Source organism: Dendrobates tinctorius, unplaced genomic scaffold, assembly GCF_039654945.1.
Source record: "Dendrobates tinctorius isolate UK_male_01 unplaced genomic scaffold, ASM3965494v1 ptg000157l, whole genome shotgun sequence".
Lineage (NCBI taxonomy): Eukaryota > Metazoa > Chordata > Amphibia > Anura > Dendrobatidae > Dendrobates > Dendrobates tinctorius.
Genome location: NW_027361824.1, coordinates 13,442,247 through 13,586,425, shown reverse-complemented (window position 1 = coordinate 13,586,425; position 144,179 = coordinate 13,442,247). Strand labels below are relative to the sequence as shown.

Here is a 144,179-nt window from a genome sequence, read left to right as displayed (position 1 = left end):
CAATTATTACCCGCGAACAATGATTTCCCAGTAAGTGCAGGTCAACCGCAGTTCCGGAATTAGGCCTAACCGTCATTCCTGAAAAAATGAAAAACTTACGTGTGCAAACCACAGGTGCTGTAGCTTGTTTAACACCTCGCCAGCCATTCTCACGCCCAGTATGGATTACACGTGATTGCACAAAGGTGAGAAAGGGTACCGTATCCCCAGATAACATGTATGGATAGCGTACACATTCAAAATATATGTCTATACATCAGGAGGCAGGCTCAGACGGTGTTAGGCCCAGTATGGATTGCACGTGATTGCACAAAGGTTAGAAAGGGTACCGTATCCCCAGATAACATGTATGGATAGCGTACACATTCAAAATATATGTCTATACATCAGGAGGCAGGAAGACGGTGTTAGGCCCAGTATGGATTGCACGTGATTGCACAAAGGTTAGAAAGGGTACCGTTTCCCCGGATAACATGTATGGATAGCGTACACATTCAAAATATATGTCTATACATCAGGAGGCAGGCTCAGACGGTGTTAGGCCCAGTATGGATTGCACGTGATTGCACAAAGGTTAGAAAGGGTACCGTATCCCAGATAACATGTATGGATAGCGTACACATTCAAAATATATGTCTATACATCAGGAGGCAGGCTCAGACGGTGTTAGGCCCAGTATGGATTGCACGTGATTGCACAAAGGTTAGAAAGGGTACCGTATCCCCAGATAACATGTATGGATAGCGTACACATTCAAAATATATGTCTATACATCAGGAGGCAGGCTCAGACGGTGTTAGGCCCAGTATGGATTGCACATGATTGCACAAAGGTTAGAAAGGGTACCGTATCCCCAGATAACATGTATGGATAGCGTACACATTCAAAATATATGTCTATACGTCAGGAGGCAGGCTCAGACGGTGTCAGGCACAGTAGGGATTTGACGGCCCAGACTACACAGCGGAGGAGCAGGGAGAGGTAAAGATTGCAAATGCTGGGGCCCTGCCCAAGCAAGGGGGGCCCACTCGTGGGCGTCGGTACTGGCACTGGGCCCCTCATAGTACGGCGGTGTGTCTGACGGCGGGTGTGCACCACCACCGTCAGAGACACTTGATTGCACTATGAAGGACCCTGTGCCAGTGCCCGCGCCCAAGAGTCGGCCTACCCACCTGTCCAGGGCAACGGCATTCGCACGGTGTCGTGCGCTAGGTGGTGACCACGGCCATGGGGGGGGGAGGCAGCACAGTTAGGGAGTTTTAGAAAGTGGCATATGTTGATGTTGGACATTCAGCTGATGCAAAAGGTGAAATAGGTCAAGTCCCAGGAAGAGGTGGACCAAAGCAAGCCATTTTTCTGTCACCCTATGTGTCATCAGGGGAAGGTGGGACAAAATCCTTGGAAACCCATGCGTGGTTCATTTTAATGAAGGTTAGATCATCCACATTTTGGGTTGACAGACGGGTCCTTTTTTCTGTCAGGATTGATCCAGCTGCACTGAAGACTCTTTCCGATTGCACACTTGCAGCTGGGCAAGCGAGCTCCTGTAAGGCATATTGGGCCAATTCAGGCCAGGTGTCCAGTTTAGCGGCCCAATAGTCAAAGGGGAATGACCTGTGTGGGAGAACATCGATATGGGAGGAAAAGTAGTTTGTAGCCATAGTTGACAACTGCTGTCTCCTGTCACTTTCCAGCGATGCAGTATTACCAGTTGTGTGAGCGGTACTTGAAAAATCAGTCCACAACATTGTCATGAAACCCCTGTCTCCAACGCCACTTCTGCTGTGTGCACCACGAACACCTCTGCCAAGCTGCCCCCGGCCCGTACGGCTCGTGTGAGAACCATCACCGCTGCTGTGTGCTGGGAATGCCTCAAGCAACCGATTTACCAGAGTTGCTTGTTTATTAGCCAATATTAGGTCAAGGTTCTCCTGTGGCATGATGTTTTGTAATTTGCCTTTATAGCGTGGATCCAGGATGCTGGCCAACCAGTAGTCGTCATCGTTCATCATTTTGGCAATGCGTGGGTCCCTTTTTAGGATCTGCAAGGCATAATCTGACATGTGGGCCAATGTTCCCGGTGTCAATGATGCACTGCGAGTGCTGGTTGGAGGAGCACTTTCTGGCAAATCCACATCCCTCCAGTCACGCACAAACCCTGTACCAGACCTTGCCACGCCAACATTTTCACTTGCCCCACGAGATGCATCCTCCTCCCCTAAGTAATCATCCCCATCATCCTCCTCCTCCTCCTCTTCTTCCTCCACCTCGTCCAGGAGAGGTCCCTGAGCAGACAATGGCTGAATGTCATCAAGGATTCCCTCCTCCTCTTCCTCCTCATCAACATTGGCTGCAGACGCCTGCTCCTTAAGGTGCGTCAAAGTTTGCATGAGCAGACGCATAAGTGGGATGCTCATGCTTAGGATGGCGTCGTCTGCGCTTACCAGCCGTGTGCATTCCTCAAAACACTGAAGGACTTTACAGAGGTCTTTCAGCTTCGACCACTGCACACCTGTCAACTCCATGTCTGCTCTCAAAGTGCCTGGCCGTGTATCCTCCCACAAATGCATTATGGCCTGCCTCTGCTCGCACAGCCGCTCCACCATGTGCAGGGTGGAGTTCCACCTTGTTGCAATGTCGATAATGAGGCGGTGGTTGGGAAGGTGGAGCAATCGCTGCAGCTTCTGCATACGAACGGAGTGTACAGGCGACCGGCGGATGTGCGCGCACAGTCTTCGCACCTTCTGGAGCAGGGCTGTTAACTCCGGATAAGTTTTGAGGAAGCACTGCACCACCAGGTTCAAGGTGTGAGCCAAGCAAGGTATATGGCTGAGTTTTGAAAGGGCTATGGCTGCCACAAAATTACGGCCGTTATCACTAACTACCTTGCCTGCCTCAAGATGTACACTGCCCAGCCATGACTCAGTTTGTCGCTTCAAGTACTCGGCCAGCACCTCAGCGGTGTGTCTGTTGCCCAAACACATCATCTGCAACACAGCCTGCTGACGCTTTCCACTAGCTGCTCGATAGGGGGACACATCGTGTGCAACAGTGGCAGCTGCAGATGGAGTGCTCGTACGACTGCGCTCTGTGGATGAGCTTTCGCTTCTGGAGGAGGAGGAGGGTCGAACGCCTACAGCCGTTTCCTATACCGTGGGCTAGGCAGCACTGTCCCACCACCGCTGTCCCCTGTGGACCCTGCATCCACCACATTAACCCAGTGCGCAGTGATGGACACGTAACGGCCCTGGCCATGCCGACTGGACCATGCATCAGTTGTGAGGTGCACCTTTCCGCTCACTGACTGCTTGAGTGCATGGACAATGCGGTCTTTCACATGATGGTGGAGGGCTGGGATGGCTTTGCGAGAGAAGAAGTGGCAACTGGGTAGGTCATAGCGTGGTACTGCATAGGCCATGAGTTCGCGGAAAGCTGTGCTTTCCACCAACCGAAAGGGCATCATCTCAAACGAGATTAGTTTGGCAATGTGGGCGTTCAAACCCAGTGTACGCGGATGAGAGACTGAGTACTTTCTTGACCTACTCATAGTGTCTGGGAGGGTGAGCTGGACTTGAGAGCTGCATATGGTGGAAGTAGCGGTGGACAGGGCGGACTGAGAGAGGGTTGATGATGGTGATGGAGTTGGTGTTCTTTCTGATGGCCTAGAATCAGTCTTTCGTTGATATAACAGTGGGATTCCCTGACTGCTGTGGCCTTGCAACGACACCTCAACATTTGCTGCTGTGCTAACCGGTGGGCTTACAGTGGGGGAAACAATGTAGCGTTGCCGACTACCTTCGTTGTGATCAGTTGCACATGTGGCACTTGAGGTTTGGTGTTGTGTCCACGCTTGCAAGTGCATGCTGGTTAAATGTCTAAGCATGCAACTGGTATTCAAATTTTTCAGATTTTTCCCTCGGCTAAAGGTCTTTGCGCACTTCTTACAGATAACCTTGGCCTGATCATGAGGATTTTGGTCAAAAAAGTGCCACACTGCACTCTTCCTACTTTGGCAGACATTTTGCGGCCTAGCACGCTGTGATCTTTTGACCCTCTGGACAAGCTGTCCAGCAACTCTTTTGATGTTTGGAACCTGTCTTTGGAGTGCTCCGGGCCTGCCAGATAACAGCTGTTGCGATGTCGATGTCTGCTGTGGATGCTCCTCATCTGAGCTATTGGAAGCAGCACCCTCTTCCCCCAATGGATGCCTATCTGGGTCAACAACTGGGTCATCCATCACCTCCTCTTCTATGTCATGTGCACCTTCCTCTGTGTCACCGTGTATGGTGGTATAGTGTGCGGGAAGGGGCACCTGAGTCTCATCAGGGTCAGAATCTGGCTCTGTACACTGCGAGGACAATGTAGTGCTCTGAGTGAATGTACCAGCAGAATCATCCATCAGCGGCTGTGCATCAGTGCACTCCATGTCAGATTCATCTTGGCCTGGGTAATTCACCATTTGACTTGATAATCCAGGCATGGTATGTGAAAACAGCTCCATGGAGTAATCAGTAGTATGGCCTGCGTCATCCTTCAATATTGGTTGGGGTTAAGGACACATGGAAAGGTGTGGTTCATGAACATGAGCCTCCAATGACGACTCAGTGCTTTTACTTTTTACAACTGAAGAAGAGGAGGCGATAGAGCTGGAGGCTGAGTCAGCAATGTAAGACAAAACTTTTTCCTGATGCTCTGGCTTTAAAAGCGGTTTGCCAACTCCTAGAAAACTAAGCGTTCGAGGCCTTATGTAGCCAGACGATGACGCAGGCTCAACACCTCCTGCATTCGGTCCTATTTTGCTCTTGCCACTACCATCAGATCCACCACCAACACCATCATTACCAGCTGCCAACCCCCACCCAATTCCACGGCCTCTTCCACCAGCCTTCCTCATTTTTGGTAGAAATGTAGACAAAATCCAACAAACTATATAGTAATGTAAAACAAGGTACAAGGTGTCTATAGGACAGGGGAGATTTTGAATTTCTGCAGACACTTGTGGACACGGGACACTTTTGGATTGTGTGAGGCCCACTGATATCTGAGCGCTATGTCACAGGCTCGATGGCACAGCTGTGACAAAAGTGACGAGAGGATAAGGGAGATTTTGAATTTCTGCAGACACTTGTGGACACTGGACACTTTTGGATTGTGTGAGGGCCACTGATATCTGAGCGCTATGTCACAGGCTCGATGGCACAGCTGTGACAAAAGTGACGAGAGGATAAGGGAGATTTTGAATTTCTGCAGACACTTGTGGACACTGGACACTTTTGGATTGTGTGAGGCCCACTGATATCTGAGCGCTATGTCACAGGCTCGATGGCACAGCTGTGACAAAAGTGACGAGAGGATAAGGGAGATTTTGAATTTCTGCAGACACTTGTGGACACTGGACACTTTTGGATTGTGTGAGGCCCACTGATATCTGAGCGCTATGTCACAGGCTCGATGGCACAGCTGTGACAAAAGTGACGAGAGGATAAGGGAGATTTTGAATTTCTGCACACACTTGTGGACACTGGACACTTTTGGATTGTGTGAGACCCAATGAATATCTGAGCGCTATGTGACAGGCTCGATGGCACAGCTGTGACCAAAGTGACTAGAGGATAAGGGAGATTTTGAATTTCTGCACACACTTGTGGACACTGGACACTTTTGGATTGTGTGAGGCCCAATGAATATCTGAGCGCTATGTGACAGGCTCGATGGCACAGCTGTGACCAAAGTGACTAGAGGATAAGGGAGATTTTGAATTTCTGCAGACACTTGTGGACACTGGACACTTTTGGATTGTGTGAGGCCCACTGATATCTGATCGCTATGTCACAGGCTCGATGGCACAGCTGTGACAAAAGTGACGAGAGGATAAGGGAGATTTTGAATTTCTGCACACACTTGTGGACACTGGACACTTTTGGATTGTGTGAGACCCAATGAATATCTGAGCGCTATGTGACAGGCTCGATGGCACAGCTGTGACCAAAGTGACTAGAGGATAAGGGAGATTTTGAATTTCTGCAGACACTTGTGGACACTGGACACTTTTGGATTGTGTGAGGGCCACTGATATCTGAGCGCTATGTCACAGGCTCGATGGCACAGCTGTGACAAAAGTGACGAGAGGATAAGGGAGATTTTGAATTTCTGCAGACACTTGTGGACACTGGACACTTTTGGATTGTGTGAGGCCCACTGATATCTGAGCGCTATGTCACAGGCTCGATGGCACAGCTGTGACAAAAGTGACTAGAGGATAAGGGAGATTGGATTGCTTTTAAAAAAGCAGTTTGCAGAGCAGTGGGTAAACAGCAATGCCAGCCTGTCAGGAAGCCTTAAAAGGCAGCCCAACAACCAACACCACTGATACACCACAATATAGCCTCCCCTTGCACTGCACACACAGTGACTGGTGTGTTGTGCAGGCCAAATCGCTAGCAGCAGAAGCAGTTTTTTTTTCTTCTCAGCAGGACAAAAGAAAAAAATTGGGATTGCTTTTAAAAAAGCAGTTTGCGGAGCAGTGGGTAAACAGCAATGCAGGAATGTCAGGAAGCCTTAGAAGGCAGCCCAACAACCAACACCACTGATACACCACTATATAGCCTCCCCTTGCACTGCACACACAGTGACTGGTGTGTTGTACAGGCCAAATCGCTAGCTGCAGAAGCAGTTTTTTTTTCTTCTCAGCAGGACAAAAAAAAAAAAATTGGGATTGCTTTTAAAAAAGCAGTTTGCGGAGCAGTGGGTAAACAGCAATGCAGGAATGTCAGGAAGCCTTAGAAGGCAGCCCAACAACCAACACCACTGATACACCACTATATAGCCTCCCCTTGCACTGCACACACAGTGACTGGTGTGTTGTGCAGGCCAAATCGCTAGCAGCAGAAGCAGTTTTTTTTTCTTCTCAGCAGGACAAAAAAAAAAATTGGGATTGCTTTTAAAAAAGCAGTTTTCGGAGCAGTGGGTAAACAGCAATGCAGGAATGTCAGGAAGCCTTAGAAGGCAGCCCAACAACCAACACCACTGATACACCACTATATAGCCTCCCCTTGCACTGCACACACAGTGACTGGTGTGTTGTGCAGGCCAAATCGCTAGCAGCAGAAGCAGTTTTTTTTTCTTCTCAGCAGGACAAAAAAAAAAAAATTGGGATTGCTTTTAAAAAAGCAGTTTGCGGAGCAGTGGGTAAACAGCAATGCAGGAATGTCAGGAAGCCTTAGAAGGCAGCCCAACAACCAACACCACTGATACACCACTATATAGCCTCCCCTTGCACGGCACACACAGTGACTGGTGTGTTGTGCAGGCCAAATCGCTAGCAGCAGAAGCAGTTTTTTTTTCTTCTCAGCAGGACAAAAAAAAAAAATTGGGATTGCTTTTAAAAAAGCAGTTTGCGGAGCAGTGGGTAAACAGCAATGCAGGAATGTCAGGAAGCCTTAGAAGGCAGCCCAACAACCAACACCACTGATACACCACTATATAGCCTCCCCTTGCACTGCACACACAGTGACTGGTGTGTTGTGCAGGCCAAATCGCTAGCAGCAGAAGCAGTTTTTTTGTCTTCTTCCCTGCCTAACGCTCTCCCTACAGAATCAGCAGCAACCTCTCCCTATACTGAGATCGGCAGAAGTAAGATGGCGGTCGGCGTGCACGCCCTTTTATACCCCCTGTGACGCCCACCAAAGCAAGCCAATCACTTGCATGCCCTTCTGAAAGATGGTGGTGACCCCTGCCTATGTCATCACGTTGCCCACAGTGTCCGTGGATCCTGATTGGCTGAAAAAGAGCGCAAAACAAACTTTTGAAACGCGACTTTGGCGCGTAAGTCGCCGACCTCGTGGCCGACCTCATCCTAGGGTCGGGTTTCGTTTCATGAAACCCGACTTTGCCAAAAGTCGGCGACTTTTGAAATTTTTCGACCCGTTTCGCTCAACTCTACAGATAAGTGTAAGGTTATGCACATGGGAAGGAGAAACAGATGCTACAATTACTTACTAAATGGGAAACTGCTGGGGAAATCAGACATGGAAAAAGACTTAGGCATCTTAGTCAATAAGAAGCTAAATTGGAGTGCCCAGTGTCAGGCAGCTGCCACCAAAGCAAATAGGGTCATGGGATACATTAGAAGAGGTCTGGGGACACGAGATGAAAACATAATTCTCCTCTGTACAAATTACTCATCAGACCACACTTGGAGTATCGTGTGCAATTTTGGACGCCGGTGCTCAAGAAAGATATTACTGAACTTGAAAGGGTTCAAAGGCGGGCTACTAAAATGATAAATGGAGTTGGTTCACTACAATACCCAGAAAGGTTATCAAAATTAGGTCTATTTACTCTAGAAAAGAGAAGACTTAGGGGAGACCTAATATATATGTACAAGTATATCAGAGGGCAATACAGAGATCTCTCCAATGAACTGTTTGTACCAAGGACTGTGACAAGAACAAGGGGGCATTCTCTTCGCTTGGAGGAAAGACAATTTCTGCACCAGCATAGAAGAGGGTTCTTCACGGTAAGAGCAGTGAGGCTCTGGAATTCTCTTCCTGAGGAAGTGGTGATGGCCAACTCACTGAATGAATGTAAGAAAGGAATGGAGGCTTTTCTTGTGAGTAACAGTATAGAAGGTTACGAATAACAGAATATTATAGGTAGATGGTTGACCCAGCTTAGGAGAAGGAATTTTTTCCCTATGGAGAAAATTGGCTTCTACTCAGTGGGTTTTTTGCCTTCCCCAGGATCAACAATGCAGAACAGCTGCACTAAAAATAGGCTGAACTAGATGGACATAAGGTCTTCCTTCAGCTTTCGTTACTATGTTACACACACAGATAACAGTGGAATGCATCGGGGAGTGGAGGATGGGGTTAATCCAAAGTAGGTAAAGAAAGGGAATTATCACACACACAAAACCTAGCAATAGAGATGGGCAAACCTGAACAGTTTTCTGCGTCTGCACCGAACACCTACTGTTCGGGCATGGACACCAAACACGGACTTCACTGTTTGGGTTCGGCCCCCAGAACACTGAGTCTTTATTGCGCTGTCATGTGTGGCAAACACTGCTTCAGATCAGCTGTAAAATCATCCCTGCCGATCAGACAGTTGTGATTCATATGCTGTCAAATGACAGCGTAAGCCCTCAGTTGTGATCGGAGGTATAAAGTTTACCTCCCGACACTGGTGTCGGCTGATGGCACTACTCCTCCCATCAGCTGACACCTGATGATGCTAATAACAGCGAAAGCAGGAGTGGCGGATGGGAAAATTCATCAGCCAGCGCTTGCGCTGTAATAAATAATAATTTAAAAAAAACGGCATAGGTTCCCCTGTTTATTTCATAACCAGCCAGGCAAAACACACAGCTGGGGCCTGCAACCTTCAGCTGTCAACTTCAGAAAGGCTGGTTATCAAGAGGGGTCCCCACTCTGAGCTTGATTAAATAATTTAAAAAATGGTGTGGGGTCCCCCCATTTTTGACAACTAGCCAAGCTAAGGCAGACAGCTGGGGGCTGGTATTCTCAGACTGGTAAGGGGTCATGGATATTGACCCCCCAGCCTAAAAACAGCAGTCCAAAGCTGCCCAGAAAAGGCACATATATTAGATTCCCCAATTCTTTGCCCAGCTCTTCCCACTTTCCCTGTAGCATTGGCAAGTGGGGTAATATTTGTGGGGTTGATGTCACCTTTGTATTGTCTGGTGACATCAAGCCCACTGATTACTAATGGAGAGATGTCTATAAGAAAGACACCTATCCATTACTAATCCTATAGTTATATGGTAAATAAAGACACAGTCAAATTAAAGTCCTTTATTAGAAATAAAACAAAACACAGTTTTACTTTTTTATTTAAAAATAATAAACACAGTTATACTCACCTAAAGCCTATTCCACTGAATCCCTTGTCTTCTGTAATAAAACAAAATAAAAGACAACGATATCCCTCACCTGTCCGTCGTTCTGTCCCACGCCGTAATCCATGTCTGGGGGATAAATAGGTTTCAACCTGGACGGTGCCAAGATGCTTTTCCTGATGAAGACATCTGTAGTACTTCGAAACGAGTAGACTAAATAAAGAGTGACCGCATGTACTTTCTGTCTGGATTTATTATATGGGGTACCAGCAGTGCAGATTATCCACAAACCCTCCTTACCTTTATATCCATGTTACATGAGACCGATGCCAATGATCAGGTCAGCTGTATGGCATCGTGGAAGGCATTTGAGACCATTTATTAACCACAAAGGTCCCTTTTAGCTTTTTGTTAGTATGACGGTAAACTTCTAAAGAGCCGTATTCTGTTGAATGTTCCCCTTCAATTAGGGACATTTCCCCTTTAAACAAAAGTGGCAGCACATCTTATATATGTGGGTAGCACATATTGTTATTCTTAAGTGATTTTTTTTTACTACATTTATATATTTTTTGTTCTTCTAGGATTCCAGAGAAACACAACAATGATCCAGATACGGCGCGACCAGCAGCAGAATAGGAGTGATCTTGCTGTCCGATGGGAGTCGATCTGCAATCAGGGACCACTGAATCGATGACTGTTTCTAGGGATATATGACCACTAATTGCAATATTTAATTCCTACTTCTGGCCAAAGAGCATGCAGCAATAAAAAGCAAGACATGTATGCAACCGTCAGCGAGTCTGTGTGATTATTAGGAGAATGTGTATGATAACACCACGTCAGATAGTGTACAGTAATAAGTTATAGAGTGACATCCATCCCCGACCCCGGGAGCTGACAATCTATTCTCACACACACCAGGGCCTTTTTATTAGTGACTGAATGATCAGTTTGTGACCAGAGGAGCAAGAAAAGAATATAGAAAAGTATTGATAAGTCGCCTCTGATTGGACTTGATCACAAGTGGCTTAGGGAGAAACTACCTTCATGAGATTCAAACTCCTTGTTATCATTAAAAAGTTAGGAGTAATAAGAAAAGGGGAAATGGTAAAAAGAAAAAGGGGAAATGTGAAAATAATAAATTGAAACAAGTGAAATAAACAGAAATCGCAAAAAAAGGAAGGGGGCATGAATGCAGAAAAAAAACAAAATGATGTACTAAAAAAAGAATTTTGATTCAAAAACAGAAGGTAAAGAATGAAAAGCGAAAAATGTAAAAGAAAGGGAAGAGAGATCAAGAGAGGAGGAAACAAAGACAAAAGAAAGAAGGGAAGAAAGAGAAAGAAAGAAGCAAAGAGAGAAAAGAAAAAAGAAAGAGAAAAATAAAACGAGAGAATGAGACAAGAAAAGAAAGAAGGAAAAGAGAAAAGAGTGAATGAGCGAAAAGAGAAAGAAATAGAGAGAATGAAGGAGAAGAGGAGACGAGAGCGAAAGGAGGGAAAGAAAGAGAGTGGAAAAATAAAGAAAAACAAGAAAAAAGGAAGGAAGGAAAGAAAGAAAGAAAAGAGTAAATAAGAGACAAAGAAATAAAAAAGAGAAAGAAAGAGAAATGAAAATAAAAAAGTAAAGAAGGAAAAAGTATTAGAGAGAGAAAGAAGGAAATAAAGAGTAAATGAGAGACTAAGAAAGAGAAAAACAGAAAGAAAAGGTAGGAAGGAAGGAAAGAAAGAAAGAAAGAAAGAAAGAAAGAAAGAAAGAAAGAAAAGGATAAAAGGAGGAGGAGAAAAGAAAGAAAGAAAGAAAGAAAGAAAGAAAGAAAGAAAGAAAGAAAGAAAGAAAGATGGAAGGAAGGATACTAGAAAAGAGCAAATGAGAGAAAAAGAAAGAAAGAAAAATCAAGAGAACGAAAGAGAAAAGGAAAAAAGGAATAGAGGCAAAAAAAATAGACAAGGAGAACGAAAGAGAGAACGAGACAAGGAAAGGAGAAAAGAATGAATGAGAGATAAAGAAAGAGAAAAAGAGAATATGAAAGAAGAAAGAAGAAAGGAAAATAGAAAAGGAAAGAAGAAAAAAGGAGTAGAGAGAGAAAGAATTAAGGAAGGAATGGAAAAATGAGTAAATGAGAGACAAAGAAAGCGAGAAAGAAAGAAAGGACAAGGAGAGAAAATCACAACGATATAAAATCACATCAAGAGATGAGGAAAAAGAACAGTAAGTATGAGGAATTACAGTGAAGGAAACTATAATGAATTTCTGTTTCCCTCTGTGAGGTGACTGCAGAGGTGTAGCTAGGGGCCAGCTCGGTGGGTGGGGGGGCGCAAAACTTCTGAGTGAGCCCCTAACCAGGTAACCTTGATCACAGCTATGGTGGCGCCCCCTAATAGTGGATGTAGGAGAACCTCAGCAGATGACCGCACTGTTACTAATAAAACTCTGTATATAAAGACCGACACTGATATTACCGCCATATGGTGACAGTGGTAGATACCCGTCCTGCAGAACATGTAAGAGATTATAGCACAGCTAGAGATGGTGACTTATAGCTGACGTTCTTTCTGGTGGAGTCATTCACTTTTTCCATCTTTTCCATTTGGCCCGGGCCGACATGACGACTTCTCCAGCCAGGACTCGGCTGCAGAGATTACAGCACAGACACATCTGACTTCTCACATTTCCTGAACCGTCTCCATCAATTCCCAACCTGCACAAACCCCTCATCCTGCTGATATCCTACTGAGTCGCTGCTGCCGTGTGTGTCCCTATCACTGCACCTGCTGTGTGGTACAATAACGGCTCCTCTTACTGCCCCCCATAATAATGCCCACCACTGTGCCCCTTACATAGTAAGATGCCACCCCTGTGACTTGGTAAAATTGCCCCCTAGATAATATAAATGCCCGGTGCAACTGCCCTAGAAAACAGTGCCCACATTTTGCCGTCGACCCCTCTCTCCTACCGATGCAGAACACAACCACATATATTTTTCTCTTTTTTGGTGTTTTGGTTGCGAGTTGTCTCATTACCACTTCCTGAATTTGCACCTTAACAAAACATGAAACAACAAGAGATGAAACCACAGGACGCGCCCTACGCAGATAGCATCAGTCAGGTCCTGGATTCACCCCCTTGAAGGGCTTCACCCCGAGTTATCAGCTTACAAACTCAGAAACGCAAAATTCTGCAGATTTTCCTGGAAACAACTAAAAAAAATGTTTAGGATGGCAGCAGAAAAGGGTGTTCATGTGTAGCTGACTGTACGACTGCCAACTATTTAATTAAAAATGTTGCATCATTTGGCTCTGATAGCCTCTGGGTTGCCCCTGCTATTGCTGGATTTAAAAAAAAAAAAAGGAGTTAACTGAGAATCAGTCAGTAATGCTATGATAGTCATTGACAGAAAGTTTGTAACTCCTTTATCTATCTTTTTCTAAGCTGACTTATGACCACATCAAAGTTTAAAGTGCAGGAAAACAAAGAGACTGTAAAAGCAAAACGGCTCAAACATTGCAAATGTATTAAGTAAAGTTGCAAAAAATTATTTCAGCCCCCAAATATATGCATTTAATAAAAAAAATATATATATATATATATATCTGCATAGATGGATAATCCCTTTAATATTCACAAGCAGCATTTTTTTTACTATTTAAAAAAAAAAATTGTTAAGTGTCAAAAATGTTTTTTTTTTCCTTTGCTACCCCCCCAAAATTTTGAAATCATGGAAAAAAAGGAAAAAAAAAAAAAAGTATACTTTGAAATGTTTCATAATATGGAACAATAAGGTAATGGATTATTTACAATTACAAGGTAATAGTTATAAATATAACATAAATATAACATTCGCTCCATTCATATTCATATTAGATGTGTCAATCCGGCGCCATTTCAAACATTTAACACCTTTTTTTTGTGGTTTCACAATCCGACCTGGTTTCATGTTTTTGATTCCTTTTTACTTAAATAATGAGTTATATGGCGCTGACATGAAAGGAACAGAACAATGTAGATTTTGATTTAAGTTTCCATAGTTGCCCAAACTCTATATCAGCAGATTTTAGACCAAAAGAACAAAGAAAAATAATTTAAAAATGGAAAAAAAAATAGACTTTAAATTAAAATGTATTTTATAAATATTTAGAATCCCGGCACGCTCTTTATTTTTTTCAGATCTCTTGTAGCTTACAATGTTGCGTCTCCATGTAACCTGTGCAGAACAATAGCATGCCACCTGTAGAAGTCAGTGGGGTCTTAGTGAATGAGGCCTAAGGAATTTCTTTATTGTGGATCAGATAAAAATATCATTTTATGCGGCTTTACATACAGTGTTTGGATGTAAGGAAACATGGCTTAAAGGGGAAAGAATCTCCATAAAATGGCTTCATACAGAGGAATAAAGTGAACCCCAATGTAAAATCTGTAAAAGGGCCCCACACCTATATAACACTGGTACCTGAGGATGCTGAGAAGCCTTTTCAAGGTCCCCAAGACAAACTGGAGGCAACTTCTACCCCTTACAGTTTCGCCCCTGTATGATGCCCCATTGTGAGGAACCATAGGTCTGCATGTTCCAGCAGAGGCTCTGTACACATATTAATTAGACAATCAGCAATTGGGCATACAATGCGGAAAAAATAATAATTAAAATGTATATATTAGTTAAAGAACAATATAGATAGAAAACAGAGATCTTTTATTATTATTATTTTATATCTATCCATACATACATATAAAGATAGATATAAAATAGTAATACAAAATATATACATACAGTGGGGAAAAAAAGTATTTAGTCAGTCAGCAATAGTGCAAGTTCCACCACTTAAAAAGATGAGAGGCGTCTGTAATTTACATCATAGGTAGACCTCAACTATGGGAGACAAACTGAGAAAAAAAAATCCAGAAAATCACATTCTGTTTTTTTTTTGGAACTTGCACTATTGCTGACTGACTAAATACTTTTTCCCCACTGTATATTGTGATGCAGTGACCCCTGTGACAGCTAGGGGGCACTGTATGGGCTGCCTGGGACATGCATGCAGGCATTCCCTTTTTGTTATGATGGGAAAATGGTGAGCGGCAGGGTTATAAATGGCCGATATGTATCACAGGGGTGAGTGCCCTGGGATGGAAGCTGGAATATGTGTTGATCAGCAGAGATATACTGCTGAGGATTTGTTGCTGTGTATCAGGGAAGCTTCCAAGTGACTTGGTGAGATGGGTGGGACCAGTCACCTACAAACCCACCCAGGGGCATGTGTTTGAACACCCAATGTAAAGCCTGTGTGTGTATGGATGGGTGTGTTGAAAGGACCTGCGATGAGGTCATGAGCCATGTGATCCATACCTCACCTGTGGGTGTGGCTACGGACCATATAATGTGCTTGAGGTATGGTCACATGGGGAGAGAGTGTGTACCTGAATGGTGCAGGGTGCAAGGTCCTGCAGGGTCAGTGTTGGGAGATTCTGGGAGAAGGATCGGCTCCCTGTAGCATGTGCTGCGACCTTGGACCTGGTGAGGCGTGAGTGTTGGACGGTCTCAGGAGGGGACGGACGTCCTGAATAGCACCCGCTGAGGCCCTGTACCAGGTAGCCAGTGTGTTGGGAGACCCTGGGAGGAGGGTCGAATCCCTGAATAGCACCCGGTGAGGCCTGTGTGTTGGACGGTTCCAAAGTGGGGACGGACGTCCTGAACACAGACAGGCCACGTGTGTTTGCAGAATCAGTGACTGCACTGCATTGGGGGACCTACTGTCAGTCTGCATCTGGACTGTCAGGTGGCCTGGTGAGCAAAGCGTTGTCGGGGACGGTGATCCCAGTTTGGCTGCTTTCCTGAGAGAGAGGACTACCAAAGAGTCGGCATCTGGAGCAGGAGCTCCTGCGAGGTAACCCCAGACTTGAGGATATAACTGTTGGTGCCCGTGATGTTCTATGGACACTAATGAACTGTTCGGTGTGTGGTCACCCACGGTAACTGGACAAAGAGGTCCAGCGGGTTAAACCCATGTACCAAGGATTGTAATGGACTATGTGTAAGCCTGTGACGTGTAACATGTTCCTCAGCGGTTTATGAAGGCATAATGAACTGCACAAGACTGGTTAAGTGGAAAGTGTGACTGTATGCATCAAAATCGCAGCCTAGTGAGTGTCCCCCAACACTAATAAGCGCTACCTTACAATATATATAGCTACGCCAAAGTTACTGGTGTGGAGAAAATGCTGCAAAGTACAAATGCTTGAAATCGGATAATTGTTGCATTCTGAATATCTGGATCTAGACATGTAAACTAAGTTGATACATTCAATAAATGATTCTCTGAAAAAAATCTTTAGCATTATATACAGTATATATAAATGTGTGTGTGGGCACCAACTCCAGGGCCCCACTTTTAAGTTTCATGCAAATGTGACATTATCCTAATTATCAATATGGACAAAACAGAATTCACCATCTTTCTCCCATCTCACTCGACCTCCCCTACGGATCTATCCATTAAAGTAAATGGCTGCTCACTGTCCCCAGTCCCACAAGCTCGCTGTCTCGGGGTTATCCTTGACACTGATCTCTCCTTCAAACCACATATCCAAGCCCTTTCCACTTCCTGCCGATTTCAACTCAAAATTATATCCCAGATCTGTACGTTCCTCAGCCAAGAATCTGCAAAAACCCTAGTCCATGCCCTCATCATCTCCCGCCTTGACTACTGCAACCTCCTGCTCTGTGGCCTCCCCTCAAACACTCTCGCACCCCTCCAATCTATTCTTAACTCTGCTGCCCGACTAATCCACCTGTCCCCTTGCTGTTTCTCCGCCTCTCCCCTCTGTCAATCCCTGCACTGGCTCCCCATTACCCAAAGACTCCAGTTCAAAACCCTAACCATGACATACAAAGCCATCCACAACCTGTGTCCTCCGTACATCTGTGACCTCGTCTCCCGGTACTTACCTGCACGAAACCTCCGATCCTCACAACATCTCCTTCTGTACTCCCCTCTTATCTCCTCTTCCCACAATCGCATACAAGATTTCTCCCGCGCATCCCTTCTACTCTGGAACTCTCTACCACAACATATCAGACTCTGGCCTACCATGGAAACCTTGAAAAAGAACCTGAATTAAGATGAATTAAAATGTGAAATTCTTTATTGTTATCATCTCTGATGTATGGGGGCGTTAATGCCTATGGCAGAGGCAGCGCGTACATGAGAGGCGCCATCAATGCTGAGCGTTATATAGACATGATAGAACAACATCTGCTCCATCCAGACAAGATCTACTTCAGGGAAGATTTTTTATATTTCAGCAGGACAATGGTAAACCCCATCCTGACTGCATCATAGCAGTACATGTCAGCAGGAGAAGTGTCCGGGATGAACTGGCCTCCTGCAGTCCAGACCTTCTACCAACAGAAAACATTTCTTGCATTATGTAACAAAAAATCCGGTAAAGACCTCGAACCTTGGAGCAACGAAAATCTGACATCTGCCAAGAATTGGCCAACCTTCTCCTCAAATGCCAGCAATTGTCTCCTTACTTCCCCAACATTTAGTAACTGTTGCAAGGAGAGGAGGAGATGCTGCACAATGGTGGACATGGCCCGGGCACAATGGTAGACACGGCCCGGGCACAATGGTGGACACGGCCCGGGCACAATAATGGACACGGCCCGGGCACAATACTGGACACGGCGCGGGCACAATACTGGACACGGCGCGGGCACAATAATGGACACGGCGCGGGCACAATGGTGGACACGGCCCGGGCACAATGGTGGACACGGCCCGGGCACAATGGTGGACACGGCCCGGGCACAACTGTTCTGAGAGTTGTTGCCATCAATTTCTAAATGAGTTACTTTTTTCAGATGAAATAGAAAAATGTCCAACCTACAACTTCTGATCTGTTCTATTTTCTGCTGTTACTAACTTATGGCGACTAGAGACTTCTACATCTCAGCATTCTTTTTTTTTTTACATTTTACACAACGTCACAACATTTTTGGAATTGAAGTTGAACATATAAAGTGTGACAGAGTCACTGGCTTTGCAGAGGAAGGGAGGTACGTGTCACTGCGCATGCAGAGGTCAGTGATGTGAAACCGGAGTGTTTTTGTGCTTCCAGCACACTATGTGCTGAGAGGCCGTGTACAGAGTTTAATGGGTCGGTTTCATGTGAGCACCGCAGTGTGGGAGGGAGGGTGCTCACCGGACCCTTTTCTCTGCAGGACCTGCAGTGATGTCATGATCACGTGACCAGAACATGTGATTATATACCTGGACCTGCGGTTCAGTCTGTGTCTGGTGCTGTGGGGAGAAGCTGTATTTCCCACAGAGGTGAGGACTGAGATTGGATTTCCCTGAAAGGGTGCAGGAGGACCCCGCACCAAGGAGGACTGAACTGTATGCTGTCATTTTTGTTTTGTTATTCTATCTTGCCCAGAAGGCTGTGTTTTGTTTTAAACACCATGGTTTATGCTGCATATAATAAACCCACTGGTGTTTTCAAGTGCATGTGCTCCTGAGTCTACCTGCAGGCTTCTACTGAGAGTGGCGACCCCTCACACACGATATAAATCTGAAACATAATAATTTATATCAGCGAAAACATTATTTTTACAAAATTGCAAGCAAAATCAATAATCATCTCTGAATTTCTTAGAAATTCCTGTATCAGTTATTGAATGTATCAGGTTAGTATAAACTGTATGTCCAGATCTAAATCTTGAAAATTTAACAAATATCAGATTTGTTTTGTTTTTTTTTCCTCGCAATATTCAAGAAAAGCCGTTACTATCGATGAAAAAGTTTCAGCCTTGTGGTCAGATCTGATTTTCTTTCTGATTATTGTGTAGGAGGAAAGAATGTTGCAAAGTCAAGGAAACTGTTATGTAATGTTGAGTGTGACTTTCTCTATTACTTCATAACTTTACCAAACTATTCCACTTTAATTATCATATAGAGTGGAAAAATGAGACTGAAATTGGGCAAAACTTAAAGAAATGAATATGAAATCCTAAAATAATCTCAATAAAGAAGACAAAACATATGTATGTATATACTGTATATACTAGATGGTGGCCCGATTCTAATGCATCGGGTATTCTAGAATATGTATGTAGTTTATTTAAAGGAAATCTGTCACCCCATTTTTACCCCATAAGCTGAGGCCGCCGCCATCAGGGACTCATCTACAGCATTCTGTAATGCACTCTGTAATGCTGTAGATAAGCCCCCGATGAAACCTGAAAGATAAGAAAAACAAGTTAGATTATACTCACCGGGGGGTGGGGACGATGGGTGTCGCTGTCCGGTCCGGCGCCTCCCATCTTCATACGATGTCGTCCTCCTCCTTGTTTCTCCCTCGGCTCCTGCGCAGGCGTACTTTATCGGCCCTGTTGAGGGCAGAGTAAAGTACTGCAGTGCGCAGGCGCCAGGAAAGGTCAGAGAGGTCCAGCCCCTGTGCACTGCAATACTCTGCTCTGCACTCAACAGGGCCGATAAAGTACGCCTGCGCAGGAGCCGAGGGAGAAGCAAGGAGGAGGACGTCATCGTATGAAGATGGGAGGTGCCGGACGGGACGGCGACACCCATCGGACCGGACCGAGCACCGGGGTGAGTATAATCTCTTTTTTCTTATCTTTCAGGTTGTTGTAGCGCCAATATCGCTGATTGCGGCAAATCCGTGCGGCAGGAGATGACCCGCGTCAACCGTCGGGAGATCAGCAGCTAGCGCCGCAGATCTCCCGAAGGTAGCGGTGGCGTGCGTCGTTCAAATTCCGTGCCAATTCGCGGCCGGACTGCGCCTGTCACTAATTGGTCACGGCCGGCCGGCCGTGACCAATCAGCGACGCAGGATTTCAATTACAAACAAACAGAATTAGACAATTATATAGTAGATACTGCTCAAAAAAAATAAAGGGAACACAAACAGCCTGTTGCAAATGGAATAGTGTTCCCTTTATTTTTTTGAGCAGTATATATAAAATAAAAAAGCAGAGGTAAAATATAGATATAAATAAATGGCCATCTATCTCATCCTTAACACCTTAAATAACAAGGGATGTTAGTTGGATGTATGGTAATTATGTAATTAAATATCCCCATCTTATCTGGCAAATGAAATCTACAAAAAATGTTCTATGTGGAGTGTATACTGTATATATATATATATATATATATATATATTATATGAACGTATCTCTCTCTTTCTATATATAATATGCTATATATATATATATACACACACACACACACACACATTTACTTCAACTTTGGTTGCATGGGGGTAGTTTCTAAAATCACTCATTTAAACTAATGGTCTGAAAATCTGATAACTGATAAATTATTATTATTATTGACCTAATTTTCGTTGTCACATTATATTTTGTTCCCATTATTTGTAATTTTTTTTTTACTCTAATAGTGTTACCTTTATTTGCATTATGATTATTTATTATTATTATATCAGAATAAGGGTGCAATATCATACTTTCAGGGAATGCAATAAATATGCCTCAGATAATAGACTTACCGACTTAACAAAAACTCTAGATATTTTATATATAAATAAATAATAATAATATATATTATTTACCTAATTTTACTATTGAGTCACAGCTGTATACAGTAAAATCTATTGCAGACTGTCTTGTTACAAACCGGTATAGAAATATATGTATATATACAGGAGAAGAAAAGACGATAGTGTGGCATTAATTGCTTTTGATTCATGCTTTTACGTTAACCATATGTTTCGCATATTATGTGTGCTGCAGCTTAAAAATGTTAATTATGGGCAAAATGGTTTCACAGACAGTATATAAATCAACTAATAGATAAAACTGTAAATTATAGTTTTATATTATAGTATTATAAACTGCAGTAATAATTCCCAAAGTAATATAAGAAAAGGAAAGTGATCATAATAATATCAGTAAAAATTCTCAAAATAATATAAAAAAAAAGCCTAAGAGATCATAAGATTATTTTATAACATATAACTAAATAATAATGCAATAATTCACAATTTTAATACGGTATTGAATAATCTAAATAATTATGTAGGTGAATAACGAGCGGTAAGACTTTAATTATTTCTTGTAATAGTGGTAATAACAATTAATAATTCAAATAAATAAAATAGAATTCAATTAATTAATAATCTAATTTTACTACGATATTTGAACATTGGATTATACTTAACATTACATTAATTAATATCTCAGGCTATAGAAATTTTATTAAGTTTATTAAAAAATAATAGAGATAATAATAGCAAAAAAAAAAGAAATAAAAAATGTTCCTCTCCCGCAGATGTTTTGGTTGGTTGTTAGGGATTGGTTATTTGCCTTGTGTGTACTGGGTGTGTAACTACAGGAAGGCACACATGTCGTACCCTTCAGATATAAAGCCCATTGCATCTCACTGGAGTTACGCCACATCTATGCACCACCACTGCCACCCACCTGCTGTTATGGCCAATGAGTCCTTGATGGGTGACTACCACTACCTTGACTATGATGACTATTATGACAACGAGACTGAATGCCAACTTCAGGAGTTGCCCCATGCCCGCTGGATCCTGCCCACTCTCTATTCCATCTTTTTCCTCGTTGGCTTCTTCGGCAATATTGTGGTGATCACAGTGGTCTCCAAGAGAAGCTCACGCAGGGCAGACACCTTTATCTTGAACCTTGCCGTTTCCGATCTCCTCTTTGTCTTGACCTTACCTCTATGGGCCTCTGCATTGGCACAAGGAGGACACTGGCCCTTTGGGGCATTTCTATGCCAGGCAAGCGGATTTGTCATAGCCGTCACCCGTTGTGCCAGCTCTTTGCTTATGGCGGTCATGAGCGTGGACCGATATTTTGCAGTGATAAAAGGAAAGAAAATGCACCCGCTACGCACACGGTCCTGCAGTATTGGGACTTGCTGTGGGATTTGGGGGACCTCCATTCTTGTTGGATGCCCAACGTTGGTGATTAGGCATCTTGACGCTGGCAATTCAGCCTGTGAGGACTCCGATGAGTCATTGTTCAGTCTAGGATTCAAGATGGTGGTCATCTTTATCACATTTGTCTTGCCATTTGCCATCGTCCTCTTCTGCTACTGCCGTATGGCCAAGTACCTGTGGAACTATTTTGGCAAGCAAGTGAGGGCAATGACGAGTACAGTGAAGTCCCGGCGTGGGCACAGCTGGCTCCGAATCGTCTCCTGTGTGGTTGGGGCTTTCTGCTTTTCTTGGCTTCCCTACAATACTCTCAATACTGTTGTGGTGATATCTCAACTGGGCATCAATATCTCCTGCACCACGAAGGTGACCATACACCAAGCCCTGAGTGCCACGGCTGCTCTTGCCTTTGCCAACAGCTGCTCCAACCCACTCATCTATGCCCTCCTGGATGGCGGATTTAGGCGTCGTGCCCACCTATCCATGCCGGGGCTCTTCTACAAGTGTCGTTCTATGGTGCCAATGCCAAGCTGGACTGTACCAACCACTAGTATGAGTATGGAAAGCACCAGCACCTACACTGGCAACTAATGTAGTGAACATACAAGTCTATCAAGACGAGACCATGAGTTCAAGAACTTTTCGGATGCAGTTAAGTATCTGCTCAATAATGCTCTCTAAACAATGATATGGAACATTATCTGGAATGCTGTAAAATATACTTGGAAGACCCCATACGTTATCAATGGACTCATAAGAGATCTAGCTGGAAGTAACAGGACGAAAAACCTAGATTTGGAGTCTGGTGCCTAATTTGGACACTGTGTTGCCCCCTGGTGGTGAGATTATGACTTCTGTATATAGAGATATTTACTAATGGGGTCGAATAATCCTAAACGTAAAATAGTAATATCAGACATCGTACTGCATTACAATGATCTTCCACCATATATTTGTGTGCATAAATGTAAAAAAATACTGATTTCTAGGCCGCTGAGATATGAGGTGTTGTTTAATGTTATCTCCTCCCTGTTGAGCTGCTTTAGCTTTCCCCTATGCTTGGTCTGATTTTTTTTGGGGGGGTTGCTTTGATCACCTACATTGAGGGACTGTTAAAATAAATTCATAGTGTGAACACCGTCTGCAACAAACAGCGTCTCATATCTCAGTTTCCTAGTGTTCGTGACACAGAGAAAATGATTTGTAGCCACTGTAATTTCCATGTTTTGTATGATATTATTCTATATAATCAAAGCCAATAGTCTACTCGATGTGAATTATAATATCAAGAACTAATTGATTGTAATAAACTAATTTTCATTGTAATAAACTAATTTTATTTTTAATTTTTGGAAAATGTGAGTAATTTGCCTTTAAAATATTTTTTTTTTTGAGAATTTTTTTCCTTTACTCAAGTGTAACCATCTGTAGTAGAAGTAAAGGACTCATGGTAGATCTGACCAAAGGAGAATACTATGGTGTTTGGAATGGTAAGGGTTAATACAAGTTAATAAGCACTTACCTTGGTTCTTCTGAAAAAATGTCCAAATCTACGGCCAAAAAGCTGGTCGTAATAAAGGCAGTGTGTCCATGGGAAGGGGGGTCCTGACCGGCGGAGTTCTCGCTGGTAGTGCTGGCTGTTGGAGTAGTGGTCGTAGCTGGTTTCTGGGTTAAATGGCAGAGACCGTCCTGACTGGTGATGTCTTGGCTGGTGGTCTTGGTGGAATTGTAACTGATGAAGTTCTTTCTGGTGCCCTTGCTGGTTGTCCTTACTAGTGGATTTTCAGTTGGATATATGGACTGGTAGACTTCTGGCTGTTGGAGTGGTGGTTGTAGCTAGTGTCCCATGTAGGTGGCAGAGATCAGACTTGAATAGTCCAGACAGATGGAGTTCTGACACGCTGTCCAAGGTGGATGACAGAATCTTGGATGGTGGTCCTGACTGATGATATCTTGGCTGGTAGTCTTGGTGGAAATGTAATTAGTGAAGTTCTTTCTGGTGGTCATGACTGGTTGAGCCCTTGCTGTTTGTCCTTACTAGTGGAATTTTGGTTGAAGGTATTGACTGGTAGACTTCTGGATGTTGGTCTTGACTAGTAGTTGTAGCTGATGTCCCAGGTAGGTGGCAAAGACCTGACTTACGTAGTTCAGACAGATAGAGTCCTGGCTGGTGGTCCAGGATGGATACACAGCATCATTGATGGTGGTCCGTGGTTCTGACATGAAAACTCTTGGTTGGGGTCCTGATTGGTGAATTCCTGGCTGGTCGTTCTTACTGCTGGAGTTATGACTGGTGGTGCTGACTAGTAAAGTTTCAAGTAGTGGTCCTGATGGATAAAATCCTGACTGGTGGAATTCCATCTGCTGACCCTCACTGGTGAAATCTTGAAGGGTAGTCAAGGCTAGTGGAGGTCTGTCTGCAAGACCAGATTGGTGGAGTCCTAAGTGGTGGTCCTGGCTGGTAAAAATATGTTATGTACAGTTCTGGATGGAGTTTCCTGCAGCTGGACCTGACTGCTATACTCCGCGCTGGTCTTGACTGGTAGAGTTCTGTCTGGTGGACCTGGCTATTGGTTTTCTAAGAGGTTGTCCTGTCGGTTAATTCTTACTAAGTCCAGATTGCTGGTCCTCGAGGAGTGGCAGAGTACTCATTGGTAGCTCTGGACGGTAGACCTGACTATTGGAGTCCTAAGTGGCAGTCCTGGCTGATGAAGTCCTGACCGCTGTTCTAGACTGGTGGACTTCTGTCTGGTGGATCTGACTACTGGAATTCTAAGTGGTGGTCCTGGCTGGTAGTTCTGGCTGGTGAAGTCCTGACTACTGGTTCTGGGGAAGTGGTAGAGACCTGGCTGACTGAATTTAGACACATTACTATGTTTCACGCCTCTTCTCAGGCTGGTGAGAACCCGACCTCTATGTCACCTTGAGTGACTCATCTGACGGTGGTGACTAGAAGCCACATATGTTCCTAGTTTTACTCAACTTCTGTCTCTGCCACCCGATGATGGGTAAAACTTCTTCATTCTCACACTGTGACTGACCTGGAACTGATACAAAGTAACTCAGAACAAAACCATTAAACTCCTCATGGTACTGAACAATACATTCTCACTGTGCCCACAGATGTCTACTGGTACCACTATGGAAAATACGCCTGAATGGTAACCAGGGCTTCATCTACTCTGCCTTGTGTCTGCCACTATCTGTTCTCATGAGGGTCTTTTTTAGAATGGCTTCATCCATGGTACCTTAGGCAGCGCTGAGATGTAAACTCGAATGTTATTAATACTTGGAAGCGACAACATGGCCATGACATTAATCATCAATAGTGATACATACAAAGGTGACAATGAGCACCATTATTAGATAAGAAGGTCTGGTCAAGAGTCTGCATTAATTAAGGCATTGGGCAGAGGCGGAGCTAGGGTTTTGGTTCGGGGGGGGGGGCGCAACTTCTGAGTGGGCCCCTAACCAGGTAACCTTGATTACAACTCAGTGACGCACCCTAATAGTGGAGGAGAACCTCAGCATATGACCGCGATGTTACTGAAAATAATCTCTATATAAAGACCAATATTGATATTACCGCCATATGGTCAGTGGTAAATAATACCAGTCCTACAGAACATATAAGAGATTACAGCAGAGTTACAGGTAATGACTTACAACTGACGTTCTTTCTGATGGAATCGTTAACTTTTCACGTCTTTTCCATCTGGCCCAGACCGACAATGACAACTCCTCCAGCCACGACTCGGCTGCAGAGATTACAAGAAAGACCCATTTCACTTCTCATATTCCAGCCCAATCACCATGTATCCTCAACCTGCACAAACCCCAATGCTGAGCCGCTGCTGCTGTATGTGTCCCTATTACTGCACCTGACACCCCAATGCTGAGCCGCTGCTGCCGTATGTGTCCCTATTACTGCCCCAGATACCCCAATGCTGAGCCGCTGCTGCCGTATGTGTCCCTATTACTGCACCTGATACCCCAATGCTGAGCCTCTGCTATCGTATGTGTCCCTATTACTGCACCTGATGCCCCATTACTGAGCAGCTGCTGCTGTATGTGTCCCTATTACTGCATCTGATACCCCAATGCTGAGCCACTGCTACCGTATGTGTCCCTATTACTGCACCTGATACCCCAATGCTGAGCCGCTGCTGCTGTATGAGTCCCTATTACTGCACCTGACACCCCAATGCTGAGCCGCTGCTGCCGTATGTGTCCCTATTACTGCACCTGATACCCCAATGCTGAGCCTCTGCTACCGTATGTGTCCCTATTACTGCACCTGATGCCCCATTACTGAGCAGCTGCTGCTGTATGTGTCCCTATTACTGCATCTGATACCCCAATGCTGAGCCACTGCTACCGTATGTGTCCCTATTACTGCACCTGATACCCCAATGCTGAGCCTCTGCTGCCGTATGTGTCCCTATTACTGCACCTGATACCCCAATACTGAGCCGCTGCTGCCGTATGTGTCCCTATTACTGCATCTGATACCCCAATGCTAAGCCGCTGCTCCCGTATGTGTCCCTATTACTGCACCTACAGTTAGGTCCATATATATTTGGACAGAGACAACATTTTTCTAATTTTGGTTCTAGGCGTTACCACAATGAATTTTAAACAAAACAATTCAGATGCAGTTGAAGTTCAGACTTTCAGCTTTCATTTGAGGGTATCCACATTAAAATTGAATGAAGGGTTTAGGAGTTTCAACTCCTTAATATGTGCCACCCTGTTTTTAAAGGGACCAAAAGTAATTGGACAATTGACTCCAAGGCTATTTCATGGACAGGTGTGGGCAATCCCTTCGTTATGTCATTCTCAATTAAGCAGATAAAAGGCCTGGAGTTGATTTGAGGTGTGGCGCTTGTATTTGGAAGGTTTTGCTGTGAAGGAAACATGTGGTCAAAGGAGCTCTCCATGCAGGTGAAACAAGCCATCCTTAAGCTGCAAAAACAGAAAAAACCATCCGAGAAATTGCTACAACATTAGGAGTGGCAAAATCTACAGTTTGGTACATCCTGAGAAAGAAAGAAAGCACTGGTGAACTCATCAATGCAAAAAGACCTGGGCGCCCACGGAAGACAACAGTGGTGGATGATCGCAGAATAATCTCCATGGTGAAGAGAAACCCCTTCACAACAGCCAACCAAGTGACCAACACTCTCCAGGAGGTAGGCATATCAGTATCCAAATCTACCATAAAGAGAAGACTGCATGAAAGTAAATACAGAGGGTTCACTGCACGGTGCAAGCCACTCATAAGCATCAAGAATAAAACGGCTAGACTGGCCTTTTCTAAAAAAAATCTAAAAAAGCCAGCACAGTTCTGGAAGAACATTCTTTGGACAGATGAAACCAAGATCAACCTCTACCAGAATTATAGAAAGAGAAAAGTAATTGAGCATGCATTTCACTTGTTAAAGACTAAACTTCAGACAGAAAGGCCCACAAACAAACAGCAACTGAAAACCACCGCAGTGAAGGCCTAGCAGAGCATCAAAAAGGAGGAAACACAGCGTCTGGTGATGTCCATGAGTTCAAGTCTTCAGGCAGTCATTGCCAACAAAGTGTTTTCAACCAAGTACTAGAAATGAATATTTTATTTACAATTATTTAATCTGTCCAATTACTTTTGGTCCCTTTAAAAACAGGGTGGCACATGTTAAGGAGCTGAAACTCCTAAACTCTTCATCCAATTTTAATGTGGATGCCCTCAAGTGAAAGCTGAAAGTCTGAACTTCAAATGCATCTGAATTGTTTTGTTTAAAATTCATTGTGGTAATGTCTAGAACCAAAATAAGAAAAATTTTGTCTTTGTCCAAATATATATGGACCTAACTGTATTTGTGTGGTTCTGTGTGCCCATTAAATTCTAAAGGAACCCTCTACAATATAGTGATGCTGGGTGCAAGTTCACTAGAAAACAGTGCCCACATTGCGCCCCCTAGAAAGTAGTAATGCCCTGTGTGTGCCCCTTTGACAGTCACAGTAACCTGAGTTCCCCTATAACAATAAGGGCCCACTTTACATTTAATAATAATAATTATTATTATTATTTATATAGCGCCATTAATTCCATGGTGCTGTACATGAGAAGGGGGGTTACATACAAAGTTATAGATATCGTTAACAGTAAACAAGTTTACAATGACGGACTGGTACAGACGGGAGAGGAGAGGGCCCTGTCCTTGTGGACTTACATTCTATGGGATAGTGGGGAAGAGACAGATGGTCGGGAGTGCCGCAGCTCTGGTGGTGATGAGGTGGCAGCTCGGGCGGTGGTGAGGCGGCAGAATGCTTATTGCAGGCTGTAAGCTTTCCTGAAGAGATGGGTTTTCAGGTTCCGTTTGAAGGATCTGAGGGTGGTGGATAATCGGACGTGTTGAGGCATGGAATTCCAGAGGATAGGGGATAGTCAGGAGAAATCTTGGAGGCAGTTGTGTGAGGAATGAATAAGTGTGGGGGAGAGTAGGAGGTCTTGGGAGGATCGAAGATTACGTGAGGGAAGATATTGGGAGATTAGTTCAGAGATATAGGGAGGGGAAAGGTTGTGGATGGCTTTGTAGGTCAGTGTTAGTGGTTTGAATGGATTCGTTGGTGAATTGGGAACCAGTGGAGGGATTTGCAGAGGGGAGAGACAGGGGAGTAGCGAGGAGAGAGGTGGATTAGTCGGGCAGCAGAGTTGAGAACAGACTGGAGTGGTGCAAGAGAGTTAGCAGGAAGGCCACAGAGGAGAGTGTTGCAGTAGTCAAGGCGGGAGATAATGAGGGCATGTACAAGAGTTTTAGTAGATTGAGGGCTGAGGAAGGGACGGATTCTGGAAATATTTTTGAGTTGGAGGCGACAGGAGGTATCAACAGTTTGGACATGTGGTTTGAAGGACAGGGCAGAGTCGAGAGTTACTCCGAGGCAGCAGATTTCAGGTGGGGGAGAGAGTGTGATGCCGTTTACCCAAATAGATCGGGTAGGTAAGATGGAGGAAAGACAATGAGTTCAGTTTTGTCTACATTACAGTTTTAGGAAGCGAGAGGTGAAAAAGGAGGATATGGCTGATAGACACTCCGGGATTCTGGACAGCAGAGAGGTGACATCTGGGCCAGAGAGGTAGATCTGAGTGTCGTCCACATACAGGTGGTACTGGAAGCCATGGGACTTTATGAGTTGTCCTAGGCCAAGAGTATAGATGGAAAAAAGTAGGGGCCCCAGGATAGAGCCTTGGGGACTCCAACAGAGAGAGGGCGGGATGAGGAGGTAGTGTGAGAGAGGGAAACACTGATTTTGCGGTCAGCAAGGTATGAGGCAATCCAGGACAGGGTAAGGTTTTTGATGCCAAGGGAAGAAAGAATCTGTAGCAGTAAGCAGTGGTCAACTGTGTCGAAGGCAGAGGACAGGTCGAGAAGGAGGAGGATGGAGTACTGTCAGTTAGCTTTGGCTGTGAGTAAGTCATTAGTGATTTTGGTCAGGGCAGTTTCAGTGGAGTGGTGGGGGCGGAAGCCAGATTGGAGGATGTCAAGGAGGGAGTTAGATGATAGGTGGGAGGAAATTTGAGCATGGACATGCTGTTCAAGGAGTTTGGAAGCAAACGGGAGCAGTGATATGGGGCGATAGCTGGGCATAGCAGTTGGGTCAAGGTTTGATTTTTTGAGGATAGGTGTTATGGTGGCATGTTTTAAGGCAGAAGGGAAGGTACCAGAAGATAGGGATAGGTTGAAGAGATGGGTTAGGGCTGGAATGATCATGTTAGTGAGGTTGGGGAGCAGGTGGGAATGGATGGGGTCAAGTGCACAGGTGGTGAGGTGTGATTTGGAAAGGAGATGAGTGAACTCTCCTTCAGTGATGTTGGAGAGGGAGGTTATAAGGCAAGGGTAGAGGTCTGGTATGTGGAGTGGTTGGGGTGGTGGAACAGTAAAGGTTTCCCTTGTTTGGTCGATCTTGTTTTTGAAGTAGGTGGCAAAGTCCTCAGCAGAGATGAGGGGAGTTGGAGGTGGCAGTGGTGGGCGGAGGAGAGAGTTAAATGTACTGAACAGTTGTTTTGGGTTATGGGATAATGAAGATACAAGGTTTGTGAAATAGGTCTGTTTAGCAGAGGTGAGCGCTGATTTGAAGGCAAGTGTAGCTTGTTTGAAAGCAGTGAAGTTGTCTGGCAGGCGTGTTTTCTTCCAACGCCACTCCGTGACCCTGAATATTTGTCGAAGTTTTTTGGTGAGGTTGTTGTGCCAGGGTTGCCTGTTGATTTGTTGCACTTTGCCATGCATGAGAGGGGCGACTGAGTCTATGGCTGATGTAAGGGTGGCGTTGTAGAAAGCGGTGGCACTGTGCGTTTTGTGGAGTGAAGATATGGAGGACAGAGGTAGAAGAGAGTCTGTGAATGTCTAGGTGTGCAAGGTTTCTTAGAATCATAGAATCGTAGAGTTGGAAGGGACCTCCTGAGCCATCTGGTCCAAACCCCTGCTCAAAGCAGGATTCGCTAAATCATCCCAGTCAGATGTCTGTCCAGCCTCTGTTTGAAGACTTCCATTGAAGAACTCACCACTTCCACTCATTGATCACTCTAACTGTCAAAAAGTTTTTTCTAATATCTAATCTGTGTCTCCTCCCATTCTGTTTCATCCCATTGCTTCTAGTCTTTCCTTCTGCGAGAATGTGCTTGTGGCTGGACATGGGGGGCAGGTGAGAAATACAATGATGAGAAGGTGAGTAGATGGTGGTCAGATAGCAGGAAGGGAGAGGTTGTGAGATTGGGTAGGAAACAGAGGCGGGTGAAGATGAGGTCTAATGTATGTCCATCTGTGTGGGTGGCTGTGGAGGACCACTGAGTAAGTCCAAAGGATGAGGTAAGTGACAAAAGTTTGGAGGCTGCTGGGTGTCAATGGGGATGTTGAAGTCCCCCATGATGATGGTAGGGATGTCAGCAGAGAGAAAGTGGAGGAGCCAGGTGGAGAATTCGTCGATGAAGGCAGTGGCTGAGCCTGGTGGTCAGTATATGACAGCCATTTGGAGATTAGAGGGAGAGTAGATACAGACAGAGTGAACCTCGAAAGAAGGGAGGATAAGGGAGGGTGGGGGGTGGATAGGGTTGAAGGAGCAGTTTTTAGAAAGGAGGAAACCCTCTCCTCCATGTCTGTTGCCAGGGCGAGGAGTGTGGGTAAAGTGGAGGCTGCCATAACTCAGTGCGGCCAGGGAGGCCGTGTCAGGGGGTGTCAGCCAGGTCTCAGTGAGGGCCAGGAAGGAAAGGTTGCGGGAGGTAAAAAGGTTGTGGATCACGTGGAGCTTGTTGCAGGCGGAGCGAACATTCCAAAGTGCTCCAGAGAAAGGGTGCGGGAGGGTGGGGGTCAGTGGCACAGGTTTTAAGTGTGAGGGATTGCGGTAGTTTCTCTTAGAGTGAGAAAGATAGGGGTGAGGATTAGTGGGAGGTATGAGGCAGGGGGGACATGTCACCAGCAGTGAGAAGAAGTAGAGAAAGGGAAAGCAGGTGGGTGAAGGAGAGTGATCGTCTTGTATTATATTTTAGTAGGAGAGGTCTGAGGCTAAGGAGTATGTCTGCAGATGAAGCGAGGTGGGGGGGTAAGAGAGAGGGGGAGATAGTTATTTGGTTCAAGGGTGCAGGAGTTTGGGGATAGCGAAGGAGAGAAGATTTGTGGAGCAAAAACGGTGATGGCAAATGTGAGCATGGTTAAAGAGCAGGGTAAAAAGAAAGGCAAGTAAAATTAGAAAGCAGTGGTTATTCTTACCTTCTGACCGATTTCTAGACTATTTCTGGTAGATTTCTGATGTAATACTTTAAAGATGTCACACTTCAAATGATGTTACATCTGACCAAGGTCATATCTGACCTGCTCTGTTCAACTAAAGCCCCCGTTACACACTGCGATATCGCTAGCGATATCACTGCATGTGATACTTACCTCCGACTGGCTCCCCCGCTGCTCATCGTTGGTCGCGCGAGAAGCTCCTGGATGATTTGTCGTCAGGCGCTTCCTGCTGTGACGACGAGTGACGCGTGGACGCGGGCGGGAGGACGCAGGATCGCCTCGTCTGACAGGTAAGTAGCGACCCCCCCGACCCCAGCGATGTCGCTGGTGAGATCTGCCTGTGTGGCAGCTCACTAGCGACCACTTAGCGATGCACCAGCGATCCATATCGTTGTCGGGATCGCTAGTGCATCGCTATGTGTAACTGTACCCTTATACCATTCAAATGTCCTTGAAATGAAGCCAGGTGAGGGAGAGAGGTAGGAGGAGAAGGGGCTGGAGGACGGATCACAGCAGGGAGCAATTAACAGATTGCAGTTAATAGGACATTTGACTAGCATCAAAGCTGGAGACAGAGGCAGAATAAGATGGAAGGATAATACTAGGTGTGAGGAGCATGGGCATATCAATATGCATACAGAAAGTTTGAAGTATGAGACATGGAATTAAAGTCAGGGGAAAAAACAGAGTACAGACGTACCAGTTAAAAAGCAGAGGGTGAGGAATGCATGGGGGTTCAGGGCTGCAGTGGGTATTCTGGATTAAGCAGGTTCAGACATACCTGTGGATGAAAGCAGATGGATCAGGACATGGCAGCATGAAGGAGAATATACCATGGTTTATCAATCTGGTATATTTCTGATGTAACACTTTAAAGATGTCACACTTCAAATGATGTTACATCTGACCAAGCAATAATGTCCAGAGTCCCCCACTGTACAGTTCCCCTATACACAGTGTGATGCTCTCTTATACATAGTATAATGCCCCCTCACTGTATATATACTGACCCCTTTATATCCCCAAAACTATTTGATGGCTCCAACACTGTATGATGGCCCCCTTACTGTAATCTCCACACTGCATGATGCCCCCTAGATAGCCTCAAATAGCATAATACACCAGATAGGCCTCAATATAGTATAACGCGCTCCCCATAGGCAGACTCTACAGTATAATGCAGTCCCCCACAAGCCGACTGTAATGTAAGGCAGTACCCACCCATAGGCAGACTGATAGGTAAGGCAGCACCCCCCATATAGGCAGACTGATAGTAAGGCAGCACCCCCCCATAGGCAGACTGATAGTAAGGCAGCACCCCCCCATAGGCAGACTTATAGGAAAGGTAGCACCCCCATAGGCAGACTGATAGTAAGGCAGCACCCCCCCATAGGCAGACTGATAGGTAAGGCAGCACCCCCCATAGGCAGACTGATAGTAAGGCAGCACCCCCCAGAGGCAGACTTATAGGAAAGGTAGCACCCCCATAGGCAGACTGATAGTAAGGCAGCACCCCCCCATAGGCAGACTGATAGTAAGGCAGCACCCCCCCATAGGCAGACTGATAGTAAGGCAGCACCCCCCATATAGGCAGACTGATAGTAAGGCAGCACCCCCCCATAGGCAGACTGATAGTAAGGCAGCACCCCCCCATAGGCAGACTTATAGGAAAGGTAGCACCCCCATAGGCAGACTGATAGTAAGGCAGCACCCCCCCATAGGCAGACTGATAGGTAAGGCAGCACCCCCCATAGGCAGACTGATAGTAAGGCAGCACCCCCCAGAGGCAGACTTATAGGAAAGGTAGCACCCCCATAGGCAGACTGATAGTAAGGCAGCACCCCCCCATAGGCAGACTGATAGTAAGGCAGCACCCCCCATAGGCCGACTGATAGTAAAGCAGCATCCCCCCCCCATAGGCAGACTGATAGTAAGGCAGCACCCCCCCATAGGTAGACTTATAGGTAAGGTAGCACCCCCCCTATAGGCAGACTGATAGTAAGGCAGCACACACACACCCCCCCATAGGCCGACTGATAGTAAGGCAGCATCCCCCCCATAGGCAGACTGATAGTAAGGCAGCACCCCCCATAGGTAGACTTATAGGTAAGGTAGCACCCCCCTATAGGCAGACTGATAGTAAGGCAGCACACACACACCCCCCCATAGGCAGACTGATAGTAAGGCAAACCCCCCCCCCATAGGCAGACTGTAAAATAATGCACTCCATAAAAAAAGTTAAATAAATACTCACCTCTCTTCCTCCCGACTCCTGCGCTGCTCCCTGCTCTCCCGCTCATCTCCTGACAGCGGGCGCCGGACAGTGACGTCAGCGGGCCCGCTGTCAGAAGCTGAGAGGGAGATGATGAGAGAAGGAGCGCTCGCTCATTCTCTCATCATTGCGGTCAGCTGTGCAGCTGACCCTGCGATGACAGGCGGGGGGGGGGGCCCGCTGCTGGCACATGGTCCCCCACCGCCTGCTCTGGGGCCCCGTAGCGGTCAGGCGGCAGAGCAGGGAGATCCATTCTCCCTGCTCTGCCGTAGAAGGTAACTGTATTGGCATGCTGTGCACGCCGATACAGTTACAGTAGCTTAGCTCCGGGTGGGCCCCCTCAGAGCGCGGGGCCCGGGCCACTGCCCCTGGGTCGCCCTCCCAGGGCTGGTGGGGTACTCGGATCTCCACGAGTGGGGTTGCTGTTGTCACGGCAGCTATGACCCGGCCCATGGCCCTGGGCGCCCATTGTAAATGGCGGAAATGTTCATTGAATGATTTGTGACGCCACCTGTGGTGTTCGGCAATAAAGATGTTAAGCCGACGCTGCAGACAGATCCTCTGGGACAGATGGTGTGGTGCAGCAATGATGTTGTGGCCCTCCACAGGTAGGGCAGTAGTCCCAGGGCAGTGTAGGTGAAGGGATAGGGGAGAGACGTAGATGCTGCAGTGTCAGACAGAGATGTAGCAGTGCTGAGGGTGTTGGCGCAGGAATAAGCGGAGGACACCAGGGCATGTAGTTCCAAAGCTTTACTCACAGTCAGTTGAGCATACAGGTGCCTGCATCTGTGCCGTGTCCTCCGGGTCAGGAGCTCAGCCAACTTCCAGGCAAGATGAAGTACTCCGTTCCAACACTCCGCCAACATATGTGCCTTTTCTGAACGTCTCCCTTTTGCACCTATAGTGAAGTACTCTCAGTACTGAGTTACACTGGAGTTCCTCCTGTCAGATGTTCCTATGAACTCTACTTGTACAGCAGACAGCTGTATCCTGCTTCGGGGACTCCTTGCTACCAAGTCCCGGCTCACTCACGTTGCTGTTGTGCCCCCAAGTCTTGTGTGGAAATAGAGTGGTGACAACTTCTATTCCTCCGGTGTCTGCTGCAGGACCATTAGTATCCATACAACCTCGGGGACCGGACCCCGGCCTTGCGCTGTGAACTTGGGAAGGGTTCTGCTCTAACCCTAATCCTCAGTCCTCCTCTTCTCCTTACGTTCCGTTCAAATCTATCTTTCTTATAAAGAGTCAGGCTTTCCATCAATGTTTCTTTCCTGTGCCAGCAGACCCAGGTCACTGAGGTCCGCTGCAGCACTTCCCTCATCCATTCCTCTCCGGGGATCTTCTCTCTCCTTCCGACCCCGTCAGCCTCACTGGCCGACTGCCTGAGTCAGACTCCCTAAATCCTAAACTCTTCCCAACCTTTTGGTGCAGACAAAGCTCCACCCACCTCCCAGCACTCTTCGTGTTCCAAGCAGGGAGCCACCAAAGGGTGCTTTGCTACACTACTATGTTGTGTGGGATGCAGGTGTTGAAGTGTGGTCAGGTGTCTCCACCTTACCTGGATGGTGGGGCACCACACCTCAGGAGGAGGTGCAGTACCTCTGTGGCGACTGAACCCTCAGGGGCGCCACACCTCCTCTACCCCCCGGTAGCTACGCTACTGCCTGCAGTCATCAGGAGAAGCCATCTCCAGATTCTGGGACAGATGGAGAAGAAAAGGAATGAGAATGTCTACAAGAAAATGTTGTCTGTGTCTCTCTTTATTTACATAGACTGATAAATAGATATTGGGGACCTATCTCAAAAACTGGAGATATATTGTAAGGACAGATGGATGGACAGATGGATGGATGGATGGATGAAGGGAGAGACAGATGGATGGATGGATGGAGGGACGGACAGATGGATGGATGAAGGGAGAGACAGATGGATGGATGAAGGGAGAGACAGATGGATGGATGAAGGGAGAGACAGATGGATGGATGAAGGGAGAGACAGATGGATGGATGAAGGGAGAGACAGATGGATGGATGAAGGGAGAGACAGATGGATGGATGAAGGGAGAGACAGATGGATGGATGAAGGGAGAGACAGATGGATGGATGAAGGGAGAGACAGATGGATGGATGAAGGGAGAGACAGATGGATGGATGAAGGGAGAGACAGATGGATGGATGAAGGGAGAGACAGATGGATGGATGAAGGGAGAGACAGATGGATGGATGAAGGGAGAGACAGATGGATGGATGAAGGGAGAGACAGATGGATGGATGAAGGGAGAGACAGATAGATGGATGGACAGATGGAGGGACAGATGGAGGGACAGATGGAGGGACAGATGGAGGGACAGATGGAGGGACAGATGGAGGGACAGATGGAGGGACAGATGGAGGGACAGATGGAGGGACAGATGGACGGATGGACAGATGGAGGGACAGATGGACGGATGGACAGATGGAGGGACAGATGGAGGGACAGATGGAGGGACAGATGGAGGGACAGATGGAGGGACAGATGGAGGGACAGATGGAGGGACAGATGGAGGGACAGATGGAGGGACAGATGGATGGAGGGACAGATGGATAGAGGGACAGATGGATAGAGGGACAGATGGATAGAGGGACAGATGGATAGAGGGACAGATGGATAGAGGGACAGATGGATAGAGGGACAGATGGATAGAGGGACAGATGGATGGAGGGACAGATGGATGGAGGGACAGATGGATGGAGGGACAGATGGATGGAGGGACAGATGGATGGAGGGACAGATGGATGGAGGGACAGATGGATGGAGGGACAGATGGATGGAGGGACAGATGGATGGAGGGACAGATGGATGGAGGGACAGATGGATGGAGGGACAGATGGATGGAGGGACAGATGGATGGACGGAGGGAGGGACAGATGGATGGACGGAGGGAGGGACAGATGGATGGACGGAGGGAGGGACAGATGGATGGACGGAGGGAGGGACAGATGGATGGACGGAGGGAGGGACAGATGGATGGACGGAGGGAGGGACAGATGGATGGACGGAGGGAGGGACAGATGGATGGACGGAGGGAGGGACAGATGGATGGACGGAGGGAGGGACAGATGGATGGATGGAGGGAGGGACAGATGGATGGACGGAGGGAGGGACAGATGGATGGATGGAGGGAGGGACAGATGGATGGATGGAGGGAGGGACAGATGGATGGGTGGATGGAGGGACAGATGGATGGGTGGATGGAGGGACAGATGGATGGGTGGATGGAGGGACAGATGGATGGGTGGATGGAGGGACAGATGGATGGGTGGAGGGAGGGACAGATGGATGGGTGGAGGGAGGGACAGATGGATGGGTGGATAGAGGGACAGATGGATGGGTGGATTTTTCACAGCATTAGCTGGTGGTGACCTCCTGACTGATTTTAGTTGAGAACATGAGACAGTCTGTCATAAATAACAAGTCACTTTACTTTCTGCCATTAATCTCAGACAGCACTAAAGTCAAAGAGTGAGTTGTACAGTTGTGGTTTTCGCCCAGACTGGCAGCAGTGACAGAACACACTCCCCCTCCATTACTGATAATTTTAAGGACATCTTAGTTCTGCATTTTATAAACTGACAGTCGAGGATGTGGCTCAGACAGAAACCTCAAGCGAAGACAGTGTAAGAGGGAAACAACAGAAGATACACACAGATAAAGAAGATGATCATCAAAGACAAGTCTGGGGGTTATACTGAGTCATGGGGGTGGCACGGTGCCCAGACAAATCATATATATATGGTTTACTAGTACAAGACTTGACTATGGGTACAAACAACAGAAAAACAATATTCAGCCAGAAATCTTACAGAAGATGCTACATTGTTACTTAGTCATTATGTCTGAAGCTCCAGGACAGGCAAATCATCAGCGTACAGCAAAAGGTAGGTGCACCTGCAGGAGTCCCACCCCGCAACCTCGACGTACGTTTCGCCCTAAACAGCTTCGTCAGGAGGCATGGCTAAATGTTAGATAGGGTACCTTATATAGCTAGTAAAAATTGGACGATAGAGAGCAGCTGAACAAAAAATCGCTCAATAGCTGACAACCACATGATGTAATCAAGGGCCGCATTTGGCATATGGTCAGCTGCATTAATATGTAATTAATTACCTTAAATCGGGAGCTTTCTATAGCATTCATGTGCTGGCTGCATCAATCGACGCGTGTAGTTGTGATGCCGCGCCCCCAGCGTCGACATAGGCTACCAGCACACCATGTGATCAGGAGGAGGATATGACATCATCCTCCGGATCACTGAGGACGCCAAGTCAACACCGCAGGCCGCGACAGCACACAAACATGACGTGTCTGGTTGGACACGCTGATAGCGAGCAGCACTTCCACTGGTGGGACAGAAACTCCATGGGTACAAGAACCATTAAAGTTGGACTTCAAAGAATCACAATATATCACCATAAAAGATTGCAACAGTAAATACTAGATGTTTTTCATAATTAGTACATGCAATCCATTATATCACAAAAAATATCAAAAAACCAACATGTTGTAAAAAAATTTTTTCACAATGATATCATTGCCCATCTTTTTAGCAATCCAGACATCAGTAGGCAGCTCACAAGCATGGCGTACCTAAATAGACACGTTGGCAGCGAGCTGCCCTTCCACCGATAGGAAGCAATATACACAGGTTCCAGAACCATTATCAGCTATAAAGGATTACAATATGTCTCTATCCGAGATCACAACAGAAATTATTAAATATCATTTATAATTGACACATGCAATCCAGACTATCACAATAATATATCAAAACACCGACACACTGTAGAGTTGATCAATGTAGTCCAATATTTCATGGATATTTCCAGTAGCGATATTTGTCTCGTAATGAAATTTCTCCCATCTCTTTTGGCAATCCAAACATGAATAGGCGGCATCATCACGTCCGTCTTATAGATCATAAAGGTTTACGTAGTATCATAGCAAAGACTGAAAAGACATATATCACAATCATCGTTAGTAAAAGACACACATGTAAAAACTAAACGGAACCCTAGAAATACTTAAAAAGCGCAAAATGTGACCGCATAATAATATGTCCCATAAGGCTGAGATACAAAAAAGACTTGAAGCTGACAGATTCATGGAGCCCATGTGGGCTAACAGTGTTCAATGGGACCATCCACTTTGTTTCCAACTGCAACCGTTTCCGCTTGAGATCTCCTCCTCTTATTCCCATGTAGACGTGGAAGCGAAGCGAGACAAAACGTGGGTTACACAACTCAGTTCTGTATTTGGTGAGAAATTGGTTCCAGATTCTGAGACTCATGACACAAAAGACTTGAAGCTAAAGATCAAAGAGCTCTGGAGCAAAAGAGCAAAGGTATGGTGGAACAAGGCCACACTAGGAAATTATTTGCAAAAGGAAATTATACCTAGGGACCTTAGCATTCAATTGTTCCCCACTACAGCTCTGGATGACTCTTCCTTTTCATCTAAATGGGAGGATACACTTACTATATTGCTTCCTATCGGTGGAAGGGCAGCTCGCTGCCAACGTGTCTATTTAGGTACGCCATGCTTGTGAGCTGCCTACTGATGTCTGGATTGCTAAAAAGATGGGCAATGATATCATTGTGAAAAATTTTTTTACAATGTGTTGGTTTTTTTATATAATGGATTGTATGTACTAATTATGAAAAACATCTAGTATTTATTGTTGCAATCTTTTATGGTGACATATTGTGATTCTTTGAAGTCCAACTTTAATGGTTCTTGAACCCAGGCATTGTGTGTCCCACCAGTGGAAGTGCTGCTCGCTATCAGCGTGTCCATCCAGACGCATCATGTTTGTGCGCTGTCGCGGCCTGTGGTGGGTGTCCTGGATGCCTCAGTGATCCGGGGTATGATGTCATATCCTCCTCCTGATCACGTGGTGTGCTGGTAGCCTATGTCAACGCTGGGGGCGCGGCATCACAACTACACACGCCGATTGATGCAGCCAGCACATGTATGCTATAGAAAGCTCCTGATTTAAGGTAATTAATTACATATTAATGCAGCTGCAGCTGACCATATGCCAAATGCGGCCCTTGATTACTCTATGTGGTTGTCAGATATTGAGTGATTTCTTGTTCAGCTGCTCTCTATCATCCCATTTTTGCTAGCTGTATAAGGTACCCTATCTAACATTCAGCCATTTCTCCTGACGAAGCTGTTTAGGGTGAAACGTACGTCGAGGTTGCGGGGTGGGACTCCTGCAGGGGCATCTACCTTTTGCTGTCGGCACCATGACTTCAGGTATAACACTTCACCCTCATTAGTGGGTATGCTTAGATAATTTATTTGGGCTGTTTGTTAGACATGGGTCTGGACTGATCATTAGCCATTCAGTGGTAGTGTTATTTATACTATTATTCTATTATTATTTTACAAGGACTATGCAGTCCAGACATGTGTACTTTTGACTAATACTGGTGCCTAAGGTTCTATGTAACTGGAATAGAGGTGGTATATTTAGACACTTATATTGTTAAAGCACCTTCTATAATATATAGTCAGTTGCTGATTTATTTGACCCTTCAGCCATTTCTAGGTGTTCATCGTTCAGTGAGTCCCTCATGGGTTCTGTGTTGAGCTTTCACGCTGTGTATCAATTCTCACAAAAAAAAATATTTTTCTGTTATGACTTGTTATCATAGACATTGTCAGTATTTTACTAAATAAATTTTGTATTGAATCAAAAAATCTTTTATGGTGATCTCATTTCTATATAGTTATATCTATTTAATAGAATATGTGCTCACATTTTGGTTGTATGTTATACACGATTCTGTTTATGAAGCTAAAGCTTCAATTTTAGAGGATTAGCTTGTTGGTGCAAAAAATCATCAGCGGAGCTTGCCCCAAGTTCAACCCAACATATTTATCCATTTATTAGCAATGTGTAAGGGTATGTGCACACTTTGCGGTTTCTGCTGCGTTTCCGCAGCGTTTTTGGCTCTGCAGAAACGCAGCAGATTCTGCTGCGTTGTACAGTACCTTTATTTCCTATGGAAATCAAAAAAAGCTGTGCACATGCTGCGTTTTTTTCCGCGCGGTTTTGCTGCGGTTTACAATCCGCAGCATGTCAATTGTTTGGTGCAGAAACGCTGCGGTTTTACACCTCATCCATTATGAGGTGTAAAACCGCAGGGCAAAACCGCAGAAAAAACGCAGATAATCCGCAGAAAAACCGCAGCACTTTGTCCTGCGGATTTCCTGCGGTTTTCTCTACAAAATCCGCAGAGACTAAAAACTACGTGTGCACATACCCTAAAGTACCCGATATTTCCAGTAAAACCACAGCAGATACACATCAGTAACTGGTACAAGAAAGTCGTCACACTTCTAACAAAGCGTCAGACAAAAAAGATGAAATTCTTGACAGTGGAAAAAAAATAGAAACTTATTTCTACCTAGTAGATTCATACAGAATGTCCCCAGATAGTGGCAGACCTCCAAAATGAGAGAGTTCTCTAAAAAGTCACCGATCTCCCATAATGACAGCCAGGATTCCCCCCTGTATAATAGTCATACACCTCCCATAATATCATCCTGGGTGTTCTCATAGACAGTGATAATCAGAGACCTATCCTAATAGCTAGAGTTCCTCCAAAAATAGTGACAGCCTGAGACCTTCACAGGTTTTCCTTATGAGTTGGCATATGAAGCAGGACTCACAGGCTTCTCTTTGAGTGGATGGAGGAAGCATGACTCACAAACTTATTCTATAAGTGGGTGGAGGAAGCATGACTCACAGGCTTTCTGTATAAGCGAGTGGGAAGCCTAGTAGAGAGCCTGTGAGTGGAGGAAGCAGAACTCACAGATTGTCTCTATAAGTGGGAGGAGGAAGCAGGACTCACAGGCTTTCTCTATAAGTGGGAGGAGGAAGCAGGAAGGACTCACAGGCTTTCTCTATATGTGGGTGGAGGAAGCAGGACTTGCAGGCTTTCTCTATAAGTGGGTGGAGGAAGCAGGACTCACAAGCTTTCTGTATAAGCGAGTGGGAAGTCTAGTAGAGAAAGCCTGTGAGTGGAGGAAGCAGAACTCACAGATTGTCTCTATAAGTGGGAGGAGGAAGCAGGACTCACAGGCTTTCTCTATAAGTGGGTGGAGGAAGCATGACTCACAGGCTTTCTGTATAAGCGAGTGGGAAGTCTAGTAGAGAAAGCCTGTGAGTGGAGGAAGCAGAACTCACAGATTGTCTCTATAAGTGGAAGGAGGAAGCAGGACTCACAGGCTATCTCTATAAGTGGGAGGAGGAAGCAGGAAGGACTCACAGGCTTTCTCTATATGTGGGTGGAGGAAGCAGGACTTGCAGGCTTTCTCTATAAGTGGGTGGAGGAAGCAGGATTCACAGACTTTCTCTATAAGTGGGTGGAGGAAGCGGGATTCACAGACTTTCTCTATAAGTGGGCGGAGGAAGCAGGACTCACAGGATTTCTCTATAAGTGGTCGAGGGAAGCAGGACTCACAGGCTTTGTCTATGACATCATGCAACAAGGAAATAACCTTTTGTTGAACATGAAGTAATTAGTTAAATATCAGAAACCCCTCCCCGAGCTTTGCCCGTCCACAGATATGTTAGTTGCCTACCTGAGGGCATTAGGGGTTATAAAAAGACACTTATGCACATTTTTCCTGACCCTCCCCAGTGTCATTGGCTTCCATATAATAACAGATGGCTCCGGCAGCTTCTCCGGTCACCCTGAGATTCATCTCATGACGGAATATTCCAAGCCAGCTCTGTAATTAGCACAAACCATCAGGATCAAACATTGCCCTCATTTCACATTGCAGCTTCTTATAGGTAATAGACAAAGCTCTGGCTTTGATTTTATTTTTCCTTTGCTATAACCCGATGAGGACTTGTTTTTCACTGGACGAATTGAATTACACCAATCACTTTACAATATAAATGTACTGAAAATCAGGAAAATAATTCTAATTGCGGTGAAATGATGAAAAATTGCAATTTCCTCATTTTCGGGGGGGGGGGGGGCTGTTTTTATTGCTTTAATTAATTCAGTAAAAGAAGCCTGCAGCCACGATTCTCGGGGTCTGTACGATTTCGGGGATAACAAACTTGTATCGTTTATTTTTATTTAAGTGGTGAAGAAAAAAAACAAAACATTTTCTCCATCGATGATCTATGTGATGTCTTGTGACAGGAGGAGATTTTTATTAATTATACTTTGGATTACACGGGATGTTTTGATCACTTTCTTTGGCATTATTGGGGGTAGATGTAGTAACTGAAAAGGGCAAATTGGTGCTTTAATTTTTTTTAGAACTTTTAAACCCTTTCTTAATTTTTATACCCATAAGGGGACTATTATGGGGGCACCATGTCTGCCTCTCCTATAAGAGCACTGTAGCTGGCACTATTATGGGGGCACCATGTCTGCCTCTCCTATGGGAGCACTGTAGCTGTCACTATTATGGGGGCACCATGTCTGCATCTCCTATAGAAGGAGTGTAGGTGGCACTATTATGGGGGCCTCTCCTATAGAAGGAGTGTAGGTGACACTATTATGGGGGGCACCATATCTGCCTCTCCTATAAGAGCACTGTAGTGCACTGTAGAGCACTATGGTGCACTATTATGGGGGCACCATGTCTGCCTCTCCTATAGGAGCACTGTAGCTGGCACTATTATGGGGGCACCATGTCTGCCTCTCCTATAGGAGCACTGTAGCTGTCACTATTATGGGGGCACCATGTCTGCCTCTCCTATAAGAGCACTGTAGCTGTCACTATTATGGGCGCACCATGTCTGCATCTCCTATAGAAGGAGTGTAGGTGGCACTATTATGGGGGCCTCTCCTATAGAAGGAGTATAGGTGGCACTATTATGGGGGCACTCTTTTGGGGGAAATATGGCGGTTGTTGAGGGGGGCTCGAGGTGCTAATTTTGCTAAACATGCCTTTATATCAGGGTTGTCTGTGACAACTACAATCCTTACATCCTCCGTCCCCCAAAATATCAGCTGCAGAAAATAGAAATGTCCTGCGCTCTACAGACTGCAGCAGCCATAGAACGGCATCTCATAGATATATGAAGAGTTGTTACATAAAGCTACTGATAACCACAAGGGAGATGTCCATCATCTGCTCCAAAGATGAACACACCGACGCCACATCTGCTCCATAAATATCTCTCTGGCCAATGATGGTGGAGGAACAAACATGACACCCCTCCATAGAGACAACACAGACATGAGAAGTGTCCACGGGGGCCAAAGAAAAGTAAAGTACTAGAAGAGAGAGGGATAGAGAAAGAGGGGAAAGATGGCGAAAGGAGAGAGGGAAAAAGAGATCAAAAACAAAGAGAAAAAAGTGGAAGACAGAGGACGGAGAGACAAAGGGAGATGAGAATGGAAAGAGAAAAGGCGGAGAGAGAAATATAGAAAGAGAGAGAGAGAGATGACGGCGAATAGAGACTGGAAGAGACAGAGAAAGACGGAGAGAGAAAGAGAGAAGGGAAAATAAGAGAGAAAAAGAAAAACAGGGTGAGAGAGAAGAATAATGAAAGAGAACGGGAGAGAAAAAGAAAAGGGAAAATAAAGAGGAGATGGTAGAGAAAGTGGGAGACGGAGGATGGAGAGACAAAGGGAGATGAGAATGGAAAGAGAAAAGAGGAGGAGAAAGAAATGTAAAAAAGAGGGCGAGATGAAGGAGAATAGAGACAGAGAGTGACAGGGAGAGACAGAAAGTGGGAGAGATAAAAAAAGAGAAGGTAAATTAAAGAGGAGATGGTAGAGAAAGAGGAGAAAAAGAGAAACAGGAGGGAAAATAAAGAGAGGGGAGAGGAAAAGAAAACAGAGGGCGAGAGAGAAGAATGAAAGAGAACAGGAGAGAAAAAAAGAAGGGAAACTAAAGAGGCGAGAGATGGGGACAGAGGAAGGAAAATAAAGTAATAAGGGGTGATACAAAGAAAGAGAGGGAGAAAAAAAAAGAGGGAAAGCCGAGACAGAAAGTGGAAGGGAGAAAAAAAGAGAATAGAGAGGTGAGAGGAAAGAAGAAAGAAAGGAGGGTAAATAGAAATATAGAGAATGGTAAGATGAAGAAATAGAGGAGAGAGTAAAAGAGCGAAGGGAAAACAGAGGTGGTGGGAGAGAGAGAGAAAAGTGCGAGAGGTGGGAAAGAGAGAGAGAGCAAGAGAGGGAAGGACCGGGAAAGAAAGAAAAAGTGAGGGAGAAGAGAAGGTTTTCTCACCATTCAGAAGACAAAGTGTGAAGTTACATATTCATGGCAGGAGGAAGATGTCAGTGACACCACGGGGCTCGGGGACGCCGTTTTATACCCATTTTGGTTACATCAGTTTTATATATCTGAGCCATACAATGGACCAAACATAACAACATAGTTAACAACTATGGCGCAGTCAGCAGAAGGTTATATATCCATCCAGCTGCTCCACATATACTGCAACCTAAACTCATAATGTGGAGTCTGCACTAAGGGTCTCTGTAGAATCTGTCAGTAACCTGAACAGCGCCACCTAGGACACCTGTCAGGGTCTGCGTCACTTTGGGACTGAGGTCTGATTTATTTTTGGGTCTCATTCATTTGAGTAGTAATCCTTTAAAGAATTCATCCTAATTAAAGTTATGGCCGATAACTTCTGAGTAGTCCCTCACCAAATTGTCAACCCTTAAAGGAACAGGCAAGCATATAGCATACACAGGCCTTCAATAGGCTACAAATGGTTCATCAATCTTACAAACATGTTGGATCCTCTGCTGGGTAAAATGGTGAGTTCAGGTTTCTGTGGATCAAGTCACCAAAACCGCACATTCTCACCATGGGTTATAATTTACAGTCAGAATTACCTAGAAAATTTACATCAAAGTAACTCAAGTAGAGCAGAGCTAGTACCTGCAGCAGAGCCGACCCTCGCAGGACAGTATTAAGATTATTTACAGCGGGTTTGTCTCAAGATTTCACAATGCAAATTGCATACATTATAAAATAGATCCTTCAGATATGATGAGGATGGTGCACTGACTTTCCACCCACCCAGCCTGATTAACAGCTCCTTGGTGTCCCTACTACTACTACTGAATCTCTTCCCAACTGGCCTGATTGACAGCTTCACACTGTTCCTCCTCCCTGCTGCCGAGAATTCTCCATCTACCTAGCATGATTGGCAGATCCTAAATGTTCCACCTCCCTGCTCCTTTTCCATGTCCACCTATTTAGCCTGATTGACAGATCGTCAATGTCCCTCGTTCCTGCTACTGCTGAATCTCTGCCCACCTAGCGTGATTGACAGCTCCTCTTCCCTGTTACTGCTTATTCTACACCCACCTAGCCAGATCCTCAGTGTCCCTCATCTATGCTGCTGCTAAATCTCAACCCATGTAGCCTCATTCACAGCTGTTTCTCCTCCCTGCAGCTGAAGAATTTATCTAAATAGCCTTGCTGGCAGCTTCTAACTGTTTCACCTTTAAGCTCCTTCTAAAAGTTGTTACTTTGCCTGATTGACAGCTCCTCAATGTCCCTTCCTTCTGCTGTTAAATCTCTGATCAGCTAACCAATGTCCCTCCTACCTGCTTTTGTTGAATCTCTACCCATCTAACATTACTGACTGCTCTTAAATGTCCATCCTCCCTGCTACTACTGAATCTCCACCCATATAACCTTGCTGACTGCTCCTCAGAGTCCCTCCTCCCTGCTGCTACTGAATCTTCACTAAACAAACCGTACTGACTGCTCCTTTGTGTCCCCTCTGCTTCTCAATTGCCGAAAATCTAACCTTACTGACACAATTTCCTTCCTCTCTGCTGCTGCTAAATCTCCACCCATCTATCCTTACTGACTGCTCCTCTTTGTCTCTCCTCCCTGCTGCTGAATCTCCACTCATTTAACATTACTGACAGCTCTTCAATTTCTTTGCTCTCTGCTGCTACATCTCCACTCATCTAATCTTACTGACTGCTCCTCATTGTCCCTCCTTTCTGCTGCTGAATCTCCATCCATTTAACCTTACTGACAGCTCCTCAATATCTTTCATCTCTGCTGCTTCTACATCTCCACTCATCTAATCTTACTGACTGCTCCTCATTGCACCCCCTCTCTGCTGCTGAATATCCACCCATCTAACCTTACTGACATCTACTCAATATCTTTCCTCCCTGCTGCTACATCTCCCCTCATCTAATCTTACAGACTGCTCCTCACTGTCCCCCCTCTCTGCTGCTGAATCTGCACCCATCTAACCTTACTGACAGCTCCTCAATATATTTCCTTTCTGCTGCTGATACATCTCCACTCATCTAATCTTACTGACTGCTCCTCAGTGTCCCACCTCCCTGTTACTGCTGAATCTCCACCCATCAAACCTTACTGGCTGCTCCTCATTGACCCTCCTCTCTGCTGCTGAATCTCCACCCATCAAACATTACTGGCTGCTCCTCATTGACCCATCTCTCTGCTGCTGAATCTCCACCCATCTAACCTTACTGACCTCTCCTCAATATCTTTCATCTCTGCTGCTGCTACTTCTCCACTTGTCTAATCTTACTGATGGCTCCTAAGTGTCTCTCCTCCCTGCTGCTGAATCTCCACCCATCTAACCTTACTGACTGCTCCTCAATGGCCCTTCTCAGTGCTGCTAAATCTCCGCCCATCTAACCTTACTGACTGCTCTTCAGTGTTCAACCTCCCTACTTCTGCTGAATCTCCACTAATGTAACCTTACTGACTGCTCTTTAGTGTTCCACCTCGATGCTACTGCTGAATCTCCACCAATCTACCCTTACTAACTGATCCTCAGTGTCCCTGCTACCGCTGACTTTCCACCAATCTATCTTTACTGACTGATCCTCAGTATAACTCCTCCCTGCTACTGAATCTCCATCCATCTAACCTCACTGGCTGCTCCTCAATGTACCTCCTCTCTGCTGCTGTTGAATCTCCGCCTCCAGTCATAATAATTTCACATCATTAAATTAAAATGTACTCACTTCACTATTCACTAGAGATGAGCAGAATAATTCATAGGACTTCAGACCAACATACACATTTTTAGCTCACGGCTGCCTGACCAGAGTCCTGCAAATCTCCTTTTTGGGCAAATACAGAATAATGTTTACTTTTTAAATTCTACAATTTACTATTTCTGGATGTATTTAAAAAGAGTCAATCAACATACTTGTACCTGTTTAATGAACATAGGGAAGTAGAACCTTCCTCTGAATACATAGACATACGACATCCTAGTAAAGTTAAAGAATAGGTTTAGAAGAAAAATACCGATGGAAAAAAATGGTAAAAATTAATAAGAACAAAACAAAGCTACAATAGACACATAAATAAATGAATTTTTTATTGAATAAAAGTTATCTAATATTAAAAACATAGACATGTTAGGTATCTCCAAACTCAGGGAGACATGTACAATAAAGTTACTTTGTCAATTATGATGAGGACGACGTGGGAAAAGGAAGAAGAAGCTGCACAGAACATTGCAGACCTGGACTAAATGGGCAGCAGATACAGTATATACAGGGGAGGGGAACTGGGAAGCAGCAGAGTTGTGTTCCCCTTTCCCTTCAGTCCTAGCTGTGCCCCGGATACAGTTTCTAGGGCACATTATATAAATACACCATACGACGATTATTTACTGAGATCAGGGGCTGAAAACATTCTTATATAACATTATAACACTCTGTAATCAGGAATCTTAGTAACTTGAAGTTTATGGACAAACATAAACTAATTTCACTTTTTTTTTTTTTACAACTTGGGAGCAAGTATCCATTCCCTTTTTTCTAGACAGTACTTTTCTCTTTTATTCCAGTGTAATCACATTGGATATTGGAGGTGAATTCACCTGTATGTAGAAGAAAACATCACGTAAAAAAAAGATAAAAAACACATATATAACAAAGAGACTGTAAAAAGAAAACTGTCTGGTACAATTGTTATGTTTCCATGGAACTGAAATCCCCGGAATGCTTCTAGGAATGAATAGAGCGCGGCACCTGAGCAGCCACCTTTCCATTCTTCATGGCCAGAATTTTCTGTCGGTTTATGTAGGATTGCTTTTGCACAAGTAAATGTAGTTTTTGAATATTTTTAATTCTCATTTTTGGGGAGGACGGAGACCGGATTTTACTGTTTTTTTTACCATATCAACTTTGTCAGTTTTTGTCTACTTTGGATTTTTTTTTTGTTTTCTATATACCTTATTTTATTTTTTAATTTGAACTAGGGAATTGATATTGTGATTGGTTCATTTGGATAACACACTGTAATACCTTTTGTATCGCAGTGTATTAGGCCTGTCACTGTTTTACTAGTTTACAAAAGACTAATGCGTCCTGCCTATATGACAGATCTACCGCTCTGGTGTTTCCCCTGGTATCTAGCCTGTACCGCTCTGGTGTATCACCCGGTATCCTCCCACACTGTCTCCCCCAGTGTCCCCCTGTATCACTCTGGTGTCCCCTTGTACTTCCCAACTGTACTGTTCCGGTGTCTCACCCGGTGTCCCCTCTGTACGCTCCAGTGTCCCCCCCAGTATTTCCCCACTGTATTGTTCTGGTGTCTCATGTGGTATCTTACTATATTGTCTCCCCCCGAAGTCCCCACTGCACTGCACCAGTGTCCACTTGTACTTCCCCTCTGTATCGCTACGGTGTCTCCCCCCCTGTATCGCTCCAGTGTCCCCTTGTACTTTCCCACTGTATTGTTCCAGCGTCTCACCCGGTATCCTACCACACTGTCTTCCCAGTGTCCCCCCTGTATCGCTCCAGTGTCCCCTTGTACTTCCCCATTGTATTGCTCCGGTGTCCCTCCCGGTATCCTACCACAATGTCTCTCCAGTCTCCCCCCTGACTGTTACACCGCTCCGTCATACTCACCCAGCCTCCGCTCCCACACCACAGCCGGCCTCCGCTCCCACGCCGCAGCCTCTCTCCACCCGACGGCCACGGCAGTCACCTCTGACGGGCTCACGGCCGACGCCATCCCTGCATGCAATGCGCATGCGCCAAAGGCCGCGCCTCCCTGCTGCTTCTTGTGCTCCGGCTGTGCCCTGACCCGGAAGCACCTTCGGACCCTGAGGGAGGCGCCTGATTGTTGTGTTACCTTGCATACTGGGCCCTGCTTCCTCCTGTGCTCTCTACAGTCTCTCGGTGCCGTCCTCAGTGTTTCCCGCAGCAGCCTCGCAGCCTGTCTTCCGTGTTCGCTAACTTATTCTCAGTCCTGCTCCAGTGTTCCTCTTTCCTCCGTCTCCTGCCTCCGGTGTTCCTGCTCCAGTCCTGTGTCCGGTGTTCCTGTTCCATCCTGTTCCAGTCCTGCCATCCTACTCCAGTCCTGCCTCCGGTGTTCCTGTTCCAGTCCTGCCGTCTTACTCCAGTCCTGCCTCCGGTGTTCCTGTTCCAGTCCTGCTGTCCTACTCCAGTCCTGCCTCCGGTGTTCCTGTTCCAGTCCTGCTGTCCTACTCCAGTCCTGCGTCCGGTATTCCTGTTCCATCCTGTTCCAGTCCTGCCGTCTTACTCCAGTCCTGCCTCCGGTGTTCCTGTTCCAGTCCTGCTGTCCTACTCCAGTCCTGCCTCCGGTGTCCTGTTGCATCCTGTTCCAGTCCTGCCGTCCTACTCCAGTCCTGCCTCCGGTGTTCCTGTTCCAGTCCTGCCGTCCTACACTTCAGTCCCACTGTCCTATTCCAGTCCATCCTGAGCCGCCCCTCTCGGTACCGGCTACCGTGGTACTCGATCGCCTGGGCCTGCTCCTAACGGTCCCTGTATAGGGGTCGGTTCCACCTGGCAGCTCGCCCGGGGCCCCTCGGTGCGACGGTCCAGAGGGTGCACTCCTGGAGATTCCGGCTCCTGACCACCCACACTGACACTGTACTGCTCCAGTGTCCCCTTGTACTTCCCCTCTGTATTGTTCCGGTGTCTCTCCCAGTATCCTACCACACTGTCTCCCCCAGTGTCGCCCCTGTACGGCTTCAGTATCCCCTTGTACTTCCCCTCTGTATTGTTCCGGTGTCTCTCCCAGGATCCTCCCGCACTGTCTCCCCGGTGTCCCCCCGTATCGCTCCAGTGTCCCCTTGTACTTTCCCATTATATTGTTCCGGTGTCTCACCCGGTATCCTACCACACTGTCTCCCCAGTGTCCCCCCTGTACGGCTCCAGTATCCCCTTGTACTTCCCCTCTGTATTGTTCCGGTGTCTCTCCCAGGATCCTCCCGCACTGTCTCCCCGGTGTCCCCCCGTATCGCTCCAGTGTCCCCTTGTACTTTCCCATTATATTGTTCCGGTGTCTCACCCGGTATCCTACCACACTGTCTCCCCCAGTGTCCCCCCTGTACGGCTCCAGTATCCCCTTGTACTTCCCCTCTGTATTGTTCCGGTGTCTCTCCCAGGATCCTCCCGCACTGTCTCCCCGGTGTCCCCCCGTATCGCTCCAGTGTCCCCTTGTACTTTCCCATTATATTGTTCCGGTGTCTCACCCGGTATCCTACCGCACTGTCTCCCCCAGTGTCCCCCCTGTACGGCTCCAGTATCCCCTTGTACTTCCCCTCTGTATTGTTCCGGTGTCTCTCCCACTTTCCTACCACACTGTCTCCCCCAGTGTCCCCCCTGTACTGCTCCAGTGTCCCCTTGTACTTCCCCTCTGTATTGTTCCGGTGTCTCTCCCAGGATCCTCCCGCACTGTCTCCCCAGTGACCCCCGTATCGCTCCAGTGTCCCCTTGTACTTTCCCATTATATTGTTCCGGTGTCTCACCCGGTATCCTACCACACTGTCTCCCCAGTGTCCCCCCGTATCGCTCCAGTGTCCCCTTGTACTTTCCCATTATATTGTTCCGGTGTCTCACCCGGTATCCTACCACACTGTCTCCCCCAGTGTCCCCCCCTGTATCGCTCCAGTGTCCCCTTGTACTTCCTCTCTGCATTGCCCCGGTATCCTCCCACACTTTCTCCCCCGATGGCCCCCCATGTATCGCTCTGGTGTCCCCTTGTACTACCCCCTAGTATCTCTCCAGTGTCTCACCCATCCTCCCATATGGTTCCTGTGTCTCCTCCGGTGTCCCTCATATACTGCTCCAGTGTATCTCCCAATTTATCCCCGGTACCTTTCCTGTGTCTCACCGAATAGTCAGTCCCCTGTAGGACATGGAAACCATTGGCATCCTGCACTTATGTGTTAGCGGCACCAATATTCTTGCATCGGGAGCTTCCTTTATCTGATGAACCACTTAAGTCCCACGGTCAGGATGAACTGTGGCATCTAAGGGGGTGAGTAGCCAGGATAGGCGCTAACTCCAATCCAGGTGATTGTATAACGGCATTATCAGTCCGGTGAATGAGACAGACACAGCTCATGATGCTTTACCGTCCCCATTCCGCAGATTTACGTGTACGTTTACGGACATTAATGCTGTAAATTCAGTTTTCTTGTGCTTCCAAAAAGAAATGTAAAGATCTATTAACAATACACTGGCCAGGGAATGGATTCATCAGTGACATTTGGCCCTTTTGGGGGTGAGTCCTGGGTGTTATCGAAGAGACCCAAGTGGTATATGGAGACTTATTTACAGGCGATGCTTCATAGGAAAAAAAAAAGGATAAAAAGATGAACTCCTATCAGTTATATAATCATCCGTCTCCATTTCCGGATTGGTTGTGGCTCGGATATTTGGTTTTCTTCTCCTGGAGGAGTGTGAACGTGCACCTGGCTCCTCATGGATCAGAGACGCTTTATATAATAAGCCTTCTTACATGTTATTTGCTTCCGGCAGGAACGCCCGAGGTCGCTCCTGTGTGCCATCATTTACCAGAGAGGAATCCATGGATCGGTTGCTGATACGGAAAGAACTCAGCCTCTTAAAGTTGCCTGGAGAATAAGGGATCTGTAGTCTAGCCCGTTGGGATGGGACGACGGCGTCTTCGTTGCTCAGCCAGGGCGTTCGATTTAACCCCACGTGCTTCTCATCTTCATTTGAAAACACCGGGTTATCAATTCCTGAAATTACGAATGATGTAGGTGTTAGTTTTGCAAAAAGTTTCCTTAATTTGTGCGAATAGTGACAATGCATTTGAATTAAGAGTGATAGAGGGGGAGGAGGTGAGCTGTGATACCACCTATTGCGCATGGTGGATCCTGTGTTATCTACTGTATATAGAGGTGTTATCAGTAATTATACAGGAGGAGGAGGTGAGCTGTGACATCACCTATTGTGAATGGTGGATCCAGTGTTATCTACTGTATATAGAGATGTTATCAGTCATTGTACAGGAGGAGGAGGTGAGCTGTGACATCACCTATTGTGAATGGTGGATCCTGTGTTATCTACTGTATATAGAGGTGTTATCAGTCACTGTACAGGAGGGGGAGGTGAGCTGTGACATCACCTATTGTGAATGGTGGATCCTGTTATCTACTTTATATAGAGGCATTATCTGTAATTATACAGGAGGAGGTGAACTGTGACATCACCTATTGTGAATGGTGGATCTTGCTATCTACTTTATATAGAGGTATTAGCCGTAATTATACAGGAGGAGGTGAGCTGTGACATCACCTATTGTGAATGGTGGATCCTGTTATCTACTTTATATAGAGGTATTAGCCGTAATTATACAGGAGGAGGTGAGCTGTGACATCACCTATTGTGAATGGTGGATCCTGTTATCTACTCTATATAGAGGTATTAGCCGTAATTATACAGGAGGAGGTGAGCTGTGACATCACCTATTGTGCATGGTAGATCCTGTGTTACCTGCTGTATATAGAGGTGTTATCAGTCATTGTACAAGAGGAGATGAGCTGTGGAATCACCTATTGTGAATGGTGGATCCTGTATTAATATCTACTGTATATAGAGGTGTTATCAGTCATTGTACAGGAGGAGGAGGTGAGCTGTGACATCACCTATTGTGAATGGTGGATCCTGTGTTATCTACTGTATATAGAGGTGTTATCAGTCATTGTACAAGAGGAGGAGGTGAGCTGTGACATCACCTATTGTGAATGGTGGATCCAGTGTTAGTTATCTACTGTATATAGATATTATGGGGCTCGTGAGGGACCTAGTACGGAGCAGCACCTTTCCCTTAACCCCCTTCCACACAGCATTCTAATGTCAATGGTATCTGCCTCCTGAGTTGTATACAATGATGGTTTGGGAGTTGTTAGTTCTTTCTTCCACCATTCAGCTTTTGTGTCTCTGCTCAGCAGACGCGATAACATCTCTAGATCGCACCTGCTGTCCATAACCTCAGTTCACATGCTGCACTGACAAATACAGCACATTCAGGGGAATGGGGAGAGGGGAGTTGTTTTTTATATTTTGGCAGTCATTATTTGCAGAGGCTGTGGGGGGAATCATACTGTATGGAGGTCTGTGGATCCAGCCTACTGTGTGGGGAACTGTGGGGGCATCATACTGTGTGACGGGGGGGTTCTGTGGGGATAAATTATGTGGGGAAATTCACAGTGGAGTATTATATTGTGTGTAGGGGGGTATTTATCATACTGTATGGAGGGTTATGCAGGCCATCATACTGTATGGGGGTCTGTGGGGCTATCCTACTGTGTGGGGAACTGTGGAGGCATCATACTGTGTGACGGGGGGGTTCTGTGGGGATATATAATGTGGGGAAATTCACTGTGGAGTATTATATTGTGTGTAGGGGGGTATTTATCATACTGTATGGAGGGTTATGCAGGCCATCATACCGTATGGAGGGTTATGCAGGCCATCATACTGTATGGGGGTCTGTGGGGCTATCCTACTGTGTGGGGAACTGTGGAGGCATCATACTGTGTGACGGGGTTCTGTGGGGGGAAATTGTGTGGGAGAATTCAAAGTGGGGAGTCGTATTGGGTGTGAAGGGTATTTATCATACTGTATGGAGAGTTAGGAAGGCCATCATACTCTTTGGAGGGCTGTAGGTGCCATAATACTGTATAGTGGGCTATGGGATCATCATACTGTATAGGGTCCTGTAGGGGCCATCACATTTTATGGAGGGATGTAGGGCTATCATTCTGTGTAGGGGCCAAAATACTGTATGGAAGTCCATTATACTGTGTGGGGGACTGTTGGGGCATCATACTGTATAGTGGGATATGGGACCATTATACTGTATGGAGGGCTGTAGGGGCTATTATACTATATATGGGCCTGTAGGGGCCATCATACCTTATGGAAGGCAATGGGACCATTATACTATGTGGGGGACTGTAGGGGCTTTCCTACTGTGTAGGGGACTGTGGAGGCATCATACTATGTGTGGGGGGAGTTCTGCAGGGATATACTGTGTGGAGGATTTCACTCTGGGATATCATATTGTGTTTGGAGGCATTTATACTAACAAAAAGCAGTTGGGAAGTCGAGAGTATATGCAAAATATTACATAAAAAAAACCCTATTAAAGTATATATTTTTATTTGAACAGCACAAATAAACATTTCACTTAATACACCAAAAACAACTGGCACACAATACCCTATAAGATGTACAATACATGACCAAGGAAATGAGGGCACGCCAAGAGACGAGCACAACTCAAAATATAATATGATGTGATTTGCTTTCCCTGTAATGGATACACCCTACAAAATGCCCTACCTAGCTGCAGAGGTTGGCACCCTAAAGAAAAGATGCAGGATAGGCGCATCCGCTCACCAATGACTATACACGGGAAACCCTATAGTATCCTAGTAGTCAAAAAATGTGAACTGGGTACACATCCCATCCATGATCTATTTCTATAATTGCCTTGTAATGTTTTCACTTCCTGTTCTGTCCAGAGGACAGAGGAGGAAGTTCACCGACCGCCATATTGGGACACCCAGGTGATGGTGTCTCAATGTGGAAACTGCTGCTGGTACCAACCTATTGTGCAGTACCACCAGCGGAACACCGCCGCACCACACACACACACACTCTCACACTCAGACACACACTCAGACTCACACACTCACGCAGCCTCTTGCGTGGTACCACCAGCGGAACACCGTCGCACTGCGCCTGCATGAATTCTGCGCAGGCGCAGTGAATCATTCGGCTGATCCCAGCAGCAGATGCGCGACGTGTCTACAGGCAGAGGAAGCCGGTCACATTAAGGGGCGTTTCCCATGAATGAAAGTTCATTTTAAAAATTGTCTGTGTCTGACCGTGTACAGAACATGCTACAGCTCATGGGCAGGGGAGGAAGCAAAAGACAATACTGACATTACAGCAGGAGATCACAGAGGATTTATTTTGTGATGTAAAATATTTCACTGACTGTTTTTAAACAATATTTTACCTCACAAATGCATCCTCTGCGATCTCCTGCTGTAATGTCAGTATTGTCTTTTGCTTCCTCCCCTGCCCAGGAGATGCGGTATGCTCTGTACACGGTCAGACACAGGGGTGAGAGAGACAGAGCACAGGGGGGAGACAGCTCAAAAGGGACAGCACATGAGGGGAGAACACAGCACAGGAAGGAGAGAGACAGCAGACAAGGGGGATAGCACATGGGGTAGACAGGTCAAAGAAGAGATCACAGACGGGAGAAGTCAGCACATGTGGAAAGAGAGTGAATAGGTGGGTGAGCACATGGGGGGAGAGATTCTCAATGCTGCAAAGCCTGCCGCCATCGTGACATTACCGCCCTCCCGATGTGATAGCAACCGGCCTCCATCTAGTAGGTATATATCTGCCACAAGCACCAGTGAGGTCATCACCCCAAAACCAGATGTATAAACCCCATACAGCTAGCAATCTGTAAATGTTGACGCATTTCGCCATACATGGTTCATCGGGAGGTTTTATTGACAGTCCATAAGTCCGGACACTGACACCAGCATGTGGGGGGCATTTATCATACTGTATGGGGGCTGTGGAAGGGATTTCTTTTTGGATGAGAACACAAAGGGGCATCAGTAGGGGCATTATTTCTGTGTACATTCCACAATACATGTACCTCTCCCTGTGTTTAAAAGTTGGGAGGTGCACCAAATTCCCTTTAAATAATTCTTTGCATGGGCCTTCAATAATAATGCATAGAAATAAAGAGTATATTACCAAGTGCTGGTTCTGTTTTTCCTCTTTCTGTTATTTTTGCTAAAAATGTGATCGTGCCATCAAGCTGGTTATCATACTCCGCAGTATCCTCCGGACCTAGGTCCATTTCTGAAAAGAAGAAATGTAGAATAAACTTACAATTCCAGGGTTGTACAGTGTTACCCTGTGCTAGAATAGTCAGATATGTTCTCACATCATACACTTGAAGGAGAAGAAATCTGAAATATTGATGAAAAAAGTTTTTCATACATTTATACAAATTGCTGCATTCTCTTTGCATAGTAGGTGGCTTAGTTACTATGGCATCTGCAGGAAGCCAAAAGCTGGCACTCCTGGAAGGCAGAATATACCAGGCTGTATATGTGACGACAGCCCAGCGCTCATGGGGACCCACCAAGGCACGGGGCTATGAACTGTGGCCCATCCAGCTCTGCAAGATATGACCAGGTAGGGCAGGCTGGGGTGGGGTAGTCTCCAAGAGATCTACAGTGGTGCTGCAGGACTAGTGACAGATCTCAGCTACTTCAGATGCAACTAGACTTGAAGAGTATCATGCGGTCCATAGTCTCAAATTGTTCAAAAGCGAGCAAAAGAGTTAAGCTTGTCAACATTTAAGTGTTTGATACCACCAATTACGACCTGCAACAATCAGCTTATACTGCCCCTCCATGTCTTTGTAAGTAACCACCAAGCTTATTGTTCCACTCTGTGTTTGTAACCACCAAGCTTATAGTGCCACTCCGTAACCACCAAGCCTATTATACCATATCATGTGTTTGTAACCACCAAGCTTATAGTGCCACTCTATGTGTTTGTGACTACTAAGCTTATTGTGCCCCTCTATTTGTTTGTAACTACTAAGCTTATTGTGCCACTCTATGTGTTTGTAACTACTAAGCTTATTGTGCCCCTCTATTTGTTTGTAACTACTAAGCTTATTGTGCCACTCTGTGTTTGCAACTACTAAGCTTATTGTGCCACTCGGTGTTTGTAACTACTAAGCTTATTGTGCCCCTCTATTTGTTTGTAACTACTAAGCTTATTGTGCCACTCTATTTGTTTGTAACTACTAAGCTTATTGTGCCACTCTATTTGTTTGTAACTACTAAGCTTATTGTGCCACTCTATTTGTTTGTAACTACTAAGCTTATTGTGCCACTCTATTTGTTTGTAACCACCAAGCCTATTGCACTATTCCATGTGTTTGTAACCACCAAGCTTATAGTGCCACCCCATGTGTTTGTGACCACCACTGTGTTTGTAACCACCCAGCCAATTGTACCACTCCATGTGTTTGTAACCACTAAGCTTATTATGCCATTCTATGTGTTTGTAACCACCAAGCCTATTGTACCCCTCCATGTATTTGTAACCACCAATCTTATAGTGCCACTCCATGTGTTTGTAACCACCAAGCCAATTGTACCACTCCATGTGTTTGTAACTACCACATGAACTGTTGGTGTCACTGAGAAAAATCTGTCACGGAAATAAGGAGCAGACGGAAAAGCTGTAGGTCTGCAGCAGTTCAAGCTGCACATCAATAGCAGGAATGCATGGGTGCTAATGTCTGCCATAGATCTTGTAGCATAATACATATCAAAATTGCAAAATATAAATCTGACACGTGTAGACAATCTCTTAGCTGCAAATCCAAATCAACTCCACACTATGTGACCCTAGCCTCGTGAATTAAGGAAAGGAAACTATATTATAAGTTATAATAAATAAACTGTAGTAAAACAATAACTATAATGCAATATAATTAGAAAAATAGGAAGTAACATTTATCCATGTTTACCAGGTATGTGGTTTTCATGAGGAATACTCCCATTCTGTAGCATTGCCGTACTGCTGCTTCTCTAGAAAAGGAATAAAGATATAACGTTTCTGTTGAATATGCTTACTCGTTACAGATGGGAAATATGGCTGTCATGCTAAATTGTACATTTATAGTAAAAAAATAGAATAGAACATTCAATAAATATAACAGATGCTGTAGATGTAAAGTCTGTGTAACTCTATCACATAGCTGGTTGTCCTGCTGCTCTTGGCATAGATATGACACTACACTGTTCCTGTCTGCCTAAGCTCTGTCTGCTTTCCACACTACTCTCTCTTAGTGTTAGAGAGCAGCAGGGAGATAACCATCGAAATCTTCAGGAAGGGAAGATTTCATAGGTTGAAACATATCAGATTGTAGATAGAGAGGAAAATACATGAGGAGGAAGAGGGAATAACACAGATTATGTCACTGCAGCGAAAGTGAGGGTGAAATCAGACAATCCTCTGTGTCCTCTGCATCTGTGTCTGTCAGCACAAGAGAGAAGAAATCATTAATGCGCTGAAGAACGGAAAATCACACCAGGAATGAAGCTGTGCATTTACATAAGAGCTAGTAAAGGTAGCCTAGAGACACAAAATCAGCTCCATGGGCGGACGATGACTGGAGATGCGCAAATCAATTTAATGTACATCAAATTTGTGTCAAATTTTTAGAAAATTCTCATGAAATGGCGAACTAAAGCAATTTCCGATTTGATTTGTATGAATCGTCAAATATATCCCCCCAGCATTTGACACGATCTGTAGAGAAGAATGGCATGATCTTGGTGCGGCCAGGAAAGCTTCCCTATAATGCCTTGCAGCTATCACATCACATTGTATGGTATACACTATCATAGCCTGTATAAAAGCCAAGGCAAGGAACGCAGCAGCCAATTTGGGGAGAATATCTCACAGCTTAGCCAAAGCAATCACTGGCGCCATCAATCTGGGCAGTAGTGCTACCAAACTCAGGCCACAACTGGCCTCGCTTCTGGCAAGCATATTAGTGGGGAGGAAGTAGAGCGCAATGGTAACACGCTGTAATGATATTAGCATTCGGTATCAGCTTAGTAAAGTATGTAGTAACACTGGATTAGAACAAAAAGAGATATCACGAGATCTTGGTCTCTCTCTTGTGGGATCCTACTGTGCATGCCACGATCCCACAGGTTCTGGCCTAACTTTGGTAGGAAGTCAGGCCCTTTCCTGGACCTTTATTAGCACCTTTGACACTAATGCACGGCACATATCCTAAATATAATTCTGCAATAGTTTGTGAAGAAATATACACACTTGAAGAAGGTGGTGACATTGGCCCGGAGTGTGAGTATTGCAACGGTTCTTACGTGGTGAAGCATGAACTCCAGGCCGTACAAAACAGTGCCACCTCATTGGAGTAGATGATTGCCAACCAAATGTCTGACCAAGAGATCCCTCTCCACCCCTAGCAGAGCCTCCGCATCTTCAGGGGGTCATCGTTGGCCCCATTCAGAAAGACATGTCCATCTATATTCTGTGCAGTTTCTTCTGCTGTCAGAGCTGGCCCTACACAGCCGGACATACCTGTCCAATCATATTTTATACTGTACATTTTCTACCACGGTGATATATATATATATATACTGTACTTCTGCTATGAACTGTGCCCTGTGTGGGTTAACAGACTCAAAACTACTCCTTAAAAATCCATTGCATCTTCATTTTCCAAACAGAAAATCTCTTGCCTTTAACAAATAGGGATAATTTTTGGACAGCTTGTTAAAGAACTATTGCTTCTACACTCAACAAACAGCAAACCTATTGTTAATTCACAGACAGGGATAATTTTTGGACTACCGCTTGTCAAAAACCTACAGCTTCTTCCATGTTCACCAGCCGTGTATAAAGCTGTGTATCTGCCTCCAAAATTTTATAATTTTTGGATAATTTTTACATTTTAAAAAGTCTGCTGGTGCAGCATGGTAATAAGCTGGCTTTTGGCTACTACTGAATACTATCCATTTACCCATATTTTGAGGTCAATTTGACATTACTAAGACTTTGTTTGTGTTTCAGTTCTAGGAGACCTCAGAGTGTTGCATCTTTTCAGGGCAATTGGAGGCTTATGCTGTACTTATGCAGAGAATCAAAATTTGGGGAGCAATTGGGCGAAGTTGTCCAATTTCCAATTTCAAAATATCTGCTCATCTCTACTGATCATTAAAGATGAAATATATCAGACTGTAGATAGGGAGGAAAGCACAAGGGGAGAAAGGAGGGCTGAGAGGATCAGTGTGCAGAGAGAGGAGAGATCCTGTATTGCAGATCAGGGAATGAATGAAGAAATGGAGATCACAGACTAAATCTTTTCTTAACTTGAATTTAAAATTAAAACGTGTAAAAAAAAAAAAAAAAAAATTTGCGCACAGACACTTGTACCGTCTATTTCAGCTCTTCTTACCCTCTGTCCGCGATCTTTTTTGTAGTTCTTATTTATATGCTTTGTTTGCTTGCGACCAAATTTAGTTGTCTTGAAGGATTCCAGACGCTTCTTCATTGTTCTCTGGAATATCTCCTTAGATTGAGCCTCATCGTCATCTATTGTGACTTCATGGCGGCTGTAGAGGTGTTTTTGCTGCCAAAAAACATAAACATAAGTATATATCATACAGTCATGTGCACCTGTAAAGTTTTAATGTTATCTGGACATTTTAAAGTAGATAAAGGAAATTATTGAAACAAGTAAAGTTAGAAAGATAAAGGTGATAGAACTAGAACTTTTCATAAAAAAACACTATTTAGTCATAAGGCTCTTAAAGGGGTTTTCCATATTGTAAGGTGACTTTACAACATGTCTTTAGAATATGGCCTCACTGGGGGGTAAGACCTCGAGTACCTAAAACAAGGCTGAGAACAGGGCCGCCATCAGGGCATTACTGCCCTTACTACTGTATGGCGCCCGGTCAGCAGTAGCAAAAAGGGCCGAGAATGAAGTCTGCATAAGCCAATCCGACAGTCACAACAAGGAGAACCCGTGGCCCCCGGAGCCGGGTGTAATAAAAGCTTTGTATTTCTCGTCCACGTACCTGTTTTCTTGGTTTGTACAGATACTGCTGCAGAGTATGATGGCTTATCATGTCTTCTAGATCTCTTACGCTTTTCCTCCGTTGCTCCAGAGCTTGCATGTCCAGGCAAACGGCGCTAACGTTCTCTCTTCTGAAACACAAAATAGAAGCCGTCGTAACCTTTCCCCAAACATCCAACCCCCGTCGCGTTCACGTAAAGGTGACGCATTACCGAACTTTTTTTTTTTTTTTTTTTGCAGGACTGGTTTTTTTATTTTTAACCATTTGGGTATAGATTAAAATATATGATTGACCCTTATTATTTTGGGGGGAAAAGTCGTTCCACCCTTGTTTTGTGCATTCCTTTCTGATTTTTCAGAATGTGCTCTTATTTTTAAGTTGCAAATTTTCCCATAAATCCGCAACAAAATTCACACAATTTGGGTTCATGAAGCTTGTAACGGGGTCTACCAAGCTGGGGCACCTCTTTCAGTACCTCCCCGTGTTTTCGGAGGTCCGCTCTGCGTTGGCTGGAGTCTGAATGAATGACGCTGGCTGGAATTCCTTGGTTACATGGGCGCATATAAAAGATCACTGCTTCTCCACGTATTTCCAGTCTGACAACACTTTACTCACAGGACACAGAATATATCACACAGATACAGAGGGCAGGCCAATAGAAAAGCGGCAGGCCAGACATGCATTACAAAAGCCGCAGGTGGCCGGAGCCTACGATGTTTACTGTGGGAATTACAAAGGTGGGGGGAGGGCGGACGCTGATGCATTAGGGACATGCATCTCACATAGAACCTATTATACATACATATAACTGCACAACATATTCTGGATGCTGAGTGGTTCTGTAACAAAGCTTAAAAAGGGGAAAATCCAAGGAGGCAACTCACAAGAAGAAAGAAACGGAGGGTTCTGACACGGATGGACGAGGGCTGCTAAAATCAACGTTCGCCATGTTCTCCATGCTCGGTGAGCGGATAAAAGCCAATGAGCCTCTTCGTTCTCCCTGTGGAATGAACTCAGGATTAAACCTTTATTTATTTTTTTTTTTAATTTTGAACTTAAAGCACTACACCCCCTTCCCCGAATAAAATCAAGTTATTATAGTCATAGGATAGGGAATACCTTGATGATCGCTCGCTCTGAAACACTGAAAATTTGTCTCCGCAGCTCTGTCCTGAATGGAGCTGAAGGGCACCTGCTCCACCTCCGATCCATTCATTGCCTATGGTACTGCGGGAAATACCCGAGCTCTGTACTCAGCAGAGCCATGGACGATGAATGGAGCAGACGCTGAGCATGCACACCCCTACTCCAATCAGGACTGGGCTGCAGAGCCCCATTCTCGGGATCCCAAAGGCCTCAATCTCGTGTCATTTCGGGTGCTGATCGCTCTCCTTTCCCTTGATATAATAAGTGGTTGTCAATTTGTGCCATAGAGGGATTAAATAATAGCATAAAAATAAAATGAAAAAATATTCTAAAACTTTGAATTAACCCTTTCATCTCAGTTCAGAAATTTTAAAAAAAGGATATTATAAAAATAAGCATATTTGGTATCGCCATGTCCGTAAAAGTCCAATCTAGGAAAATATTAAACAGCCGTAAAGAGAAAGAATTTAGAACGCTAAAATTGACAGTATCATGCCCAAAAGGGAATCCAAAGACCTGATTTTTCTGAGATTTTGCTGTGGGTATTTAGGTTCTTGATTAGAAAAAGAGCAAACAAACAACAAAGTAATAGAAAGTATCGCTCGTCTGCTCCAAATACCATGTATCGTTCCTCCACAGGACCAACAGGAGAGAGCTGTTTATAGAAAGCCAATCCAAGCATCCAGGCGTAAATTATTAATCAGCCCCCCCCCCCACCCGACAACCAGGCAAAACAAAGATTACACTGACTACCAAATATTCCAAATGTAAAGGAGCATTAATGAAGGAGAAGCCAGAAAACGACAGTGAACACGTGCGGCCCTGTACCTCGGCCACGTAACTTATAGCATCCTTGATGTTCAGCTCATGGAAAACGTTGAGGATTCGGTCCTGAGTTTTTTGGGCTGATTTTCTCATAAATATTTTGCTCATAAATTTTGCATCAAATTTTGCAATCCTAGAAATAAACAGATGACACGGAGTTACAACAAGTCGCTGATCGTTTACTGCGCGGGTACAATCAGGACAGCCTTCAGGGCATTACTGCCCTGACTGGCGAATGGGGCCCGATCGGCAGAGTGGGCCCGCATCGGGCCCCGTCACCACCGTACAATACATTCACAAAGATCCGGTGTAAGTGTAGCATTCATTTATTCTGCACCTACTAACCATCCTATAGAAATGCCCTAAATATCTCATAGACGAATATCCCTTGAGGCCATGTGTTCTCACTTGTAAAAATGCTGCTTTTTTCCCCACCGCCAAAATACGCCACCTGCTCTGGTTATTGTGGGTTTTTCGCTGCATTTTTCCTCCCTTTTTTCTGCAGTTTTGGTTCAGATGTGAAGAAGCATTTTTCCCTACAGCTGGAATTCTGCACTCTATTGTTACGTTAACTTTATTCTGTTCTTTATTCTTTGGATCTTTACCATTATAGCACTGCCAAACTGATATAAATTAGATTTTTTATTTTTTTTACTCTTTATGACTTTCCAAAACTTTTTACTTAACCTCTTCACGACTTTTGACATACATGTATGCCAAAAGTCATGTTCCTGACTTTGCTGCAGGCTCGCACGCTGAGCCCGCATCTTTCCCCACACATGATGGTTGATTTAATCAGCCATCATGTACCTTTAACGGCACCAGGTGAAGCAGAGCTGTTAACTTGTTAAATGCCGCTGTCAATCTCTGACAGCGAGATTTAACATGCAGAGGGGTGCGTCATTCCACGCTCCCATTGGCGTGCCAGTGACGTGATCGCAGGGTACCGATGAGTTGCCATGATATCTAGGGGTCTGCTGAAGACCTATGTGCCTGTTATTATGATACTCCTGTGAAAGGCATCGTTCAGCTGGTGTTCATAATAGATCATGATTTTCTCTTAAGTGCTGAAGCCCAGCTATGTATATATCACAAGGGATCGGACAATCGCAACATAAAGTTCCCTAAGGGGGCTATTAAATACATTGGAGGAAAAAAAATCATTTTTAAAAAATATTAAAATTTTCACAAAAGCTCAAATCCCCTTCTTTTACAGCACTAAAAATAAAACAATTTAAAAATATACATATATTTGATATGTTGCATTCAGAAGTGTCCGGTCTACCAATATATAAAGTAAATTAATCTGATCGGTAAACGGCGTAGCAAAAAAAAAAAAAAAACATCAGAATTACGTTTTTTTTGGCCGCAAAAAGAGGCGATCAAAACATCGTATCTACCCAAAAATGGCGCCAATAAAAACGTCAGCTCAGGGCGTAAAAAATAAGCCCTCTCCTGCCCCAGATCACAAAAAATTAGAATGCTACGGTCCTCAGAAAATGGCGACAAAAGCAAAATATTTTTTTCTTACAAATTTCCAGGTTTTTTTCACCACTCAAATTAAAAAAAAAAATTATACATGTTTGGTATCTGCGTACTCGTACAGACCTGGGGAATCCTAATGACAGGTCAGTTTTACTATATAGTGAACACAATAAATGAAAAAAAAAAAAAAATAATATATATATATATACACTCACTGGCCACTTTATTAGGTACACCATGCTAGTAAGGGGTTGGACCCCCTTTTGCCTTCAGAACTGCCTCAATTCTTTGTGGCAGAGATTCAACAAGGTGCTGGAAGCATTCCTCAGAGATTTTGGACCATATTGACATGATGGCATCACACAGTTGGCGCAGATTTGTCGGCTGCACATCCCTGATGCGAATCTCCCGTTCCACCTCATCCCAAAGATGCTCTATTGGATTGAGATCTGGTGACTGAGGAGGCCATTTGAGTACAGTGAACTCATTGTCATGTTCAAGAAACCAATCTGAGATGATTCGAGCTTTATGACATGGCGCATTATCCTGCTGAAAGTAGCCATCAGATGTTGGGTACATTGTGGTCATAAAGGGATGGACATGGTCAGCAACAATACTCAGGTAGGCTGTGGCGTTGCAACGATGCTCAATTGGTACCAAGCGGCCCAAAGAGTGCCCAGAAAAAATTCCCCACACCATGACACCACCACCACCAGCCTGAACCGTTGATACAAGGCAGGATGGATCCATGCTTTCATGTTGTTTACGCCAAATTCGGACCCTACCATCCGAATGTCGCAGCAGAAATCGAGACTCATCAGACCAGGCAACGTTTTTCCAATCTTCTACTGTCCAATTTCGATGAGCTTGTGCAAATTGTAGCCTCAGTTTCCTGTTCTTAGCTGAGAGGAGTGGTACCCGGTGTGGTCTTCTGCTGCTGTAGCCCATCTGCCTCAAAGTTCGACGCACTGTGCGTTCAGAGATGCTCTTCTGCCTACCTTGGTTGTAACGGGTGGCAATTTGAGTCACTGTTGCCTTTCTATCAGCTCGAACCAGTCTGCCCATTCTCCTCTGACCTCTGGCATCAACAAGGCATTTCCGGCCACAGAACTGCCGCTCACTGGTTTTTTTTTCTTTTTCGGACCATTCTCTGTAAACCCTAGAGATGGTTGTGCGTGAAAATCCCAGTAGATCAGCAGTTTCTGAAATACTCAGACCAGCCCTTCTGGCACCAACAATCATGCCACGTTCAAAGGCACTCAAATCACCTTTCTTCCCCATACTGATGCTCGGTTTGAACTGCAGGAGATTGTCTTGACCATGTCTACATGCCTAAATGCACTGAGTTGCCGCCATGTGATTGGCTGATTAGAAATTAAGTCTTAACACACAGTTGGACAGGTGTACCTAATAAAGTGGCCAGTGAGTGTATATATATATATATATATATATATTGTGGAATTGCACTTTTTTTTGCATTTCAACACACTTGGAATTTTTATTCCCACTTTCCAGTGAAGAAACAGCTCCTGAATTTCTCTGCCTAAAAAAAATTGGCCGCATATTCGCGTCACTGGGTACGAAGTATATAGCCACAGACCTATAAATGTACAGCAGGTGGCGCCAAAGCGGTGACACTGTGTCAAAATCCATTGCTGGGGATGAAGAACAGTCTCCAGATGCTGAGAAACTACAACTCCCAGCATGCCCTGCAAGCCGATCACTGATCCCTCTAGGCAAACAATATTAATATAAAAAGAAATATTGTGGATATTTTTCTTACTTATCTCTCATGTAGTTGTGTCCAATCTGCCCAGAAACGTCTTCGATGGCCGAGCAAATGTGATCGAATGCCTTCCGGAAACACAGAAAATCATTTTATTATTGCACTTTTTAGACAACTTTTTGATCTATCAGAAATATGTCAGAAGTTTTGATCAGTGGGGATGAGGATGTGTTCACACTGAGCCTTTATGCTAAGTTTTTGGATCAGAAACTCTCCAAAAATCCACAAGAGTTGAGAAACTAGACATTCTGATTGGAGAGTTTTGAAGAGTTTCTGCTCCGAAATCTCGGCCTGGACGCACCGCACCCTTTGGCTTTGTTCACACTAAGTTTTTTTTCCAAAATCCTTTTCAAAAATGGCATAAAATGACTTCATTTCTAGGTCAAACCTATGAAGCGCATTTTTAGGGTTTTTTTTGTTTTGTTTTTTTAACCTAAAGAGGGTTTATGAAAAATCCTTGGGGATAAAACAAGAGTGCAGTCACTTCTATGAAGTGGATCCTGAAGGAAATCTCTCCAATCTGAGCAGCGTCCAATCAAAAGGCTGCTTGAAATCTTGCGGTTTCTGATCTCTTTTGTGAACCTGTATGGAAGGATTCTTTTTGAAGGAATCTCTGGTTTTGGTGAAGAGCTCATTTGCATACATTTTCCCATGGAGCATTGCTTGTACACAAGTCGCCATGTACCTGTAAGGCAGGAGAGTACCACCCATAGCAGCAGAGCAGGCTCGGCCCACCTATTCACCCTGCGCCTGTGAGCCTGAGACTCCGTGCACTGCAGGCGCCATGACATCACTACAGGTGCGGAGCATCAGTACTCACACTGTACAGACCAGAGCTGCACGTTGGGGGAATGGGGCGATGTGAGCAGTGTTTATTATTTTTTTTAAGGTCAGTGGCTATGAGGACCCTCATACCGAATGAGGGACTGTGCGGACCCTCATAGTAAATGGGTGCTGTGGGGACCCTCATACTGAGTGAGGGACTGCAGACCATTATACTAGGTGGGTGCTGTGGGGACCCTCATACTGAGTGAGGGACTGCAGACCATCATACTAGGTGGGTGCTGTGGGGACCCTCATAATGAGTGTACATGCCCTCATCATCTCCTACCTTGACTACTGCAACACTCTCCTCTGTGGCCTTCCTGCTAACTCTCTTGCACCACTCCAGTCTGTCCTCAACTCTGCTGCCCGACTAATCCACCTCTCTCCTCGCTACTCCCCTGTCTCCCCCTCTGCAAATCCCTCCATTGGCTCCCAATTCCCCAAAGAATCCAGTTCAAACTAGTAACACTGTCTACAACTACAAAGTCATCCACAACCTTTCCCCTCCCTATATCTCTGAACTAATCTCCCAACATCTTCCCTCACGTAATCTTCGATCCTCCCAAGACCTCCTTCTCTCCTCCACACTTATTCGTTCCTCACACAACCGCCTCCAAGATTTCTCCCGAATATCCCCTATCCTCTGGAATTCCATGCCTCATCACGTCCGATTATCCACCACCCTCGGAACCTTCAAACGGAACCTGAAAACCCACCTCTTCAGGAAAGCTTACAGCCTGCAATAACCATTCTGCCGCCTCACCACCGCCTGAGCTGCCGCCTCATCACCGCCCGAGCTGCTGCACCCCCGACCTTCTGTCTCTTCCCCACTATCCCGCAGAATGTAAGTTCGCAAGGACAGGGTCCTCTCCCCTCTGTACCAGTCTGTCATTGTAAACTTGTTTACTGTTAACGATATCTATAACTTTGTATGTAACCCCTTCTCATGTACAGCACCATGGAATCAATGGCGCTATATAAATAAATAATAATAATGAGTGAGGGACTGCGGACCCTCATACTTAGTGGGTGCTGTGGGGACCCTCATAATGAGTGCAGGACTGTGGGGACCCTTATACTGAGGGAAGGCTGACATTGGGGACCCTCATACTGAAGAGGCTGGTATTGGGGGCCATCATACTAAGTGGTGGGCTGTGGGGACCCTCATACTGAGTGTGAGCTGTGGGACCCTCATACTGAATTGATGCTGTGGGGTCCTCCTACTGAGTGGGTTGCTGGCATTGTAGACCCTTATAATGAGTCTGAGCTGTGGGGGACCCTCATACTGAGTGTGGGCTGTGAGGGACCCTCATACTGAGTGTGAGCTGTGGGGGACTCTCATACTGAGTGTGGACTGTGGGACCCTTATACTGAATTGATGCTGTGGGGTCCTCCTACTGAGTGGGTTGCTGTCATTGTGGACAAAGGTGGGGGGCTGATGTAGCATCATAATGAGTGGCCATCATATTATGTAGGGTGCTGTGAGGACCAGGACACTGTGTGTAATGGGGGTTGTGGGGTATCATATGTAGGGGGTGAATCACGCAGAGTATGGGCTGTTGGGACCCTCATACTGAATGGAGGATGTGGGGACCCTCATCCTGAGAGGGGGGGGCTGTAGGGACCTTCATACAGAGGGGAGGCTGACATAGAGGACCCTCATACTGAGTGGGGGTCCTCATACTTAGTGGGCTGCTGGCCCTGGGGACCATCGTACTAAATGGTGAGCTGTGGGGCCCTCATACTGAGTAATGGCTGTAGGGGCGTCATGCTGGCAGATGTGGGGGTGTTAAACTCTATTTTTGGAAGCATCATACTCTAATGTCCATGAAAGGGGAATCGTGGGTGAGGGGCTTCAGTAGGGGCAGAATTACGGTATTCTATGTCCCCCTACCTGTTTATAAAAGGGGAGGGGACAAATAAACTACTGGGAAACATTAATGCTAGCTGCCCCCGCAGCCGTCCTGCCTTGGGAACAAGGATTCAGTCATTTCTGTGACAACCGGTCAGGACGCAGCTTGATTGTTTTTTATTTTGTCTGGGACACTTTAGGAATTCAGAAGGGCTCGTCCAGCAGTCGACCACCCCTTTAACAATAAAGGATACTTAGGGCTTTTCTAATACTGCGGTTCATTTGTGGCTCCTCGGGAAATCATCCTGCAAGCTCAGCAAAATAAAAAAAATTGCAAAAAATATCCCTTACCCTTCCGTGCAATTTTTCGTTCAGTTTCCGTTCGTGATGCTCGCTCCTCTTCACTTTCAACCACTGAACCAGCGGTTTGATAGTTAATCCCTGTGTGATAAAGAGACCATTATATTTAGGTTTCTTATATTGAGGGGTACAAAACATGCAAAAAAGAAGGGTGACATTCCACGCTTTTTTTTCTCCAATCGCCATTGTTTGATGATTTTTTTAATCCAAGTGTTTGTGGGCGATTCAATATTTGCAAGTCTTTAAAAAGTTGTAAAAAGTTTTGTGTTCCAGTGCTTCCTCCCCACCACCACCCTGGGATTTTGGCAACTAATACCGCAAGACAAAAAAAATGGAAAGGAACTTATAAAAAAAAAAGCGAATGAATTGGAGCAAAAGAGCATGTTGTATCTTCATGAATTAATGAACATGCGCCATTTTGAAGACTTTGGCGCAAAAAACAATAAATAAAAGACAAAAAAAAAAGGAAAGTGATTTAAAAAAAAAATGCAAATCTTTAATCGAGACCAGAAAAATATGTATCAATATGATATTATTAGCAGACGTGACCTGCGACTGGATTCGTCCACGTGTTATTGTAACCAAAAATATGGTCCACAAGTCCTTGGCCAAAATTTTTTCTATTCGTATGCGGCACGGGAAAAAACACAAACGTTGTGCAGAAATCTTACATACCTGAAATATGACTGTGAAATATACGACTACGATGGTTGTGCTGACAAACAAGTTCTTCTCTTTTACTTTATTAGCATCTAGTAGAGCAACCAAAGCGAAGGCAACGGCGCCTCTCAATCCTCCGTACGACATCACCACCTGATCTATGATTTCCAGCTGCACCATCCTGTAGCGGTTCAGAATCCACGTCTGCACGACCACACCTAAGAACGGAAGAAAGGTGAGATAATTCTGCATAGAGTAGACAGGGGTTGGAAGACAAGAAGCAGCCAGGAGACGTCCACTTTTATCCAAAAATTCCGATTAGTGATCCTGAACCTCCAGTCATTTGATTGTTCTGGCAGAGCTTAATGCAAATTGCAGAACTGGGGTCTTCCTTAGGCCCCCTGGTTGTAATGATGATCCATCTACATCCCGATGCTTGTTTACTAACCATTATTCTGCCTAACAGTTTTGTCCCTATCGGTATACACTGGTTGTGACCTGGCTCCCTGACTATTCCTGCCAGTCAACCCAACCGGCCATCAGACAATCCAAGGACTCAACCCAGGTTCACTGTATCAATCCAAATCCCTGTACAGAGGGTAAAGGGTGGAGAACAGGGCCCCCCCGGGATCTGATAGTTAGAGTAGCCAGTCAAATTGGCCAGCAGCTACTCCATGGACTTAACACAGGTTCACTATATAAATCCAAATCCCTATATAGCAGTTAAAAGGTAAAGGCCAGGGCTCCGCTGTGATCTGATAGAGTAGCCAGTTAAATTGGCTAGCAACTGCTCCATGTACTCAAGCCAGGCTCATGGTATAAGTCTAAATCCATGTACAGTAGTTTATGGGTAAAGGCCAGGGCTCCCCTGGGATCTGATAGAGTAGCCAGTTAAAGTACTAACTAGCTCAACCAGCTTCATGGACTCAACCAGGTTCAATATATAAGTCCACATCCCTGTACAGGAGTTAAAGGGTGAAGGCTAAAGCTCCCCTGGGACCTGATAGAGAAGCCAACACTACCAGCCAGGAGCTACACCATGGACTCAACCCAGGTTCACTGTATCCAAGTCCCTGTGTAGGAGGAAGGGCCCCCGCCGAGTGTCCGGGCCAGAACCAAGGGGACCATCATCTAGGTTCCTAGGGGGTTTGTTTCCAGGGGACAGAATTGGGGGATGGACCGCAGAGACTTCCAGAACGGTTGGGGGAGGAGCTTGTATAAAAGGGGCGGAGGACGCCAGTCAGAGTGAGTCAGCAGATCGGGAGAGAAGGAGCAGGAGACTGAGAGGGCGTCAGAGAGCCAGAGCCTCCAGCAGCAACCAGAGAGGAGGACAGCGACAGGAGAGAGACTCTTGGTGGACCGCAGGGAGATGGCGCCAAGCCGACCGACAGAGGACCACCGCTTCACTCCAGCTCGTTGCTGCGGCCTGCCCGCTGCTGCCCGCGGCTGTTGCCACTTCACTCCAGCCCACGGACATACACTCACTGGCCACTTTATTAGGTACACCTGTCCAACTGTGTGTTAAGACTTAATTTCTAATCAGCCAATCACATGGCGGCAACTCAGTGCATTTAGGCATGTAGACATGGTCAAGACAATCTCCTGCAGTTCAAACCGAGCATCAGTATGGGGAAGAAAGGTGATTTGAGTGCCTTTGAACGTGGCATGATTGTTGGTGCCAGAAGGGCTGGTCTGAGTATTTCAGAAACTGCTGATCTACTGGGATTTTCACGCACAACCATCTCTAGGGTTTACAGAGAATGGTCCGAAAAAGAAAAAAAATCCAGTGAGCGGCAGTTCTGTGGCCGGAAATGCCTTGTTGATGCCAGAGGTCAGAGGAGAATGGGCAGACTGGTTCGAGCTGATAGAAAGGCAACAGTGACTCAAATTGCCACCCGTTACAACCAAGGTAGGCAGAAGAGCATCTCTGAACACACAGTGCGTCGAACTTTGAGGCAGATGGGCTACAGCAGCAGAAGACCACACCGGGTACCACTCCTCTCAGCTAAGAACAGGAAACTGAGGCTACAATTTGCACAAGCTCATCGAAATTGGACAGTAGAAGATTGGAAAAACGTTGCCTGGTCTGATGAGTCTCGATTTCTGCTGCGACATTCGGATGGTAGGGTCAGAATTTGGCGTAAACAACATGAAAGCATGGATCCATCCTGCCTTGTATCAACGGTTCAGGCTGGTGGTGGTGGTGTCATGGTGTGGGGAATTTTTTCTTGGCACTCTTTGGGCCCCTTGGTACCAATTGAGCATCGTTGCAACGCCACAGCCTACCTGAGTATTGTTGCTGACCATGTCCATCCCTTTATGACCACAATGTACCCAACATCTGATGGCTACTTTCAGCAGGATAATGCGCCATGTCATAAAGCTCGAATCATCTCAGATTGGTTTCTTGAACATGACAATGAGTTCACTGTACTCAAATGGCCTCCTCAGTCACCAGATCTCAATCCAATAGAGCATCTTTGGGATGTGGTGGAACGGGAGATTCGCATCAGGGATGTGCAGCCGACAAATCTGCGCCAACTGTGTGATGCCATCATGTCAATATGGTCCAAAATCTCTGAGGAATGCTTCCAGCACCTTGTTGAATCTCTGCCACGAAGAATTGAGGCAGTTCTGAAGGCAAAAGGGGGTCCAACCCGTTACTAGCATGGTGTACCTAATAAAGTGGCCAGTGAGTGTAGGTGTAGGATCCATCGTCATTACCCTACGCGACCTGTTAGTGACTGGACTTCGAGACCCTCTGACAAAGCAGGCATTACAGGAGCAGGTCCGGGTGAACCCGCGTATGGCTTTCTCTGAGGTGGAAAGTCAGGCGCGTGCTCGAGAGCAGGAGCAGGGGCTGACGGTCCCCGTGGGGAAGGTACGGAGCGTGGAAGCCTCCGTGAAAGCTGTCAGGGAGCCCCAATAGATAGAAGATATGAAACAATAGCTGAAGAACATCAGGGGCGAGTTGACCGAAGTGAAAAGAAGGGCCAAGGCCACGACTGGGTGGCCTAGTTCAAACCCGGGGCCCTGGGGGCCTCGCAATGCCCGGAGCGGCTGACTCTCGCAACCCCGGTGGTATAAGTGCGGGAAGCTGGGCCACTTCGCACGAGAGTGTCCGCGGCGTGGGAGATGCCCACCCCGGCGGCCATTAAACTAGAGAGCTCCGGACTGGGGGGACGCCACTTGGAGCCAGAAGCCACGACATGGGGTGGTGGAAGTCCCGAAGATCTGGTCGCAAAGTGTCCTGAGGTATGGGCAGAGGTCGAGGGCCGTGCCGTACGGTGCCTAGTGGACACGGGTTCGCAAGTGACGACCATGCCTGCAACTTACTTTCGGCAGCATTTTCCCGAGGCAGTGAGACCCCAGTTTGGGTCCATGATAAGTCTGGTAGCCACCAACCAACTGCCGGTTCCTGTCGCCGGAGTGGTTTGGATGCAGATGACGCTGTGTGGCAAATCCCTCAGCCGCTGGGGAGTGATCCTGACCCAGCGGGAAACCAATAACAAACACCCAGTCACCCTGGGTATGAATATACTGCAGGAATTCAGGAATTTACTCCTTAATGCCGTTGCTGCTCCACTCCAGCCCGCAGCTGCGGCCTGTCCGTTGCCGCCTGCAGCCGCCACCGACCCGCTCCAGTCCGCGGTAGGGGCCTGCCCGTCGCCGTCCGCGGGTCTTCTAGTACGCCCTCGGGCTGCGCCGGTGGCCTACCAGCCGCCACTCAGCATCGCCACTGCCCGTCCCTGTTCGGGGGCTGGGGCCTCCACTCTCCCACTCTCACGAGGTACCCCGCTGCCTCCGCTGGGGGACATTCCGCCAAAGAACTCTCCTAGGGCCTGTTGTGCCCCTGCCTCCCCAGGGCGTAGGAACGCCCAAAGTCTTCGCCAGATCCTCAGGGGCTGGGCCCAGTGGCTGCGATGCCGAAGCACCATCGAGCAGCTCGCCGTTAGACGTCAGGACGGCTAAGTGACACATAGTATCTAAGGACCCGTAGTCAGCCATACCGCGGCCCTATAGTGACCGACCTTTGCCGGAGTAGTCGTGTTCTCATTATCAGTGTTTTCTTGTATTTGGTCCCTGCGAGGACAATTGCTGTTATCTTGTTTGTTGCTCAGGATAGCCCTATCGGCATCTATATATGTAAAAGTTACTACATAAAGTTCAATCCATCTCTTGTCTCGTCACTGCATCCCGCGTACCTACCATTACCACACCTGTACAGGAGTTTAAAGGAGAAGGCCAGGGATTTCCTGGGACCTGATAGAGTAGCCGTCCCAACTAGCTAGCGGCTACTCCATGGACTCAACCCAAGATCATGATATAAGTCTAAATCCCTGTACAGGAGTTAAATGGAAAAGGCTAGGACTCCCCTGGGATCTAATAGAGTAGCAAGCTCAACTGGCCGGCAGCTACTCCATGGACAAAACCAAATTCACTGTGTACTTGCACGTAAGGGATTAAAGGGAGAAGGCCAGTGCTGAGCTTAACCAGCCAGCAGCTACTCCAAGGACTGAACCCAGGTTCACTGTATACATACAAATCCATGTAAGGGGTTAAAGGGAGAAGTCCAGGGCTCCCCTGGGATCTAATAGAGTAGTGAGTTCATCCGGTCAGCAGCTACTCCGTGCACTCAACCCAGGTTCTCTGTATATGTCCAAATCACTATACAGTGGTTAAAGTGAGAACGTCAGAGGTAGCACGAAAACCTGTCTACAAAACCCCATTTAAAGCTGCCAGGCAATCTAGGAAAGAGCCACTTTACTGATGGGCATCTACAGCAAAGTATTGGAGCAACACAACACAAGCGTCTGCATTTGGATCCATGCAGTAAACTAAGACGGAGGAGCCGCTCTGAAGCACAAGTGTGGTTTCAACCAGCAATATTAATTAAAGGACCGTTCACAAACACATGTAAAGTAGAGGTCAACAACATATAGACTGTATGAAGCCCTTATTCAACTTTAGACTCAAGAAGAAAACTTATAACTATGGCCATGACTTTACAAAATACAGGAAAATGAAAGAAAAAAAGAAATCAATAAAAGTACAATGCTCCGCAAACGAGCATTCATTGTACCATCTCGTGTTGACTCTGTGCAGATATGCGCCGCTCATAATGGAATAACCAGACGCCACATATTTGTGTTGGCAGGACACAATACAGATTGTCGGACCGCCGTCATACTTTGACCTCGGTCTTGTGGAAGGTTGCGCTGGGAGTTTGCAGTAACTTCCAGTTTCTGGTAATATTTCCTAGCATGGCATCGTAAATTGCTGGCACACGGGACAGGAGATTATTCAGATTTTTATGCTGCAGCAGTGTTGCAGATTTCAATGGGGAAGAAGATATCAAATCCTTGTGTTCCGGGATTTGCTATGAAATATTGTGCTGGCGGAAACCAATGACTCAAACTTTCCTGGCAGGAGCCGGCGCTACACTAACATTAATGACTATGTGGAAGTTCAATCACCATTAAAGCCATCAGTTACATTAATCTGACAAAAACGCTGTAAATATGTCATTGGATTATTATTATGTATTATTAAAAGGTCTCCGTCGTTTCAACAAACTTTTCATAAATGAACAGTACAAGTGACTATAAGAAACTTTTTAATATATCATAAAAAATGGCTTTTTCTCCACTTATGAGTCATTTCTCTCCACCCACCTTATTCGTATACTGAAATCATACACTCTGAAAAACTGCTAAAATCCATCCTGCTCGCAAAAGGATCAGATTACAGCTGCCTACTGAAGTCCATGGAAACGGTAAGGGGAGGAGAAGAGTGAGAAAGAGATGCTGCTGCTTTTTAGTAAGTGTTTTATTTCACCCCAATGCTGCATTCAAAGCTACACTGCTAACTACTGCTGCATAATGTCTTTACTGATCCTACTTTCTAGTACGTGTTTTATATTTTGGATTCACAGAGACAATGCTCACTAATGTTATAAAATGTCCTCCCTGTTCATGCTTTATAGTACAGTAAGTATATTATCTCATCCCAGTGCTGGATTCACATCTGCCCTTCTCACTACCAGCTTTTTAGTAAGTGTCTTATTTCATCACAGTGCTGAGATATATTGCTCACTACTGATGTATAATGACCTTATTTTTTCATGCTTTCTTTTAAGTGTTTTATCTCATCCCCGGGCTAGATTCATAGCTACACTGCTCACTTCTGCTATATCATTTTCTCCCTGCTCCAGCTTTCTAGCAAGTATTTTATCTCATCCCATTGCTGGATTCATATCTTCAATGCTCACAACTGATCTATAACGTCCCACCTTTTCATGTTTTCTAATAAGTGTCTTAACTCACCCCAATGCTGCATTCAAAGGTACATTGCTAACTACTGCTATATAATGGCCTCATTGGTCCTACTTTCTAGTCAGTGTTTTATGTCACCAATACTTCTCACTATTGCTATATAATGTCCTACCTGTTCCTGCAATCTAAAATTTTATCTCATTCCAGTGTTGGATTCACATCTACACTGTTCCCTACTGCTATATAATGTTCCCCCTCTTTCTGCTTTCTAGTAAGTGTCTTATGGTGGTTGAAGGAAATCTGTTAGCAGCTTTTTGCTATGTCTTCTGAGAGCACCATGATCAAGTGGAAGAGAGCCTTCTGTGTCACTTACTGGGTTGTGTGTTGCTCTTTCAATACAATCAGTCTTTTATCATCAGGAGATCATCACTACAGGACTAGGTGTCTCGTGCCTGGTAGTCCAACCTTGGCTCACCACTGGTATGCTGCTCTTTTTCACTATACAATGCACATAGAAAGCTGCGAAACAGTGATGTGGGCAGGGTTAGGCTAGTTTCACACTAGCGTTTTTGAGCGCAGCGACGGCCTGCGCACAGCCGCCGCTAAGCCCCGCCCCCTGTCGCGCCTCCGCCGGTAGCTCCGCCTACTGGCGCATGACGCTGCATGCGCCCTGCGTCCCCTATCTTTATCACTGGGGGCGCAGGCCGTGCGCAGTATGCGTTTGGCGGCGCATGCGTCCTTTTGACGGTGCGCCGACCTGCGCCAAACGCAACCTGCTGCAGTTTGGTTGCGCCGGCGCACCGTCAAAAAGGCGCATGCGCCGCCAAACGCATACTGCGCACAACCTGCGCCCCCAGTGATAAAGATAGGGGACGCAGGGCGCATGCAGCGTCATGTGCCGGTAGGCAAGCTACCGGCAGAGGCGCGGCAGGGGGCGGGGATTAGCGGCGGCCGTGCGCAGGCCGTCGCTGCGCTCAAAAACGCTAGTGTGAAACTAGCCTGATACACTGCTCAGCATTCTGAGCTCTGCTAGATGTGCAGCAGAGAAAACTTTATCATAACTAGTGCACAAAGTAAACCAAGTGATACATCACAGGAATCAGGGGCTCAGCCCTTACATCATGCTGCTGTAAGATTACTTGCCAAAAACCTGCTGACAGATTACTTTTAAAAATGTATGGAGTTGTGCAGGTCCACCTATTAATGCTGGTCTCATTTGATCTGTCACTATCCCTCCCTACAGCCAATATAAACAGCAAACCGGGTGGAAAGCTCTTTCCATTGTCTGCTCTGCAGCGTTCAGTTGCTCACTATAGCTGTAAAGCGATAACTGAACACATGTGAGCAGCAAAAAGTGACTGCAGACTTGAATTCCAAGCCTGGACAACCCCAGAAAAGACCCCATGATAAAATCAAACCCAGATCAAACCTCCATCCAGATTTCTAACGAAACTCAGACCTCAAAAGTAATCCAAACCTCGGAATAAACCACAAAAATTAACTAAGGTCCCAAAGCGCTAAATAAATCCAGACAACAGACCAGACCCCCAAATAAATCCAGACAACAGACCAGACCCCCAAATAAATCCAGACAGCAAGAATAGACCCCAAAAATATCTATGACCCCAGACACAAGCCTAAAATTAATTCAAAAACCACAAAACAAACTTTAGAATCAATTCAGACCCCCAAATGCTGCAAATTAGCACCTCTATTAAGACCCCACAATTAATTCAGATCTCAGACCCCCTAAATAACCTTTCAGAAACCACAGACCCCAAAACTAATGCAAACCCCAGAACACACCCTAAAATGACTTAAGGCCCAAGACCTCTAAATAAATCCAGACTAAAAAATAGACCACCCATTTAATGAAGACCCCAGACACAGTACAAAACATTAACTCTCACCCTAAAATTAATTTAGACCCTCCAATTAATCCAGACCCCTATAAATATATACAGACCCCCAGAACAGATTCTAACTTTAATCTAGACTCTAAGTTAGACCCCAATGTATTGAGACCCTCAAAAATAATCCAGATCCTAGACCAGACCATCAAATTAACTGAGACCCCTAAATGTTGATTACATTGAATGTATGCCAATAGTCATTTTGCTATATGTTCAGCAGGATATGCGTCGGGGTAACTTTCCTCTGTGCTGTGTTTTACGTGTCACCTTTTATTATAGAAGATCAAATAAAAAGTGTATAAAACAATCCTCTATATAACAGCGGGAAAAAAAAAAAACAAAACCGCTCACCAATAATCCTATACACAGAAATGAAGAGCACGGTCAGGAGGATGAACGCCGTATTCCACACCCAGATATTGGGATCCACAGCTGAGATTCCCAAAAACATGAAGACGATCGTTTCGGCCCCACTCGCCAACATTTTCATTGTGTATCTTACTGTAGTTGCAGATTGTTCGGAAATATTTGCCTTTACGTATTTTTGGCAGAAAATTCCACAAAATGTGATGCTGGAAAAGTAAAAGTAAATGATTAATTTTGCAAAAAAAAAAAAAAAAAGTGCAATTGTTTGACACAAAAACATATAAAAAAAATTACAAAAAAAAGTCAAAATAAAAATATAATTAAAAATAAAGCAAAAATATAAATTAATCTATGCATTCTAAAATGAAATAATATAAAAAAAAAAAACACTACACTGATGTCCCATCTCAGCAGGAAACCAACTATCCGCAGGAGAGATGTGATAACTTGCTGATAGCCGGGGATCGGGCCTGCCGGGACCATCTAAAATGGAGCAGTGGCCACTCATGCGCAACAGCGCTCCATTCATTGGCCATGGGACTGCAGAAGATAGCCACATACAGGACATGGATATCTCTGCCAGGACCATAGACATCAAATCAGTGGTGTGCATGCATGCATGGCCACTGCTCTATCCTAATGAGGCTTTTCACAGTCTCATTCTTGGGAACTGTTGGGGTCCCAGGAAGCAGACCCCCCCCCCCCGCAGTCAGTAAGTGATCACCTACAGTCATATGTAAAAGTTTGGGCACCCCTATTAATGTTAACCTTTTTTCTTTATAACAATTTTGGTTTTTGCAACAGCTATTTCAGTTTCATATGTCTAATAACTGATGGGCTCAGTTATATTTCTGGATTCAAATGAGGTTTATTGTACTAACAGAAAATGTGCAATCTGCATTTAAACAAAATTTGACCGGTGCAAATGTATGGGCACCCTTATCATTTTCTTGATTTGAACACTCCTAACTACTTTTTACTGACTTCCTGAAGCACTAAATTGGTTTTGTAACCTCATTGAGCTTTGAACTTCATAGCCAGGTGTATCAAATCATGAGAAAAGGTATTTAAGGTGGCCACTTGCAAGTAGTTCTCCTATTTGATTCTCCTATGAAGAGTGGCATCATGGGCTCCTCAAAACAACTCTCAAATGATCTGAAAACAAAGATTATTCAACATAGCTTTTCAGGGGAAGGATACAAAAAGTTGTCTCAGAGATTTAACCTGTCAGTTTCCACTGTGAGGAACATAGTAAGGAAATGGAAGAACACAGGTACAGTTCTTGTTAAGCCCAGAAGTGGCAGGCCAAGAAAAATATCAGAAAGGCAGAGAAGAAGAATGGTGAGAACAGTCAAGGACAATCCACAGACCACCTCCAAAGACCTGCAGCATCATCTTGCTGCAGATGGTGTCACTGTGCATCGGTCAGCAATACTACGCACATTGCACAAGGAGAAGCTGTATGGGAGAGTGCTGCGAAAGAAGCCGTTTCTGCAAGCACGCCACAAACAGAGTCGCCTGAGGTATGCAAAAGCACATTTGGACAAGCCAGTTACATTTTGGAAGAATGTCCTGTGGACTGATGAAACAAAGATTGAGTTGTTTGGTCATACAAAAAGGCGTTATGCATGTGCTGTATTGTTGACCGATGCACAGTGACACCATCTGCAGCAAGATGATGCTGCAGGTCTTTGGAGGTGGTCTGTGGATTGTCCTTGACTGTTCTCACCATTCTTCTTCTCTGCCTTTCTGATATTTTTCTTGGCCTGCCACTTCTGGGCTTAACAAGAACTGTACCTGTGTTCTTCCATTTCCTTACTATGTTCCTCACAGTGGAATCTGACAGGTTAAATCTCTGAGACAACTTTTTGTATCCTTCCCCTGAAAAGCTATGTTGAATAATCTTTGTTTTCAGATCATTTGAGAGTTGTTTTGAGGAGCCCATGATGCCACTCTTCATAGGAGAATCAAATAGGAGAACTACTTGCAAGTGGCCACTTTAAATACCTTTTCTCATGATTTGATACACCTGGCTATGAAGTTCAAAGCTCAATGAGGTTACAAAACCAATTTAGTGCTTCAGGAAGTCAGTAAAAAGTAGTTAGGAGTGTTCAAATCAAGAAAATGATAAGGGTGCCCATACTTTTGCACCGGTCAAATTTTGTTTAAATGCAGATTGCACATTTTCTGTTAGTACAATAAACCTCATTTGAATCCAGAAATATAACTGAGTCCATCAGTTATTAGATATATGAAACGGAAATAGCTGTTGCAAAAAACAAAATTGTTATAAAGAAAAAAGGTTAACATTAATAGGGGTGCCCTAACTTTTACATATGACTGTATCTACCTGATAAGATTGGACTAACCCTTGTATTGAATCCCTCCCTAGTGGGAGATTTCAAAGCCCAATTCTAAGGATCAGTGCGAGTCCCAAAATTTGGGCCCCTAGTGATCAGCATAGCACATTTTTGGGCTAGAAAAAAAGAAATTTAAGAGGGTAGCTGGAGTACTGATTAAAATATTCTACAGTTTTCTATGCACTTCTATAGTAACAGACAAAAATCCCAGAGGTCATACTACCTCTCCGACCCTTCTGGATAACTTCCCAAATTAGCAAGAAGAAAAGGTAGAAAGGAAGGGAGTGCCAGACTACATTCAGTTTGATTGTAGTCTGTTGCCATGGAGACACATAGAGCTGTAGGCACAAAGTGGACATTTTTAAGCAATGGTATTTGCAAAGTTGCTTTATTTTTAATTTGCAGAGTAAATAATTTGAAGGTGACAGTAGCCTTTAATCTGATTGCTCCTAGTAGAGCCAGAATTTGGATGTAGAGAGTGGAAATATTTATCAACATTGTCATTTTTCATTTTTTCATGTATGACAATTTTACAATTTCAACATTTTTGTTTACTTGGTGCAGAATACTTACGCCAGAATGGCCGATAAAGAAAGCATCTCGGATGTAAGGTAGGACAGGTAGGAAATAATAAAAATAAATCCCGGCTCAATTATGCGCACATGTTTGGTAAACCGAGTAACTAAGCTAAGGAGGTATGCAAACGCTATGCCAACCAACGTTCCTCCGATGCTCACCACGAAAAAAGACACTGAAAGGGGAAGAAAGAAAACCGTAAGTAATCTCCAAATCCATGAGTGGAAAAAGTTGTAACAAATATTTGAGAGGAGCAGTAGGGAAGGGAGTGACTTCCAAGCCGGGCAATACTCTCTGGGAAAAGGGTATGCAAATTAGTTCAAAAGAAAGGCAAACTTTTTAAAAATAAGTCATCTTCCCCTTGCACATCATGATAACAGGGAGGGACACAAAGCAGACAAGGTGGGCTTTCAGTGGACCTCCTGCTGAAGAATCGGGCAAGTTGTCTGATCCAACTGTCCCCCCCCAGGAGATAGGCTGCCACCAGAGGGGCACCGAGAGGGCAGAGGTGTCTGGCATTTCTGAGGCTTTGTGGGTAGTGTAAAACCTGCAAGATTTTGTTGGGTTTTTTTTTAGACATTTTAAAGGTAAGAATTAATTTCAGCATACGTACCAACACCTTTGACACAATCCACACCGGTTACATTTTCGCCACCAATGGAAACGAAAGAATCAAACACGTTATATAATACCTGAAATAAAACATGCAGATACAATTAGTTATAAAAAAAAAGATAAGGTTAATTTGAAGAGTCAAAAGGGGCAGAGCTATAGGGGAGAAGAGGCAGTCCATACCCCAAACGCAGCCAAAATGGCTTAAATGAAAGGTACAACATTTCAAGCCCATCTATAAACTGACACATGCTGAGTTGTCTCCCATTTCCAGTTCTTGTGCAATGAGAAGGGATGCTCTTTGTATTCTGGCATGTGGGCAGTACATTACTGAAGCCAGGGCAAGAAGACCCAGCTTCACTGAGCACGTGCTGGAACCAGAACATGATGGCGGATGTGCAGGATGTATGGAAAGTTTGTGATGATGTTCTCATCACTTAAAACAGATTTGGCAATCTTTGGGCATGGTCACTGTGATTCAGGGGCAGCCATATTGCCGATGCAGTAGGTGCAGCCACTTCAGGAGGAGGAAGTGGAGGGGGGCTCGCCGGCACCAGTGACTGCTTCAGCTGGAAGTGTGTTCGAGGACGCACATTCAGCTGAAATGTATTGCGGTACAGGAAACCCTCCAGCATGCCCGAGACCGGAGGGGATGGCAGCGATGTCATGAAGCTGAAGTCAGCTGCAGTCTCCTCTGCGGCTGTAAAAGAGGACCACACGCGGTGTGGGAAGTGTAGTTTGTTTTTAATGTATTAGGGCGGGGGACATATATAACAAGATGGAGTACATTATTCCAAGATGGTGGACATGTACACCAGGATGGGGGACATATATACCTGGATGGGGGATATACAGTGGCTTGCAAAACTATTCACCCCCTTGGCATTTTTTGTTTTGCTACCTCACAAACTGGAATTTCCCTGTTTTTTAGGGGGTTTGTATCAGTTCATGTAAAGAACATGAAGACAAATGTGAACATTTGCTTTTCTCTTTATTCTGAAGCAAACAACAAATAGGACAAAATAATTGAAAACTTCAGTGTGCTTAACTATTCACCCCCTAAAGTCAGTACTTTGTAGAGCCTCCTTTTGAGGCAATTACAGCAGCAAGTTACTTTGGATAAGTCTCTATGAGCTTTCTATATTTTGCCACTGGGATTTTTGCCCATTCCGCAAGGTAAAAATGCTCCTGCTCCTTCATGTTAGATGTTTCCTCTGGTGAACAGCGATCTTCAGGTCTGACCACAGATTCTCAAAAGGATTAAGGTCTGGGCTGTGACTCGACTGCTACAAAACATTTACACGTTTCCCCTTACACCATAGCAAAATGGGTGAATATGTATGCACATGACAATTTGCATTTATTTTATCCCCTAAATTTAATTTATGCCTATATTTTTCTCACATCCCTTTAAAGGAGTTGTCCCATAAATACCGTATACCACCTATGTACAGATGGATGATAAATGTACAGTTATTGGGATTCCATCTAATTGCAAGAACAGAGGCCCCAAAGTTCTGTAGTGAGCATGTGCGACCACTGCTCCATTTCCTGTTTATAGGTGGTCACACATGCTCACTGTTCACGCAGAAGATTTTGGGCACACCATTGTCATGGTTATTGAGGGTCTATGCAGTCAGACTCCCAGTGATCATACATTTATCATCTATCCCATGAAAAGGGGAAATATTTTGTTAATGAGATATCAGTCAGAATAAAATAATAGTGAAAACTGGCCACTTTTGAACTGGTGACAGGTCCCCTTTAAATACTTTTTTAATGTTTTTCTTTATGCGGATAGTGTCTGCAGCGAGTACACCAGCAGTGTTCCTCATATAGAAATCATTTCCCCACAGCTGGAGAGCACAGCTATAAAGAATGGCCACGACCCGTGTCTGTAAGCACTGTACATAGCGGTAGAGATGTATTTACCACTGTGACGGCGTCATTCAGGAGAGACTCGCCAAAAACTATGATAAATAAGACGTCGTTCACATGGACTTCTTCAAATACCGCGAGGACAGCAACCGGGTCAACGGCAGCAATGAGGCTTCCAAAAAGAAGAAACTCCAACACGTTGATCTGCAGATCTCCTGGAGAAGAAGCGAGAAATAAAGTACAATCTCACATCTACCAATCCATACAAGACGCGTAAATTACGGGGGCGACGTGACACATTTCTATGTTTCCTTGGCTCTCAATTATTTTGGCTGCTGGTTCGGTTACACAATTGTTTGGACTTTCCACGATGTGATTGATTTTTCTATGAAAAATCGTTTGCGTCATTGACGTCAGGACTGATTAAAAAATGTAACCCCTTCACGACCAGTCTGTTTGGGCCATTAAGGATCCAGTAGCGATGAGCGGATCGATTCGCGTGACTCCGGTCCAGTGTCCAGGTCAGTGTCGCCGTCGGGGACACCGGAAGGTAAGAGATTCATAGACCTCCCGTCTAGCCACCGATACCACAGACCCGGACACTGTCCCGGAATCCCGCGTGTTGATACGCTCTTCTCTAGGATCCAGCAATTCAATGATGAAAAGTCCAACAAAAGGATCAAAAAGACGCCGCCCCTTTCTATATAGCCTTCACATTGACTTCTATTGTGAAGTATTGAGTGACTTTCTTGCCGGAAAACCCTGAAGAATGGACGTGTTGCTTCTTCAAAATGCTTGGCATTTTTGAAAGCCTGAACGCATGAGCAGAACGTCACACACAAATTAATAGGAACGTTCTTTAATAATTTAGTAAGAGCTTTTTCCTACATTGTTTGGAGCAGACTTGCTTGAGAAGCGGCAGTGTGAACAGACCCCTATACTGTTCTGCACAGCAAACTAACAGAGAATGTTCATACATAGCTTTTTTTATGTGTTTTTTTTTTTTGCAAGAAAGCTGTGGTGAAAATTCCGCTAGTTTTCATGTGTTTTTTTTTTTTTAAAGTTTTTTGGTGCTAGGCCATTTTGATCTCAATGGCGGAATACTGCAGTAAGAACGCTGAAAGAATTGACCCGCATGCCACATTTTTATTTAGGATTTTTTTTAGTGTTTTTATTGTCACTGTAAAATGCTGCGGTTTTTCCACATCAAAAAACTCATGTGGAAAAAAATCTATATTAAAAATGCTACGAGTGAACAAGGTCTTATTCTGTGACTCAGGATGATTGCGCCTATACTAAATCTACATTTTATTTTTTTTTTAAATATTTTACTACTTTTCTTTTGTACCGTAAAAACAATTTCTAAAAAAAAATTCTGCATTTGTGTCACCACATTTCCGTTTTTTTGTTATTTGTAGTCATCTCAGAGCTTTCCCGTTAATATAGCTGTGTAAGGGCTTGTTTTTTTTTTGCGGGACGAGTCGTGCTTTTGAATGGCACCATTGATTTTACCGTATAGTGTACTGGAAAACGGGAAAAAAATTCAAGATCAGTGAAATTGCAAAAATTCCACAATTGCTTTTTGGATTTTTTATTTATCATGTTCATTATATGGTAAAAATGATGCCGTAATATGATTCTCCAGGTCAGTATGAATACGCAGATACCAAACATGTATAGTTTATTTTTTTAATTTATTTGGTGAAAAAAAATCGGAAATTTGTATGAAAGTTTTTTCACTTTTGTCACCATTTTCCCAGACCTATAGGATTTTCATTTTGGTATATGGGGCTGAGTGATGGGCTTATCTTTGCAATGTTGCGTCGACCAAAAAAAATGTAATTCTGGCTATTTAGTTTTTTTTTCATTACGCCATTTACCAATCAGATTAATTTATTTTATATTTTGACTGATCAGACATTTCTGAAGGCAGCGATACCAAATAGGGGTATTTTTTTACTTTTAATTGCTTTATTTTCAATGGGGCAAAAGGAGGATGATTTGAATTTGTATTTTTTTTTTTTTTTTTACTATTTTCCTATATATTTATATATACATATAAAAGACTTTTTTTTTAAACTTCTTTTCTGTATTTAATAGTCCCCTTAGGGGACTTGATGCTGAGATCACCGATCACCTGTGCTATACATCAGAGTGCATCAGCCCTGCTATGTACAGTAGAAATCACAATCTCCTATGAACTCCGGCCACAGGACAGCATACACAGGAGTATCGTAAAGACAGGCACGGGGATTATCAGCAGACCCCCGAATGTCATGGCAACTCATTGGTGCCCTGCAATCATGTCACAGGCACATTGATGGTAGCATGTAATGAAGTGTGCCTCTGTCGGTGTGTGTTAAATGCCGCTGTCAGAGTTTGACAGTGGAATTTAACAAGTTAACAGCCATCATGTGACGGAAAAGATGCAGGCTCAGTATGTGAGCCTGCATCAAAGTTAGGGGACTTGACATATTTACGTAAATATACATCATAAGCTGTAAAAAGGAGTGCAACCTTCATTTTTTTGTTTGACAGTGGAATTTAACAAAATAACAGCCATCATGTGACGGAAAAGATGCAGGCTCAGTATGTGAGCCTGCATCAAAGTTAGGGGACTTGACATATTTACGTAAATATACATCATAAGCTGTAAAAAGGAGTGCAACCTTCATTTTTTTGTTTGACAGTGGAATTTAACAAGATAACAGCCATCATGTGTCGGTAAAGATGCAGGCTCAGTATGTGAGCCTGCATCAAAGTTAGGGACTTGACATATTACATAAATATATGTCATGATGTGAAGAGGAGTGCAACCTTCATTTTCACTTTTATTTCATAAATCAATAGTGAACATAAAAACAAGCAACTTTGTAATATACGTCAGAGAAATCCACTTCATTCTCCCCCTGGACAGATCTTTCACTCTCAATTCACGGGTAAATTCTGAATTCAGTGAAGACAGATCTTCCCATTATTGCTCATACTCATTCACAAGAAAAGCAGGCGAGTGCCATCCAATCAGATTACACTCTGGTTAACGTTAGCCAATGATTTTCTGGTCATCTGTGTTTTTGATTTTTTTTTCTCAGCTGAGATCAGACTGAGGAAAAAAATCACATCATGCTGCTATTGTCCTCGTATATCGGACGATGCAAGTCAATGGGTGTGAGAAAAATCGGACAGCACTCCGACCATGTGAGTGTCATCCGATTTTTGCGCACCGATTGCCTAGAAAACCCAACATTTCATCAGCTGTGTACAGTAAAATCCGAGCATGACCTATCAGAATAGAATAGATAGATATAAAGATGTCAGTGATATACAGTATATAATTAGTACAGTGTGTGTGCAGCTTACTGTATATGGATTTAACCCCTTTACCCCCAAGGGTGGTTTGCACGTTAATGCCCGGGCCAATTTTTACAATTCTGACCACTGTCTCTTTATGAGGTCATAACTCTGGAACGCTTCCATGGATCCCGGTGACTCTGACACTGTTTTCTCGTGACATATTGTACTTCATGTTAGTGATAAAATTTAATTGATATAACTTGCGTTTATTTGTGAAAAAAACGGAAATTTGGCGAAAATTTTGAAAATTTCGCAATTTTCCAACTTTGAATTTTTATGCCCTTAAATCACAGGGATATGGCACACAAAAAACTTAATAAATAACATTTCCCACATGTTTACTTTACATCAGCACAATTTGGGAGCCCAAATTTTTTTTTGTTAGGGAGTTATAAGGGTTAAAAATTGACCAGCGATTTCTCATTTTCACAACACCATTTTATTTTTAGGGACCACCTATCATTTGAAGTGACTTTGATGGGTTTATATAATAGAAAATAGCCAAAAGTGACACCATTCTAGAAACTGCACCCCTCAAGGTGCTCAAAACCACATTAAAGAAATTTATTAACCCTTCAAGTGCTTCACAGGAATTTTTTGAATGTTTAAAAAAAATTAACATTTAACTTTTTTTCACAAAAAAATTACTTCAGGTTCAATTTTTTTATTTTACCAGGGGTAACAGGAGAAATTGAACTGCAAACGTTATTGTGCAGTTTGTCCTGAGTACGCTGATACCTGATATGTGGGGGGGGAACCACTGTTTCGGCGCATGGCAGAGCTCGGAAGGGAAGGAGCGCCGTTTGACTTTTTCAATGCAAAATTGGCTGAAATTCAGATCGGACGCCATGTCAAGTTTGTAGAGCCCCTGATGTGCCTAAACAGTGGAAACCCCTCACAAGTGACCCCATTTGAAAACTAGACCCCCCAAGGAACTTATCTAGATATGTGGTGAGCACTTAGAACCCCCAAGGGCTTCACTGAAGTTTGTAACGTACAGCGGTACAATTAAAAAAAATCATATTTTTTCCACACAAATAATCTTTTCACCCCCAATTTTTATTTTCCCAAGAGTAACAGGACCCGAAAAGTTATTGTGCAATTTGTCCTGAGTACGCTGATACCCCATATATGGGGGTAAACCACTATTTGGGCGCATGGCAGAGCTCAGAAGGGAAGCAGCGCCATTTTACTTTTTGGGCTGGAATTGAGATTGGACACCATGTCACGTTTGGAAAACCCCTGATGAACCCCCCAATTCTAACTCCAACCCTAACCCTAGCCCTAAAAGAGAAAATGGAAATAATTTTCTTTTTATTTTATTATGTTTCCTACTAAGGGGGTGATAACGGGGGGTTTGAATTACTATATATGGCGGTTTTTATGTTTGGCAGCTGTCATACGCTAAAAGACGCTTTTTATTGTAAAAATAGTTTTTGCATCACCACATTTTGAGAGCTATAATTTTTCCATATTTTGACCCACTGAGTCATGTGAGGTCTTATTTTTTGCGGGACGAGTTGACGTTTTTATTGGTGCCATTTTCGGGCACGTGACATTTTTTGATCGCTTTTTATTCCGATTTTTGGGACGCAGAATGAACAAAAACCAGCGTTTCATGAATATCTTTTGGGGGGGTGCGTTTACACCGTTCAGCGTGCGGTAAAATTGATAAAGCAGTTTTATTCTTCGGGTCAGTACGGTTACAGCGATACCTCATTTATGTATTTTTTTTATGTTTTGTCGGTTTTATGCAATGAAAACACTTTTATATAAAAAATAATTATTTTTGCATCGCTTTATTCTGTGAGCTATAACTTTTTTATTTTTTCGCTGATGATGCTGTGTGGCGGCTCGTTTTTTGCAGGACAAGATGACGTTTTCAGCGGTACCATGGATATTTATATGCGTCTTTTTGATCGCGCGCTATTGCACTTTTTGTTCGGCGGTATGATAATAAATTATTATTTTTTGCTTCATTTTTTATTTTTTAAGGGGTTCAATAAAGGGGTTAACTAGTGGGATGGTTTTATAGGGCGGGTCTTTATAGACGCGGCAATACCAAATATGTGTACTTTTATTGTTTTTTTTTATTTTTTTCAAAAAATGAATTTATTAGGGAATTTTTTTTTTAAATTTATTTAGCGATTTTTAAAAAAATTATTTTTACACTTTTTTTTTTAACTTTATTACGTTGTCCCAGGGGGGATATCACTGTCATGTGACAGATCGCTGATCTGTCACATCACAGATCGCTGTGACAGATCAGCAATCTGTCACAGGCACTGCAGCAGGCTTCCTCATGCCTGCGCTTTGCAGGCAGTGAGGAAGCCAGCTCCCTGCAGGCCCCCGAAGGTCCCCGTCGTCATATTGGATCCTGCAGGGAAGGAGACCCCCGCAGCAGCGCTGCACATTGCGCTGCTGCGGGGGTCTCAGAGAAGCACGGAGGGAGCCCCCTCCCTGCCGATGCTTCCCTTAACCCCCGGTACACTGCGATCGTGTTTGATCGCAGTGTGCCAGGGGCTAACGTGACGGGGCGGTCCATGACCGCCCCTGACACATAGTGCCGGGTGTCAGCTGTGATAATCAGCTGACACCCGGCCGCGATCAGCTGCGCTCCCCCCGTGAGCGCAGCTGATTGCGCTGGACGTACTATTCCGTCCTTGGGACTTACGTCCCAGGTCACATGGACGGAATAGTACGTCCAATGTAGGAAAGGGGTTAATCAATAAATTACAGAAAAAACTGGTGCAGGATCACCTGACATTTTATTAACTAGCAGAGGGAAAGCTGATGGCTGGGGCCGATGTTTATAGCCTGGGAAGGGGGTAATACCCATGGAGCTTCCCAGGCTATTAATAGCCTGTATACTTAGCCTTTCCTGGTTAATGGGGGACCCCCAAAAAAATGACGTGGGGTCCCCCTATAATTAATAACCAGCAAAGGCTATGCTGTGGGCTGATATTATTACTACCGTAGCCTAGGAAGGGGCCATGAATATTGACCCTCTCCCAGACTAAAAACATCAGCTCTCCGCAGATCGTTCCATCAAAGTCTGCTTTCGAGCTCTGACATGAGCCCAAACAGTAGTTTTCTCCCAAATATTGCTACTGGCGTACGCAGGAGAAATTGCATGAAATATTGTATGGTGCATTTTTTCTCCTGTTACCCTTCTGGAAATGCAAAATAGAGGGCTAAAAAAAAAACATTTTTGTGGGAAAAATATTTTTAATTTTTCTCAGCTCAATGTTATAAAAATTCTGTGAAGTACTTGGGGTTTCAAGGTGCTCACTACACCTCTAGATCAGTTCCCTCAGGGGTCTAGTTTCCTGAATGGGGTCAATTGTGGGGGGTTTCCACTGGTTAGGCACATCAGGGGCTCTCCAAACGCGACGTGGCATTCCGCTAATGATTTCAGCCGGTTTTGTGCTCCATAGATCAAATGGCGCTCCTTCCCTTCCGAGCCGTACCGTGCGCCCAAACAGTGGTGTCCCCCTACATATGGGGTATTGGCATACCCAGGAGAAATTGCACAACAAATTTTATGGAGAATTTTCTCTTGTTACCCTTGTAAAAATGCAAAATTTGGGGCTAAAGTAATATTGGAAAAAGTTAAATTTTCATTTTTGTTTTAAGTCTTGTGAAGCACCTAAAGGGTTAATAAACTTCTTGAATGTGGTTTTGAGCACCTTGAGGGGTGCAGTTTTTAGAATGGTGTCACTTTTGGGTATCTTCTATCATATAGACCCCTCAAAGTTGCTTCAAATGTGATGTGGTCCTAAAAAAAAAATTATAGGAATTTTGTTGGAAAAAAGACAAATCGCCGGTCAACTTTTAACCCTTATAACTTCCTAACAAAAAAAATGATGCTCCCAGAATTGTGCTGATGTAAAGTAGACATGTGGGAAATGTTATTTGTTAACTACCGGTATTTTGTGTGATATAACTCTATGGTTTATAGGCATAAGAATTAAAAGTTTGAAAATTGCTACATTTTCTCCAAATTTCCAATATTTTCACAAATAAACGCAAGTCTTATCGAACACATTTTACCACTATCAATGAAGTACAATGCGTCACGAAAAAAATAATCTCATAATCAGTGGGATCCGTTGAAGCGTTCCAGAGTTATAACCACATAAAGTGACAGTGGTCAGAATTGTAAAATTTGGCCTGATCATGAAGGTGAAAACAGGCATGGGAATGAAGGGGTTGACCCCTTCACCTCCAGGGGATTTTCCGTTTTTTGTTTTTTTTTCTGTTTGGTTTTTCGCTCCCCTTCTTCCCAGAGCCATAACTTTTTCATTTTTCCATCAATATGGCCATGTGAGGGCTTGTAATTTTGAATGACACCATTGATTTTACAATAGAATGTACTGGAAATCGGCAATAAAAAATTCCAAGTGCAGTGAAATTGCAAAAAAAAGCGCAATTCCACATTTTTTCTTTTTATTTCCATGTTTACTAAATGCTAAAACTGACCTGCTATTAGGATTCTCCAGGTCATTACGAGTTCATAGACACCAAACATGTCTAGGTTCTTTTTTTATTTAAGTGTTAAATCAAAATACAACGTTTGTAAAAAAAAAAAAGAAAAGTCGCCATTTTCCGAGGCTCACAGCGTCTCCATTTTTCAGGATCTGGGGTTGGGTGAGGGTTATTTTGCGCCCTGAGCTGATTTTTTTTTTATTGATACCATTTTGGGCTAAATACAAAGTTTTAATCATCCATTATTGCATTTTATTGCAATGTTGTGGCTTTCAAAAAACTTAATTCTGGCGTTTTGATTTTTTTTTCTCGTAACGCCGTTTACCGATCGGATGAATTTCCTTAATATTTTGATAGATCGGACATTTCTGAATGCAGCGATACCAAATATGTGTCCTTTTTTTATTTTATTTTTATTGGGGCAAAAGGGGTTGATCAGATCTACAGTCATGTGCAGGGAAACATCAAAGGGAGACGCGACCAAAAATGTGAAAGGGTTAAATTGCGCTCAGTATAATTTTTATATATTTTTAATAATAATATTTATTTTATATATTTATATTTTTCTAATAATAATATTTATTTTAATATATTTTTCTGATAATATTTAGTTATATATTGTTTTCTAATAATAATATTTAGTTTTATATGTTTCTATTTTTAATGATAAGATTTATTTTTATGTACTTAAATATTTTTCTAATAATACATTTTACTGTTATATATTTTTTTAACAATAATATTTGTTTTTATATATTATTTTTATAACAAGATTTATTTGTATATCGTTTTTTAACAATAATAATTATTTTTATATATTTATATATTTTTCTAATAACAACAATATTTATTTTTATGTGGTTTTTTTTTCACTAATAATATTTACTTTTATATATTTATGTCTTTTTCAATAATATTTTTAAAATGAATTTTAAATACAAAATATTTCCTGCGACTGTTTTGGATTATTGGAGGAGGAGCAATTTTGCATGCTGTATTTTTCCCCTAAATCATGGATCCATAAACTGCGCCTCTTTTATAAGAATAGCGCCCCCAAATTATTTAGAGATTGTTTTAATTTTCAGTAAATTTACTTTATTTGTACAAACATTTTCTTTTAGTAATTTCATATAATAGGACTCACCCATGATTCCAGTTAGGTAAACTCCATAAAGGGATAGACCAGTCGTGGCGGCGTTCCATACTGTCCCGATAACCGCGTACAGGAGAATGGTGCCCAGATTTCCAAAAAACAGCCGATTTGGCATAAAATAGCCGGCGTCCAGGACAATAGGCGGCAATAGGTAAAAGAAAAATACGGTCGGCGTTAAGGTGAAGGAAGCGATGCGATCGGCCGCCCATACGATACCACCCAGAAGAAGGCCAAGCACAATGAGAAGGCAGCTCTCCGGCACCACCGACGTCACTTTGTGGGATATATGGAATACTGAAAAATGGAAAAGAGGTAACGTTAATGGAAGGTGGAAATTTATAGATACATTGTCCAAGATACAATCCAATTTACTATTTGGTACGATTCAATTTTAAGGTACAAATCCTGAACTGGGAGAACAATACTGATCACTAAAGGCGCTCGCACCCTATCATTAGCTGGTTGAAACCCCCATATTCTTCCACTCTCAGGTCTGCTAAGCATGCATGGATGCAGAATTTCACAAATGGCCAATTATTCTTAGATGAATGCTGTAGCCAATAAGTGACTATATAAAAGTCAGAAGAAAGAATTTCCTACTTTTATTTTTTTTTTTAGCTCTGATGGAATGTAACCGCTGCAGCTGATCAGTGACTGGCAGTAGTGGTCATATGCCAGGAGACCAGTGGCAGACACCAGCTACAGTAAAGAGGAGCATTGGGGACTGATTGTTGAGTATGTGTGTGATGTGTGTGATTTTCTTCAGTGGGTCAGGAGACATCGTTTATATGAACCTTATCATTGATTCTTAAATTGATGTTTTTCTTTGGTGTGTCAAGAAGCATAGGCCATTGTTCATATGAGCCTAAACGTTGACTCTTGAATTGACTATTGTGTTGCTATCCTTGGAGGACAGGGACGCAAGGTCATTGAACAATCAATATTTGCTAATGTGTTGATATTGTATAAGTCCATGTAGCTTGTTGACCTGCAAACAGTGAAGGAAAAACTATACAGATTGATTAAATACTCAAACAATGAGAGTTGACCTCATCCCACATTCCCCCTGACCTATGGATCATGGCCACAAGGGCAGATGTGGGTATAGAAAGGGACCTTTAGCCTTCGGAAAAGAAACGCTACAGAACATCCCAGGCACCATGGCTCCAACTGGAGGGATACAGATTTGAGACACTCTACAGTAAGTCAGCTCAAGGGACCATGTCCCCAGCTGAAGGATACAGATCCAATCCATTGACCATCACAGAACCCATGGAGACGTTCGGAGAAGCCATGTTGGGACAATCAGGTTATCTGGCCACGGACCTCAATAGACTGTCAGCTTCCTAAGCTTGGCGTATCTAGAGTTGGGCACATTTTTCAATATTCGGTTCGGATTACAATTGCAGGCGAATATTGTATTTACAATATCTGCCAAACGCCATTGGAGTCAATGGGAGTAGAAATGAGCGAATATGTTCGGAAACAATCGTAAAACATAAATTCAACACGAAACAATATGGCAAATTTGGATTCGGCAATCGTTTCTTAACATATTCACTCAACTCTAGTCGTAACCTCCTCTCTGTGAGTGCCCACCAAAAACAGGGTGCCACTGGTGGGGGGGGTAGTCAGCCCTGGAAGCCCCAAAGTCGCAGATGCTCTAATCCCAGCTAGCCAGCTGAAAGGTGAGACTCTCTAATTTGCGCCATCTTGGGTATTTAGTGGGACTGTTCTATGTGTTATTGTCTGTTGGTGGTTCAATAAAGTATTGCCACCCTGTTTTACCCTCACCCTGTGAGGTCTGATTAGTATTATTCCCATGGGGAACGAGTGCAGACATTCAGTGGGATGATCCCTGGCCCATCCGATCTTTCTAAAGACAGCCTGGCCCGGCTGGCCAGTGGACGAGAGCACTCAAGTCTCCACAATGTGGATTTTCTAATTTTAGGACCATGAGATGCCCATATTTGAATGGAAGATATAATCTGAAAAGAACCTATTGGTTAATTCAGATTTTTGTGTTACATATACAGTATTTTTCAAAATACTTTTTGCCAATTTTTTTTAATATCACGATCTTTATTAACCCCTTTCCAACACGGCCAATTTCCATTTTTGCATTTTCGTTTTTATTTCCCCCTTCTTGCAAAAGACATAAGTTTTTTATTCTTCCGTCCATATAAATGTTTAGGAGCTTGTTTTTTACGGGACGAGTTGTACTTTTTGAATGACACCATTCATTGTATTATATAGTGTTCTGGAAAACAGGAACAAAATTCCAATTGTAGTGAAATTGTGAAGAAACAAACAATTCTGACATTATTTTTTTTTGGAAACTGTTTTTACTGCTTCCATTGTATGGAAAAATTACTAGGTAATAAGACTCTCCTGGCCAGTACGATTACGGCGATACCAAACTTGTCCCCTTTTTTTATTATTTTAGTTGTGAAAATAACCCAAAATTTATCATACAAGTTTGGAATAGATGTGACATTGTAATTGCTTCTTACTGCATTTACACATTTGGATTTTTTTTTAAGAATTTACCAATCAGGTTGATTACGGTAATTTTATATTTTAATAGATCAAAATTCTATGTGATACCACATATATGTATATTTTTTCATGTTTTCATATCTTTATTTTTAATGGGGGAATAGGAGTGATTCAAATTTTTGCACTTTTTATTTATTTCAAATTTTTTTAAACTTTGTTTTTTTACTTTGTTAGTCCCCCCAAGGGGACTTGAAGCTACAATCATCTGTTCGCTTATACTATATACTGCAATACCACAGTATTGCTGTATATAGTAAAAATGACTAGTCCCTTGAAGTCCATTTATAGACTGGATTTTAATGGAGCTTTACGATGGCAGTAAATAATTAGTAAACTAATAAAATGTAGCAAATAACCCCTATAAAAGTGAAATCCATGATGAAAATCCACTGCAGTTTCAGCAATGAAATTATCCTGCTAGGATCCCTTTAGAGAGGACCCATCACTAGGTCAGAAGTGTCCAGTTTTTGCTCTCATTTTATTTCCGCTGCTGCTGAGTATTCTGGCTTTTGTTTTAAATCCACTATGCCAGACCTGGACAAACTGCAGCCCGCAGGTCACATCCGGCCCTCTTGCTGTTCCAGTCCAGCCTGTGGACTGAGACATCCGTAGGGCTGAAACTGTGGCTGTTTCAAGATCAGGGCCGGACTGGGACTAAAATTCAGCCCTGGCATTTGACGTTACACAGGCCCACTAGTCACATGGTGACTATATAATATCTTTGTACACTTGTAGGTTACAAGAAGTGAGAGGAGATTAACACGACTATATAACATGTAGTCAGAGCTGTGCCCAGTATTTCAGCTCAGTCCTATTTATTGCTTTTAGGTACAGTACTCCTCCCAAAGCTCTGTCCCCTTTTGTACGCACGGTGACAGAATTCCTGGCAGAACTGCTCTCCATTGGGCAACCAGACCCCCTGGTCATAGCCCCCATCATACCTCCCAAGTTTTGAAGAAGGGAAAGAGGGACAAAGACTGAGGCGCGTGCAAATTTTAGGCCACGCCCTGGCCACATCCATTTTGCAACTAGTCCCACCCATGTCCATGCCCAACCGCACCCATTTAGCACTGCTGATCACACTGACTGGTACTGAGGGCACAGTGGCTGGCATTATGGGCACATTTGCTGGTACTGTGGGCACACTGACTGGTACTAAGGAAGAGCGAAAACAGAGAGAGAGAAAAAAGAAAACAGAGAGAGAAAGAATGGAGAGCGAGAGAGAAAGAAAGAGAGGAAAGAAAAAGAAAGAAAGAGGGGAAAAAAAGAACAGAGAGAGAGAAAATGAGGGAAAGACAGAACAGAGAATGAGAAAGAAAGAAAGATTCTATAAAGATACTATAGCAGCCCGGCTCCCATTGTAGTGCCCACCTGAGCCTCCCGATGCAGGACATATCATGATCCGCTCACATGGCCGACATCCCCGATTCCAAGGCGATCCTGCTGTCTGCGCTGTCGGAGGAGGACATGGTGATGGATCTGAAACATTCCTGGTTCCGTCACAATTTCCTCATGAAATTATCTCATTTCCGGTCAGCTTACAGCACATTACTTCCAGTGGAACGTCATGTGTGTGTTTTAAAATGCTCCTCTGGGCTCCGCCGTGTACTCCCGTGTCCGTGGGAAAGGCCCGCTTTGTATGCTTCATACACATTTGGCTCCGCTCTGTACATCCTGTACACATATGGCTCCACTCCGTACACGCGCGGCTCCTCTCCGTACACCTCCTACACGCGCGGCTCCTCTCCGTACACCTCCTACACGCGCGGCTCCTCTCCGTACACCTCCTACACGCGCGGCTCCGCTCCGTACACCTCCTACACGCGCGGCTCCGCTCCGTACACCTCCTACACACAGCTCCGCTCCGTACACCTCGTACATGCGGCTCCTCTCCGTGCACCTCGTACACACACGGCTCCGCTCCGCACACCTCGTACACGCGGCTCCGCTCCGCACACCTCGTACACGCGGCTCCGCTCCGTACACCTCGTACACACACGGCTCCGCTCCATACACCTCGTACACACGGCTCCGCTCCATACACCTCGTACACACGGCTCCGCTCCGTACACCTCGTACACACGGCTTCGCTCCGTACACCTCGTACACACACGGCTCCGCTCCGTACACCTCGTACACACACGGCTCCGCTCCGTACACCTCGTACACACACGGCTCCGCTCCGTACACCTCGTACACACACGGCTCCTCTCCGTACACCTCGTACACATCCGGCTCCTCTCTATACACCTCGTACACATCCGGCTCTGCTCCGTACACCTCGTACACACACGGCTCCGCTCCATACACCTCGTACACGCAGCTCCGCTCCGTACACCTCGTACACCTCCGGCTCCTCTCCGTACACCTTGTACACCTCCGGCTCCTCTCCGTACACCTCGTATACATCCGACTCCGCTCCGTACACCTCGTACATGTGCGGCACCGCTCCGTACACCTCGTACACGCGGCTCCATTCCGTACACCTCATACACACGCAGCTCTGCTCCGTACACCTTGTACACATCCGGCTCCGCTCCGTACACCTCGTATACACACGGCTCCGCTCCGTACACCTCGTACACACACAGCTCTGCTACATCTACCCTGTAAACCCCTCCTGACCCCACACATACTTCTCTCATCCAGCACCATGACAACCAGCACAGCAGAGTCCTGCAGACACCAAGAGGCAGGGCTGTGCGCACAGGACCTGTGATGAGGTCACAGGAGGGGCGGAGTCAGGGGTCTGGACAGACTCCTGATCATGTGACCCCTGACTCCTCCCCTCCTGTGACCTCATCACAGGTCCTGTGTACAGATAAGAGAGCAGGCAAGCGACGCTGTGAGTGGCTGCGGGGGGGGAGGTCTCATGCTAGGGCGTTGGGGGGGGCGTGGCGGCTTATCTCCCTGCAGTGAGGGATAGAAAAATCCCAGGAGGTTTGGAAACTATAACCGCCGTGCCCGCAGAGAGGGTCGGCGGCAGGAACAACAGCCAGGCCAGTGGCCGCATCAGCTGGCAAGCGGCCAGGTGAGCGGGCGCTGCCGCCCGCGGCCCACATGACAGCGGCCCAGCGGGAAAATGCCCGGTTGGGCATATTACCAATCCGGGCCTGTTCAAGAGGCACAATAAGGAGGCACTTGAAGAAAAATGGTCTGCATGGTCGAGTCGCCAGAAGAAAGCCAAATACCCTGATCAAAAGTTTACATACCCCATTTCTTAATACTGTGTATTGCCCCCTCTAACATCAATGACAGCTTGCAGTCTTTTGTGGTAGTTGTCGATGAGGTTCTTTATTTTCTCAGATGGTAAAGCTGCCCACTCTTCTTGGCACAAAGCCTCCAGTTCCTGTAAGTTCCTGGTTTGTCTAGCATGAACTGCACGCGCTTGAGATCTTCCCAGAATGGGTCAATGAGTCAGGAGACTGAGATGGCCACTCCAGAATCTTCACTTTGTTCTGCTGTAGCCAATGACAGGTCAACTTGGCCTTGTGTTTTGGATTGTTGTCATGTTGGAACGTCCAAGTACGTCCCATGCGCAGCTTCCGGGCTGATGATTGCAAATTTGCCTCCAGTATTTGCAGATAACGTGCTGCATTCAACTTTGACCAAGTTTCCTGTGCCTTTGTAGCTCACACATCCCCAAAACATCAGTGATCCACCTCCGTACTTTACAGTAAGAATGGTGTTCCTTTCATCATAGGCCTTGTTGACTTCTCTCCAAATGCAATGTTTATGGTTGTGGCCAAAAAGTTCAATTTTGGTCTCATCACTCCAAATTACCTTGATCCAAAAGTTTTGAGGCTTGTCTCTGTGCTGTTTTGCGTATTGTAGAAGAGATACTTTGTGGCATTTGCGCAGTAATGGCTTTCTTCTGGTGACTCGACCATGCAGCCCATTTTTCTTCAAGTGCCTCCTCTTATTGTGCATCTTGAAACAGCCACACCGTTAGTTTTCAGAGAGTCCAGTATTTCCGATGATGTTATTTGTGGGTTTTCCTTTGCATCCTGAACAATTTTCGTGGCATTTGTCACAGGTGAGGATGTTATCTTCAGTAGCCACTGAAACCCATTTGTGTCAACTTCTGTCCATGTAATCAGGCCAAAATTACTAGGGTATGTAAACTTTTGATCAGGGTCATTTGGATGTTTTGGGTTGTCATTATGATTTAAAAAGAGAATACACAGTAGTTTGACAATAAATGGCTTCACCCAACCACTAACCATGAGTGGAGAAAAAGTTTTGGTGTTCATAGAATCATAGAATCGTAGAGTTGGAAGGGACCTCCTGGGCCATCTGGTCCAACCCCCTGCTCAAAGCAGGATTCGCTAAATCATCCCAGTCAGATGTCTGTCCAGCCTCTGTTTGAAGACATCCATTGAAGGAGAACTCACCACTTCTCGTGGCAGCTTGTTCCACTCATTGATCACTCTAACTGTCAAAAAGTTTTTTCTAATATCTAATCTGTGTCTCCTCCCATTCAGTTTCATCCCATTGCTTCTAGTCTTTCCTTGTGCAAATGAGAATAAAGATGATCCTTCTACAATGTGACAGCCCTTGAGATATTTGTAGACAGCTATTAAGTCTCCTCTCAGTCTTCTCTTTTGCAAACTAAACAATCCCAAATCCTGCAACCTTTCCTCATAAGACAGGGTTTGCAGACCGGTCACCATTCTGGTTGCTCTTTTCTGAACTTGCTCCAGTTTGTTGATGTCTTTTTTAATATGTGGTGCCCAAAACTGGACACAATATTCCAGATGAGGTCTGACCAAAGAGGAGTAGAGGGAAATAATGACTTCACGTGATCTAGACTGTATGCTTCTGTTAATACATCCTAGAATTGCATTTGCTTTTTTTGCTGCTGCATCACACTGTTGACTCATATTCAGTTTGTGATCTATTAGTATACCCAAGTCTTTTTCACATGTGCTGTTGCTTAGGCCTATTCCTCCCATTCTGTATATGCTTTTTTCATTTTTATTGCCCAGATGTAGTACTTTGCATTTTTCCCTGGTAAAAACCATTCTGTTAGTTGCTGCCCACTGCTCGTATTAATCCGATGTGACACTGCTGAGATATTGAGCTTTGAAGCTACAAGAAAATTAGCCTGGAAGTGCAGTAGGGGGCGTGTCTTATCCACAGGCGTATAGACACGCCCCCAATGATTTTGCATGTAGCTTCAAAGCTCAATTTCTCAGCGCTCGCACATCGGATTACTACAAGACAAGTATTATTTTTATTGTTGTACTAGGAGCTATACAGCCATACCACTAGTTTCACCAGATAAATCATCGTGATAAGACCCCTTTAAGCCATATTGTTTTCCAGCAGAATGAGTTTACCATATATTGTGTTGGAAGTTAGTGAACTTCTGAGGTTTGTTCCCAGTTTTCATAGGAGTCGTTTTGAGACGTGTCAGCCATTGTTTTCAAAGTAATTGCTGTACTTTTCTTCATTGTGACTATTGCTGTTTACAGAAAATCCTCACCTAAAACTCCATCCTAAAAAAAAGGGTTCAGCATCTGATTGTGTTTCCTTTTTGATCTGACAAACAAGGAAAAGTGGTTTCTGTGTGAAGAGTTTATTGGCTCGCGTGCTTCCTTTGTCTGGGCGCCTGATAGCATTTCTGATGAATGCTCTGTGTTTGAGTTTGTGTCTCCGCTACCCTAATTGCACTATTCCTGTATATTGCACGGGTTTAATGCAAGGTTAAGCCATTTACCAATAGATGAGATTGCATTGCAAACATGAACCCATGTAGGGGAGCAGATCCGCAGCTCTCAGTGCTGGTGGGCGGCCGGGCTTTAGTGGATTTGTCCTTTCATGCACACAGACAGCTGATACTAGATATATGATACTAGACATGTCCCAACTTGGTATTATACTTCTTAATGTGCCCGTACACTTTTATTAGCTGTCAAACGCAGACAAATTCACTTTCTCCCAATCCCTAACTATGCACATGAAAATTCAGTAAGGCCCCCTCCAAAGGTCCGTACTGGAGACACTTACACATGCCCACCTATTATAATCTATGAGGCTGTGCCCATGTCCGTGTGCCCAGCATGTGGACATGTACAATTTTTTTTCAGGGAGCACGGATGTCAATACGTCCCGCACATGTGTACACTAGGGTGACCGGATCTCATATGGGGGGGAAAAAATGTCAGAATCTTGTTCGTCTGGACCCCACAAAACGATTCCCCTTTCCAGATATTGAGAGAGCCAAAATTTGAGCTCGATCAAACGACGTTAACCCGTGCCGCTCGTCGCTCAAAGTTTGAAAAATTCCAAATTGAGGTATTTTAAGATTTAGGTATTTTGCATAGTCTGTTAGACTATAAAGAATGTGACAACAACATTGCAGAAATAGCCCTGACCAAATTCTCGAACCATTTGTGGTAGTTGAATGCAGAGTTGGTGGGATTATCGTTTTTTGATCCCACCATTACAATGAAAAGTTGTTAATGGCTAATAAATTGCTCAGTAGCACAGATGAACCATCAGCGCACGCTAACCTACATGAGTTGATAATTTTACATAGTTATCTAATCTATTCTAGAGCTTTTGTTAAAGTAGTTTTTGAAACGTCAGAATATAATGCTCGGCATTTGCTTACAACTTGCAGGACATATTGCTTTTGTTCTTCATCTTTTGTCAGAAGGTCGTTAAAGTCGGTTACTTCCTACCTCTTTTAATTTTTCTTTCCTAACTTTTGGATTTACAACCCTAGCGTGCTCTGATGGTTCATCTGTGCTACTGAGCAATTTATTAGCCATTAACAACTTTTCATTGTCTGTAATGGTGGGATCAAAAAACGATAATCCCACCAACTCTGCATTCAAATACCACAAATGGTTCGAAAATTTGGTCAGGGCTATTTCTGCAATGTTGTTGTCACATTCTTTATAGTCTAACAGACTATGCAAAATACCTAAATCTTAAAATACCTCAATTTGGATTTTTTCAAACTTTGAGCGACGAGCGGCACAGGTTAACGTCGTTTGATCGAGCTCAAATTTTGGCTATCTCAATATCTGGAAAGGGGAATCGTTTTGTGGGATCCAGACGGACATAATTCCGACATCGATTTTTTGCGGTCACCCTAGTGTACACGGATGACATGAAGTGTGAAATCCATGCCCAACATCAGTGTGACATGCGCCGGAATAGAATGCAGTATAGAAATGACAGATGCTAGATGTGCAAAGACAGAAATAGATATGATTTAGATAGAAAGATGTCCGTGAGATATAGAATTAGTGCCGTGCATGTAGTTTTCTGTATTTACCTAATAAATAAAATGATGATAACCAGCAAAGGTAAAGCAGACAGCTGAGATTATCAGGCTGGGAAGGTCTCTGGTTATTGGTCCCTTCCCAGCCTGAAAATACTAAACTGCAGCCACCACAGAATTGGGGCATCACATTAGATGCACCGGCTTTGCTTTTGCTCTTCGTTGGGTAGTGACGTCAATGCTCATCAGAGCTGCTAGGGCTCGCTGAGCACAGCATGAGCCAGCGATGTACATGAGCATTGTCATCTTTACCCGGCGCCTGTGAATAGCAGGAACTTTACGGCTATTCACAGACACCGGAGCCGGATTCAGGGAACGGGAACTACATCGTTTACAAATTTACAAATAAATTGGTGAACGAGGGACAGTCTCTTGCTTTTATTTCTCTTGTTTTATGTTTCTCAGGTTTCCATTTGTGGCCATCGGATTCGTTGGATTACGGTGGACCTGTGGGTTTTTTTCTTCAATAAATTGGTGAATCAGGGAAAGTGGGGGGGAAACTTTATTAAAGTCAAGGTTTTTGTGTGTGGTTGTTTTGATTACTGGGTTAGTAATGGGGGTGGGTGATTGTTACCTTTTTATGCACTGCACTTCATGTTGCTAAATTGTTTTTTCTTCATGTCGCACTTTCGATATCCCGATATATAATTACTGTTAGGGGCGTTTAATCTCATCTAACTCCACTATGCACAATGTGCTGTATTTATTCAACTCTTGTACTGAAATTTTGCTGTATATGCTGTCCTAATTCCTCTTTTTAATTAATGGTTATTCATTTTATCATGTCTTGTCATTTTTGTGTTTTTTTAATCAGTTTTGTCAACTCTGATGTCTCTAATAAAATTACATTATATGGATTTATTTTGATTGCTTATATTATTGTTCAAGTAGTTTTCCTTTTCATGTTTTGTGCTGTCTGCTTGAACGGTGCTTAGTACAACACATACTTGTATATACAGGTGCTTCTCACAAAATTAGAATATCATCAAAAAGTTAATTTATTTCAGTTCTTCAACACAAAAAGTGAAACTATATTCTATAGAGTCATTACACACAGAGTGATCTATGTCACGTGTTTATTTCTGCTATTGTTGATGATTATGGCTTACAGCCAATGAAAACCCAAAAGTCATTATCTCAGGAAATTAGAATACTTTATAACACCAGGAAGAAATATGTCTTCAGGGGCGCTAGTACTCTAAAAGAGATACCCGCCGCACGACAGAACAACACCCCACACTGTTGTAAATTAAAATAACAAATATTAAAATATGTCTGCGCTGAAGTATCCACACTAATCCAAAGAACCACCTTTGTTGTGAGACTGCAGAGCACTACAACACCAAGATGAACTGTAAAAGAACCAAAAAGTTTCAGAAAAGATAATAATGAATATGTAAAATGGAGAAAAAAATGTATATGATATACATATATTATATTATGGGAATACTACAAAGAACAACAATAACGGATTTATTCACTAAAATTAAACCATACCAAATGCATCCCGAGATCATTCGTCTATCCACAAACATACGAGAAAGGCTTAACCTAAAAGAGAAAGAAATAATGGAAAGGAAAAAGAACAAATTTGGGCGAGATGCAATATTAATTCAAAGAACAGAGGGCTCATATTCTGTAGATAATCAAACAGAACCCTCCACAACGTTGGAGAATGGAACTCTCCAATTTGAGATAGTGGATGAAGTAGAAGGAAGCCCGACTCCATCCGTTAGCTTGGAAGGGGAGTTTTTTTTATCTATCCAAGTTCTGATTCAGATGATCAGACTAACAATCTCTCTATAGATCTGGGCCAAAGGAATAATGTAGAAACTGCCCAGAATGCATGGAGACCAGAATCTAGCAATACCTCCCCACCCACTACTTCAATGATAACCCAAAACAGAGTCCAACCACTGGAAGATCTAGATAATCTTCCTTCCACTAGTGGGCTAAATATTAGTAAGAACAAAAATAAAAACAACTCTGACAGATTAACTAGTAGACATCTAGCAAATACCCCCTGAAGGAATACTAATGACAGTCCCCCAAAAGGGCAGAGACAAAAAAAATCAAAAAACAAGGCCAACTTCCTTTTTTTCACTCGGCCCAAAAAAAGCATGTAGGAGGGGATGTGGGGGGGGGGGCAATTCTCCAAAAAAAGAACCGCCCACAGAAAGAAATAATTGATGATGAACAGAAGGTCTTTAAGTAATTATGAACTGAAAGAGAACAAAATTAGTTTATTAAAGAAAGGATTGAAATACGCCCCTGCCACAAAATTTGACAAATTCCTGGCTTTCATTGGCATCAAATTATTCATGAGACGTCTTGCTGTCAAAAAACATTTTATTAAAACTGAGAAACCAGCAATCATCAACTATGAATCTTCAGAGCTAACGAGCAATTTCTATCACCATACCACCTTACGTACTAAATCTAATCGTAACCCACAAAACGAATATTCGGAATCCTTTGAAGCCTTCCAGAAAAATGTCTTTAATGACATTAGGAAGGTAAACAACAAAAGGTGCACTAATTTTAGATATAATTTGAATTTTAATGAACGGAAAGCTATAAAGGAATTACAAGAGAATAAGGATTTAGTTATCCGTCCATCTGATAAGGGGGGGGGGGGTGGATAGTGGTTTTGAACTCCGGGGATTACAAGAACGAATGTCTATGCCTATTAAATGATAGACAGACATACATGAGACTAAAGACCGATCCATCGGACGATTATGGAAAAGAGATGAAGTCCCTCATCAAGAGGGGGTTTGACTTGGGGATATTAAATAAACAGGAATTTGAGTTCATTAATACCCCACAACCACGAGTACCATTTTTCTACTATCTACCGAAAATACACAAGAGTCTAACTAACCCCCCAGGGAGACCAATTATCTCTGGTATCCAATGCTTAACGGCCAACTTGTCTACATATGTTGACTACCATCTACAAGGAGTAGTCCCATTACTACCTTCGTATTTAAAAGATGGGAAACAAATTTTACACATTTTAAATAATATACAATGGCAGGAAAATGTTATCTTGGGAACATTAGACATAACCTCACTCTACACAGTGATCCAACACGAAAAGGGTCTGGAAGCAGCTACGCACTTTCTAAACAGTCTTACAACATTACCGCAGGATCAAATTTCTTTTATATCAGAATGTATGCAGTTTATTTTAACGCACAATTACTTTCAATATGAGGCGAACTATTACGCCCAGCAATAGGGAACGGCCATGGGGACCAGGTTCGCACCCAGTTATGCTAACCTCTATGTGGGGAGATGGTAGGAGCAAACCATCTACACCAATGGGGTATTGCGTGCGAACCTGGTCCTATGGCGCCGCTTCATAGATGATGTTATTTTTATATGGTCTGGTGGCCCTGAGACACTTGGAGAATTTTTAATCGATATTAATAAAAATGATTATTTTTTAAACTTTACAGGGAGCACCAGTGAGAAGACGATCAACTTTTTAGATTTAAACATTTTTATCGATAAGGGACTGGTACATACACGCACATACCATAAACCAACTGATTGTAACAATTATATTTCTCTGAATAGTTGTCACCTACCACATTGGCTGATCAATGTCCCTAAAAGCCAATTTATATGTGCCCAAAGGAATTGTTCTAGGGATCAGGAATATCAGACTAAAGTAGAGTTTTTAATTTCCAAATTTAAAAATAGGGGTTATGAGGAACAATTCCTTATTGAGGAAAGTGGCAGAATACATAAAAGACCAAGGGAAACCCTAATTAGGGATAAAAATAACGACGCCCAAGTAAATAAACCTAGGGATCAATTGAATGGCAACCAGATTGACTTTTCCATTATAACCCAATATAATGCGAATACACACATCCTCCGCAATATTGTGAGGAAATATTGGGGAATATTGAAAGAGGATAAAATAAAAGGGGAACAATTACCTGTGTACCCAAAGTTTATTTATAGGAAAGCAAAAAATTTAGGGTACCTTGTAGCGGCATCTAAAGCCAGTCAGCATAATACTAGAACAACGTGTATGAATTTCTTTAATGAACCTGGTTTTTTCCCATGCCGCAGATGTAAAGCTTGCAAAACTCTAAAAACCATGAAACAACATACTGTGTCTAATGCAAGTGTGGAATTTACCATACGTGATCATATTTCATGTAACACGACAGGGATTATTTATGCACTTAAATGCCCATGTGGTAAATTATATGTGGGGAGAACAAAGCGCCCACTGGGGGTACGGCTTAATGAACACCTAAGAAATATAAGAGGTAAATTCAATGGACATCCATTGTCAAAGCACTATGCAGATCATCATACGGGATCCATTGCCGGCACCTCAATCACCGGCTTACAAATTGTCCAGAAAGATCAGAGGAGAGGGGATTTTATTAAAAAAAGTCCCGTGCGGAGAGCCAGTGGATTTTTAATTTGGACTCCCTAATCCCAAGGGGACTTAATTCAGAGGTCGAGCTATTTGCGTTTAACTGAAAATGAGAACAGTGCCTAACGGGTTAACACTCAGAACAGAAACCACAGGTTTAAAAGATGACCATTCCTATGATGGACCATCCCTGATGAAGGAAGCCGTGTACTTCCGAAACCGGTAGGAAGGAATTATTCCGCACTACTCGCTGGATTTGACCACGTGAATTCTGACGTCACGTAGGTCCTGTGACTACCCTGCAGCCGGCGGCATAACGCTCTGAACCGCGCTGTGAAGAACGCTGGCGCACCGAGGGAGCAGTGAGTAACCAAAGAGACTGTCACCGGCCGGGACAGTTCTCTCTAACTATCTGTTGGAATTAACGTACTGCCGTTTTATTTAAAGAAATATATAGAATCGCATGTGGGAAGTGCAGCATCTCACAACTACCCAAGTAACATAGTAACATAGTAACATAGTTATTAAGGTTGAAGGGAGACTTTAGTCCATCTAGTTCAACCCATATCCTGTCCTAACTTGCCCTAACATGTTGATCCAGAGGAAGGCAAAAAAAACCCATGTGGCAAACAGTAAGCTTCACATTGGGGAAAAAAATTCCTTCCCGACTCCACATACGGCAATCAGACTAGCTCCCTGGATCAACGCAATATTAAGGAGACTAGTGTATATACCCTGTAATATTATACTTTTCAAGAAAGGCATCCAGTCCCTTCTTAAATTTTAGTAGGGAATCACTCATTACAACATCATATGACAGAGAGTTCCATAGTCTCACTGCTCGTACAGTAAAGAATCCGTGTCTGTGAGTATGCTTAAACCTTCTTTCCTCCAGACGTAGAGGATGCCCCCTTGTCCCCGTCACAGGTCTAAGAGTAAAAAGATCATTAGAAAGCTCTTGGTATTGTCCCCACATATATTTATACATTGTAATAAGATCACCCCTAAGCCTTCGATTCTCCAAACTAAATAACCCCAAGTGTAATAACCTGTCTTGGTATTGCAGACCCCCCAGTTCCCTAATAACCTTGGTCGCTCTTCTCTGCACCCGCTCCAGTTCAGCTATGTCTTTCCTATACACCGGAGACCAGAACTGTTCACAGTATTCTAAGTGTGGTCGCACTAGTGACTTATATAGAGGTAAAATTATGTTCTCCTCATGAGCATCTATGCCTCTTTTAATGCATCCCATTATTTTATTTGCCTTTGCAGCAGCTGCCTGACACTGGTCGCTAAATGTGAGTTTGTCGTCCACCCATACACCCAGGTCTTTTTCAGTGACTGTTTTGCCCAGTGTTTTACAATTAAGCACATAATTATACATCTTGTTCGTTCTACCCAAGTGCATGACCTTACATTTTTCCCCATTAAAGCTCATTCGCCATTTATCAGCCCAAGCTTCTAGTTTACATAAATCCTCCTGTAATATAAAATTGTCCTCCTCTGTATTGATTACCCTGCAGAGTAATGGAGCTCTGATCTCATTCAGCTCCTGGGATACGATCACACTCCTGTCCTCTCCAGGCAAATTAGAGTACTCTTGCTGGATACATTTGAGGTACATATACTTCTAATTGTTGTTCTTTGTAGTATTCCCATAATATAATATATATGTATATCAAATACATTTTTTTCTCCATTTTACATATTCATTATTATGTTTTCTGAAACGTTTCGGTTCTTTTACAATTCATCTTGGTATTGTGGTGCTCTGCAGTCTCACAACAAAGGTGGTTTTTTGGATGAGTGTGGATACTTCAGCGCAGTCTCACAACAAAGGTGGTTTTTTGGATGAGTGTGGATACTTCAGCGCAGACATATTTTAATATTTGTTACTTTATAATACCAGGTGTTGCTATCAATGTGTCAAGAGAGGGTTGCATTGACAATCCAACACAATGGGCAGCACTTTGAACAAATTTATAAGTGGTCATAAACTTGTAAATAACTCATGAAAAAATAAAGTTATGCTAAAACCAAGCACAACATTGTTTTTCTTGTGAAATTCTCAATACGTTTGATGTGTCACATGACCCCCTTCCTATTGAAAAAAAATAAAGTTGGATCCAAAATGGCCAACTTTAAAATGGCCGCCATGGTCACCACCCATCTTGAACAGTTTCCCCCTTCCCATACACTAATGTGCCACAAACAGGAAGTTGATATCACCAACCATTCCCATTTTATTTAGGTGTATCCATATAAATGGCCCACCCTGTAGGTCACCACCAATATGAGAAAAAAAGTATCCGCCTTTGAAATTCAGCATTCCTAATCCTTTTTCCCAGGCATTGTGGCTTTTTTCTTTCCTTTGGGGCATTTTTAGATCTCTTGTCAAAACAGGCTTAAAATATTTATGGGGACTTTACTTACGAGTCCGGTGTCTGTATTACTTTAAGGGTTCTGGTCTGTTGTCTATTGTATTAGTAGTTCTGGTCTGGGGTCCATGTTATGACCGAGCCCTAGCACTCACACAGGGTTGAACAAACTAGGGTAGATGTTAAACCAGAACACCACACATTCCTGTACAGACTGGAAAAATCCCTAACCTGACCCTGATTTTTCCTGCCTGACCACGGAGGTTGGCACCCTAAGTTTAGGCAATGGTGCCCCCACTTAAGGTCGGATGATCCTGAGTGTCCTTAAGTGCACCATCAACTCTACACAAAGTGCAACCTATAACCACGACAACAGAACGTGCTGCACTCAAAAAGTGAGACACAGGGCTAAAGACGTGTTTACACAGTCATACATGAAAGACGGAAGAAAAGGAAAGGAACCCAAAAAGACCTTCGGTATACATGGAACCCCCAGGGCCTAAATATAACAAAATGGAAAGAGTGCTGAGAAAGGGAACACGCAAACAAACCACAGGAGAAGCAATATGTAAAACCTTAGCAAGATAATCACTGACTGGGAAGCTGGGACTCCAAACATCCATCTAACCTGGAATATACACTGATGAGCAAATGGGTAACAATGTTTTGTACTTTTGACTTTCGGGCTCCATATTTCACCATCCACTACTGTTTGGAACATGAGACAGCCATCATTTTATAGACAATCATCTTGGCTATCTCATACATAAATGTGACTTGCAGTTATTTAGCATATGATTAGTTATGCACATTCTTGTTATGTCACTGCATTGTTACTGTTTTTCTTCTAAAATCTACATTTCTATCCTTCTGGGCTGCTCTCGATCACATTTAAGCGTGACTCGACCAAAATCTGATCTCCGGTCTCTTCTACACATTCCCCATGTTGGTGCATACTGGTCAACTCCCTTGCGTATGTATATAGCTTTTTATTCACCTCTACTCGCAAGTGTTCGTTTGGGTTGAGGTCTAGGGACTGTGGGGACAATCCAGCACCTCTACTTCATTGTCATTGATCCACTTGACCAATCTCAACAGTATGCTTCAGGTCCTTGTCCTGATGGATCACTATGTCGTCCTTTTCATACCCATAGTACTTGAGGGTAAGCAGTAACTCATCTTGCGGGATACTCACATATAGCTCAGCATTGAAACCACCATCGATCCTGGTCAAGTACTCAATGCTTTTGGCTGTGAAACAACCCCATATCATCAGGCTTCTTCCACCGAATTTGACATTTCCTTCAATTTCTTGATCCGGTAGCCCCCTTTTTCTCTTGTTTCTTCCAGACCCATTTGCCCCAATCAGAGCCTAGTCTATTGATTCTCGTCTCATCACTCAAAATCGCCCATTTCCAATCTTCTACTGTCCACTGTTCTGCAAACTCGAGCCGATGCTTCTTATGACAATATTTAAGGGGAGACTTCACCTTTTTTTCGGGACACTATTCCAGACTTTTGTAACGTGCATCACACGGTGCTTACATGGACGTCTGTGATCTTACTATTATGAAGCATTTGAGCCTCCTCCACTGCCGCGTTTGTCACCCCAGAACTGATAGACCTTATGAAGGCCGACTTGTTGACGCCGATATTTTGCCTGGACATCCATCTCTTGGCTTGTGAATGGATGGATGGACTTCATTTCATATTCTTCCAATTACAATGGCCATACATGATGTGGTTTGGCACTTTTCTTGACCGAGAGACCGCTATCGATGAGCTGGATGATGCTGTCTATCTATAGTGGGGAAATCTTGTTCATGGCTGCTCCTCAATTCAAACCATTGACCTTTCGCTTGGGAATCAACCTAATAACACACTGAGCTATAAGGGAATGTGAGGTGAGAACAGGTGGTAATTTGTAGTTTACAGGAAGGAAAAGATCAGGACCACCAGGAGTAAACAGTAACAATGCAGAAACATGACAAAAATCTGCATAACTAATAATATGCTAAATAGCTGCAATTCACATATAAGTCTATAAAATTGTCTATAAAATGATGGTAGTCTCTAGCGATGAGCGATTGTGCACAGATAAGGTGTTATCTGATCATGCTTGTGTCCTAATCGAGTATTTTCGGAGAGCTCGAAAAAATGCTAGAGTCGCCATGGCTGCATGTCTCACAGCTGTTCGACAGCCACAACACATGCAGAGATTGACTGTTTGTTAGGCAAGCTCTGTATGTGTTGCGGCTGTCGAACAGCCACGAGAAATGCAGCGGCGGCAACTCGAACATTGTTTTTGAGCACTCCGAAAATACTCGATTAGGCTACTTTCACACTTGCGGTTTTTTTTGCGCTGCGGGCGCAGTGCAAATGCGCATAAAAACGCATCATGCATTTTTAATGCGTTTTCTTGTTTTTTTTGTGCATGGTTTTTACAAAAAACGCATGCATTTTTAAATGCTGACGTGCGCATGACTATGCGCACGTCAGCGCTCCCATAGACTTTAATGTTTTTGGGTGAATTCCGTGCGCATTGCATGCACATGTGTGACGCCCCTGAGGGTTCAGTCGCCACAGAGGTAATGCACCTCCTCCTGAGGTGTGGTACCCCACCATCAAGGTAAGGTGGAGACACCTGACCATGCTCCAACACCTGCATCCCACACAACATAGTAGTGCAGCAAAGCACCCTTTGGTGGCTCCCTGCTTGGAACACGAAGCATGCTGGGAGGTGGGTGGAGTTAGTTGGCATCAAAAGAGCAGGAAGAGTTTAGGATTTAGTCAGTATGACAGAGTAAGAGGAGGAGTGAAGATCCCCTGAGTGGGATGGATGAAGGAAGTGCTGCAGCCGACCTCAGTGACCTGGGTCCGCTGGCACAGGAAAGGAACATTGCTAGAAAGCCTAACTCTCTCCATAAGAAAGAAGGATTAGTACGGAACGTAAGGAGAGGAGGACTAAGGATTAGGGTTAGAGCAGAACCTTTCCCAAGTTCACAGCGCAAGGCCTGGGTCCGGTCCCCGAGGTTGTATGGATACTAAAGGTCCTGCGACAGACACCGGAGGAATAGAAGTTGTCACCACTTTATTCCCACACAAGACTTGGGGGCACAACAGCAACGAAAGTGAGCCGGGACTTAGTAGCAAGGAGTCCCCGAAGCAGGCTACAGCTGTCTGCCGTACAAGTAGAGTTCTAGGAACATCTGACAGGAGGAACTCCAGTGTAACTCAGTACTGAGAGTACTTCACTATAGGCGCAAAAGGGAGACATTCAGAAAAGGCACATATGTTGGCGGAGTGTTGGAACGGAGTACTTCATCTTGCCTGGAGGTTGGCTGAGCCCCTGACCCGGAGGACATGGCATGGATGCGGGCACCTGTATGCTCAACAGACTGTGAGTAAAGCTTTGGAACTACATGCCCTGGTGTCCTCCGCTTATTCCTGCGCCAACCCACTCAGCACTGCTACATCTCGGTGCCGGACATTACACTCTCTCCCTCAACACCTATCTTCTTCATCTACTCTGCCCTGGGACTACAGCCCTGCCTGTGGGGGGCTACACCATCATTGCTGCACCACACCATCTGTCCCAGAGGATCTGTCTGCAGCGTCGGCTTAACATCTTCATTGCCGAACACCACAGGTGGCGTCACGAATCATTCACTAAACATCATCATCCACTCTATTCCCCTTTTACAATGGACGCCCAGGGCCACGGGCCGGGTCACAGCTACTGTGACATCTCCCATTGAAATCCGCCGGGCCCGACTCCGAGTACCCCGCTGCCCTGGGTGCGAGGGCGATCCACATGTGTTTTTTTGAGACAGGTCGGACACACCAAAAATGCAACAGGTTGCATTTTGTGCGCCTGGGCGCACACTACAAAAAAACGCATGTGCATACAGATGCATACAAATGCATGACAATGCGCACCCATGTTAAATATAGGGGGAAAATGCATGCGCATGTATGCGCAAAAACGCAGCGCAAAAAAACGCAAGTATGAAACCAGCCTTAGGACACAAGCATGATCGGATAACACCTTATTATCCAAGCACGCTCACTCATGACTAGCACTAGTCTCACATTTGATGCAGTAGTGGATGGTGAGATATGGAGCCTGAAAGTCAAAAGTCAATGTTACCCTTTTGCTCATCAGTGCAGCCCAGCAAAGACTGGATGTGTCAGAAGAGTATAAATAGTCCCTTCCAAGATATGATAGGACAAACCAGAGGAGGAAATGAAAACACCTGCACAGAAGCAACACAGCAAAGTACAGTAAAAGAAAGACAAGAGCATTATCAGCAATTGGACAGAGACAACACAGGCTGTGGTCCAACAGAGAGGGAAACTGACCACACAGCCAGAGATCACTGGACTGAGCCATGACAGTCCATGTTAGTTTAGGGGTCCTTTTCTGGGGTCAGTTTTAGTATTCGTTTAGAAATTCTGGTCTAGGGTTTATATTAGTTGACAGTGTCTGGTTTGGGGTCTGCATTATTTTAGTGGGTCCTAGGTCTTTATATTTTTCGGGGTTTTGTAGTCTGTATTATTTTAGAGGTTCTTGTCTTGGATCTATTATATTAGGGCTTCTGTTCTGGGGTCTGTATTATTTTAGGGAGTTTAACCTGGAGTCTGTATTAGTTTATGGTATCTGGTCTGAGGGTCTATATTATTTTATTGCTTCTGGTTTTGGGGTCTGTATTGATTTAGGGGTTTTAGACTACTGTCTTTCATTTTAGTGGTTCTGGTCTGGGATTGTAATAGTTTTGGGGTCTTTTTCCTCTTCTTTATTTTATTGGCTTTGATCTGGGGTCTGTACTATTTTTGTGACTCTGGTCTTGGATCTGAATTAAATGGGAGTCTGGTCCTAGGTCTGTAAGAGTTTAGGGGTCCTGGGGTCTGCATTATTTTAGGGGTTCTGATCTGGGGTTTGTATAATTTTAGAAATTTTCATATAGGGTATGTATTATTTTACAAGTCCTGGTCTGGGATCTGTTATGAGTTCTCTTTTGGGGGTTTGTATTACAACATATTTTAGAGGTTTAGATCTGGGGTCTGTATTATTTTAGGGGGTTCTGGTCTGGGATCTATATTAAATTTGCGTATGTTACCTTGGGTCTGTATTTAGTGCTTGGGCTGGGATTTGTATTATTTTAGTGGTCTGACTGAACATCAGTATTTATTTAAGGGATGTTTTTTTGGGGGGGTCTCTACTGGCATCTGTTCATGTTTCATAGGTTCTGTTCTGGGGTCTGTATTTTGGGTGTTTTATCCTGGGTTTGTATATAGAATAGGATTTGTATTAGTTCATTGGAACAGTTGAACATCTGCATTTATTTATTCAAGGGGGGTGTCTTTTCTGGCATCATTTTTTGTTTCAGGGGGTCTGGTCTTAGATCTGTATGTGTTTAGAGGGTTGCATTTTGGTTTTGTCATTTATGAAAGCAGCTGATAATAACACCTTATGATATAATGTATAAACGTCCATTTATACTGGGTGGTTATAGTACGTACAGTAGCAGATGGAGGGTAGCGAGTTTTAGATGGGGGGCACCAGGGAATGCAGAATATGCTATATATAAGTCCTCTAGTTAGTTACAGCATCGATACAAGAGAATGAAAATTTCTCCCTCACCTTATATACACAGAGGTAAATGTTACCCGACTGCAGGTATGAGCAAACACTTACTGCTAATGATATCTAGTGCAAATGTAATTATACACCTGACCTGACCGTCACTTAACAAGAAGCCGTTCCTGTACTAGTTCCTTACGAGTCCGTCACGGTCATTAACCTTGACTGGAAAATGATCAAACTTTATATCTTCCAATGTCATTTATTTGCTGCAGCATTTGCTAACTATAGTTTTACGTGGTCTTTAAAGACCGGTTTACGTTCTGTTCTTTCCAGCTTTTCAAGGCTAAATGAGTAGGAAATTAGCACTTAAAATGCACAGAACCTTGTAACGAGTTCTCTTAACGACTCGCTGTTCTCACCTGTACGTTTACTGTTACATTTAGAAAGATGTAAAAGTTTAAAGGGGCTGTAAAGTTTTGTACAACTGTCTCATAACTTTCTTTGTGGGTCCCGTTAGCAAAAAAACGATTATTACAGATTTATGTAATTGCCGAGAGTCATCTGATCAGCTGCAATGTAAGAGAATGTGCACAGAGGAAACATATGCAGCAGATTTTGCATCCAAATATTGCAGACCGTTTATTCTGAAAATTTTAAACAAGATTTCCCATTTTGCATTGTAAAAATCTTCTGCATTTATGCAGCATAAAGCCATGTTCCTACATAGCTTGTTTTTTTATGTTTTTTTTTTTTTTGTACAGGAAATCTGCTGCATTCATGAATACTTATGCCCACTGTGCGTTTTAAGACGCCATTGAATTATGCACTTTTTGATGCTTATTTTTCTGAAGCAAAAAAAAATAATGGCATGTACAGAATCCCAGTGTTTCTGCACTAAAACAAAAGCATAAAATATAAAAAAAAACACTGCATTAAATATGCAAAAAACATGCAAAATGTAGCAAACAAAATGCAAATAAAAACTGCCATAATAGGATCAGACAGACTGCTCTTGCGTATATGGGCGAAATAAAAAAAAGCAGGTTCAGTCTACTCTCTGCCCTCCAGACCCCTCAATCCCCTCAAAGGCCAAAATAAATCTGCCACAAATACTCCTACAGCTTTTGCAGCAAATGCATGACCCGCATTTTCTTGAGATTCAGCTCATGGACAGAAGTCCAGACATTTTCCTTTAGAATTTGCGGATAAAATTTAGAATTCATTTTTTCATCAATGATGGCAGCTGCCCTGACCCAAATGCAGCAAAACAAGCCCAAACAATGATATTACCACCACCTTGTGTCACAGAGGTATAAGGTTTTTATGCTGTACTGCAGTGTTTTTCTTTCTCCAAACATAACGATTCTCATTTAAACCAAAAAGCTCTAGTTTGGTCTCATCCATCCACAAAACACTGTTCAAAAAGCCTTTTGCCAAGTCCAGGTGATCTTAAACAAACTGCAGAAGGGCAGCAATGTTCTTTTTGGAGAGTAGTGGCTTTCTCCTTGCAATGCTGCCATGAACATCATTGCTGTTCAGTGTTCTCCTGATGGTGGAGTCATGAACATTAAAATTAGCTAATGTTATAGAGGCCTTTAGTTGCTTAGCGGTAACCTTGAGTCCCTTTGTGGAATTCTTACGACTTGCTCTTGGAGTGATCTTTGTTGGTCATTCGTTCCTGGGGAGGGTGATAATGACCTTGAATATCCTCCATTTGTACACAATCTGAATGGGATTGGTGGAATCTATTTAGAGATTGTTTTTTTTAACCTTTTCCAGCCTGATAAGCATCAGCAATTCCTCTTCTGAAGCCCTCAGAAATCTCCTTTGTGTGTGCCATGATACACTTCTACAAACACGTTGTGTAGATCATAAATTAATAGAACCTTGTTTTGTAAATAAAAAAGGTGACCCACTCACACCTATCAATAGAAAACACCTGACTCTAATTTCACATTCAAATTTTATGCTAATTGCTGTTATTTGGTTACCTTGTCTCCCCAAAACATAGAATAATACTGTGACGCTCAGGAGTAGACTACGTCCGAGAGTGGACCCTCTGAGTCGCGGATCTGGAGCCCCTGGGCCGAGCGCACCAGGTGATGACCAACCCCTGTACAGGGATCGTTAGGGGCAAGACCACAGAGGTCAGAAGCGCGACAGCCGGTACCAAGACAAGCAAGGCAAGAGGCAGGCAGGGAAAACAGGGAGAGACTAGGGTACCTAGCCGAGCAAATCAGGCGAGGAAAGAACCCAGCACAGATACCCGTAGGGGCTACAAGGAGAGGCACCAAAGACGAGAAGAGCAGACGAGGAAACCCCAGGAGGAAATATATATACTGACGAGTATATGACAGGGGAACCAGGAAGGCAGGAGACGGACCAGGGCAAGCGACAAACAGAAGGTAGGCAGAGAGACTGTGTGGGGAGAACGGACAGGGGGAATGGAGGCAGACAGGGAGGACGGCAACAGCACCGGAACAGGGACAGAAACAAGCACCAGGTAACAGCACTAGCCAGGAAGAATACGGGCCAGAACAGTGCGGAGGATCCACACAATCACCAGGCGCCCTCTTCATAGAGAGGACGCCTGAAGTACCTTAGCGCCAGGAAGTGCGTCCCAAGCCCTGCCCTTCAGCGACGCCCACCTCCAGAGGAAGAGGACGGGCAGACGCGCGCCCGCGACCTAAGGCCGGCGCGTGTGACCGCAGCAGAACGGAAGACAGGGCGGGCGCGCGCGGACGGAGGCGCACAGGTGAGAAGATGCTGTGGCGGGTGCCACCGCTGATGGGGCATCGGCGGGCACGGACGCCGATGTCACAGTACCCCTCCTCCTTACGTCCTCCCCTTCTGAGATTGGCCAGAAATTTTTTCAGGATAAGAGGGGCATTGACATTTTCTCGAGGCTCCCAGGACTTCTCCCCGGGACCAAAACCCCTACAATCGATAAGAAAAAGAGTTTTTCCCGACTTTTTTCATGGCCAAAATGTCTTTTACTTCAAAGACGTCATCCGAACCAATTGGTGAAGGAGGGGTAATGGAAGCTGGTTGGAACCGATTAAGAACCACAGGTTTCAGGAGCGAGACATGGAAGGCGTTAGGGACTCGGAGCGAAGCAGGCAACCTCAGTTTATAAGCCACCTCATTAAAAGGCCCAATGTATCGGGGACTTAACTTGTAAGAAGGGACTTTCAGGCGGATATGCTTGGTTGAAAGCCAGACTTTGTCACCAGGATGGTACGGAGGAAGATCCTTCCATCTCTTGTCCGCATGTTTCTTAATTCGGGTACTGGCATTCTCGAGGGCCTCCCTGGTCTCCCTCCAGATTTGCGAAAAACTCTTGGCGAGAGTATCTGCTGCAGGAACTCCTGACGATGTGGAAAAGGGCAGCGGAATACCAGGATTCTGACCTGTTACCACAAGAAATGGCGACTTGGCGGTTGATTCGTTGGGATGATTATTATGCGCAAATTCTGCCTAAGGTAGGCGAGAGACCCAATTGTCCTGATGGGCGTTGTAAAAGTGACATAAGAAGGTAGTCAAAACTTGATTAATCCACTACACTTGCCCGTAGGACTGAGGATGATATGCAGAGGAAAAGTCGAGAGATGTGCCCATAAGCTGACAGAGAGCCCTCCAGAACCGAGAGGTAAACTGGACCCCTCGATCAGACACGATCCGCTGAGGAAGGCCATGCAGCCTGAAGATCTGGTGGATGAAGATCTCGGCCAACCTCGGGGCTGACGGCAGTCTGGGTAAGGGAATGAAATGGGCCATCTTGGAGAAGCGATCTGCTACGACTAAGATAGTAGTACATCCAGCTGAGCGGGGCAGATCAGTTACGAAATCCATTGCGATTTGCTGCCAAGGACCTTCTGGAACATGTAACGGGAGAAGGAGACCGGAGGGCAGGATCCTAGAAACCTTGTTCTGAGCACAGGTCGTGCAAGAGGCTACATAGTCCATCACATCTTGGCGAAAGGCGGGCCACCAGTAGTAACGGGAGAGAAGCAAGAGCATCTTCTTAGTCCCAACGTGCCCAGCAACCTTGGAGGAATGCCTCCAGCGCAGCACCTCTGAACGCTTGCCTTGAGGAATGAAGGTTTTGCATGGCGGAGGAACAGAAAAATTCACAGGGGCCACGGTAATAACTTTAGCAGGCTCGATAATATACGATGGATCTTCATCCCTCTCCGGCGACTGCAAAGACCTGGAGAGTGCATCCGCTTTGATGTTCTTATTGCCAGGTCGGAAGTGAAGCTTAAAATCAATACGAGAAAAATACAGAGCCCATCTGGCTTGTCTGGAATTGAGTCTTTGGGCGGACTGCAGGTAGGCCAAATTCTTGTGGTCCGTGAAGATAGTGAAGGGGTGTACTGCCCCTTCGAGCAAGTATCGCCACTCTGCCAGGGCCATCTTGATGGCTAGCAATTCCCGGTCTCCAATGGAGTAATTGCACTCCGCAGGCGAAAAGGTTTTAGAAAAAAACCCGCAGGGCACCAGACGTCCAGATGAAGCCTGCTGGGAAAGAACCGCCCCAGCTCCGGTGGAGGAGGCATCCACCTCTAGGACGAAGGGCCTGCTGGCAACCGGACGATGTAAGATCGGAGCTGATGCAAAAGAGCGTTTCAGAGCAAGGAAGGCGTCTTCAGCTTCGGGAGACCAGCTGTTTGACTTAGTTCCTTTACGGGTCATGGCCGTGATGGGTTTGGTGACTGTAGAAAAATGAGGCACAAATTGTCGGTAATAGTTAGCGAATCCGAGGAAACGCTGGATGGCTTTTACGCCAACGGGACAAGGCCACTTGAGTACCGCAGAGAGTTTCTCTGGATCCATCTTCAGCCCGGAGTCTGTGATGATATATCCCAAGAAGGGTAACAACGTTTGCTCAAAGAGCCATTTTTCAATTTTGGCGTAGAGATGATTCTCTCAAAGGCGATGCAGGACCATGCGTACGCTTCTCCGATGAGAGGACAGATCGGGTGAGAAGATGAGAATATCATCTAAGTACACCACCACGCAGGAATAGAGTAGATCCCGGAACACCTTGTTAACGAATTCCTGATACACAGCCGGAGCATTGCAGAGACCAAACGGCATGACTAAATATTCATAATGCCCATCACGGGTATTGAAGGCAGACTTCCACTCATCCCCTGCGCGGATCCGGATCAGATTGTAGGCTCCCCGCAGATCCAACTTCGTGAAGATCCGGGCCCCCCTCAACCGGTCGAAGAGTTCTGGAATCAGCGGAAGCGGACACCGATTCTTAACGGTGATGTTGTTCAGGCCCCGGTAGTCAATACATGGTCGCAGTGATCCGTTTTTTTTCCGAACAAAGAAAAAACCCGCGCCTGCAGGGGATGAGGATTTCCGAATAAACCCCTTGGCCAGGTTTCCCTGTATGTATTCCATCATAGCCGTGGTCTCTGCTGGAGATAGAGGATACGTTCTCCCTCTGGGAGGGGTGGCTCCGGGGATCAGGTCAGTAGGGCAGTCATAGGACCGATGCGGTGGCAGGGAATCCGCTTCCTTCTTGCTGAAAACATCGGCGTATGTGCGATACGGCGCGGGAAGGCCCAGGAGATCGACTGGCCTAGGCAGAGAACGAGGACGAACAAGGGCCCGCAGACAGCGTTCATGGCAGGAGTGACCCCAACGCAAAATCTCCCCTGAGCGCCAGTCGACAACTGGCTCATGCAGCCTGAGCCAGGGTATACCCTACGAGAACAGTATGGGACAATTGAGGCAGGACATAAAAAGCTATTCTCTTGAGGTGGAGTGCACCAATTTGAAGGTCTACTTCGGCGGTAACCGTGGTGATGAGTTCGGGTAGAGGTTTGCCATCGACGGAGGTAATTACACGCGGGTTTCTTAGGATGACCACCGGGATCTGGAGTTTATCAACCTCTTCTTGACGAATGAAATTACCAGCTGCGCCCGAGTCCACATACGCCTCCACAGATCTACACCCCCGACCTGCAATAATTAAAGCTGAAAGGATAAGGGGCAGAGAGGAATTATGATCACCTAGGAGGTCCTCTCTTACCTGACCTAGGTGGAGGCGTTTCCCGGTTTCTCTGGACAGGTGCACACGAAGTGGTTGGCTCCACCGCAGTACAGACAGAGTCCATTCGTCATCCTTTCTCTGCGCCGCTGCCCAGACAGCCTGATACGATCTATCTGCATGGGCTCGGGAGCGGAGCTATTAGGAGGTGCAGAGGAATGCGGAATAGGAGCTTGATACAGCCTAAAGGGCCTTTTCTCCCTAGCCGACTCTCGAGCGCGCTCCAAAAACCGCAGATCTATACGAGTGGCCAGAGAGATGAGATCTTCCAGGGTGGTGGGAGTGTCTTGCCCGGCAAGCTCGTCCTTGATTTTACTTGAGAGGCCTCTCCAAAAGGCACCCACAAGAGCGTCATTATTCCATCCCAGCTCCGAAGACAGTGTCCGAAAGCGGATGGCGTATTGACCTACTGTAAGGGAACCCTGGCGGAGGATAAAAAGAGCCTCCGTAGTGGATGCCAAGCGACCAGGTTCGTCAAACACTTTACGGAAAACCTCCAGAAAATTCTGGATACTGGAAACTACAGGATCATCCCTCTCCCACAAAGGGTTCACCCAGGCCACAGCCTCGCCCTCGAGATGGGACACTATGAACTCCACCTTGGCGCGATCAGTGAGGTACTGCTGGGGCACAAGCTCAAAGTGCAATCTGCACTGATTTAGAAAACCCCGACATAACTTAGGATCCCCGCTATACCTGGGAGGTTTTCCCAGACGGGGAGGCGGGGATGAAACTGCGTCCCGAGGTAGTGATGAGGCGGCCGCAGAGGACTGCAAAGCAAGCAGTCGATCGTCCATGGACGCCATGTATCCCAGGATGTGGGACTGAGCATCGCGCTGCTGCGCGAGCTCCTGCTGAAGACTGGCTAAGAGAGGAGCCTGCCCTGGGTCAGAGGTCTGCAGAGCGGAAAGCCGGGTGTCCATGGATTTCAAGAAGGACATAATCCGGGTCTGATTTTCTCGTAAGAAAAGCAGTTCCTTCTGCGTAGCAGCCGCGGCACCGGCGGGGTCCATGGCCTGGTGATACAGTGACGCTCAGGAGTAGACTACGTCCGAGAGTGGACCCTCTGGGTCACGGATCTGGAGCCCCAGGTGATGACCAACCCCTGTACAGGGATCGTTAGGGGCAAGACCACAGAGGTCAGAAGTGCGACAGCCGGTACCAAGAGGGACGGCTCACAGGACAAGCAAGGCAAGAGGCAGGCAGGGAAAAGAGGGAGAGACTAGGGTACCTAGCCGAGCAAATCAGGCGAGGAAAGAACCCAGCACAGATACCTGTAGGGGCTACAGGGAGAGGCACCGAAGACGAGAAGAGCAGACAAGGAAACCCCAGGAGGAAATATATATACTGACGAGTATATGACAGGGGAACCAGGAAGGCAGGAGACGGACCAGGGGAAGCGACAACCAGAAGGTAGGCAGAGAGACTGTGCGGGGAGAACGGACAGGGGGAATGGAGGCAGACAGGGAGGACGGCAACAGCACCGGAACAGGGACAGAAACGAACACCAGGTAACAGCATTAGACAGGAAGAATACGGGCCAGAACAGTGCGGAGGATCCACACAATCACCAGGCGCCCTCCTCATAGAGAGGACGCCTGAAGTACCTTAGCGCCAGGAAGTGCGTCCCAAGCCCTGCCCTTCAGTGACGCCCACCGCCAGAGGAAGAGGACGGGCGGACTCGCGCCCGCGACCTAAGGCCGGCGCGTGTGACCGCAGCAGAACGGAAGACAGGGCGGGCGCGCTCGGACGGAGGCGCGCAGGTGAGAGGATGCTGTGGCGGGTGCCGCCGCTGATGGGGCATCGGCGGGCACGGCCGCCGATGTCACAGATACAAACAATGAAAACATAGTATTTACCCCAACGATGTACCAATATAAAGTACAGCTTGTCCCGTAAAAGAACATGCATCATTGATGGGGAACTTTTAAAAGTTATGGTTCTCAGAATTTAAAGACATAACCCAAATTTTCAATTTTGTAAAGTACTTAACAAATAAAAAATAAAGTTATCAGTGAATGCCTTTCCATTATATAGACGTTTTTCTGTTGTTGTGCATTATCTGGTAAATGAAAAGGCGCCATTCAAACTACAGCTCATCTCGGCCCTTATACGTTATGTAAACAAAAGAGTGAAAAAGTTATAGTTGTTGGGAGATGTAGATTAAAAATAAACTTAAATGGAGGCAATGAGTTGTTTCACCATTCCCAAAATTCTTTATTGTAGGATTTAAAAACAGCATGAAAAAATGATGGGAAAAAAAAGCTTTTAAAAATGCATGAAATTCATGGAGTTTTTAATCAGAGCATCATGTGTTTAAAAAAAAAAAAGTCATGGACCAGAAAGAAAGCAAGAAAAGCAAACATTAAGATACCATAAAAAAGCACTGTAAGTAGTACGTGTCATTGGTACATTACAAGCTCATTACAAGCTTACTCAGCCTATCGAAATCTAATTTTTCTAACTGCAAGTCAAAAAAATAAGATATGTAATAAAGACACGCAATAAACTGTAATCATTGACAAAACAATGCAATTATTTCCACATCATTAAGAATTAACTACTTCAATTACAAGACTTTGTATTAGGAGTTTAAAGTGGGCCAAGATCAGCATGCGTAACCAACCATAATGAAATCAGTAGAATATTTAGTTAAACATTTCCAGAGTGCCCGAGCTGGTGTGGCCTGTGGGATATCTTCCCCTAGAATCAATGCCTGGTAGGGTACAAAACGTTGGTGGACAGTGCAAAAGAATGCAACAGAAGTGCACAGAAAATGGTAAATGACAAGGCTACAGTCTAAAAAATATTACTTCAGAGCTTTTGGCTTCGAAGCTTGGTCATATAGTTTAGACATCTGTTCTTTGAACGAGTCCAGATCCCTCTCTGTCCCCTCCACATTCCTTTGTCCTCTTCAGATCCCTTTATTCCCCTCACACACCTCTATTGCCTCTAGAACCTTCTGTCCCCTCCAGACTCCTACTCCAAATTCCATTGTCATTTTCAGACTCCCATGTCCCCACAAAACCCCTCTACTTTATCGAGATACCTCTGCCACCTCCAAACCTCTGTCTTCTCCAAGCTCCTTTGATTCTTACATACTCATCTGTCTCCTCTAGACCTATCTGTCCATTTCTAGATTTTTCTGCCATTTCCAGACTCATCTGTCCTCTCCAGACACCTCTGTCCTCACCTCTTCTGTGTCTGATTCAGACCCCTTTAAACACTCATCACCATTCTCGATCATCCAAACCGTTCTAAGCCCCTCCTGTCTACTCTCTGCCCTCCAGACCACTTTATCCCCTCAAGAAACCTCTAAACTCCTCTGTCCTCTCCAGATTCCTGTGTACCCATTCAAACTCCTTTGTTCCTTCCAACCCCTCTGCCTTTTTCCAGACATTTCTGACACCTCTAGATTCCGCTGTCCCATTGAAACACCTGTTTTTCCAAACTAAAACGTTGTTCCCTACAAACTCCTCTATCTCCTCTAGACTCCTCTGGCCTGTTCAAATTCATCTGTTCCTTCTAGAATCCTGTGTTTCCTCTAGACTCTCTGACCCTTCCACCCCCTTCGTCCCCACCAAACACCTGTGTGCCTCACTAGACTCCTGTGTCATCTCTAGACCCATCAGTCACCCTCAAGACACATATGTCCTCTCAGACCCCTTTGTCTCTTTCAGACTGCTCTGTCTTCTTCAGACTCCTCAGTATTCTTACGACTTTTCTATTCCCTACATATTCCTTTGTTATCTAAAGACATCTCTGTCTCTTCACTGTATCGCTCCAGATTATTATCCAAACATCTTTGTTCCTCCAGTTCCTTCACTCTAGATGACTCTGTCCCCTTTAGACCCCTTGGCTCCAAGACCATTCTAATTCCTTCAAAACCCTCTATGACCTTCAGAGACCTACATTTTTATTTCCTCTATATTCGCTAAGCCAATCTGCCTCCTCCTTTGTTCCTTTAGGATTTTTCTTTTTCCTCCAAAACTTTCTGCCTTCTCCATAATCCTATGTACTTTATGTACCTCTGTTCCATCCATACTCCTATAACACCTCTAGCCTGTCTTTTCCAGACGCCTCTGTACCTTAAAGACTCCTCTGTCCCCTCCAGACTTCTTCATCAAGACTTGTTCCCTCCATTATCATCCTCTCCATGCTCTTCTGCCCCCTCCAAAGCCTTCTGTGCCCCTTCAGACTCCTTTGTTCCCCTTCAAACCCATCTTGCTCTCTCAAAAAAACACTGTCCCCTAAGACTCACCTGGCCCCAATCCCTGTATACCCTACTTATGCCCCTGTAACATCCACACCCCTTTGTCCAAGAAATCTATGTCCCTCTCTAGAAACATCTGTCTTTTCCATATTCCTCTGTCCATTAGAGACATCCCTGTCTCATTTAGATTCCTATGCCTCATCATTTGGCCTCTCTAGAGCCCCGTGTTCACCTCTAGGCGTCTCAGCATCCTCCAGTGCCTCTGGTCTTTCCATATTTTTCACCTCCAGGACCCTCAGCTCCCTTCCAGACCTCTCTGTCCCCCTCCAGACCTCGTTGACCTCTCCAAACTATCTGTTCCCTCCAGATTACTCTGTGCCCTCCTGGTTCAGGTCTCTCTGTCCGTTCCACACTCAGTTGCCCTTACCAAACCCCTCTATCTTCACCAGACAGCTCAGTATCATCCAGACTTCTGTCTCATTCAGACTTCCATGTTCCCTCAAGTTTCCTCTTCTCTCTCCAGCCCCCTCTGTCTCCTCTTCAGACTTTTAAGTTCAAATTGATTCTTCTGTCCCCTTCATCCCTCTATCTTCTTCAGACTACTGTATCCTCCATACATCTCTGTTGTCTCCAAACTCCTTTGTCCCTTCTAGACTCCTTTGTTCTCTTCTGACTCCTCTGTCCCTTTCTGACTCTTCCATCAGTTTCATACTTCTATGTCCTCTCTAGACCTCATTATCCTCACCAGAACCTCCCGCAGACACCTCGGTCCCTTCTGTATTCTCCTTTACCCTTCAAACAATTCTGTTCAATAAATGTAAGGGGGGTGAAGAAAAGGAAGAACTTCAATGGGGCCACCTCTTGTGCTTCGTGTCTGGAACCACAGAGGCAGCCAACAGTGTTGCAGGGAGGAAGGTTATCTGACTGGGACCGACCTCTCCATGTGACAGAAGGAGACGGGTACCTCTTAAAAGACGCTGTGCGCAGAAAGCAGGCAGGAGTGAGGGCGGGAAAATGCAGAGCGCAGGAGAGAGCTGTTGGCTGCGCTGCATTCCCGGAGCGTGAGGGCCCTCCGACTGAGGACTGTTGCAGAGAGGCAAAACGCTGTGAGCGCCCGCCGAGTTGACGCAAACCTGCCAACCTCCGTGACCAGAGGAGACTCCCCTAACACGTCAGAGACAGACGCCGGAGCGCGCAGGCCCGGTGGATGTAGTCACAGGCCTGAACCCCCTGAGAGGTGTAGTTGTACTAATCAAGGAGCGCAGCAGCTTTCCCTCGATGAAATGTACTGAGTGGAGGATTGTGGCTGAGAACGGTGAGAGCAGGACCTCGTCTCACCACACAGCATCCTGTAATTCTCCCTGGACCCCATCTCCTCACAGTGGACTGAGACTTGAGAGACTTCACACGCCGCTGTTGACTGTGCCAACGCTGGAGCATCAGACCCTTCAATCAAGTCTTCTTCAGACTGATAAGTTTTGCACCTTTCCTTGTTTGCTTTCTGAGAATACTGTTTTATTTCTTTCTTGTTGCATTTGCCCCCCAATCGCTTCTCCCTGCATGGAGCAATTAAATACACCTTTAACTCTTGGTCTGTCTCAGATCCGTGGCTACATTATCCATACCTGCAGTTGATTACAAGTGGTGAAGTCAGCAGGATGTCGCACAACGGCGCGGAGGCAGCAGACCAAGCAGTTGGGGGAGGCCCCAGGTCTAGTATTTCCCTGGGAGCCATGTTAAACAATCTGCCAAAATTTATTGGGAATAATGCAATGTTCTGTAGCTGGACAGAGCATATCCGAGGGATGATGCGGATGCATCCCATGACGCCGGCCCTGAAGGAAGAGACAGCAATGATGGCCCTAGAGGGAGAGGCCCGGGACTCTGTTATGCTTAGACCCTCCCAGACGAGAGATACCCTGGACAAAGTCTTACTGATACTGGAAGAGACGCATGGGGATCCTCCTGATGTAGGAGAATTGCGCATGCCACTGTTCTACCCGGTTCAAAGAGAGGGGGAGATGGTGAAGCAGTTTATGACAGTCCCACCAGCCTCATGTCCCTTGGTCTGGGCCGAGATGAACGGACGAGCAGTGCGTTATCTGGTAGACACAGGCTCTCAGGTTACCACCATGCCGGAGGGCTATTTCCGCCGCCACTTTACAGAGGCGATGCGACCAAAATGGGGACCGGTGATCAACCTCACGGCGGCCAACCATTTGACCATCCCGGTCACAGATGTGGTATGGATGAACATAGTGGTCTGCAGCAAAGATGTAGGAAGAAGGGGAGTCGTGCTGATAGATGGAGAGGCGGCCAAAGATCATACCGTGACCTTGGGCATGAACGTGCTTAAAGACTTCACGAGCCTTCTTATCAATGAGTCCCCAGACCAGTTTCTGTGGCAGCGGAGCATTCATACCCCTCAAAGGAGAATTTTCCAGTAGCTGATACGGACGGCACAGGCCCAGGAGACATGTAGTAAAGGAAAATCGCCGGGCAAAGTAATAGTGCCCGCATATGTTAATCGAGTGTTGCTCCCTGGACAGACCGTGCGTCCCCTGCCCGTCCGGGCTTCTAAGCCTCTAGAGGGGGTCGAAGTGCAAGTGGAACGCAGCAAGGCCGATCAGCTACCGTCGGGTATATTAGTTGCACGAACACTAGCTACGGTGCGAAATGGAACTGTCCTTGTGCGTTGTGTAAACTTAGGGGAGAACGACGTGACCTTGCCCCCTAGAAGTGAAGTGGCCCACATCCTGGGAATGCCCGAGGAACTGGTTTCGTCTGAGGCAGTGCAGCTGACTGTGAAGCTGGAGGATCCATGGATGGTGACCGTAGATGCTGAAGTAACACCGGACCCTGAATTGGTGAAGGAGGGGTGGCGGATAGTGGAACGAATGCGGACGGAACTCACGGAACTGACCCCCAACAGGTTCCACAGGTAGAGTCCCTGCTAGGAAAATACCAGGAAGTGTTTGCAAAGCACGAGGGCGACTTTGGGAGCACCACTGCTATAACACACGAAATACCCACCGGGAATGCGGCGCCTATCAGAGAATGCTACGGTCAAATTCCTCCACAGATGTACCAGGAAGTGAGGGGAATGCTGTCGCAAATGTTGAAGACGGGAGTGATACGATAAACCCATAGCCCGTGGGATGCTCCTATCGTACTAGTGCGGAAGAAGGATGGAACCCTGCACTTCTGTGTGGACTACCGTCGGCTCAATGCCTGCACGGTATGGGATTCTTATCCGTTGTCAAGAATAGAGGAGTACTTGTCTGCCCTAGGAAGTGCCAGGTACTTTTCTACACTAGACCTGGCCAGCGGATACTGGCAAGTCCCCATGTATGAGCAAGACTGAGCCAAAACAGCTTTCATAGTCCCGATGGGGCTATATGAGTTCGACTGTATGCCGTTCGGCCTTGCCAACACTCCAGGAATGTTTCAACGCCTGATGGAGAGATTTTTAGGGGACTTGAACTTCGAGGCTACCCTGATTTATCTGGACGACATAATTGTCTTTGCCCCCACATTTGAGGAACATCTACAAAGACTGGGGCAGGTCTTGAGTCGGCTACAGCAACATGGGCTGAAAGTAAAGCCACAGAAGTGCCTTCTTTTCTGAACTCAGATCGAGTATTTGGGACACATTGTTTCGGCAGAAGGAGTGAGACCCTCTCAAGAGAAGATCGCTGCTGTGCAGGAGTTGCCTACTCCAAGGGCTGTGAACGATGTGAGAGCGTTCCTGGGACTCACAGAATACTTCCGTTGCTTCGTAAAGAACTTTACACGCATCGACAATCCACTGCTGGAGTTGCTGAAGGGAGTGTCCTCCTTTGCTAATAACAGGAAAGTGCAGTGGGGTGAGCGCCAAGAGCAAGCATTTCGAACCCTGAAGATGGCCTTGACGGATGTCCCAGTGCTGGCCTACGCTGACTTCACCCAGCCATTTATCTTGCATACTGACGGGAGTCTGCATTGACTTGGAGCAGTGTTGCTTCAGATACAGAATGGAAAAGAATGAGTCATAGCGTAGGGGAGCCGGTCATTACATGCTCAGAGACGAACCCAGATAACCAAAGTTCCTTCAAGCTGGGGTTGTTGGCGTTAGTGTGGGCTATAATGGAGAAGTTTGCGGAGTATCTGGCCGGCTCGGAAGTTCACGTGCACACAGACAACAATCTGTTGGTCCATCTGGAGAAGGCGAAGCTCGGGGCACTGGAGCAATGCTGGGTAGCTCGATTGGCGAAGTTCTGGTATAAGATCTCCTATAAGAGAGGAGCAGAAAATACCCATGCTGACGCCCTGTCCCGAATAATCTACCGTAGGCCGGCGCCTAATCGGGATGAAGAGCTGGAGGCTGTGGAAGTCCCCGAATTTGGAGGAACTGCCAGGACGGTGGCAGTAACACGGGAGTAAGGGCAGGCGACATCTTGTGTATGCCTGTTGGATCAGCCCCAAGACGATTGGGTCCGAGTACAGCAAGAAGATCAGGAAATAGCATGGCTGAGGCGATGGGTTGTGACTAAACAAATGCCCAGTCACCAAGAGAGGAGTACTTCATCTCCCCACATGCTGCGAATGTTGCGGCAGTGGGAAAAACGTCAGCTGTGGGATGGCATATTGTATCGAAAGATATTCCTACAACCAGAACTCATGGTTCCCTCATTTTGTTGTCCCGGGTAGTTGTGGAGGCTCATGAAAAAGGATCTCACTTTGGTCCAGAGAAGACCTTTCAATGGTTGCAGCGCCTGGTCTATCATCCAAATCTGAAAAGTGTGGTGGAGAAGATCTGTCAACAGTACCGAAGCTGTGAGTCAAACCACCCAAACAGCGGGCTCCTACACAGACGGTTTTGTAATCTGCTCCTCTAAAATTACTAATAATAGCCTATTTGACAATTGGACCAGCGCATCAGGGCTACGAACACTGCTTAGTGATGATGGATTACTTCACAAAATTCGCAGTCGTAACCCCAACGGGAGACCAGACCGCTGACTCGGCTGCTCATGCCATCTGCAAGAACTTCATCCAGGTGTATGGATGTCCCAAACGTATCCACTCCCACCAGGATGCCTGTTTTCTCGGCAAAGTGATGGAGGAATTGCATTAGTTGTATAAGATCGGGAAGTCACGGAAAACACCTTATTATCCGCAGGGAAATGGAGCTTGCGAGCGATTTAACCATACTCTGATTCAAATGGTGAGAAGCCTGGAGGAAGAGAAGAAGGCTCGATGGCCTGAATATGTACCTGAGCTGGTGTGGGTGTATAACAATCGAAAGTACAGTACCACCGGCTTTACACCATACTCTCTTCTCTTCGGACGGCCTGGGAAGTAACTGAACTGGAGCTAGAGCCTGAGGAGGAATACCCATGGACGGGGGGTGTACTCCTGGGTTCGAGAGCACTGCCATCGGCTGCAAACTCTCCACCGTCTGTTGTGGACCAGACTACAGGAACTGGAGCATCCTCAAGTTTCCCCTCTTCGTGGGACAGCTCTACGGGCCAGGGACCGAGTTTTGGTAAGGGAAAAACGCCCTCTTGATAAACTAGAGCACCGATGGGAGAAGAGCCAGTACCGGGTGAAGCGTCGAGTCCAAGCTGAAGTACCTGTTTATGAAGTCCAGCCAGAAGCGAAGGAAGACGCTTTCAATGTCATCCGTTCAATGCCGACTTTTATTTCCCATTGACTTGCATTGGGGTCAGGTTTCGGACGAAACACCGACTTTTTTTTGCCCTAGTCTGACCAGTTTCATCTGAAACAAATTTTGTTTCATGAAACCCGATTCGACCAAAGTCGCTCAACTCTACTTGCAACTTCTCTCAGGGGACATTGAAGACAGTTTGGTGCCTGAGGCTGTTAGCCCAACGAGAGAGATTGAACCCACCATTCCTCCCATGCAGTCTGATTCGCTCCTTCCGATTTACGACGCTCCAAATGATGAACTGCCGGTGTACCCCCCATTCGCTTTAACCAAGACCAGTTCAAAGGGAACTGCGGAAGTTCTCGCCCGTGGAATGGCGAGTGAAAAGAGAGGGGGAATGTAAGGGGGTGAAGAAAAGGAAGAACTCAAATGGGGCTACCTCTCCTGCTCCGTGTCTGGAACCATCGAGGCAGCCAACAGTATTGCAGGGGGGAAGGTTATCTGACTGGGACCGAACTCTCCATGTGACAGAAGGAGGCGGGTACCTGTTAAAAGACGCTGTGCGTGGGAAGCAGGCAGGAGTAAGGGTGGGAAAGTGCAGAGCGCAGGAGAGAAAGTTGTCAGTTGCGCCGCATTCTCGGAGCATGAGGGCCCTTCGACTGAGGACTGTTGCAGAGAGGCAAAATGCTGTGAGCACCGACTGAGTTGATGCAAACCCGACAACCTCTGTCACCGTAGGAGACTCCACTGACAGGTCAGAGACAGACGCTGGTGCGCGCAGGCCCGGTGGACGTAGTCACAGGCCTGAACCCCCGGAGAAGTGTAGTTGTACTAATCAAGGAGCGCAGCAGCGTTCCCTTGGTGAAATTTACTGAGTGGAGAATTGTGGCTGAGACCGGTGAGAGCAGGACCTCGTATCACCGCACAGCATCCCATCGTTCTCCCTGGACCCCATCTCCTCACAGTGGTCTGAGACTTGAGAGACTTCACGCACCGCTGTTGACGGTGCCAACACTGGAGCATCAGACCATTCAATCAAGCCTTCTCCAGACTGATAAGTTTCGCCCCTTTCTTTGCTTGCTTTCTGAAAATACTGTTTTATTACTTTCTTGTTGCATTTACCCCCCAATCGCTTATCCCTGTAAATAAACCTTTAACTCTTGGTCTGTCTCAGATCCGTGGCGACATCCTGCGTACCTGCAGTTGATTACATCTATACCACCAAAGTGCCCGCCACACCCATCTGTCCCCTTCAAGACCATTTTTCACTCTTACGAAACCTCCATCCACCCTAAATTTCTATCTCCTCTAGACTTTTCCATCCCTTCTAGAGAGTTCTGCCATCCTCAGACCCTCCCCCCAGTTCTCTTCAAGAAACCTATGTACCCTCTGGATTAATTTGTTGCCTCCAGATTCCACTGTGCAATTCAGACATCTCTGTCCCCCTTACATTCCTCTGTCACCTCAATTGCTCTGGTCTCTCTATAACCCTCTGACCCCTCCAGCCCCTTTAGCCATTTCAGACCTTTCCTTAGCTCTCCTGCAGATCTCTCTATCCCTCTCAAGACCACTCTGTCCCCTTGAGACATCTCCATGTCCTCCAATTTCCTATGTCTCTATCAGTCACTCCTGTTCATCTCAAGACTCCTCTGTCTCCACCAGCTCCATGTCCTCTCTAGACCACTCTTTCTTTCGACATTTTATCACATCTAAATACCCCTGGAAGCTGTAAGAATAAAATAAATTCTGAAACGAAACAAGCCCAAAGCTTCTATTCTCCAATATCTACCATTGGCGTGAGGGAGGATGACTCATGCAAACTAGATGGTCAACAATTCACACTTGTCCATGGTCTGGGTTTCATTTTGCAGATCAAGTCTGTTCAAATTTACTGGCTTGAGAGAAAACAAAAAATACAACTTATGAACGAAATGGTGGTTTTGGACGCCAGCTATGAGTCTCGCAAAATTATGACACAACCCTAAAAATGTTCTTTCTGAAAACGGCTGATTTTTTTTTTCACCAATAAAATAATAAAAGTCATAGCACAAATTGAGGGGTTCGGGAAACTGGCAGGATTCAGACTTAACAAAAATAAATGTGAAATACTCTTTTTGGGAGAAAAAAGAGCGGCGAGAGAGAGAGAGGCTCACTATGTGACATCCCTATTGCCAAAAACACAATTAAATAGTTGGGAGTGCTGGTGGGGAGGGATGCAAAAGCTTTATATTCCTGAAATTATTCCCCACTAATCGAACGTATAGAGAAAGAACTGCAGGGATGGGCTAATCTTCTGCTGACCCTTTTGGGAAGAAATCATCTGATAAAAATGATGAGCTTCTCTAGGCTCCTTTACCCCATGCAGACAATCCCATTACTTCTCAAACATACAGATGTAAAAAGATTGACAAAGGCATTCTCTCACTTTTTGTGGAAGGGAAAGAGACCGAGGATTAACGCTAATAAGTTAATGCTACCAACGGAGAGGGGGGGGGATCAAACTACCAAATATTAGAGGCTATAACCTGGCTTGCATTTTGAGACATGCAGTTGACTGGATTAGACAAACAAGTAGACACTCTGTTTGGACTTTAGAAGCCGAATTCTGTAATCCATGGGACCTGAGATCAATATTACATACATCCATACCAAATCTACCACCCAATATTAAATACTCATTCATATGTAGCGACACAGTAATGACCTGGAAGGCGGTTAGGAAAAAGTTTGGGCTAGCATGGAATATTTCAAAATTCATTAACATCTGGGCAAGCCCAGATTTCCCACAGGGGAGGGACAATGACCTGTTTAGAGAGTGGAGGGAGAAGGGAATAAGGACCTTAAGGAACTTGATGCATGATACAGAGCAGAGATGGATGACGTGTGGGGAAATAAGAGAGAAATATGACTTGGGCCGATTCCAGATTCTCCAGTATGAACAGATAAAGCAAGGGATAATGAGGAAATTACTCAACGTAAACAATGAATATGGGGTAAGGCACTTGGACACGGTTTTATTAAAGGACATTCATGAGATTACCATTTCAGGTCTCTATAGGGACTTGAGAGAAACATTAGTTCCCAACATACCAGGGAAAATTTTAGAGGGATGGGCAAAGCAGTTGGGAGACCAAGAAGGGGAAGAAAAAATCTTAAAAGGGTGGATGGAGATGAGGAAGAAGATAGTAAACGAAATCTGGAGAGACACTCAATACAGACTTATACATAGAGCTATATATGGTTTCAATTTTTTGAATATTAGACAACAAGACAAACTGGTGAAATGTCCGAAATGTGATACGGAAAGAACGGACTTATACCATGGGATTTGGCAGTGCGGAAAAATTGAGGGATTTTGGAAGCAAGTTCAGGGGTTGGTTCGAACAATCTGGAATAGAAACATGGAGCTGGAACCAATGGCTTGGCTATTCCATTATCATCATCAGGAGGGAGGAGACAAAGGAGCGGGTACAATACCATCTCTCTTCCACGATATAGTCATGATAAGTAAAAGGGCAATTCTCCAGAAATGGTTGGTGAGAGAAATTCCCTCGAGAGAAGAAGTGATAAGCCAGCTGAAAAAAATGCTCATGCTGGAGAAAGTGGTGGTGGAGAGGAGCAAGGAAAGATTGACAGCAATTTTTTCACTAAGTGGAGAAAGTTCATAAGTGGTATATGCTCAGGAGAAGAAATAAGGCAAATAATGTTAACATTTGTATCTACTGAATGGTATATGAAGGAAGATCTGTTAGGATCCCTAGGTAAGCTGAAAAAATAGGGGGGAGGTTCCGAGGCTGTGTCACATGGGGAGTGGGAGGGAAGGGGGGAAGGGATAGGGTTGTTAAGTATGGTTGGATTTAAGACATAAGAAACTGTTGAAGGATGGGAGGAGGAACACAGGAAGGAAGAATATATAAGGAGGAGGAGGTGAAAGAGGCAAATTGGAAGGATTATGTGAATTTATTGAGATTCCTTGATAATAGAGTTGAGCAAAACAGGTCGGCCAGATTCATAAGTCGCCGACTTATGCAAATGTCGGGTTTCACGACCACAGTGTGAAGTCAGCCATGCGGTCGTCGACCCGAGCGCCAAAGTCAGTTTTCCCAGAAGGCCTGCACGTGACTTTTTTCAGCCAATGAGCAAGGACGTACACTGTGGGCAACGAGATGACATGTGCAGCGTTCGGGGAGAGAGAGAGAGAGATTTCGCCGCCTCTAGGGTTAAAATTCATGCCAGCGAAAATCTTTCGGGCATGCGCACTTTAAAAAAGCGGTCCGGCATGTACTGTAGGTGTGTTTACTGTCCTCCACTCACTGACGACTTTGCTTCCCCATTGACTTGCATTGGGTTTCGTGTTTCAGTCGGACCTCCGACTTTTTACGATAGTTGGACGATTTCATTCGACTCGACTTTTGAGAAAGTCGGGTTTCACGAAACCCGACTCGACCCTAAAAAAGGCAAAGTCGCTCATCCCTACTTGATAACTATTAGGACATTTGATATATTTTTGTATGCTAATACTTATCCTTTCTATTCTATAATTTGTATATTTTATGTAAGAAAATCAATAAAAAGCTGGTAAAAAATAATAAAAACACTGGACATGTTGGGTATCGCCATAATCGTATTGATGAGGAGAATCATATTATCAGGTAGTCTTTACCACAAAATGTACACTGTATAAAACAATGTCAGAATTGTGGAATTTTTTTCCGGTTTTCCAGTACACTGTGTGTTAGGCGTCAGGTGCCGACCTCTGCACAGGAGGAATCTCGAGCCTTGCCTTCTGTGGTCTCCATTCAGTCCCGACCGCAGAGGAGGCTGCTCAGCAAACAGGCATCATTCGCGGAGTCTTGCTCATGCTAGTGCTGTCAGGTTGGTTGCTGCCGCCACCTCTGGTTCAGCTTTAGCAATCCGCACTAGCCAGCAGCGAGCAGCTCCAGAGTCCTTTTTGCAGCCTACTGAGCATGCCCGTGGGACGACCTCTCATCGGAGGTTGGAGGTCACATGCTCAGGTCCTCAAGCAGCTCGGATTGGACCATCAGGAAGGTCCCGGAAGGACGCTGCTATAAAAGGTTTGCATGGCCGCTCGGAATTTGTAGTGGTGTGTGTGATGATGGATGCTTGTGAACCGCTGAATGACTCATTATGAAACACCTTCCCTTTGATACGCATGTAAGTAGGGTTTAGAGTTTTGAGTCAGCGCCGAGTAGAGGCACTGCTTAGCTCCGCAGTGCTCCCAGATCCTCTCACATGTTAGCGCCAGTGTGCGCCAAGCTGTAAGGCACCACTGTACCGCATCTACTGCAGCGCCTGTCAGAGCGGCGCTGTGCGCACTCCTGTACTACTAGCGAGCGCTTTCCAGTCCTGAGTCTAGGCTGGTTAGTGGCGTCCGCCAGTACAGCACTCTATGCACTTTAGTGCGGTTTCTGTTTAGTTCAGGTTTCTTCCTGGCACCGCAGTTGCGGCGCCGAGTGCTAGTGGTCTAGAAGGACTCTAACCCAGCGTCTCTGGGGCTGTACACTAGCGCTCACTCCGCCGAGTCCTGTGACGTTAACAGGCTCTGGCATTTGTTACAGCGGCTCTGTGAAGTAACAGAGTTCGCTCCCATACACTCCGGGTCAGCGGTTAACCCTCCGGTGTATTGTTAGTACTCCGCCATTACCGAGCAGCAGTTTATCATCTCTGCACGGTGCACTCCGGGTTGCGATCGCACTTTCTTATATTTATATTTAGTGCGATCCTCAAACCCTAACACTGTGTTGTAAAATGAATGGTCGCATTCAAAACTACAACTTATCAGAGTTATGGCTCTGGGAAGAAGAGGGAGAAAAAAAGGAAATGCAAAAACGGAAATTGTCTGCAGCATGAAGTGGTTAAATTCTGGTTGCGCATTAGTCAGTTAGTGTCATTGTCAGGTTTGTTAAAAAATAACACCGCCAGCACTGAAATTTGGGGTACAACACAGGCTTTCTAAACCTTTAGGGCCTAGTGCCTATAAGAAAGCCCTTGTTACCCTTAGCAACCAATCACAGCACAGCTTTCAATTTGAAAAAGCAATATAAGACATGAAAGCTGTGCTGTCATTGGTTGCTGGGGATAATAAGACAGTTTCTTAAACCTTCACCTTAGACACTAATTTATCACACATCATTGTGCTGTCCTAAAGAAAAGGGGGGCAGATTTAACATAACTATCTATATTAACATAAATTAAAAACAAAAAAAGAAGAAGAAAAAAACCCTCTGTGTTGCCTATAGCAACCAATCACATCGCAGCTTACATTTTCCTGGAGCAGTTTAAGAAATGAAAGCTGATCTCCGATTGGTTGCTATGGACAACAAAGTAAGTGAGGCCTATTTCCACAGTTGCCCCTCTGTCCAGGTGTCTATTTCACATATTTGTTATTTGGTGTGAATTTTCTTCATGTAAAATCTTTAAATAACATCAACGTTTGGCTTTTTATTTCAATACGCAGCATATCAATTTCTGTTGCAGAAACCCACCTTGTCGGTGCCGATTTCCCTTTTATTTCAATGAGGACCCAACATTTATAGGTTGAAATGTTGGCGCCCGGAACCTAAGGGGGCCCAAAAGATCTATTTGGCCCATTTGAATAGATCGATATTAATAAAAACCCATGATATTTGGGGCCCCTGATGGAGACTTTTGCATTGGGGCCCCCAAGCTTCAAGTTCTGTCCATAAATATAGATCTGAACACTGCAGAGATCTAAAGATCTCCAGAATGGGAGACCTGTGTCCCCTCTCCCCCTTCACATACAAGACCACTCTATTCAAAGTCTATGGCACCGATAGAGAAGTGCAGCGTGTGCCACCAAGTGTCATCTACTCCCGACCGCAGTCTTGTGTCTGGGGCAGGAACGGGGAGAAACCCGAGCACCGCTCTGACAATCAGCGGGGTGCCAGTTGTCGTACCCACACCGATTTATCTTATTATCACGTAGTGTATACCAGCCATCATTTGTCTACACTGGAACATCCCTGTTTTTCCATCCACTTTTCAACATTTTCTGGGAGGGGGGGGTGCTAAAAACACTGCAGGAATAAAAAGAATGCTGAAACATACTTTAAACATTTTGATTTTTGTAGGTTTTTTTTCCCTCAACTTTCGTAACAGTCCTGCACCTGTTGAGGAATGTCATGCAATCCACCTCAGCTCTCTTTTTTTAGAATTTTTTTTAATACTTAGTAAAAAAAAAAAAAAGAATCACGATTTGAACGACTCGATATCATGCACAGTGTGGGGCACCAGCAGGGCCGGCTCCAGTCTCAATGGGCCCCTTTAGCACATACCACAGTTCATGATGCACAGATAAGAAATATAGATATAGTACAATGCCAAAGATTTCACTTACGAATTACATTACATGAGTGATATCTATTGTAAATTCTACAATAGCTCAGAAACTGGCGAATCCTCGCAGCACACAGAGTGACTGCAGACTTATCATCTTAGATCAGACAGTATAGTCCTCCATACAGTATTATAGGCACCACATTGTCCTCCATACAGTATTATAGGCACTACATAGTCCTCCATACAGTATTATGGGCACCACATAGTCCTCCATACAGTATTATGGGCACCACATAGTCCTCCATACAGTATTATGGGCACCACATAGTCCTCCATACAGTATTATGGGCACCACATAGTCCTCCATACAGTATTATGGGCACCACATAGTCCTCCATACAGTATTAAGGGCATTACATAGTCCTCCATACAGTATTATGGGCAACCACATAGTCCTTCATACAGTATTATGGGCACCACATAGTCCTCCATACAGTATTATGGGCAGTACATAGTCCTCTATACAGTATTATGGGCACCACATAGTCCTCCATACAGTATTAAGGGCACTACATAGTCCTCCATACAGTATTAAGGGCACTACATAGTCCTCCATACAGTATTATGGGCACCACATAGTCCACCATACAGTATTATGGGCAGTACATAGTCCACCATACAGTATTATGGGCACCACATAGTCCTCGATACAGTATTATGGGCACCACATAGTCCTTCATATAGTATTATGGGCACCACATAGTCCTCCATACAGTATCATGGGCAGTACATAGTCCTCCATACAGTATTATGGGCACCACATAGTCCTCCATACAGTATTATTGGCAGTACATAGTCCACCATAGAGTATTATGGGCAGCACATAATCCTCTATACAGTATTATGGGCACCACATAGTCCTCTATACAGTATTATGGGCACCATATAGTCCTCCACACAGTATTATGGGCACCACATAGTCCTCCATACAATATTATATAGGCACCACATAGTCCTCCATACAGTATTATGGGCGCCACATAGTCTTCTATAGAATTTTATGGGCACCATATAGTCCTCCTTTCAGTTTAATGGACCCCATATATTGCTCCATTCAGTATAATAAGTCCCATATATTGCTCCATACATTATAATGATCCCAAAATATTGCTCCATACAGAATAATAGACCCCTTATAATGCTCCATACAGAAAAATGGACCCCGTATATTGCTCCATACAGAATGGGCCCATATAATGCTCTATACAGAATAATAGGCCCCATATAATAATCTATACAGAATGGGCCCCAATGCCTCATATAACACTCCATACAGAATGGGCCCCATATAATGCTCCATACAGAATAGGCCCCATATAATGATCCATACATAAAAAATAAATAATCATATACTCCCCTCTCCTCGTTCCCCACAGTTCCGGTCTCCTCAGCACCTTCTGACTCTGCAGTGCTCAGCACAGAGGACGGTCTGTAGTGACATCATCGCACCCTCTGCCCTGAGATGTCACTGATTCAGAAGAAAAGGAAGAGACTGGAGCTGCGGAGGAACAGGGAGAGGTAAGTATCTCAAACAGTTTAAAGCATGATGGGGTATGCCCGGTGGCAGCGCCCATGCTGGCACTGGGCCCCCCAAATAATGGGCCCCATAGCATGCTAGTGTCCCTGATGCTGAGTGGGCACCCATATTTGATCAGGGCCCTGGCACTTGACCGGGTGCACTGGGTGGTGACGCCGGCCCTGAGCACCAGAGTACAAACAATGGCATGGCAGAGCATTATATGGGTTTCGGGAAAGGAACACCAAGTAACACAGGGCTGAAATACATCGAAAGATGATCACAATTACAGTTATTTATTTAAGAAAAAAAGGTCCTGATAACGGTATGTACATAGATCAAAAGCCAAGAAAAAGATTTGTCTGGTGACCTTCTTATACTCAGGGCTGTAAATATAAGAAGGGAGAGTCCACTATGTCTACAAACAGGATTTCTTTACTATAAGTGCCAAATGTGTCCATAAATCTGTGCCCACTGCAGAAGCACCCCATGTACATGTAAGGAGCTGAACTTTGGTTCTAGACTTTTCCATGGTGAAAAATCATCAGCAGCAAAACCTTGCAAAATCCTGCAGATTTTGGTGCAGATTCTGCTACGTAGAACCAAAAATCATTGAATCTCATCTACTTTGCTGCAACTATATTCCAAAAATTCTACCAAAAAAAATCCACAGCAGTTGCATGCATGTGAACATACGCTCTTAGGCTATGTTCACACTTTAACAGTTTTTTTCTGCAGGCAAGACCTGCTCTCTTGGCAGTAAGGAAGCTGCTTACAAAAAAGCAGGTTTTGCTGCATTTTTTGCTGAGTTTTTGCTGCTCTTTATTGCTGTGTTTGTTGTCTCTTATGCATGTTGATGAAGTTTAGTGCCCCCCCAAAAAAAACATTATTTAATTTCCTTTGGCTTTTGCACCAAAAACACAGCAAAGACTGATACTTTCGTTTTTTGCTGCGTTTTTGCACTTACCCATTGTTTCCTATGGGTGAAAAAATGCTGCAAATACGCAGAAAAATCACTGAAAGAAGTGACATGCTGCAGTTTTGAAAAATACAGCAGTTTTGGAAATCAGTCCGGAAAATAACATCAATGTGTGTGCATAAGATTTCTGAAATATGATAGACTTCGCTGGTACAGTGAAATGCAGCGTAAAAGTTGCATAAAAAAAGCAGCAAAAACTAAACTTGTGCGCATAGCCTTAGGGTGCGTTCACACAGAGCTTTTTTTTTTACATCATCTGCTCTAAAATCTGCATCCAAAGCTTCCTATTACACTTCTAGGTTGTGTTCACATCATTGAATAGTTTTGCTTTGTTTTTGGAGCAGGAACTCTCCATAATCCTCCTTGATAAGTTGGAGTTTCTGCTTCAATAACTCAGCAAAAAGACTCAGTGTGAACACACCCCTATAATACTATTTTTCCCCCCATGTTTCTCAGCTCGGAAAAAAGATGCTTCATGTCAATTCTTGGACATTTTATGCTTGGAAAAACTCTAAGCTTCACTACTGATTCAACAATATAAAAAAAAAGTAAAAAAAAAACACACCTGAAAATTCTCCCCCAAAACTTTATTTTATGTGTGTTTTAGTTCAAAGCACACAATGTGTTTTGGGGTTTGTTTTTTCTATGTAAAAGAAAGTATGAAAAATTATGAAAATCCACAAGGTAATTCTGCATTTTTCGTCACGGATTTGTGCTTTGTTGCACTTTTACTAAGTCTTTCATGCAGTTTTTTCTTTTGCTGGTCCTTCTTTATGCTTGTGTTTATTAGTGCAGAAATTTAAACCCTGAAAAAAAAAAACCCTGCAATGTCTACATGAGATTTCAAAACTCTTATATCGTTTACTGTCACTGAATTCTGTTGGTAATTTTTTTTTTTTACAAGCAAGAAAAACATGGGGAAAAATTTGCAACAAAAAAACGTTGCGTGTATTGAACCTTAAAGTTAACGATAATCGACTACTGTAAAATTCTTTGGGTCGTTAATTATGATGTCCAGTTTTGGGGACTACATCAAAGCATTCATTTAGGATCACAATTATCAGATGGATGCATCATCCCAACAATGTGGGAAAATCTTAAAAGTTCTCGAAGAGTATAAAGTCAATAAGAGGGAAGTTTCACTCACCAATTTTAGCCAAGCTTGCCACCAGGATCCACAGAGCGATGATGTACGGTTCTTGAACATGGTGCCATTTGAAGGTGACAATCTGAAGACCGTCAGGTGTCTCGGAACTGTGCCCACCGCCCTCACTTTTGGGGTCTTTGTCTTGAACGGTTGCGCTGATCAGTGGATAGGAAAAAATTAATGCCAAAAATATGGAAGTCTTTCCCATGGCTGTGATATGGACCGTGAAGATCTAGCGCCTGGTACACTTATGGTGAGCAACCATTGACCTTCTTAGGACTGCACGGATCGTCCTTCACTCATACAGTCTCCCTTATCAGTCCTGCTTGTCTCAGGTATTGATTCTCAAGTGCCTATTGCTAAGATCCATTACATAAGGAATAAGGTGGACGGGTGTGAACTGGCACAGGAACCCTCCTTTTATGATACACAGGACCAAGGACGGTTCCTCCTCTTCCCTCCCAGTGAGCAGGTGTTACAAAAAGCTGGAAACTGTTCTCCCCTACCTTGTGAAATAAAACACCTATCAGGTTTACATAAGAGTGTTGGAAAAGTACCGTCCTACTGTGCAACCTGCATTTACCTAAACTTTTTCTAATTGTTTAGAGCACGTGCTGAAAGCTTACCGAAGCTGCTCAGACACAATAAGTATAAATGAACTGAACATATCAGGTATCGAAGGATAAATAACGTGGTGTCCACCTATCCCACATCGTGAACACCATAGTACCAGCAATGCCAGAACTACACTTGTTTGGTCATCTGCCTCTCAAATAAATGCAAGTTTAATAGATGCGCCCCCAAAAATAAGGTTAATTTCCCCCCCCCCGGCGGTGGGGCACTCAGTGCAGACACCACACGTTGCTACAACGATATTAGCCTGCAGGTAAACCCCATATCTGCAGGTTAATAGCACATTTTCATGTGACAGGTTCCCTTTAAATAAATTACTTGGACCTGATGAGGCTGTTATATGTACTTTGAAAATCAATTTTAATTGGTCCTATAACATAAGGATGAGCATTTATGAGTCCAAATAGAACTGGATTCCTAAAACGCAAATTTTAATATCAGACAGCTATTCCGACATGGATTACATAATAGATAGATAGAGAGGAATAAAAGTGGCCATGTGGGCCTAATATAGTCCACTCTTATATTTTTTGCTAAACCTGGAGTGCTGCTTCCCATTTCTTATTCTTGTATATTTAGCAAGTATATGGATTAGTTGCCGGGAGGCCTGTGCACCCACTTGATTGCATGTGCTGTT

The 144,179-nt window shown here is 44.7% G+C and overlaps 2 protein-coding genes across 4 annotated transcripts; one reads left to right on the top strand and one right to left on the bottom strand.

The window, feature by feature from the left end:
* Positions 1-21,214: 21,214 nt before the first annotated feature.
* LOC141051418 (probable G-protein coupled receptor 25) lies at positions 21,215-22,466 on the top strand. The gene has a single exon (XM_073548356.1). The coding sequence runs from the start codon at positions 21,245-21,247 to the stop codon at positions 22,397-22,399; it is 1,155 nt and encodes a 384-aa protein (XP_073404457.1). The 5' UTR covers positions 21,215-21,244; the 3' UTR covers positions 22,400-22,466.
* A 25,741-nt stretch (positions 22,467-48,207) lies between these two features.
* SLC9A3 (solute carrier family 9 member A3) lies at positions 48,208-143,362 on the bottom strand. Of its 3 annotated transcripts, none has more exons than XM_073548599.1 (17): positions 142,910-143,362; positions 93,723-94,025; positions 84,791-84,951; positions 82,860-82,938; positions 82,244-82,421; positions 79,296-79,516; positions 70,772-70,974; positions 70,088-70,177; positions 67,057-67,127; positions 63,792-63,921; positions 62,702-62,817; positions 61,818-61,947; positions 61,193-61,366; positions 58,727-58,787; positions 56,926-57,033; positions 52,628-52,871; positions 48,208-48,731 (listed from the first exon to the last, which is right to left on the bottom strand). In XM_073548599.1, exons 1-17 carry the CDS (start codon positions 143,115-143,117, stop codon positions 48,728-48,730), a joined length of 2,481 nt encoding a protein of 826 aa, XP_073404700.1. In that variant the 5' UTR covers positions 143,118-143,362; the 3' UTR covers positions 48,208-48,727. The 3 variants fall into 3 exon arrangements, with proteins under 3 accessions (XP_073404700.1, XP_073404701.1, XP_073404699.1); XM_073548600.1 differs by having other exon boundaries at positions 52,684-52,871; XM_073548598.1 differs by having other exon boundaries at positions 48,208-52,871.
* Between the last annotated feature and the right edge of the window lie 817 nt (positions 143,363-144,179).

Coding starts and splice junctions, on each gene's coding strand:
- LOC141051418 (XM_073548356.1), top strand. CDS start 21,245: ATGTCGTACCCTTCAGATATAAAGCCCATTGCATCTCACTGGAGTTAC.
- SLC9A3 (XM_073548598.1), bottom strand. CDS start 143,117: ATGGGAAAGACTTCCATATTTTTGGCATTAATTTTTTCCTATCCACTG. Junction 94,026..142,909: donor GGCAAGCTTGGCTAAAATTG/GTGAGTGAAACT, acceptor TCCATTTTTCAG/TATTCCATATATCCCACAAA. Junction 61,367..61,817: donor TGTACAAACCAAGAAAACAG/GTACGTGGACGA, acceptor GTTTTTTGGCAG/CAAAAACACCTCTACAGCCG.